Source organism: Cottoperca gobio, chromosome 17 (genome assembly GCF_900634415.1).
Source record: "Cottoperca gobio chromosome 17, fCotGob3.1, whole genome shotgun sequence".
NCBI classification, from domain to species: domain Eukaryota; kingdom Metazoa; phylum Chordata; class Actinopteri; order Perciformes; family Bovichtidae; genus Cottoperca; species Cottoperca gobio.
In genome coordinates, this window is record NC_041371.1 from 6,517,479 (window position 1) to 6,661,657 (window position 144,179).

The following is a 144,179-nucleotide window of genomic DNA, read 5'->3' on the forward strand; positions in this document are numbered from 1 at the left end:
GAGGAATCAAAACACTCAACAGGCAAATTGCTCCAGCTGTGCTGCCGATGATCCAAAGGAAATAATGCTTAGTGGCTCCCAGGCGTGAATATGTAACAGCTAAAATGTGTGTTTCCGCTGATAAATAATATTAGGTAACACAAAACTTTGTCTTATGAAATGTTTTGAAATGAGATATTAACATTCAGTCCATGTAGGGAAAGTCTGAGAGATACTTTTCCCAAGATAAAAGGATTACATGACATAAAAAGACATAAAAACAGTGGACTTCACGAGGATTTGCCTTCAAATCTGTCAGATTGTGACTGAAATTGAAGTTTATATTTTCAGTTTGTAGTTTTCTTGTGTAATTCTAAACCCTAAACTTCATTCTAACCAAACCACATTATCATTTCTCTTAGTTTCTTTTATATAAAACCCTAACATCCACCGTTATTTAAACTTGTCGGACTTTAAAAAGAAACCTTTTTACACGACATGCACATGGACGTCTGTGGTGCTTGCCTGTCACATGAGCCTTCTGTGGTGAAGGAGCATAATCTCCATGTTATTCGTGTCCACGACACAAAGTCTGTTTTTCAAGGTTCATACAATTGTGTGCCTCTTAGCTGGATGGCGATGTGAAGTTAGACACATCTGATAAAGAGCAGCACTCTCTGAGCAGCACTCTCTGAATGAAACGTTCAAATAAAAGGCAGGTGATGCTTTAGACCAGTATCCTCATGGACCTCACCAGTAACTATTCCCCAGTCCCAGAGTGTATTTACCCAATCAGCTCGTGGAGAAGAGGAGGAATGAAAGGCCTGTGTGACACCAGCTCTCTGCCTCTATAATTTCCGTCCCCATTTTCCACCAAGACCACTCAATCTTACAGCCATATGGTGGTTTGCTGCCATAACCATTCACAGCTGAGTAAAAATAAACCTTTGAGACGCATCCTTGGGACAGGGGTTTGAAGACACACTCGTGCTTGACTTTGTGCTGGTTACGATAACCTACTGTGATTCATCCTATCTGCAGATGATTCCCCTCATATAATTTGCAATGGGAGCACGGTCAGGGTATACAATATCATTCAGTTTGAATTCAAGGGTGAGGCAAAAATAGAAATTCAACCACATGAAGAAGTTGAGACCAGAAATAGCTTGTTTGATGGGTATATATTTCAGTGGTGCAATGATGGGGTCTCTCTAGAGAGCTTTAAAAGCTCCCCCCTATTTATGATTTGGGGTAGGGTGGTTGCGCACGTGGTTAGCTTACTGTGTGCTTCTGCATAAGACACAGAAGGTTTAAGAATTCAAACATCCTGAAGCATTTAGATAGAAAAAAAAACCCGTCTTTGAATGTAAATTACACACGCTCCCAAAATAAACTCACGTGTTGAGAACGCCACTAATCTTAGACTAAATTAATTAGATTAGCTGGTGTCTTTCAGCTAACGCCACATGTCTTCATATCTCCGTCTGATGTAGTAACTACTGTATATTAAGAGGTGTGGCTGCCTCCCACGTTGATTAACCTGTAAATGCGGTATCAGGCATGCAGACATGGAGACACGGTCTTCGCCCACCTCAGAGCAATTACAGAGATTACTGTCTCTATAATTATTTGAACTGATTTATAGTCTGGTAGATATTGTAACAGTTGGTATTTCACAATGGAAAAAAACAGTTGGGACATATGTTCATTAACAACTCAAATGCTTTTGTGCAGACAGCCTGAGGTTTACAGGCAGAACGTTTGTTCGGTTATTAAGCTGTTTAGATTTGAGGATTTCACATTTGTTATTTTTAAATGAACACAAATCTCTTTTTGAAATGAACAGTGGCCTTTTAGTGTGTCTCAAATCCCACATGTAATTTTTTTTTATCCACGCTGGTGCCATGGTTCTATGTTTGGCAATGGCGGTCAGACAGTTGGTTGGTTGGTCCAGTATGAAATATCTCAACAGCTATTGGACGGATTGCCATGACAGGCTGATGTTGCGTTGTATTCATACAGCACCAGCCGGTTAAAATGTTTAAATGAACCAATACTTTGGTTTGTACCAGCAAACTGAAAGACATTCTCATCAGCCTTGGTTGTACGTTTTGTTTTTAGCAAATGTTAACACCCTAAACTTAAATAGTTAACATGGTGAACATTCTACCTGCTAAATGAACATGTTAGCATTGTCATAATTTGCATATTAGCATGCTGGCGTTAAGTTGTGCGTCACAGAGCTGCTAGTCTAGTTTCATCACAATGAGGACATCTGCAATCCCTTTACTTTCAAAAGCAAGAAAATCGCCAAAACTGGAAGTACAGGGTTTTCACTTGACAAAAGAATAGTCTCTAAATAAAATGTTAAAGAGGTGGTAAAGACAGGAAAACTCATTATACTTTGCACCTGAGAGACCTGAATAAATGTCAGTGAAACATTTTAAATTGACCTTTTCACCACAGGTTAATTGACTCCACTCTTGGCTCTCACAAGTGTCTGAAAAGCTTCAGCTGCCTTCTGCCAACACACCAAAGCTGAGGTTGTAGTGCTGTGATCACTATCTCAACATCTACACAGAGGGGCAATTTACTCGCATGCCCACAGGAGATCATAAGGCACTCAAGCGATAAATTACAAGACTGAATCAAAGACTGCGGTTCCAGGATTGTGTGCAGAAAATATTTCAAAATAATTAGACTCTGCTCACATTTCAGCAGCGTGGAAAGTTTTCACTGCTATTCTTGTTGTATGTGTCACAATAGGATGTGCATCCTCGTAACTGCATGCTCAACTTATTGTTTTAACAACGATACACCAGGGATCTAGTCAACTGTATCAGCGTTGACGTTGTTACTGTCTTAATGAATGGACAGGAAATAATAATAATAATTATGTAAATCACCTGACTGCTAGTGCATACCCAACAGGACACGTCGTTGAGTCACAGTTGGGACAGCATGCCGATGTCTTCTGTCACTACACAGGAAATCCTACCTCGATTTCACAAGACTACATGAGCTCTGACTTTGAATATGTGTGTAACCGGTCATTGTTCAAGAATGAATATAATAAAGGACCGTGTCTGTGGTTTTACACCAATTAACAACAAATCAAATACAATACTTTACATCACCGCAGCCATTTTCCAAAGAATGATGTAAGTTTTGAGATGGATTCTTATAGTTTTCATACTAAGGTATGAAAATACACTTCTGTCTCATGAGAATGCAGCTTTGAGGAGACACCCTGTTGAATAATCGTTGCTGGTGCCTTTAAGAAAGAGAGTAATAGGCAAACGTGGGTGTTTTGAAAAGGATTTAGTTCTTTCTTACATTAAAGGATGTGTCATTAAATATCGCAGCGTCCTCAAATGCCCTTAGAGTTGTTGAACAACAGCCATTTAATTAAGCTGATGGATCCGGATCTGCCTGCAGGACACCTTTCATTACCTCAACACCGTGTAAAATGTTCGAAGGGAATTCTTCACCTGCCTCCTTCACATGTCACATAATACTCTTTCTCTCTCTTGCTCTCTCTCTCTCTCTCTCTCTCTCTCTCTCTCTCTCTCTCTCTCTCTCTCTCTTGCTCTCTCTCTCTCTCTCTCTCTCTTGCTCTCTCTCTCTCTCTCTCTCTCTTGCTCTCTCTCTCTCTTGCTCTCTCTTGCTCTCTCTCTCTCTCTCTCTCTCTCTCTCTCTCTCTCTCTCTCTCTCTCTCTCTCTCTCTCTCTCTCTCTCTCCTGTCCTCAACATACACACCTGACAGGTGAAGCGAGGTGAGGAGCAATGAGAGGCAACAGCATCCCTCAGGGCTGAGCCTCCTCTGCTTTGATCCTCCACAGCAGATATGATCATTGAGGGTAACTCACTACACCCCCCCCAAAAAAAGACCTTCAGCGTCATCTCCCTGGATTCAAGCTGCCCTAATCTTAGTGATCTTTATCTCCACACTTTAAAAAAAAAAAAAAAAAAGGACCCAAAAAACCTGTTTGTGTCCCAAAGTTCAACAGAATCTCTTGACCTAAATCCTAATGAGGAGTTTCACTAGCAAGGGATGAAACAGCTCAGCTCTGCCACCTGTTTGTGGGCTCTTTGGGCTCCGCTCTCCAAAGGAGGCTGAGAGTGAGCCAGAGTTCCCCCGTTTGGGTCAAGCTCATAGCTTTTAAACAGATGCTGGCGTCGCTGTAGCCAAACCAGCCTCACTTTTAGTGTTGACCCATGTGGTAATTCTATTTAGTTTCTTACAGACCCCATTAAATTTACCCAAATGACTCGAGCCAAATATATCAAGCAATTTCAGTTTATATGAAGTCGACTTTAGTGAGTTATACTTTTAGTTTTACCAGCATGCACAGGTTGGTTTTTTTTTTTAAGGAATCCTACATGAGATATATTTTGAGGATGATTTAAACGGGGAGTTTAACTTGCTCGGCTCCCACAGGAGATGTGTTAAAGTGTTTGAGTTATATTGTTAGAAGTTTGTGTGGGAAAGTCTTCAAACATGCGTTCCCTCGGAATGAAAACTGTTCATGCCATCTGTTGACTCACACTGTCATACAATATATGACATCCACACCCTCTGCCTCTGACAGAAATTGAGTGACAGATACATTGCAGCCATGATAGAGAATTACTGTAGGCGGGATACAGAGGAAGAAATTAGACAAATGTGTTGATGGTCTAATTTAGTGGAACATCCCTATAAACTCATCTACACTCCCTCTTAATTATCTATTACCCTCCTACATGGACAACAACAACAAAAAAGCCCATTTCCCTCTGCGGATGGTTAGCTGCAATGGTTTTTATAATGGCTTACACGTTGAAATGTCCTCTTCCATTTTATAGGAAGAAGGAAAAATAATAACAGCAACATTCCTGAGGGGCTGTAATTTTCTTCCGGCGGGTAAAACTTGTCCATTATGGTCAGGGTCAAGGAACACATGCAACCCCGTCATCAGGGCCGCGTGGTCGGCCACATCAGAGCCGCCCGTCACGACCAGTGGAAAGGCCCTGTCTGTTAGCGCAACACACAGCCAATCACCAGCCAGAGGCCCCGGAGCCTCGGTACATTTGCCCCCCTAACCACGCCGTGCTCTAATTTAAGCGCACATATTCCATTGAAATTACAGTATACATACCCACCCTTCCCTGCAATTTAAATGATTTGCACGCTGATGGGGTGAGCTTAGACAATGCTGATGCAGTGAATATACAGAAAGTCTCTTTTTCTTTGTTTTGTGCAGGTCAGTGGAGCAATCGAAAGCTCAGAGACAAGCTCGTCGAATTCACAGGAAAACAAGAAGACAAACCATTTGATTATTTCTGTGATAAGAAAGCAGCACAGTCACACATGAATGGACCGCTGAACAGTTAAAGCTGCTCACTGAATTCCTTTGCACTTATGAAAAGGCACAAGATTTAATGAACGAGCAACAGCTAGTAAGAGGTGGCAAACTCACACCATTTGTGCTGCAAAAACTTATTCCATCCAGATGTGCAACACAAACAAAAGTAATGAGTTTCACACTTACTGCTAAACTAAGTCTATTTTCTTTTCATCATTCATTCTGTGTCAGTTACAGTTTGAGCGATATACTTTGAAGATTCATCCTAAAACATCAGACGTTCCTAGTGTTTGTTTGATGGCTGTGAAATATAACTAAATACTTCATAAAAGATGCAAAACAGTGGCATGAATCTTAGCATTACATTAGTGAGAGCAATATCATTGTCAGGCTGGCATAGTAATGAGTAATGAAGACAATATGAACGTTTTTACAACAAAGTTACAAGATTTTAAAGTCTCCAAAAACATGTAAAGCAAGTTACTATTCAAGCAGATTCAAATGAAGCAAATAGCAAGAGTTTAAAGTGATTGTTCCTGACAAAAGTGTTTTGATTACATCAACTGTATCACAATATTTCTTTTACTAATGGGGAAGCTCTCTTGTATAAAGGAAAAACACAACGCACCCTGGCAACACGTCTGCATATATGTTGGTAAGACAAACTGTCAATCACAAGGGTTAAAATGTTGTGGATTTTGTTCATGCAAGAGTAAACCTCTGTTATCTAAAGCACGAGCGGTGTTGGCTTCCGTGGGACGTCGCTCGCCTGCATCAACACTACAATCCAGAGTGGAATTTTACAGGTGTTGTGTGGTGGATGTGAGGCTCCTCTCCACAACAAACCTCTTTACACCTACACAGTCTCAAACCCTCATAGTTGTTTTTGGACCTGAATTCATTTGGCAGATCTCCTTCTCATACGTTGACAGAGAACACTTTCAAGATCTCACAATGGCTTTCTGCGTGTAATAGGTGCAATGAAAGACATGACAGACAATCTGACACACACACCTCACCTGGGAATGCCTCGAAAAACACATACCGCTGCATCGCGTGGTGCATCCTGGGATAGACGGTGGCAGGGATGAGTCATTGTGGCATGGGAACCTGCAGTGCGGTGAAATGTGTTTGGGTGTCTTGGTATTTGGACTATCTGATCCAGACACAATCAATAGGATATTTTGACTTTATTCTTAGAAGGCTTGTCTGTTCTGCTTCTATGTTGTTCTTCTTAAGTGTACCGAGCTGAACGCAATGTTTTCATTTGGCTTTAGACGTCAAAGATTGTACACAAGCAGTTGGCAAGTGTCCGATGCAGAGGCGTATTTAACTTCTGCTCACCAAGGAGACAAAGATATCTAAGATAATAACCCATAGTTCCCAACTTACTTGTAACGCAGGGTGTACTTATACAGTTGAAACGATAGAAATGTGTCAGCTAAAAGTAACATAAACCGTAGAAACAGTTAGCTAAAAGTGTAGATAAACAGTTAAAGAAGTTAACAGATAAATAGTTTGATTAAAGGATAGCTGTTGAAATGTCCAGCCATCCGACAGTCTAAGTGGTAGTAGTAAGAACACAAAGCTGACCTGAGCAACATTTACAGTTTGTATGTACGAAATAATCATTAGAATAATATCCTTTTTTCTTTTTTTCAAATTAATACCAATAACAGTTTCTCTATAAATGCACATGTGGAGCGACTGGGCTGTCGGGTGGACAACAGACAAAAAAGGCTGGGAACCGAACGACCTAGCCTTCATGACCTGTTTATTTTAATCCGCAGTGAAATGTCTTTGTTTTGGCCTGATGTAGTGTAAAACTGGTTTTCGGGTAATGTCACATGGCATTCGTCCAACGTAAGTGCATCATACATGGATGTCACGTTTACAGTTCAATTAAGGTAAACATGCTTTGTGGTTCATTCATTTACTCAGGTGTGTTGAAGGCACCACAATGCTACGGCGTCGCACAGTAAGTGCTTTTGAATAGGAATTTGTTCATTGTCACATATGATGGAGAGCCGAGGGGGCCTTGGCATTTGAAAAGGCCATATTTGAGGGCCTCCTCTGTGAGTGTTTGCCTTCAAGGACAAATGAGGCCATTGAGTCCCTGTGAGCTGTGAATGAGCTCCTTCTGCACACACAGGCTTTTTGAATGAACATCAAAACAACCTCAGCAAACCCAGGGGCGAATTCCTCAGGCGTTTAATGTGAGGGCAAATAGGCAACCACTTCAATAAAATACCTCTTGGATGGAATTGCATAAGTCAGAAAAGCAAGCGCTGGCCATACCGAGGTGAGACTCAGGGAAGGTTTACCTGAAGTTTTTAAGGACTATTTAAAGAGGGGATTTATTGTGTTGACAGGTTTACAGCGGACATACATGCAACTGGTATGTGCGAGTACAAAAACTTGATTGAGAGAATGCTGAGGCTGTCATTTCACCAGACATCAAGATGTTGATCAGGGATACCACCTCAAAGCCGAATTCATTCACCAAATCTTTGTAAAATATATAGAGGAGGAAGAAGAAAAACGTCTGCCACATGCCTATTTTTACATGCCGTCTTTTTGCGGTTCAAAAGACAATAACAAGTTGAGCCCTGCGAAGGCCATCCTATTTTAATTATATTGTACCACGCTCCCCCGCCCCATCTCCCTCCTCTTTCCGCAACCCCTTCCCTTCACAAACACACACAAAATGGCATCACATTACACACTAACATCTCCGCGCCATGTAATTATACAATCGGCAGAAAACATTTATTTTTAGGGTCAGTAAATGTTTGACTTGTGTGTACGAGGCTGAGCGAACAGGCAGGGGTATTTTACTATAAATTTTTTAACAACTCAAGCTTCATTGTCCAGTTTGGGGATTTTATGATCTTGTAGGCGTTCACTCGACTTAAAAGCGTTTTCAGTTCCAACATCACCCAAGAAAAGACTGGGAGCACACAGTGTTCTCAATATAACAGGTGTAACTAGTTAAAGTTACTTTACACAATGGGTGGATTCTCAATGAACACTGCTGAAAGTACATTCAATAATTAGGGATTAAATGGACATAATGACGTTTAATTGATCTGTAGAGGAATATATACAATATGCAGTACAATAAAGTGTCAGATTATAGTGGCCTGTAACATACATGAACATTATAGTCAGATTTCCACAAAAGAAAACAACAACTGAAGCAATAATATATCAAAATGCCAAGTCAGGTTTTTTCAACTTTTACTTTTGTGTGTCGCAACATTGGTTTCTTACTCACAACCGTCTTGCACTGTTGGACAGACAGAAAGGCAAAGTGTTTAATTGTGTCATGAAATAATAAAATAATGACTCAGAACAGCACCACCTTTGTTTCTATTATTCCATTTATCATTTTTAGATTGCATTTTCTTGTAATGGTTATCGCCGGGGAGCGTTCTTCTTCCATGTTAATGGAGTCCTGGCCAGAAAGTGAGTTTTGAAAGCCAGAACTCTCTGAGGTCATTGGGATTGGTTGACAACTCTATTAAAGCCTTGAAAATATAATGCATTATGGCCATTTTGTGCTTCAGGGAGAGTACAATCTTAGTCATCTGATCTTTAACCTCATGAGTAATTCTCAAATATTTTAGACATGAATGTGGTCAGTGTATGAATATTTTGGGTCGTCCCTCCTATAACAGACACTGTACGCTCTACTCAGCATTGCATCAATGAAGGAAGACATGGTTATTGTTATTTTTTTAAGAAAAGACAGTATCGTCGCCATCTTGGTGGTGCCGACAACGCCTAACTAAAAATGTGCCAATGGGTGGATGGTCCGTGGAGCAACCACGCCCTTAATCAGTGTAACTGTAAGCCTTTATATAATTTAAAAAGATAACCCCACACAGTTGTCATGAACGGGTATATAAGCTATACAGACTGTACCAGGCTGTAAACATGTTTATAAAGTGGGCATTTTAACATGTGGGTCTATCGGGATTGACTTCGCTTTTAGAGCCAGCCTCAAGTGGCCATACGAGGAACTGCAGTTGTGGCACTTCCTCGTTGGCTTCATTCTCAGCATCGGAGGTTGCCGCTTGGCTTTAACTCCTTAAAGGACAAGTGTGGCGATCATGTTCTATATTTTCCTAATTTTTAGTACTTTCTTCTGCTAACTTCTGATACAATTTACTCCTCTGTGCCATAGAGCTCCATTATTGTGTCCAAAAAGTATTAAAAACACATCAATGTGACACACTGTTGCACTGGATACACTACTCAGCATGGATACATACTGGATACACTGCACACAGTTCTGAACTATATATTTGTGACCTGAGAGATGGACTACCTCTCTGGGAACCATCACCTTATCGTGGTGGAGAGGTTTGTGTGTCCCTATGAACCTGAGAGCTGTGTTGTCTGGAGCCTAGTGCTCCTGGTAGGGTCTCCCAAGGCAAATTGGTCTCAGGCGAGGGGCCAGACTAAGAATGGTTCAAAAACTCTGACTGTTGTTTGTGCCTATGCCCCAAACTGCAGTTCGGAGTATTCGGCCTTCTTGGAGACGCTGAATGGAGCCCTGCCGATGGCTCCAGTAGGGGACTCCGTAGTCTTGCTGGGAGACTTCAACGTGCACGTGGGAAATGATGGAGACACCCGGAGAGGCGTGATTGGGAGGAACGGCCTCCCTGATCTAAACCCGAACAGTCGTTTGTTGTTGGACTTCTGTGCTAGTCATGGAATGGCCATAACAAACACCATGTTCGAACGTAAGGATGCTCATAAGTGTACGTGGTACCAGAGCACCCTAGGCCAAAGGTCAATGATCAATCTTTTAATCGTATCATCTGATCTGAGGCCGCATGTTTTGGACACTCGGGTGAAGAGAGGGGCGGAGCTGTCAACTGATCACCATCTGGTGGTGAGTTGGATCAATGGGTGGGAGAAGACTCTGGACAGACCTGGTAAGCCCAAACGGGTAGTGCGGGTGAACTGGGAAACGTCTGGAGGAAGCCCCTGTCCTGGAGATCTTCAACTCACACCTCCGGCGGAGCTTTTCAGACATCCCTGTGGAGGTTGGGGGCATTGAACCTGAGTGGGCAATGTTCAAAACCTCTATTGCTGAAGCTGCGGTGATGAGCTGTGATCTGAAGGTCTTAGGTGCCTCCAGGGGCGGTAACCCTCGAACACCTTGATGGACCCCGGTGGTCAGGGAAGCTGTCCGACTGAAGAAGGAGTCCTTCCGGGTTATGTTATCCGGGAGGACTCTGGAAACAGTTGCAGGTTACCGAAGGACTAGAAGGGTGGCAGCCTCTGCTGTGGCAGAGGCAAAGCAGCGTGTGTGGGAGACGATCGGAGAAGCTATAGAGAAGGACTTTCGGTCGGCACCAAGGTGCTTCTGGAAAACCATCCGGCACCTCGGGAGGGGGAAGTGAGGACTTTGACTGAGAAGGTTATTGGGCGGTGGAAGGAGCACTTTGAGAAACTCCTGAATCCGACTAACACGCCCTCTATGGTAGAGGCAGAGCTGGAAGCTGAAGGGGGATAATCGTCAATTTCCCTGACGGAAGTTACTGAGGTAGTCAAACATCTCTACAGTGGCAAAGCGGCAGGGGTTGAGGAGATCTGTCCAGAAATGCTGAAGGCTTTGGGTGTTGAGGGGCTGTCTTGGTTGACACGCCTCATCAACATTGTGTGGAAGTCTGGGACAGTGTCTAGGAGTTCGCAGACCGGGGTGATGGTTCCCCTATTTAAAAAGGGGCACCAGAGAGTGTGTGCCAACTACAGGGGTATCACACTTCTCAGCCTCCCTGGTAGTCTACTCCAAAGTACTGGAAAGGAGGGTTCGGCCGGTAGTCGAACCTCTGATTGAAGAGGAACAATGCGGAATCCGTCCTGGTCGTGGAACAACAGACCAACTCTTCACTCTCGCAAGGATCCTGGAGGGGGCCTGGGAGTACGCCCATCCGGTCTACATGTGTTTTGTGGATCTGGAGAAGGCGTATGACCTGGTCCCCCGGGTGATACCGTGGGAGGTGCTGCGAGGAGTATGAGGTGAGGGGGTCACTTCTGAGGGCCATCCAATCCCTGTACACCCAAAGCGAGAGTTGTGTCCGGATACTCGGCAGTAAGTTGAACTCGTTCCCAGTGAATGTTGGCCTCCGCAAGGGCTGCGCTTTATCACCAATCCTGTTCGTGATTTTCATGGACAGGATATCGAGGCGTAGTCGTGGAGGAGAGGGGTTGCAGTTCAGTGGCCTGAGGATCTCATCGCTGCTCTTTGCAGATGATGTGGGTCATGACCGAAAGAGTGAGATCACGGGTACAAGCGGCCGAAATGGGTTTTCTCAGACGGGTGGCTGGCGTCTCCGTTAGAGATAGGGTGAGAAGCTCAGCCATCCGTGAGAGGCTCGGAGTAGAGCCGCTGCTCCTTTATGTTGAAAGGAGCCAGTTGAGGTGGTTCGGGCATCTAGTAAGGATGCCACCTGGGCGCCTTCCTAGGGAGGTGTTCCAGGCACGTCCAGCTGGGAGGAGACCCCGGGGAAGACCCAGGACTCGGTGGAGAGATTATATCTCCTTACTGGCCTGGGAACGCCTCGGGATTCCCCAGTCGGAGCTGGAGGATGTGGCCCAAAGAAGGGAAGTTTGGGGTTCCTTACTGGAGCTGCTGCCCCCGCGACCCAACTCCGGATAAGCAGTAGACGATCGATGGATGGAGATAGACTAGCATTTTTTTACGTTTTGGTCTTTTCATGTGATTTGTTGACTTTAATAAAAATAGAATAATGCTAGACTTACTGTATACTTTAATAAGCAGCATGCAGCTGACAATGTATAAAGTTAAAATCACCTAATAATTCTATTTTTGTAACGTTTTTAAGATACAAAAAAGTTTTTATCACTACGTTGATTTCCACTTCTGCTTTGTGAATGTGATACAGATGCAGAAACATACTGCAAGTCTGCAGCCAATGCTTGTTGCAGAACTTCATTATAAGTCCTCTCGTCTAACTCTAATTCTTTTCATTCTACTCATCGGTATCGCTGCTAGCAAAAAGAACAAGACTGCACTTGGTTCCTTTTATTATTTGTTACTCATCATAAGTTCATCAAAGAGGTATTTTGAAATGAAACCGGGAAAAAGTAGAAGAAGGGATCATTGCTAATGCTGATATATGCTGTAACTTGTCTAATGTCCATCAAATACTCTGAGGGCAGACATGTACTCACTTTACAACTCATTGTTGGAGGTAGGATCATGCATGATGACCACAGCGCCGGTGTTAGGTAATCAGCACATTTCATCTGGGACATGCATGTGACCTGCAGGGCTGCAGTCAGTCTACACCTTTTGTTTTTCCAACGCACGATCACCCAAAGCAAACTGTTTGCAAAAGTCGAGGCCTTATCTCGGGTTTAGAATAAATAAAACATTTACTACAGAAGTTATTGAATCTGGTGATGTGCCAGTTTTTAATCTAATCTACAGCAGGAGATTGAATCAATGCCAAGAAATTTCATAATGAAGCGGAGAAACAATCTGCAGGTCTCCTCGTGTGTTTTATCTTTATCCAACAGTTCTTACAGGTTGTCAGATAAAATCGCTAGAGCAGATTCAATTCACATGTTCCGTGTTGTATCTGCACCAAATGAAATTAATCCTTTAATCATATTTTGGAGTTTGTTGTGTAAAGTTTTTTAAAGCAATGAGAAATGGAGTCAAAAGTTATTCTTTCAGACTGGGACATAAATGAACTAATAAAGAAAATACAAAAAGCAGAAGCTTGATTTATGGGACTGATTTACATGTTTTGAAATCCTCATCTTGGCCAAATTCTATTATGTCGGTGAATGGCTTTGATGGGGGACAACAAACGGCGCACCCATGTTTGCGGTTATGATGACTCATACTCAAAAATTGAGCTCCCGGGTGCTTCTGATTTGCTATTAACACTTGTATCTTCTCACGCGATTAATTACGCACAATAATATCAAATAATCCAGGGAAGTTTCTAACTGATTTATTGCCAAATAGACAACATGTTCTACTTTAAAGTCGGTTCACCTTCATCATAACAATACCTAGATTGTTACCTCGATTTTATTTGGCTTTTCTTATGAAGACATTAATTAAAGCTCTTATCAGGTTTTCTCAGAGTAACTGATAAACTGGATGTGAACTCACCGTTGTCCTACGCTTTGTTAGTTTCCAACTAAAATGGAATTAGCAAAATTCTACATTTACAAGTACATTCTCGACAGGGTTGGCACATGAATCCAAAACGAATATCAAAAGGGGTACTTGGGAAAATATCTGTGAGAAATTACTCTTTAACATCTCTTCACTTCACTTCACTTGAGGTTTTATTGATCACTGTTGCACATTTGCTGCTTCATTTGATGCCAGTTTTCTTTCTGGGCTGTTGATTCCTTCATGCAACCTGTTAAACGCTCCGGCTTTTCTTCTTCAAGGTTAAAGACCAAAGGTGAAATACCTTTTGGCTTAGAAAAGACCTGCCGGAGGACCTCCAGCTGGAGAACGCCAATTTTACTCATACGGCATCATGCGACATTTCTTATAAACGTTGGCTCTAATTTACTTGATCTTTTTCAGTTTTATTGTTTGTTAAGTATGTTGAAGGTTGAATCCAGTGGGCCAGCCTGAATGTTGAATGTAATCACTGCTTATCAGAGGATGCTGGATGAGTCAAGTGAGCTCTTCCTCGTTTAGCAGGATGTTAATCAGCTTCACACAAGAATTCCCTCCTATGTTCCAAGAAATCCTCATTGGAAATCCCTGAAGAAGAAAGTCAGACATTGTGTTGTTCCTGTAAAGTAATGCATGTACAACTCTTTATATAGTATAGACATATACATAATCCAACCTATGCTGGTTAACACAGATTCTGATTCTGCTGGCATTTGTTAAATCAAATTCCCACCTGAAGAACTCTGTTTCATATTGCCTGAATGATTTTCTCACAATAGAAATTAGATTTACTTCTATTGTCATTCTTGATTAGTTTGGAGCCAGAGGGACCTCAGGGCTACAGCTTCGTTACCTGCACTTAGTGTTTGGTGTTGATGGGAGAAGGGAGGAGGTGGGGCACTTTACCCAAGATGCTATCAGATGACGGAGTATTTACCTCCATTGGTGTTTTCTATAATTAAAGAGTTTGCCTTTACTAAACGCTGTGACCACTAATCACTTCAACAACTGTCCTCCAGTGGCCTTTCATGATCTCGTGGATCCACGTCTCATGTAGCTTAGGAGACATACAAAAGATACGCAGGGACCACGACACATTTGAACACATTTATCATTTAAATATGAAAGTTTAATTTCAGTTCATGTCTCTCCAGCTAATTGCAAGATGAATCACTCGTCTTTCTCTAATGTGTTTTGAATAACGTCTTTGAAATATGACACCGACGCACCAAATCTGCAGCCTGCGGGAACGCCATGCCTAAAGAAAACCACTGAGAAGCCTTGACTGTGTTAAGCTGGACAGCTTATCTACAACACATCTCCAGGGCTGCTTAAAAAGTCTGCAATTATAGGTTGTCACAAAGAAAGAGATGCTAAGTTAAGCTGGTTTGCTTAAACAGCACAGCTTTTTTTTTTTACGGTTTTAATTTACATAAAACATTGTTGTTGCGCTTCATTCTTTTCTATCCATAACTTAAGAATCGTTTTTTTAATTTTCAACAATGTAGCGCATGTTAGCGGTGCAGAACAAAAAGGCTTTAGGATTAAGCCCTCCAGCTTCTTATGTTGTAAACAGAAAACAATGATCATGACGGCAAACAAATAAGTGTCTGTGTAGCGTTGTTTTAGGTCAAAATCAGAAAAACGGATTTGTAACCACAAAGCAAAGGATTTTTGTTTTTGACAAGGTTTACGCAGAACAAACATAGTCTGCACATAACGTTAAAACAAAACAAATAAACACAGTGAATCTCAAAAACCTTTGCAGCTTTGGGTACTTAACTGAATCTTCACGTCTCTATCAGTAAGAACATCATGTCTACAGATGTTACACACTAACCAAAAGATACAAAAAAAGTAAGTCCACGACTGTCATGGAACCACATTGTTAATTAGTTGGACGACATTTCATTTAAATATTAACCTATTTTATTATTGAACTACTTTTTTTCCATTGTCAGCTTGGATTAGCAACATGATACCAAGATGTTACTCTTTGCGAAGCTTACAATATCCAGAAACAAGACCTCAGTCATGGCGACAATAATATCTGGGCCCGGTGATTAATTTTGTATTTTGCAATGTGACACCGCTACAAGTCATGTGATGTCATTTCCTCCGGGTGTTCAATTTGGCAGGGTTTTGGGAGATTAAAGGTTCTTCCGATGTGCTTCCTCTCCCTCTGAAGAAGCACCCGTGCTTCCCTTCTAATTTTCCTCCTCCTGCCGTTTGCTTTGTGCACAGATTGAAGCCTTTGAAGTGGTGAAGCTCTCTTGCATATAATGTAAGTATGCTGTGTGTTATTGTGCATGTGTGTGTGTGTGTATGTGTACGCGAAAGCACCAGCACTGGTGTGGTCATACAAAATATAAGAGTTCAACAAAAGCTAGGTTTCCTGCCGTCCTCATTCCCATGTAACACAATGCAGGTGAACAATAGAAGCGGGTTCAGTCACCGCCATTATCCGCCGAGATGCACTGTGAGCTTCAGTTACATGAGCCCAGCACACATCCCTCCAGTGACTCCACTGAAGAGGTAACCTTGCATTTATCTGCGTGACCGTCAGTATAAAGTTGCGTATGAAGTTTCCAAATGCTTCTGTGTTTAATATAATTCTCCATGTTGAACACTAAGATATAACAGAAAATATTTAAATAAACCTAGATGACCTTCTCGATTTTATGCCCGGCTGATTACGTACTTCCTAAAATGTCATGCAAGTTATTTTTCAAGCTGCATATGTAGGGTTTGTCTTTTCTAAACTGGCCTTAGAGATATGTAACCATGTTTGAATTACATACATAATGAAACTGATTTTCACAAATCAACACAACCCTACCTGACCTCCAATAGCCTTGAATATAAGTGTATGCGATGTTGACTGAAAAGAAACAAACAGATTTCCCCAATTAGCTTCTCAGTCTCTTCTCTCCCTCCTCAAAGTCGTTCTTTTAGCATCATCTTGCGTGCAGAGACGGAGGCTGTTAGTAGGAGATCGGCTGGTTCAATCTGCTGACAGACGTTAAAACGCTCTCTGATCTGATAGCAGCTGAGTCTTTGATATGTTGAGCAAAACAATGGCTCTAAATCAAGCGCGAGAGAGAAACCATAACACAGAGCCACAGAGAGAAAGAGGACAGATATTGATTTGAAGGTTTAATTACAGCATCCTGCAGGAACAATGCGGAGTCCAAACACAAATGCAGTACATTCCTTTCTCTTGAATGTGCAGCTGAGAGCATTTGAATGTGTAATTCCTGTTTCTCTATGTTTCAGTACAGTGTGTTTAGAAATGTGGATTTATGAGTGCAAGTGTGTGTTTGATAACACATAGTTGTAATATTAGTACAGAATGTCTTAATAGGAGTTTCTTCTTCTTTGATCTACAATATAGTCTGTTATAAACTATTGTGTTGATTTGTGTGCATCAGATTTTGCACCAGATCTTCAGACATTTCAAAGAAACATTATTTAACTGAAAAACTGTGAGTCAATTATAACCTCAAAATCACAGCAGAGAAACACATGAGAAAACAGTTCAAGAAAACAATGCAAAAAAAACCCAGGGTCACATTTAACAACATTATGTTTTCATATAGTTTTACAATTGATGCAACAGTAGGCCTACAGTAGACACACAAGTCTTAGATCATGTGTGTCCACTGACATATTCCCATTTGAGTCTGACGGCAGCAGTTCGCCACATTCTTCAGTCCTTCCGGGGTCTTCTGGTGCTCTGATGGACTCTCATGTGGCTCCATTCAGCAGGTCAACAAGACCTCACAAGAGCTGCTGGCAGCCCCGTGCCCGCACAGCAAAATTCTCCAGCACTCTGCAAGACAATATTATAAGAGGCCCCTCACAATGCAAGTGGCCCCTCACAATGCAGGGTTCCCCTTAACAATGACGGGAGACTAAAGCAGCAATCAATGCAGGACTCCCGATGAGGCAGACTAGGGCTGTGCAGACGTCTGGGCTGGGGATTTAACCAGAGGCCTCGGGCCATCCTACCTGACTGCAGGCAACCTGAGACACGGAGTGGAGGGGGGGTGAGGGGTGGAGAGATGAATGGATTGAAAGGAATCTACCTGCAAAACTGTTTAAAAGAGGTAGCTGGTGATTTACCTAGCATTTAGGGGCACACTTTGATGTTTGCTTTCTGATCAAACATACAGTCTTGTGACGTCTAGATGTTTCCAGCAGCTACGATGGGCAGCAGAATATTTTAAAGTTGGAAGACAGTGTCGCACACTCTGGCTCTTTATGCTTTTCTCTTTTATTTAGATGACGTTTCGGCCCCTCAGGCCTTCTTCAAGATAAACAACGTGGAAAAAGGCACAAAGCCTCATCTACATAAAAGAACAAAGCATATCGAGGCAGAGTGTGCAACACATTCTTCCCACTATCAAGTGCACTTCTCGTGATTAGCACCTCATCACAACCCTCAGTGTTTTACTTTGGTAGTATTCTATACAGCAGAATATAAGTTCTTTCTTCTTTCTAGCTAAGAGGGGAGGGCAGCGGCATTATTTTTACCTGGATCATGGACTTTTTTTGAAAGTCAAAGCATCAGTGTTACTCTAGTCAAAACTAGGGATGGAGTCCTTTAATATGGATTATATGCAAGATTATATTACACGTTTTCTTTATATACAGTACAGTATTGTAGTTAGTTTATCCGGTTTATCTGAAAATTACTATAAATGGACCATTTCAGGACTTTTGCTTTTCTCTGTTATTCATTATGCTTATATTCTTACATTCAAACAAAATTCTTTAATTCATTCTCTGAATAAAGTTTGTGAACATTGGACTTTTATTTTGAAAATCAGTGATCAGCTGTAAAAGCCAAAGCACAATTATTCGACTGAGAGAACCTCTATTCATCCATAAACACAATCAATTTGGAACCACTTTGCCCGACAAAACAAAGAACTGAGTCACAAAAAGAAACAGCCATGAAAACAACACATCACTTCTCTGGCCTTAAATAATCCAATAACTTCTGAATCCAGCCACAAACTGCTAAAAAATGGAAATCTGAACAAATGGGAGGGTAAAAGTGTGCTTGCATGTGTGTGTCTGTTTGCTAGTTGTGTGTATGCACGTGCGTGTGTGCGTGTGTGTGTGTTTGTGATACGGCGCATAAATATTTACCATCTCTAACCAAACGAGTGTGCTGATGTGGATTTAAAAGCTAACATTACAGAGGATGAAATAATGAGCTTGTGGTTTCAGAGAGCTGGAGGGAAACACGCTTGGACAAATAGAGATGGTGAGTAAATGGGGCCTTTGTTGAGCTCTGTGATACTTCTCGCGCTGCACAAACAGAAAGGAGGTGTCGGAAGGTGATTAGGAAAACAAATGTCAAGTTCTTTCACTCTGCTATCAGCTCTTTTCAGCGCAATCCTGCACAGGTGCATGGTGTGTGTGTATTTAAGTGAGTGTGTGTGGAAGCACGCCCAACTGAAGCTGCTGAGGGTCAGGGTTTGACTTGATGTAACCATCATCCATCAAATTTTACAGTCCTTATACATCTAAAAATAACACTATAGTTTGCAGCAATCCAATAAATAAAGGAGGTTTCTGCAAAACCAACACGCTAACAAACAACTGGAGGATCCTGAGCTAACTCCTCAAATAGGTTGAGTCAGGAGTTTGCATAAAACAACATAAAAATCACATTCACCCTGAAGAGTGGACTGTAAGGAATTTTATGTGGATGATTGAAAATCAAACCTATAACTGGTCGTACCTGCACGACTCGATCCTCCTCATAAATGGTAAATAATTACAAAGTAATAGACAAATGAAGCACAGAAAGCGCTTTGTGAAAGGACAGATGAAACGCAGTCAGTGCTCTTTTATTTCTCTCTCTCAGTCAACAGAAACGCATATTTGGTTTATGATGTGCTCATTAAAATACTTGCAGAGTTTCAGGTAATATTTTACAGGGATGTTGTCTCCTCTGTAGATCATTTTATTACAGTTTTATTGCTCTGAGATGTAAACAAAGTGGGGAAAAAACACTCTTTTAAATGGTTCAAATTCACTTTGTTGGACCGTCTGTGATGTGTGTATCTCCAGGGGGAAAAGCTGTAATTCCCCTGCTGATTTGAGCACATTTAAAAAGTTATAATATAAAACTGTAAAAAACTGAGGTTTGCAGATGTACCATTTGGGATTTCTAGGAAATTGGCAGCAAAATACAAAAAAAACCCTGTTTTTGTATGTGTACTTTAAATAATTAGCATTTTATGTCAAACTAATTAGAGAAAAAATGAAGGTATATCGAGACTCCACAAAATACTTGTGTATGTCATGCTTCATTGCTGGTACTCTGAAAACACATGGAGGGTGTGGTCGAGGATGAGACCTGAGTGGACAGGTAAACACGCTGATGGAATGTAGTAATAATTTTATAAGCCTGTTCAACACAAAACACACCTACACTTCTACATGGCTACAAAAACATGTCTACGGGTGATTTATAGGTATTACCCAAACACAGGGCTCAGATAGAAACCTCACTATCGTACAACAACTATGTACATAACATATAGGTTTAACATTAGTCACTTTGAAAAATAAAAAATAAAGCGATCAAACCATTGGCACTGATGAATCAGCTTCACCTTATCAATAGGAATAAAGATAAGTCTGAAATTAAGTAAAAATTGCTGCAAAGCTAACGTCAACGCCCAATGCTTTGCAAACAGTTTTGACATCTTTTGAACTCTGCATGTGACTTGAACGATAGCAGGGATTTTATCAGTTGCGAGAGAAGAGAGAAGAAAAGCTAGCTGATTTCCTCGCAAAGCACACAAGGAGGAGAAAACAGATGAATAGCAGGATGAATTTGATGCTGGATTTGATGCCCATTCTTTCTCTTATCTTTGCGGCTTCTTTCTTTGATATCATCTATCTTTCTGGTGTTTTATTCTCTTTCTGGCGTCACATCGAAGTAACCTTTTTTCACCGTTCCACTTCCGACCATTTGGATTTGTGACACAACATCAGATCAAAACTTGTACTAAACATGCAACCTGGAATTTGGTCATCATTTCTATGGCTAAATTTGAGTCTTTCATCTGAGGATTTGGCAAGTTCCTCGGCTGAGCCAGCGATAGCATGAAGCAACATGAGACTCAAAAAAAAGAAAGAAAACAAAAGAGAAAAGTTGACTAATGTTTGGAGGGACGCCACAGTTCAGTAAAAAAACAAATCAAAAGGACAAACTGTCTTTGAAACTATTGGGAGAAATAAAAGTCATTGAAGTCCCTACTGGCTGACACAACATAGTTCCTGTAAATAATTAGTTGTAGCATCTTTTTGGTTACTCTGCATGTGTCTTGTTGTTACTCTGAGAATCCATCTACTTGCTGTAAGACTTTCATATTCTTCATATCTGGATGCTCAAATGTGAATAACATTCTAATATCTTTGTGTACGGGATGTCAACCAATCACAGACACAAGAATGGGAACCTTAAACTGTTGTTAATTTATCATTTAGATCATTCTGAAGCAACAGATTTGAATCTTTTTCATTTAAAAATAACATGTTTTTTTAAATGGCTGGAAACTGGTTTGACACAATCATTGTATTATGTGTTATTTATACATTAACATAACAGGGAAACAAACACAGCAATTCACTGATTCCATATCTGACAGGGGATTATCTTTATGGCTTCTATTTCCTTCTCTCTCTGTCTCTCTCGTCTCTCTCTGTCTCTGGCTCTGTCTCTCGTCTCTCTCTATTCTGGACCTCTTCTATGTTATTCTTGTCGAGCGCTGTCTATCTCTCGATCTGACTCATCTGTCTAAGCTTCGGTCTCTCATCTCTCTCTCTTCTTCATTCTTCTCTCTCCTCGGAGCGAGCTTATAGCCTCTCTCTTCTCTCTCTTTCTCTCGGCTCTATCTCTGTCTCTCGTTAGAGACTATCTCTGTCTTTCTCTCTCTTTTTTTCTCTCTCTCCTCTTTTCTTCTTCAATATCGCTCTCTCTCTGACTTTCTCTCTTTCTCTCTCTATTCGTCTCTCTCTCCTCTCTTGCTCTCTCTCTCTCTCTCTCTCTCCTCTCTCTCTGTCTCTCTGTCTCTCTTCTCTCTTCTCTCTCTCTTCTCTTCTCTCTCTCTCTCTCTCTCTTCTCTCTCTCTCTTGTCTCTCTCTGTCTCTCTCTCTCTCTTCTTCTCTCTCTCTCTCTCTCTCTCTCTCTCTCTCTCTCTCTCTCTCTCTCTCTCTCTCTCTCTCTCTCTCTCTTGCTCTCTCTCCCAGAAGAGTTGTCATGTCAAGTCTGTCGTCACCTCTGGGGTCAGGCCGGGGGCCTGCGTTGTCTCCAGGTAAGAAGAGAATCCTCCTTGTACTCGTGTTTATCACTCCAGTGCTGAGGAGCTGCTGAGTGAGGTCAGTGTAAACCGGGTTTAACCCTTCCCACTTTCTGGTTGACCAGAGGGTCAGAGAGAACTCGCATGCCTCTCACTCAACTCCCTTGTTTTTACTTCTTTTGTCTGGGGGGGAGCATCTGAAATATTTCAATCATTTAAAGAGCTTTCTTTGCTGAGAGGTTGGTATGTGTTTTACTGGGACGAGGGCTCATTGGTTCACTCGTGCAGGAGCAGGTGAAACAGGAGATGTTGGGGGTCTGAGTGCCGACACTTGAGGAATTCTTCCCCAAATTAGCAAAATATAAACAAAATTATCTCTAAGAGTTTCATAATTCAATTATTCAAGAGATTAGGTTATTTATTATGATGTTTCTTTTCATGTCCACAAGCAAGTATCACTTTCTTAAATGTTACTGGAATGTAAGTGCAGAGCTACATAAAGATCATTAAAGATCATCAGAAGCAAATTGGAGTTCAGTGTCTTGCTCAAAGACACTTAGATTCATTGAACCACCAAATCTCAGTTCATTACTGACCCACTACTTCGGCTAACATTACTGGCAGACTGGCGAGGCCAATTGTTGCATCAGGTCAGGCAGTTAAATAAACTTGAGAAGAAGAGATACATTCAGGCGGCCGAAGACAGAAATATACAATGTATGAATTTGTAGATGCATGGAGGTCATTGAAAAAGGTCAGGCTTCGAGTCCGACCTGTGGCCATGTGCTGTATGTCGTCCCCCTTCTCTCTACCCCTTTCCTAATCTCCACTACACTACCAATGCACGTCCAATAAGGCATAAGCCCAAAAGAATTACGTAAAAAGAAATTGCCTCGTTACTCACACTGTGATTAATAACGCAATTATCAAATACGATGTGGGCACCAAAGGTCCATCATGAGCCCTGAACTTGGACACTCCCGAGCTCTCTGTGGGCATCGTGACCTCCCAGGTGGTTTTTTACTCTCCAGCACGGCACCAACATGTTTTCACTGTGGATCCTGGGCTCATAAAACACACTAATTAGAGGGCATCCTTCAGCAGAGTGCAGCTATCAGTCATTTTATGTTTATGGCCATTTTTTTCTGTTGCTATAAAATCCTGTTGCTGAAGTGGAGTATAGCTGAATTAAGGAGCCCGGGGCAGAGATAAGACACCTATAATGTCTCCGTATCAGCACTCATGTTAACGCTGTCTCCATCGGGCTGTAACCCTTGGCCGCCCGGGCACCAACACATGGCTTTGACAGTCGCCCACGCATGTTTGCAAAGCCAAGAAACGTGTGTGTGCACTTATGTAGGTGTGTTATGTTGAACATATCTAAACTAAACTAAAACACAGCAGATCCGATTATAAAGAACCAAAGCAATCTTGAGTGACATGCAAAATGCAGATTTAAAGCGAAAGACAGAGAGAGATGTTCTGTTGTCTTTGAGTCAGTTTGCCAAATACGCAGATAGGAATACCTTACAAAAGCTCAAGACAAACAGATACTTTACTTAAGGCATGAGAAAGGATCGACGGTCCGGGTCCCATCCAGCAGGCATGCAATGACTCATGGAAGCTTGGGCAAACAACGTTGTCTGGCGTGACTCATAACCACTGACACATGGGCATCCAGAACACGTGGACGGGCACACAACGGGCAAGTCCAGACAAAAGGCTGCATCCAGCCTGACAGCCATTAACACCTGGATAAATCCTCTGATATATCTCACACCAAACCATCCACATCAGCACCCAACTGTGAGAGTGTAAATGCATAAGTTTTGGTTTAGTTGGACTTTTGTTGTTGTGTGTTTTTTCTGGCTCTACTGTGTGTCCGGATTGGTGCATCTGAGTCTACCTGCAGCAGGATCCTGCTCCTCCACCCACTCACATGGCCTTATACTCTAGTGATTAACAGCCCAGTGCAAACAGCAACATCCCAGCTGTGAATCACTAAGTCAACATGCAAGTTGTCTTCGGCTCTTGACAGTTCCCATCACACTTTCCAAGTCTGCCTTCATTAGTTTAGAATGAGTTATTTGTGCTTATGACACATAAGTAAACTATGTTCACAACATGTTAGCATATATATAGATGTGACTTTATTTTGTTTGTATGTCTCAAGTTGAGTTTCCAAGAGTGAACACACACACACACACACACACACACACACACACACACACACACACACACACACACACACACACACACACACCTGTTACTCAGGCAGTTATGCAGGCTTTGCATATCCTGTCTTCCTTTTCGAACAGGATTTTAAGATTAAGATGTCACAGTGAACAAAGCAGAAACATATTCTTCAAGCTGATTTAAACCAATCTGATGCACTACACAATGCTTTATATTTATTCAATGTTTTCCAGGAACCCGTGTATATAAAGCTGTGGCATGTGACTCAAGGTATTTGTAAGGTTACACTAAGAGTGTGGGTTGGTTGGTTGGTTGGTTGGTTGGTTGGCTTCAGGATGCTTCCTCTGATGGAATCAAACGCTCCTCAACCTGACAAGATGAGAGTACGTGTTGAATGTCTTCAGAACATGCAGTACTCTTGGTTAAAGCTCATTGTACTATGTGCCCATACAGCTGGTAATTCCTTTAGTTAGGTGGAATGTGACAATTCCTGCTGATGCCTTCAGGGAAATATAAAGAGATCACCTGACTGTCTTTTATGAACACAGCGTACAGACTTATCTGAGTTTTCAATGAGAACAGAACAGGTGTGAAGGGATTTTAGTTGTCTTCAGTGTTTCAAGAATGTTCCTGATTATAATGACTTTGAACTTTTTTGCATTTGAAAATAAGTAGAATTGTTCCTGTTTATTTCTGATAAAGACAAACACACTGTCTATATTTTAAACTAATGGAAGTAAAGCGTTTAATGTCTCAGAGAGCCTGACATGTTCTCTTTTCTGTGATCAGGTTTTTCATGTTTAAAAGCAGCTTAAGTTTACCTGGACTTACTCCATGTGGAAACGGAGTGAGCATGTGCATTCCTTTTGAGTTAAGATTTGATTTGAATATACTTCATTTTGATTAAAGTGCAATGACTATCACTAAAAGCATGCATGATAAAAAAATCAAATCAAAACCTGGATTATCTCTCTCATTTACCACATCTGTTTAACTTTAACATTCTCTGGCCAATGTGTGAACTTAATAAAGACACAACCGGCAAAAGTTCTCCCACTTTCACAATGTTTGATAACTGATGGATCTGTTGGATGAAATCCATTTCACAAATCTGGTTTGTTGATCACTTGTTGGTCAGTCATCTGTTTTCAAGTGATGAGAGACGTGTAGAAAAACTCTTTCTGCGCTGGGTCAGAGTACGCACAACTGAAGGTGGTACATATTTGAGATTCTTTACTGGATAACTTACATTTTAAACTCTTGAAGTGTAAAGTTTGTGCAGGTTACAGTGTATACAAATGCAGCAACTTGCAAAAAGCACTTGAGCCTTGACTCTCTCAACACAGCTGCTCCATGTCAAGGCCATGCTGGAAACAAAGTATCTAGAGCCAAGAAGCTGTTGAAGTTAAATTATGAAATTTATGAGACTGATAAAGGGAAATCCCAATCAAAAACACATGTAAGTCATATTACAAATGAACCTAAGTAAACCAGCTGCCAGTGACATCTGCAACGAGAACTCAAAATCCAAAGGAATCTAACAGGTTGACAGGAAATGTTAAATATTGTGGACTTTATAACCCTCGTCTAGTGTACAATTGTAATCTGCTGTTGCGCTTTCACGGAAAATCCTCCCTGCTGTGAGCAGAAGGTTTGCCGGCGACCTCTCTCCGTGGTCACTTGGGGTCTGAGGAGGATGAAGACGAGGTCCTGATGTGGATGCTGCACTGGACACTAAAGCTCAGAGGTCTCTAGCAGAGAATGGGAGACGTTTTTCTTTCCTTTTTCTTTCCCTTTTTTTTTCTCCAGGGTCGCGTAAACACCAGCTCCAGACCTGAGTGGGATCAAAGTGCTCATTAAAGAAGCCCACAACCCTGAGAAATGGCAGACCAAATAGCAGCCCATGGTGGCGGGCAAAAACTAAATTTGGAACAAGGGCACGCATTCATTTCCCAGGAATGGGGTGTCTTAGGCAATTGCCATTGAGCAATGACAGTGTTTTAAACAGTCGTTCTTTAAAGCTACAGTAACAAATGGCGGAGTTTTGATGTAGAAAACAGAAGAAGAGTTGTAGATGGATTGATACATAGAGAGAAAACTCATATCTGACACATCATGTGGGTGTATTAAAAAAGAAGTCAGTGGATGACTGACATTTCTGAACTTTGATTGACCTCAAAAGGAAATATTTCACGTGTTTTGGTGAAAATATGCAGACAAATCACAAAGATCATAGACAGTATTTATGTTTTTATTTTCAAATATTTATGTCACCAAACCAGCAGTGTTACAAAAAGGAAATAAAAAGTTTTATTTCAGCCATTTATGAAGAAAAATGGTTGCAAATACTCCAACTATTCATTACACAGGTCAGTGCCGCTCATGCATGATCAACAAGTCCATAAACACGTGACCAAACCTCCACTTAAACTAACATACACTTATATGGAAAGAAAAGTGTATTACAAGTCATTTTCATACCACGGAGGTGTCATAGTTTCTGCTCATTTAACGGTTTCCGCCAGCTGGGCAGAAATAGTGGAAAGGCAGTGTTTGTGTGTGTAACAGAAACACACTGGGGTATCTGTTGTAAGCGGGTGAACACAGGAGTGTGATTCACAGTTGGCCACTGATTCAAATCAATGTTGTTGTTTTTCTGTTAGAGGTTATGAGCCAATCAAACAGCTTTTTCCATCAACTGGCAAGATAGAGAAAAACACCTTTGATGTGGCTTCTCAGCGAGAGCAAAAACTCAAAAGCACAATTACATATCGTCGCTTACAGGCTTCTTAAAGGCTCAATCAGAGAAATGTTAACATTTGTGCAAGGGACAATAGGTTTTCTAGTTCTGAATGTAAATCAAAATGTCCTTGTGTAAACAGAGGAAGCGAAACAATCTGGACTCATCTGTTGATTCAGATTTCTATTTGAGTCTTTGTGATTATGGCTTTCCCACCATTGCTCTGTAATTATGGGCCTGCTCTCCTCAGCAGTAAGGTTCACATTACAAGTGCGGTTATCAACATGTGTGCAGGAGTGAGTGAGAATGTGTGAGAGTGAGTGTACGTGACGGGCAGCGGAGGACTTACAGCGCGGCCTGAGCGTGCCTGCGGTTGACCTGTTACCCTTAACGTCCACTGTGGAGGTTTAATTATCAGAAATAAGGCCTCTGGTGAGACAGTGTGACACATGAGTGTACTGATGACAGGCGTGCATAAAATAGCTAAGTACATTTACTCAAGGTCTACTTAATTACAATATCGGAGTACTACTTGTTTACTTCCACTACATTTCAGAGCGTGATATTGTACCTTTAGACTTATGTGACAGATAAAGTCACTTTGCAGATTAAGATTTCGTATGCTATAACACATTACTGTGGATTACTATGCAATCAGTGCATTTAGGTTAAATGATCTCCATCTGAATTAGCTACAATAATAAAATGCTGATAAAATAGAAGAGACGCTGAAACTCATCGCTCCAGAAGCTTCACTTCGCGTATTGCTCAAAATAGCGGGGCGAGTCCAAATGGTGAATTTCTCAATGAGGGAGAAAGAGTAGAAGTTCTTCCATCCGCTTTTCTACTCGGTAGAGTATGTTTACATACTTTAAAACGTGTCTGGCGGCGGACTTTAAATCCAGTCTTAATAGATTTGGCGACACCTGTGGTTACTGTTGGTAACAACAAGTGAATTTTAATAATACACGACTGTGTGAACACACTCCCTTTTGTATCAACAGTAGCAGCTGGTGTGTCCTGCGACTGTAACATGTCGTTCTGGTAAATGGGAAGCATTGCATTGTGGGATTCTTTTGGCAGAATACAGGATAAATATTGTCTTGCAGATAACTTTGAATGTGTCCATGCTTAAATTAAGGATCTGGATACCACTTCATGTTTGTTTTTTGTGAATGCAGCCAAAGAAAACTAGGATTAGGCAAAATACTGTTTCCTGTGTCAAACGGGAGGACTTTTGAGGAGAAACGCAGGCTTACAGCTTTTAGGTAAAACCACATTTTAACTGTGGAATTTGGATTCTCCAGAGAAGTCATCAGTCAAACGGAGGACAGGACTGAGTTGTAGTTTCTTTAAGCTCAAGAGACAGCGCCAACAATCCCACTTTTTAAGTGTAGATAGAGATATTCCCTGATGAAGCTTAGACAGGCCTAACCCCGAATGATGAATTAGGCTATTCACCTCTTCCAAATCCACACAGACCTCTGTGTGTTTTGTCACATGAAAACACAAGGTTGCCTCTTGTACCACAGGCCCGAGTATGTAAAAACAGAGGAAATAGCTGAAAGAAAAGGTGTCATTTTTCTTCATCTGAAAGAGTGCATGTGTGTGTGTGTGTGTTGGTGTGGGTGAGTGAGTGAGAAAAAGTGAGAGGGCCTGCATGCGTGAGAAGCACATGGAGGGAAAGTGAGAGCGCGGAGGGAGAAAGAGAAACCGGCCTCTAATTCGCTGATCTCAGCTGATTACATTTTCCCGTCCAGACGGTAGACATTCCTTCAACCTGTGGCCACAACCATCGGGCCCCTCGGTTTTTAACTCTGCAGCAGAGTCCCATTAGAGTTAAACAACCCTGAGTCTATGCAGGCCACAGAAACAGGTGGGCGTGAGGGGTGAGACTGGTCACTGAAACCCTGTTAGAGGTCGACAGACAGAAAATCTTGGCCAAAACTTCAACGAGACACCATGAGGATTCAAACTTCAACCATTGTCCATTTTCTTCCACATCGAAAAGGAGAAAAACATATTCCATGTGTAAACATCAGATCTGTTTCCGGATCTAAATACAACCTTAGAATGTGATCTGCCTGATGAGCTGATCAGGGTGAAGCTGTCATTCCCACAGGGAGTGAACAACTTCACATCTCAGGATCTGCTGTCAGCCCGAGCCAGTGACACCAGGAAGACATGACATGGCAGAAATCCATCATAGTACAGCCATGTTGTGCGTTGTGCGTTGTGCGTTGTGCGTTGTGCGTTGTGCGTTGTGCGTTGTGCGTTGTGCGTTGTGCATTGTGCGTTGTGCGTTGTGCGTTGTGCGTTGTGCGTTGTGCGTTGTGCGTTGCTTTCTCCGACTCGAGCAACTCATCTTGCCAGGCCTGTGTGTCGCCGTACACCTGTGGTGGGAGAAGTATTCAGAACTAGTCAACAGAAAAGAGTTGTAAAACACATTTTATTAAAAGTCCTGCAGTTATAATTTTACATAGTAAAAGCACATTAGTATTAGCAGTAAAAGCACTTGTTCTTCCTTTCTTTTCTATACAGTTCACTAGTTTAGTGCAGTGGTTCCCAACCTAGGGCTTGGGCCCCTTCAAAGGGTCGCACTGAGAAGTTTGGAGGGGAAATCTCTTTAGAGGAACAGCTGAAGGCTCTTTCAGAACTGCTTGTTGGACAGTGGAATAGCTCCAGAGTCAACATTTAAAAAGTAAGTAGTAACTACTGTATATGTGTCAGATAAGAGTTGTGGAGTTAAAAAGTAAATGTACTTAGTTACTTTCCACCACTGCTGTACACCGGCGAACACATAAACAAAGTGAAAACACACACCTCAGCCCAACAACAGCATCAGTTTTTCCGCCATGAAGGCCACAAAGGTCAGGGAAACACTGGCAGTGTTTCAACAAGCTCCCGCCTCCCCTCCCTTTCCCTGCTCCTCAGCAGGCCACTCGTTTACTATCAACAGGAAACATCTTTCACCGTAAAGGAAGTGTTACTCTCTAATTGGCCTGATGTGAATCAATGACCAGACTGCTCTCAGCCAATGGGAGGGGGCTTATTTTAAGAGGAGGTATAAAAGGGAACGGAGGCCCTTCTCGAAAGCTTAGACGGCACAAAGTTCTCACACTGAATACATGGTGTACTCTCAGCTCAACTTCTGCAAAGTTGTTAAGACTGTACATAGACGCATTACCAAGCACATCTGGTTTCATTGTTGTTTCATGGATCCCATAACACATCATGAAACCACAGTCTAAGCAAAAGAAGATGGGGGAAACCCAGAGTGCAAAAAAAACTGACCTCATTATGATTCTCCAGTCTTGCCGTATGCGTTCCTCTTCTCACATTTTATGAACAGGGAAAATTGATCCAGTAGCCTGTAATATATCAAATCATAAATCATGCAGGGGCTAACAGGCATAGAGGTGAGAGGATGGTCCCGTTGAAAAGGGATTTACTTCTTCTTTTCTTTAACTTTTGGAGCTCTGCCTCATGACGGAGCAGTTACCCCTCAGCGGCCGCTGATGCCACAATCTCATTTATAGTTTTCACATTCCTAAAGGTGATTGTTCTTGCCAACTTTGACATTTTTTTTTTGTTTCAATGGACTGTGAAAGACTTGAGAGCAGAGCCAAAAATATCATTACACAGAGGGTGACATTAGGGGAGCGCGGACTGGCGACGGGGAGCTATGACGAAGTTCCCTGATTAGTGAGTTACCACGCAGAGACAAAGGGCCTCTGAAATCGCAGGAAACAGAACAATCAAAGAGCCGGTGCACATTCCAAGAAAAGCAGCGCACCACAGAAACACAACATGATCCAGGACGTTGCTGCGTCTGAACATCTGATGAAAGCTTTAGCTGAGCAAGTGCAGTGAAATATTAGTAAAGAATGATGCCAAAGACGGAGCAAACAGCTGAAGTCTTAAATGGCTGAAACGCATACATTTGATGTTATCTTTAATCGCTCACATTTTCCTGCTGAGAGAGGGAAAATCAAAAGAACAAATGACTGCGAGCCATATTTGGATAAGAACTGACCCTAATTATAACATCCACACTGTTACATTCTCACTGACAGGTATTTTCATACATTTGCAGATGCAAAACCTCCAAACCCTCAAAGCTGTGGGGTCCCCCAGCCTCCCAAAAAACACCACCAGGCCCACACAGCTTCCCAATGATCCATTAGATCTGGGCCTGGAAATAACCGGCTCCTTCCTTCTCTCCAAAATGGCACTTCTGTTTCCGCAGCAATGGTTTGCTGGATTAGAACAATTCCCCACCAGCCCATAATTTGTGGGATTCTCATAACATGCCACACCCTGCCATACATTTCTATTATAACCCCATTTTGTCCTCTGAAGAGGATATTTCAGGATGAAGGAGGACATCTTATGCAGTTTTTGGTTAAGGACCCTACGGTTTTTGGGGGCTGCTTTGGGTTGCGGCCAACACGGATGAACTTCTAGCCGCTAACTGTCTCAAATTTCGCCTCAATTGTTCAGTAGCAGGTAACGACAGGGTTTGGTGGAAAACCCTCAATGTGGGTGCTCAAATTCTAGGTCAAGTGGAGATGAAGGGGATCTATTTTCAGCAAAATGTGCTGTTTATCTCTGTGTGTAAAACCAGTGGGGAACCTCTTCCCCCACAAGTCAGGCCCACTTCTCTAATTTGTGGCGCATGTGGCTACCTATGTGATGCGGTTTCTAGATCTGTTTTCTCTTTTGTTTGGTCTTTTTTTTTTGTGAGATATAAACAACTACCACATAGTAGTTGATACTGAGTTTGACCTTGATGGATAGTTATAGCATTTCCTCCAAAAGATTAAAAACATGATATCTTGCAACAAATGCGGTGAACAGAATCCTTTCTGTGTATTTCCAGACCAACAGTGTATCAGTCAGGATTGTGCAACGCAATGGGGCAAGGGCGAAAAATGCCAGATGAGTAAATCCCAGCACGGTCGACATCAGAGTCTGCAAAAACAAATATCAGAGACACACACATTATATACACAACTGGCGTACATGTGTTCCTGTTAATCCTTGATTTGAAAGACAACATTCGGTATGGGCCTCAGCGTTGTGAGCCTGTGTGAGGTCCACGCTGCTGAGCTGATTGTAGACAAAGCACAAAGGAGAGATGCTTAGATCAAGAGACAATGTGAACGCATCGCTCACATGTTACCGTTTAGCTGAGCAGGAAGATTACAGTATGATGCCAGAATAGTGAATGATGCATCGGTTTCCTGATAACGTTCAAGACAAAGTAGCTTCAGCGCATGTCACTCAGAGAAAAAGAGACATTCATTTTGTTTTAGTACACCATCCCTCCATAGACACAACCACTACCTTCATGAAGCTACAAGGGCACACAGAAATGTATAGCTGCACATGTATAAAAACGCACACACGGCAGAAAGTTAAGATAGTATTTGCTGCTCAAAAAGGAGCGCCACATTGAGTAGAGAGGAACTGTGATTGTTCTTTGCAAAAATGCAAGCCACCTCAGTTTGTGTTAACCCACAACACACAAACGCTTGCACTTACACACACACGAAACACACACTTCAGGAAATTATGGCCAAACTGTGAGAAGATTCACTGCTCAAAAAACAGGAAGTGGTTAACAGCTGCATTAAACCAGAGTACACCTCTGCATTACTAACACTCGAAATACACTGAGAACCTGCAAAGCTCACTACTTTAAAACTCGTAAGCAGAACGATCTTTCACTGCTCCTCAAGTTACAATTTGATTTGCTTTATTTGCTCAATATGTTAAAATGTCAAGGATTCTTCATTTTGCTTAAAAAAAAAAAGCAGCCCCTTGTCATTAGAAAGATGTACTCACTCACATGCATGCAGGCCTTTGTCAAACATCTATATCCCTTTAAGAATGTCTGAATTGCATAACATGCCAAGCAGGTAGATTAGGAAAGGCTTATCCTCTCGCACCTTGTCTGTGCCTCAGGTTAAACAGAGCAGCTGCATTTGAGAATGTCACCCAGAGCTGCGGCGCTCCCTTTCCAAATGAGCACACATGCATTTATGGATCAAGTGTGTTTATCCCCTTGGCCTGCTGCAGGTTGAAGTACATGACCTGTCCTGCTGCAGAGAAGTGCCTAGGCACGCTAACAATTGCAAGGGCTTAGATGGAAACAAAAACAAGAAGGGAATTAATCGAGCCAGGAGTCATTATCTTAGCGGTTAGTGTCAGCGGCTCAAGGGACAACACAGGCAACAGGTCTTGTGACGAGCCAGCGTGAGAACAGGTTCTGACAGTTGAGCTGATCTGCAAACAATATGGGCCTGATAAGTGCTTAAGAGCGAGCTCAGGTGAGTTTTAAGTGGTCAGTCAAGGTTGAGAGGGTTGGGGACCTCAAGCTCTCCAGAGGTCACGGATTCAAGAGAAGCAGCCACTTTGACCCTTTGAGACGTGGTCAGAGTTTGAGTAAAGTGAGAATTGCTCAGTGTCGGCTATCCCCGCTTTGTCATAGCACAAGCTGTTGCTAAGCACTGGGTGTGTGTGCGTGTGTGTGTGTATGCAGCGTACTCACTGTTCACTCTTACAGCACAAGATGATCACATATTTTGGGAGCAGTTGCTTGACGAATAAGAGACTCAGTCATAAAACAGTGTGGCACTGTTACGTCAATGGCACTTCCTTGTATTAATAACCTTTGCCATTCACAAATAGACCTGACCCTACCTCAGCATATTAGAACAATATGATATGCATGCTAGTTATTTTGTTCTGTAAACATTCTGATGTCAGACGCTGTCATCTTCCTAGATTTCAACTATGCTATAAGTTTAGTCTTCACTACTCAGCTTCTCCGCTTTAATAAGAACCAGCCCTTGTCTATTTTAACCACACATAAATTACAGCCTGATCAATGGTGGGCCCCATTCAGGAAGTGAGTGAAGAGGCACAGATGATACAAGAGATACGGGTTATTAAAGAGCAGCGGGGAGGAGCGGGAGTTTGAAGTTAACCAGTGCGATGAGGCCCCTGAGCCATTATGGTAGGTTAATTATACCTTAGTTGAAGTGTTAAATAGACCAGTAACCTGCGCTTTGCTGCCGTTTATTGAAGCCAGGTGTAGTAAATCAATCAATTAGGTATGTGGCTTCACAAGTAATTTGACTCACTTCTCTCCTCAGGGGGAGTTTTCAAAGCTAGCTGTGACTTTGTGTTGGTTGCTGTGTGGGCATTTTCAGTTCTGCTACAGTAGTAAAGCATTACTATATTTAAAATAGATGAAAATCTTCCAACTGACGACTTTATACAGATTTAAAATTAGGTTTCATCAGTGGATTGCTCATAGCCACAAAAGAAACTGCTGAAAGCTGGAAAGGAAACCGCTCAGCAAACCACTCTCACCGTTGAGGTAGCACACTTCACACATGATGAACTGAATATTTTGCATTGGTGTGGATTCGCTCTGTGCATCGTGGACCCACCTGGTTAGCTGATAAACCACACTACAAACACCAATTCCTGTCAGCAGGCTAAGAGTGAAAGAGGGACACATCAAAATATGAATGCTGCGCGTGTCAATTTGACGGTACACACCGGATCTCGTTTGTTTTTAAACCACAGGTTGTTATCTTCTCTGCCGCTTTGCAACCAAACCCTAAAATCTAAATTACTCAGTTACAGATACACCCTCTCCACCTGATCACTCCCTTTAACTGCTCTAACTGTCCAAAGCAGAAAACACATTGATTTAGCGCTTGATGTTCGCTTCAATCACTTCATCAACTGTATTTTTCTCAATATGAAACTAACGTTGTGGAACCCTCTATCAATCAAAGAATAATACAGTTTCTATATGTGTGTGAATATATATGTGGGAACCTTTGCACATTCCTCTGAGTGTTCTGCACATTTCTGCTACTACAACACTTTTAACCCTAATTTAATTAAGATATACTGAACATATGTTTGCACCATTACACACCAAAGAAAATTCTTCGTATGTGAAAACCTGCTTGGCAAATTCTGATTCTGATTCTGATATTACACTACGAGAGCCGACAATAAGTGATGCGGAGAATACTAGATATCACTCGTCAGCATCTTCTCTACTCCATTTGAAACACACGGGTGTTTTTTGGCAGTTTGACTTAGAGTTAATGTCTCAGCCCTCCTTAGAGTTAGCATCTGTAATATGCAAAGGAACCTGTGTGTGTGTGTGTGTGTGTGTGTGTGTGTGTGTGTGTGTGTGTGTGTGTGTGTGTGTGTGTGTGTGTGTGTGTGTGTGTGTCCCAGTGACACAGCCACAGAGTTATTGACTGAGTGGGTGCTGGACAGCTTGTAGGCAAACTCAGGATGATATATTTGTTTCTATAATTTCTCCAGTATTTTTAGTATCCACAAAGTTGGAGGATTCACAAGACACAGATCCCCACTTTTAGCCTCTAGCCCCCAAAAACACCAGATCCTACGTTTCCCATAATGCAGCCTGACATCAGACCCTCTTCTTTCAAACCTCACTCTTCCAGTTTGGTGTGGGCTTCATCCAGCTTCGAGGGAAGAGATGTGCTAACTGTAGTCTTCAACAGTCGACCAGATTTGATAGAATTTCAATTCCAGTGTCCCGAAATTCAGCCTCTGTGTGTTGTTCAAGCCGTGTGGCGATGGCCTCCACTGTTCTTCTTTTTTGCGGGACATTCCTTCTTTCAAAGCCATGTTGTTGTAGCCTTACTGAACTTCATGTGTTAAATCAGTGGAATGAAAAACATATTAAAGATCAACACATAATGTGTGTTATGATATTTTATGACCAATCTAAGGCCATGACCCTGAGATTAAGAAACCTCGCTCGTACACATTAGTCATACAGTCCTGCTGTTTGTAACGCATCGAAAGACACATCCTGACATTTTGACCTCTTTACTTCAGCTAAAGACCTGTCACTGCCTCCCACACGCACGATGACTTCTACTCACAACACAGTTCCATTCATTTAACCATGATACGTAATAATAATAAGCTCCTAACAGTTAAGGCTAAAATGGCGTCAAGCGTGTTTTCAATGTCATCCATTTAGAAAAACACAACACCATTCACACGTACAGGATCAATATCCACTCTCTGAAAGAGCGTGGTTCTGTGAAAACAGACGAGTGCACTCAAGGGATCGTAACCAGGTGTAGGGGAGGAAATACCTGGAGCATTCCTTGCTGCAGGAATGTTTTTATTAGCCTTTTTACAAATGTCGCCATTTTGAGGTGTGTACACTATAAAGTGCACTGCAGGCTGGATCACTCCATCAAGGAGAGTGCGGCTTCAATGGGGAACCTGTGTCGAGGCCGGAGTTATGCTATTTGAACAGCTGGCACAGTTTAGTTCGGCATGTTCAAATGCGCACAGGTCTGAGGCTGTCGTACCACACTGAGGGGAAAAAACACAGGCCTCCCCGATCTTTCAGCAGGATAGACTCGACTTTATACGGTGTCATCATACTGAAAGTGTTGATCAAACAGTTGAGCTAACCTGCTGATTAGATGTGTCAGAAATCAGTGCAAACAGAACAGAAAAGACAAAGTTTTGTTTCAAAATGAGTGTCAGTGAAATCCTGTCCACGTTATTCACAGACAAAGAGCTTTCAAAGAGCAGGTTGACATTTTGACATTGAGAGTTAGATGAGAAGATTGGAACAACTCTCTGAATATGTAGCTACAGTCAGCAGCATGTTAGCTTAGCTTAGCTCAAAGACTGGAAAATGGGGGCAAACAGCTGGCCTGGCTTCCGCTCAAATGACTGTTTTTATGTGAACTTTGGTTTTCGTATGGATTAAAGAAATGACATATAACTTATTAATTAGAGAAATAACTTGTATTCCATAACGTGCACTGAGCCCGGCCAGCGCTTTGAATTGTCATGTGTCCAAAGGCCGGTCTGAAAATGTTCCAGTCTTTTTCAGAGTGGTCCACTTCAAGCCCCTGAGAGCCTGCTCGTTCTCATTTATCAAATAAAAAGCACCTTTCTTAGCACTTTGGAGAGAAAAAAACAACATTTTCACAGCCAGCAAAGCCATGTGTGTGTGGTATGACGAGTGAGACCGGTATGATTCCTGGTGTTAACAGCTAATAAATTGGGCCCCATCCCCCCGGTGCTCTACTGGCTCAATTATATCCACATGTAGCCATTATTCCTGCCATGTTAGCCGGAGTGAGCTGCATATTTTTAAAAGGTGGGTTTCCATAACACTCGCTGAAAGCTACGTTGGATGTTTGGGTTCTGTGGAAGCCAGACGCAGGCTGTTTTAATGCAGAGGTGCTGAGGAACCCAGCGGGGGCCAGTATGTACGCTTTGTTTTCAAAAGTCTCACCTTAGCAACGTGTGTGGAAACAATAAACAGGTTTATTAGCTGGATAAACTCACAAACAAAAATAGTTTTTTCCTCAAGTATTACTTTTGTGTACAAGTTTCCCACACTATGCATGACACACTCTCAGCTGCTAGATCATAGCATAAAACAACAACCCTACCTTCATGGTGGTCACAACTTTGGCTTGTTTGTTAAGTTTTTTCTGTAGTTTGTGGCGCTGTTTTAAAGAGAAGCGCTTCTATTTAATCCACCCTCATTGATATAAACTGGTCTGTACTAGATTTAGATCATGATGATGGATAAATCATTTAAATTAGATTTCTCCAGGTTACCGTATATTGTTTTTTATTAAAGATGTTGTTCTCCATGAAAAGTCTCTACAAACAATTACAAGCTGGTAAAGAATCAAATGGAAGGAGTTGAATTAGCGTCCCTGTGATCTCAAGTATCAACTGGTTTACCTTTACATCTTAACAAAGTAAACAACCAGGCAGTGTCATGCAGCACGTTATTCAAATACATGCAGTGCAATTACCTTCAGTAGATGCTGTAGGTTTCTGGCAGCTCTGTTTGATGACAGTTACCTCTAACAGTGAAACTGTTCTTTAGCTATGCTAATTTACTAAAGAAACCTTGTTGAATGCTCCCCCAGCAGGTACAGATGTGTGCTCAGGACTACCTGCCCTGTCCCTGTGCTGGTTTCTTTAACACATATTTGTGGGTTTCTGAAATTGGAGCAGGACTAGAGCCAGCTCTTTGAATGTCATGCCGTTGGCGCGTGCCAGCCTTTTCTGCTAAACTTTTCTTCCCCCCCCCCCCCCCCTGCCCTCGCCCTCGCCCTCCCTCCCCCGTTCATTTTCCAACAGGGGGGATGGAGAGCCTCAATGCTATCATTCTTTGATTCTGTTTGAATTTGGCCGCGTGTGAGCAGGAAAAGGAGCCAAACGTGCTTCCTGAGTGGTCCGGGGGGAAACTCTGTAATAAGCAAGGGGTGGGCGGTTAAAAATAACTGGGCTATATAAGCCCGGAGCAGGATCCCACTCACTCTCAAACTCTCACTGACTCTCGCTCTGTCAGGACGTCCCGTGCAGGTCCGCACTACCTCTCACACTTACACACTGTTTTTCCATGGAAGTTAACGGAGTATGCCACATAAGGCAGAGCCGACGTGTCCAGAATCCTCACCGCAGTGACGGAACACTTACAGACCTGACACAGACGTGATGCATGCCAGTATTCATGTCACTAATTGAACAGCCCAATAACAACTTGTATGTGACAACATGAGGTTTCATCATGGAGAATATGAGACATATGACGAGCCATGTAACCCACCCTTTGTGCTGTCTCTTGGAAGCCAACATACGTCATAGGTGTGCAAAACTTGAGACGGTCTCCTGAGGGATTGGACTTAAGTGGTGAATGTATAATTCTGTTATAAATCATAAGTGAGAGGATTTTTTTTTTGCTTCATTCCTTCGGAAAGCCACTTTGTATCTTGTTGCTGTGTTTGGGTGTGGCGGGATGGGGAAGTTCTGTTTGTAAATAGGCTGTGTTTAGTTCTGATTTACAGAACTGATGTTGTATTTCGAAATAAAAATAACAAAAAAGAAAGTCTCAAAATGAGCTTGAATAAAAATGGCAGACGAATGCTTCAAATTGTCAACATGATTATCAAAGTTTCTGTAAGCGCATTATGTAAACAGAATATTTTAAAAGAAATAATCTCGCTGTCACTGCTGCAGGAACATGTCATTGTTAACAACTTGACAACGTGTTGATAACCTGGTAACTTAACTTCATAGATAAGTCACCACTACTACAGTAGTAGTACAAGCTTTACGATTGTGACAAGACAATGCAGATTGCCCAATGGTAAAACTATTGTGTAAATGTCAATTCAGGGAAAGAGACTTTCAGAACCTTCTCTGGAAATTGTAAAACACACACACACACACACACACACACGTGTTTCATACTATGTTCCTCTTCTGAAGGAGAGTCAGATGTACAGCTCTCGTTGGGCAGCAGGTTGGGAGACAGTGTTTTGACTAAAGGACACCGGGTCAAGAAGCTGAGAATGACTCTGAATCCCTGCAAGCTTCAAGGTGTTTGCTCTATTTTTGACCTCTGACCTCTCTGTGGAATTTTCCCACAAGGAGCAATTAACAAACTTTATGAACTTCGTACAAACGTCTTTAACTGAAACCTCCACTGAGAAATGCTTTTATGTGGCCTGCTGCAGTCAAAACAGTGTCCCACCCATCGTATGTGAGGCCTTGTTCGCTCGTCTAATTTGCCCAAATGAAATTCTCTCGTCGGGTACGTACACTTCTCCACAGGAAGTGACGGATCAGAATGAAATACAAACCTGTCTCTTAAACGTCATGCGAATTAGTGGGCGCTCCTTGCAGGGAAACACCGAACTTGCCAACTGCAGCTTTCTTACTTTTTTGCCTTTCTCATCCCTTTCATGCACGTCACAGAGCAGAGCACGCTGTATGCAGTTTCACATGATTTCAGGCTACTTAAGTGCTCATTTTTCAGTTCTGTCTGGCTGATTTAACTCCAGCAGGTGCAAAGTTGTCTAGTAAGGTATTTATATAGTTCTGTCGCAAATCTCCTGTTAACCTGGACTGGCAGCATTATGCCATTTAACTGAGTGTGTGCAAATAACGGATACACGCTACCATTGTGGTGCGAGCTTTGGTCAGGACTTATGCTTGGTCTGTAATATTTTTAATAAAATATATTGAATGGAATAAACTTAGGTCTGTTAAACTGGATTTATTTAGGTAATTTCCAAATTGAATATAATATATATACGAACCTCCTACACCAACTCTTTCTTTCCACATGTCAAAGTGTCCTATAAGGAGTAGTTCCTTTGTACTCCTCCAGCACAAACACCCATCGTAAAACCACAAATTGTCACTGTTACACTTTGTTTTTTGTACAGTTTAAATAATTGAGCTACAACGTGTTATTAAGTGAGCTTAAGCGGCGCTACGAGTCAGATTTCCTCACCTTTGGACAGAGCCAGGCTAATGGTTTCCCCCTGTTTTCAGTCTTTATGCTAAGCTAAGCTAACCGTCCTTTGCTTTGGACAAAAGCTTAACATTAATCCCGGATCCTTGAGGTCATAAAAGGTGAATCATCATATAGTACAGACATGTGATATTCTGTTAGAGAGCCTGGTTTTAAATATGAAGCACCATCAGATGCCCACAGTCACTGATATCCAGCAGCTGAGAACCTTCAGCCTTCAGAAAGTGAAAATGTTGCGAAAGGCTTTGGAAGCAGAATCTAACAGTTTTACTGCAGGTAAGTTATGAGATACGACTTTCACTTCGAAGCGGTCAGCAGTTGAGGATGTTCCTGAAATTCAAACTTTGAAGCATTAAAAAGCGTTAAAGCTAGCTGAGTAAGGGGGGGGGAGGTTAGAGTGCTATAACTCTCACTGGTAGCAGAGCAGAAGAGGAGCGCAGCACAGAGCCGAGGTCAGAGTCAGCGGTCAGGGGTTCAGACATTAGGGCGGCCGCTCTGCTGCCACTAAAAACACACTTCCTCTCCGGCCTTACTGGACTCCTGCCGTGTGACGCACTTTCTGCTGAACACACAAGCACAGATCAGGGATCAGGATGTGGAAAGCTCACAGCTGCACTGACAGAGTTTACTGGTGATGGTGGACATGACAGCTTGATGAGAGGTGATGTGTCTGTCATGTGGATCTGAGCTAAGTTGTTAAACACTCTGAGTAGTTTTTAAAAAATGTTGTACTGCACCTGTTGCAAAAGGAGAGGGGGGGGGGTTCTTTCACTGGGGTTTTGGATTAAATGATGATACGTGTAGTTACATACTGCACATAGTGGTGGAAAGTAACTCAGTACAGTTGTTCAAGTATTGTACTTATGTACAATTCTGGACTACTTACACTTTACTTGAGTACGTCCATTTCATACCACTTTATACTTTGACTGCATTACATAAGAGGTAATTATTGTGACTACTTGTTACAAGGCAGATTAAGAACAAACCTGGTGACAGCATCTCTAATATTAATCATATTATAAAGTATAAAAGGTATATTTCCACAGGGCATAATGACACACTTACTTTTTGTTGATAATACTTACTTTAAGTAAGTACTGTGGTACTGCTTTTATTTATTTGCACTGCTGATGATTGTGAAATAAAAGAGTCATTGTCATCCCTTTATTTCTAATTATAGATATGTCTTTGGGATTTTATGCATAAATTGCGTATGGGAGTGATGTGCAAAGGGATGCAAAGGGTGATCTTAAAATCATTTTTTTTAAATCAAGTTTGTGTGATTATATATATTATATTTTAACATTTGTTTGAGGATTTAAAACGGATACAAAGTGCAGAGATACAGTTGGCCTAATGACCTCTGGAGCCAGATGATTCCTGTCAGAAACCAGCTCTCTCAGCAGAAACAGCTACAAGCAGGCCAGAGTTGTGATGTAAATGTGACATCGCAGCCTTCATTTACACCTGAATGGGACGTTACCTTAAATCATGTTTACATCACGAGTGGTTAGAGCGTTAAAAAACCGTTTCAGACGACCCTGGCGCCTGTTTGGACAAGCCTGCTGTGAGAGAACAAAACCATCTTCCACTAATGATAATGAGCCGAGAGCGAGACGCGCCAAACAGGTGGAGGCAGCGACACGCACGCGGCGCACAATATCTGCAGCTTTATATATTGCATTATACACACCAGTTTGAAAGCAGTATAGACTAGATTTAGGAGTTGTTCCTCAAAGAAGGAATGAAATTAAATGATGCAGTCACATGAAATACTTGGCAAAAATAAGTTGTCCTATCCAATACATACATTTCGATGTTTTTGGGACATTTGTGTGTTGTGTTTCATGTCTGTGCCATAATGTCCATTGCCTGCCTTTTATTAAATATATATATCTTATATGTCTTTCCTTCCTAACCACTCTGAATCGAATTATATTTTTATTACTGATCATCAAAAAGCCATATCTCGTTTGTTGTGATGATTAAGTGAAGTACTGACAGTCTTTATATTAAGTTGTTGGTGCGGCTTGGCCTCCAGCAGTTTGTGTCATTAGGCTTGTTCTTTTCAGCATATTACGTAAGTATCTATGGTTGCTATATTGCTGGTGTGTTTGTAATTTGCTAGCAACTTTTTTCCAAGTCCAGCTCAGGTGGGCGGGTCTGAGTAGTTGCGTCAGAGTGTGGGGGAGGTCCTGCGCTTTATAGGTTCCTCTGCTCTGCCCTGCCTGTCATACAGCGCACTGAGCCCCGCTGCCTGCAGGAGCCGCTTTATAAGAGCTAAATTTATCATACTTTACGTTGTTTCCTGAGCTCTCACAATTGGCCAAGCGTTCTCGAGTTAGGGAGTTATAAGGTTTGGAGGACCTCCTTCCACTTTTAAACTTGTTCATGTCTTTGGAGTGCAACTGTGGAGAGCGACAGTGAAATAGACGCACAGGTTCTGGTGCGGCTGGAACTCAACTCAACGCGACTTTGACAAGAGATAGTTATTATTTCACCAAACGATGGCCTTATCCGGAGTGATGCTGCCGTCATTTTCAACATTCTCAAACCAAAGAGAAAAAAACTGGGAAAACGTAAGTTAAACATTGTGTTTTAAAACCTGTGGGAAGTGGTTGACTTGGATATGTGTCCCTTTGAGTAGATCTTTAATATAAATATCTTGTAAAACTGTTTAAACTTATTTGTTTGCTTTGGGGAAACATTAAACAATAACTTATTTACCAATTTTAAGAAAGTAACTGAGTATTAGACTGAATTACTTTGCAAGTTTGATGTCACCTGCAATCTCACTGTATTTCATTTTACTGCAACATCATATTTATAATATCTAATAATATGTATTTATTCTTTCAGAGGTGGAAAGGAGATATGGACAAACTAGTCTCCACCAGCTGCTCCATGCTTGAGATGGTACACAACCTGGACAATCACATCAAAAGGGACGACGAGGATCTGAGTAACTATTTGGATCTGGATTTTATTCTCGCCAACACAACTGGCTCAGACAACGCGGCGGAATTTGTGGGCACAACCGACCCCGGCATGTACACGACGGGAAACTCGGTGCCATCCTACCCAGGAGAGGACCACCGCTCCCCACCGCCGCCGTACGGCGCCAGCCTCATGACAGAGCTGCTCCGCTCCGAAGGAACCAACAACTATGACATTGCACGCAACCCCTGCTTTCAGGGGAGATTTTATGTCAACACGGCTCATTTCCCCCGCCAGGACATCAAAGTGGAGCCACCCATGGATGGCTACGGCCCCGTTATGGGAATGGTGCCCCAAAGCTGCAGCAAAATCAAGCAAGAAGGGAACGTTTCGTGCATGATGTCCTTCGAGCAGCCCCGGGTGGCCATCTCCCCGCGGGCATCCAGCAACATGACGCCGCCTCTCAGCCCCGATGACCACGGAGTTACGGACTGCCAGGCACAGTTGTGCCAGCCCATGAACTTCTCACAGAAGTATCACACACAGGCGGGTTTCGCGCACCACCCTCAGGCTCCCCAGATGCAGATGCCCTACCACGCTCAACATACTGCCTTTGGCATGTACGATGAAGGTCTCAGCCTGCAGCCAGGCGCGCAGAGGGTGATGCTCACACCACCCTCCTCTCCCCTCGAGCTGCTGGAGTCCAAACCCAAGAGAGGACGGCGCACATGGCCGCGGAAGCGCACAGCGTCGCACACCTGCAGTTACGCTGGTTGCGGAAAGACCTACACCAAGAGCTCACACCTGAAGGCACATCTCCGAACTCACACCGGTAAGCCCATATCCATTATGATATATAAGACTACATCTGTGCGCAATTACGCACAGTCTTGTATAGCTCAAAATCATGTTTCCTCTTTCAACACAGACTAATAATCTTTCATTTCTTTGTCCATGCAGGTGAGAAGCCGTACCACTGCAGCTGGGAAGGTTGTGGATGGAAATTCGCCCGCTCCGACGAGCTGACCCGTCACTTCCGCAAACACACCGGACACAGGCCCTTCCAGTGCCACCTGTGTGAACGCGCCTTTTCAAGGTCTGACCACCTGGCACTTCACATGAAGAGACACATGTGAAGGAGCTCTCATGAGGACTTGGGGTTGTGTTATTTTTATTGTGATTCAACTGATGCATTTTTTATTTAAATTGTTGTACACATGACCAAAGTCTTTTATATATATAATATTGAATTAAAAAGTGTTTGTGGTATTATTTTCTAATAACGTAGCTGGTACTACTTTGGTTCAATAAAAAGCTTTAGAAAAGCTTTGTTTGCTTTAGTGCAGGCAGACCAAGAAGGGGCTGGCCCTGTATATATATTCTACTCTTCCTTGACAGAACTGGAACGCTGTGTTTGACACAAAAGTGCCTTTCTATGACTGTGCTACTGTAAAACTCTTAGTGACAGAATGACATGGCCGCAAAATAGTACATGTTCTTATTGACAGGGGTGAAATGCACATACAGTTGCCTAATATGTGCAGAGACAATGTTTTATTTAAACTGCCTCTCAATGTCTGAATGGCCTGAACTGCTTTATTTTATTTCCTTTTAAATATTTGGAGTTGATGTTGTCTCCTCTTGTGTGAATCTCTTGGATCCAGCCCCTCTGTTCACTATCAGGGCTTGATGTCCTGTGCATTATTTTTCACTTAAATTTCTATAAATATGTACATGGTTTTATACTGTAAAATGTATATTTATTGTAAATATTAAAAACAATGAAATTGAATATTTGACTGGGGACCTCTTTCTATGCACGTCTAGTCATTGTATATCTTGTTCTTACATTTAGTTTAATGAACCGCATCCACCCACTCAACAGCAACTTTCACATACTGTGCTTACAACCAGTTTAAGTAGGTGCAGCATGCCTGCAGAGCATCAGATCAGTTCCACTAGATAGGTTATACATGTTGCTATTGTATACCCACTTTAATTTTAAAACATGGGCACTTGATTTCCACTGTGATGTTTTGCAGCTGCAAGACAGAAGGGCAGCCGCTTGTGGGCTTAGCCTATAAATACAAACACTCCATTTCCATAATTACAGAGTGAGCCGGGAGCCGTCTGGACAGAGGGGCACTGCAAACCCTCATCAGGGAGCCCTTAGACTCTCTTTCTGATGGGTAGAAATTATAGCAGGACATGAAAGGGCCTTAATACTACAATTACACAGAGTCACTGCACTACAATTTCAAAGTATCTTGAGTCCGTGCATATTATGTCTGCATGGTGTCAGGAAGCATTTGTTTCTCCCGCATCAAAGGCTGCATCGAGTGGATATATCAAAGCCAGATGGCTTTTTTTAAGTAGATAAATATTAAACATTATTTTCAAATGTGTGGTTGGTTGGTGATTGATGCAATACCTTTTTTCCTGTTTTATTATATATTTATATATTTTAAATAACTTGATAAAACTGCACGCTTCTTCAAAAGTGGTGCCACAGTTCCAGTTTATCTTCAATTCAGCCATAAAAATAAAATGTACACACTGAATGTGACGTAGGTGTGCTGATCGGCTTACCAAAATGTTGCATATTTTTAAAAAGAGGAAGTACACATTAGGTCAAAAATATCTGCAGTGGGAGATGCAAATGTTTCACTCTCAGTTCACTTTTGTTTTTGTTCCAATATCTTAAATGCATGTTGGCACAACTGTACTTTACATGTTATCAAAGCATCAGATTAAGGCCTAAGAATAGTTAACCATTGTCTTGCTTCAGAACACATCATGGCTGTGCAATGCTGTGCTCCAGTTCCTTAAGGCCGCCTACAGTACAAAGCATGTGATACAATCATTTTATAAAATATGTGCCCTGCTGTGACACGTAACTGCAGTTATTACAATATCTCATTTAAAAAAAAGGAGACTTACCTTATTCCAGGGAAGTTAAAAATCACTTTTATTAAATTAAAAGTCATTAATTGTTTTTATAATCACATACATACTGTGCAATATTACACGTTACAATGTTGATAAATAAGGCGCGGTTACTCTGTACATGTCCAGTGAGCTCTGGAATACACAGTGCGTACATTATGTGCCGAACAAACCTAATTAGTTGTAATATAATTACAAAATGCAATATTTCTAAGTCAATTAAACAAAAGGCCCTCCAACTGGATCAATAAGACATTAATGAAGAAACAGGAAAAAAAAGATCCAATGGTTGATTTGAGTGTTGGAAGCAGATGTCACTTCGTATCAGTGTGAAGAAGTTTAAAAAAAAAAGGATAAAACTAAATGTTACAGCACCAGTACAAACAACGTAGGTCGTCACTACTTCCCTTCCATAGAAGCGTTCAGTTGTATGGAAGAGCAAGTTGTTGGGCGTAACAACAAGGCAACCAATGACAAACCATCTGAAGAGCACAAGCTGTCGACATCAGAGGGACGGTGCAACGGTGAGCTGAACTTTGTTCATAAGAAGGGAAGACCTCTATGATTATCGCTAGCATCTTAATAATTGTGAATACAAGAGGCGACTGATAATGAGGTTAAATCATATTTAACCAACGTTTTGTCAGGACTAAAAATGCTTCTCAAGAGATTCCCAAACATTTTGACATGTAGATCCCGGTTGACGGTTTAATCGTATTCAAAAATGTCTTAAATGCTTGTACTTTAAATCCATAAATATTCCATATGCAGGCATAAATGGCAAGAAACACTTGTAACATTTGAAATAAAAACCTAAAGCATGCTATGGATGATCTGATCACTAAGCTGCAGTCCCTTTAAACACAAGCTAGATATTTAAACATGGACTGTTCCAGGGCTTTTACATAAAACCATCAGCTAACAGTATTTACAGCACAAGAAGAAGTGTTAAAAAAAAAAACATTTGAAATTAGACAAACTCAATTATAGACCAACAGAGTGGTTGGCCTATCAGGTTTGACTTTCAATACCAATTTCTCTTCTGAGTAATTCAAGGTTATATAAAACAGTTTATACAGTGCAATTTACAAGTACTTCATACTCCACAGATTCATTGCTTTTGTATATAAATAAAACAGTAAAATATTCGTAAAAGGTTTAGTTTTTTTCTTGCAACAGAAAGGCTTTTGGATAAGGCAGGGTGATTAGCCATAACAAGATATGGAGCTAGATTAGGTTGTAGTGGAGTACCCTGCTGGTTCAGGTTGCGTTAAAATGTTCTTGCAGGTAGAAGCCGGACTTAAAATCAAGTGGCTCCGAATCGTCCTTGATTATAGTTGCCATGTAGTTTGGGAGCAATGAACCATAACTGGTGGCTAAATGTGGAGTCGTTTGACATGAGTCCAGTCGTGGCTGGACAAACACTGGTCTCTTACACAAATTGGTAACAGGGGCTGCTAGTCATGTCGGGCCAGTGTTGGAGATGTTGTCATGAGCCTGCGGACGGAGGACTGTGAGGCAGAAGGACGAGGACAAAAAGATGTGGTGGGGAACGGCTGGTCAGGCGCTGGGCATGTCGGCCCTGCTCAGAGCGATGGCCAGCTCCAGGTCCTGCTGCTCCTGCAGCCGCAGCTTCCTCAGCCTCTCCTGCTCCTCGCGCTCGCTCTCCCGCTTGACCCACTCCAGCTGCTGGCTCTCATTTCCAAACTAGAACGGAGAGACAGAACATTAGATGGACAAAAAACAGGCGGGAGATGCAGGCTGAAATGTCAACATAAAGTAGAGCGAAGTCACCGGGGCGAAAGCAAGATGGAACGACGGACGGCGGATGCAAATTTGAAATCAAATTCTAATTCTAATTAGGCAGAACGTCAAAAAGCTACATCAAACACGACTGAAATGATTTGATATACAGCTGTAAGAGGAAAAGTAACTGCAAAAATATAAACAATTTTACTCGGACATTACGAAAGAAGCGAAGAAAGCAACACTAAAAAGCTACCTACAGAATGCACACCGACACACTAGCGCCATAAATTACCGTTCACATATTTCCCATAAACATTCAGTGCTTGGATCAATGTGACTGGGGATATTTATTGAACATAATCGTGCTCACAAATCACTGTACTATGCAGTGCGCACAGGTTTTTCACATGCAAAGGATTGACCACCACACCCTTCTACAGTCTTACCTTGGCACATTCAGATCCTGGCAGAAAAACAAAAATTACAATACAGAGCTAGGTATAAACAAATCCCTTTTACAACTGTCATGCTGGCATGAGGGACAACTTAAACGTATGTCATGTCAAACGATACAAACCCGACAAACAATCTGCCATGCATCTTCTCTCCACTCGAGAGCACGCTCAGCCGTTAGGCTATACAGGATGGCAAAGAAGCGGAAGAAGGAGGACAAAGAGGCAGATTTACTCTGTTGTGCTCTGCTTCGAGGCATATCATGCTTTGACAGCGAATAAGCCTTTAGCTTGTACTTTTAGACTCCTCGAGTGCTACCTGACCAGGCAAGTTCACCGACTTGCTGACTAAAACAGCATAAATCCCGACTTCCTGCCCAAGGCTGAAGCCAGAGACGACAGCAAGCATGCAAAAGCCCCATTGCCGGGAGAACAGAGGCAACGAGCGACTTGCTAGACACGAGCACGAGGACTGTCCAATTCCAAGTCATGCAAACATTACATCTACAACACCAAGCCCTTAAAAAAATCTCTCAGATGTTCTGTCAGTTGTTAGTCAACAACCAGTAAGTACGGCGGTCCAGCGATCGCTTGCTAATGTCCGTGTGTGTGAGGGAAGTTAACAGAATAAGGCCCGGTGACAGAGGGCCGACACCTCTGAGCCTTCAGGGATCTGAAGAGTAAGATCATAAGATCAGCAGCTCATGCAGACAAAGAATGCTTGACCCATCAGAACACTGCAAGTAGATTACAAAATCTGCAAAACCCACAGGACAGTCTTTGGATGCTTTACTCGAGTGTGTCGTAAACAAAAGAGTCTGTCCTGTCTTTATATCTGCTGCTATTGAAGGAAGACGTTCAAATCAATCAATCAATAAAGACGAAAGCCAAAGTAACACCTTTTAGTGTCATTACTTCAGAAGCCAAGAACAAAGTAACCCCCATGGGAAAATAAGCTTACACTTTAAAGACTAATGTGTAATATTGTGTTACTAAATTATCACAGGAAGCCAACCTTGAGCTCATGCTGAGTAGTCACCCAGGGGAGATATGATATTGTGTTAACCACATTTGAGTAAGGCTCGCTGATGCATTGAAGCTTAACCACCACAGTGTTGTTTTTTTGTAACACATAATCGTAAAAGACAGACCCGCCCTTGACTACTGTAAACTCTGAACACATTTCCTATAATGATGGTATTATAATGTGGCCAGAATTATTCATCTCTCAAACTGTGTATGCATATGCAGATTAAAAAGGTCTTCTAGCCAATAAAAGCTCCTCTATCTAATAAAGAGCAACAGTATCGGGCATCTCACTTCCCCATATGAGGCACATCTGTGGGGCTAACACACTGGCTAATCTCTACCACTCTGTGTGGTAAAGCAAAGGGGAACATCAACTTTCTCACGCTGTGGCTTCTGCTAAAGGAGTAAGTGCAAGGTCACAGCGGAAGGGCATGTGTGCCTATACGTACATGCGAAACAACAAGATAAAACATGTGGCTAAGTGCATCCAGAAGACAAAGACATGTAGCTTTCAATCTAATCCCACTATTCACAAGTTTAACTAAACTGTTCGTCTTAATAACGCTCCCTAACATCACTGTGTAAACCGATAGTGCTGCTATACCTCGAACAGCTTTCCTGTTTACAACTTCAAAAGAAGAAACTGCTTTCTCTATCTACACCCTCACACAGTTTAACACGGAAGCAGTTTTTTTGTTTTCCCCCCCACATACCATCAGGGCACAGAATGCATTTTTAGTAGAACAACAATCACAATGAGCTGTGCAAAAATGTTGCTGCAAAAAAACATTGGCATTATAGACTGTATTTAAACTGGTTTATACTACTGCATGCCAACTATGATCATCACTGAATCATTAATGTCAAGTTAAGCTGCAAGCACAGTCATGTTCACACACACACACACACGCATAGAATCGGGATTTACCATAGGGAGGTGCAGGCCGGTTAGGCACATTTTTCTTTGATGGGAGGACAGGGTTGTCCGACTTCTGTTCACACACACAAGGGAAAAGAGACGAAAAAAAAAATCCTTCAACTATTACACAAAATGATGACTCTAACTAAATCTAAATTCAATTTAGATTAACGTTAGCCCAAATGAAAAGCCCCATGTGATAAATTGGCAGACAGCTTTTTTGAAATCCCCCTTGATGAGAGTAAAAATGAATAACACAGCTTTCTACAGCTAAAGTGGGAAACGATGCTTTATTGGTGCAACTGCTTCATAACTCCAAGAAGTTTCCAGAGCTTACCTTTGACATCTGACTAAAGTCGGCAAATCCACCCCCCATTTTGCTTCCAAAAGAGTTGTTTCCAAAGGGGTCCACGGTCCCAAAACCATCTGTGAGTAAAAGAGTACATTGTAATGCATTTGGAACATTTGAATAAGTTTATGGAACGAGCCAGAAACTATAATGAAGTTCAGCCTCAAACCACCGTTTTTAAAAACTCATCTCTGCATCTTGCTTACTCTTAAAGGGCTTGCCTGCTATTTTCAGAGAGGGGAATGTGGCATGACCGTTTAATTTTCCATGACATTTTGCACAAAAAAAAAGCCCTGAAAAGCGGAGGTTTTGTTTAACCTGACGTATGCATCTGATCAGCTAATTAAAGGAGTCAGTTGGCGTACTGTTAACCAGAACTGTGCACGGGTTGTTTGGACGCTCAGCGGTATGCCGCTTAATGAAAAAAAACAGCCAACTGCAGATGGTTACAGTGATAAAACAAAACATTGTAATAATATATGTTTGTTGTGAGTGTGCAACCACAAGAGACCCCATTCATGTGAAGTACGCAGTGTTTTCTTTCACGCACAGTAACTCAGCTCAGGTCTACAGTTGCCTCTGTGTTCTTCTGAAGGTGTGTAGCACGGCAGAGCATCGACCAGAGGTAGCCACTAACTTAAAACAACTTCCGTGCCGAATGAGGCAGAGCAGTTCAATAGCAGCAGATATAAAGACAGGACAGAGGCAGTAGAGAACTGGTTAAAGGAGTGGCAGTGTATTCTAGTAGAGCAGGACCAGCAGTCACAAAGTTTCTGTTATGTTTGGCTCCTGCAAGCCTCCTGTTTTTCCAGGGTTAGGGGGAGTATTTTTAGTTGGCCAGTAGTTAAATGCGTAGGTACTCGGCTAAAAATAGCCCTAAACCACAGGAAAAATTGAAGCCACAGTGAGTAAAAAATTGTTTGCCCCTCATGCCCCCGAAAATAAAATCTAAATCTAACACGTCACCCAGAATGGCAAATAATGACTCTTTGAGACTTTTTTTTTTTTTCACAACTAGAACGTTGTTTCACGTTCAGATGTCCGTTAATAAGAGTCACATTCTGGGAAATCTACATGGAAAATGTGCACATACATCGTACAGAGACGACAAAGTGACAACAAGCCAAGAGGAAAAATGTACAACCTACATCTTCACAATGACCGAGAACAAATGAAGCATTGAATCTTTGTCGACGTCGTTTTCATTTTGTAAGCAAAGGATGTACCGACGTATGGAAAAAACAATGAAAGCTAAACGGAGAAACGTTATGAAGCCAAGAGGTCCAAAAACAACTACATGTTTTGGCATAAACAAATACTACCTCAGGTTTATCTTTACATTTACAACTGAGAAGACCTCGAGTAAACCCTCTCTCTGCGCTGACATCCTGTGATGCTTGAGAACAACAACGTACCTGGTTTTGGGCTGTTTGATGTGAAAGTGTCGCCACTGCTGAGGCCACTTGGCTGAGAAAAGAAGAAGCAAAAGCACAAATACAGTAAATAAACTATTCAAAAGATCTAAATACACACGATGGCCAAGTAAGCATAAGCACTAGCACTCTTTTTGAAGTCCTGGACGGGTTTTCCAAGAATCTACAATAGTGAAGACGAGTCAGAGCTTGTTTTTATTGCAAGTCATTATCCACACTTTGAAGTTTTGACAAAGGAGCATCGGTGTTCTGAGTCACATTGCGTGGTAAGAAAAAAAGAAGGAAGCGTTTGACACCTTGGCTGGTGGTGTGGGTTTTCTACCGAAGGGGTCCGGGGATCCAAACTGGTTTGACTTGTCTGTTCTCTTGAAGAAATCTTCAGACGAGGTGCCTTTGAATGGGTCGCTCTCTTTGAAAGGATCTCCTCCAAATGGATCTAGAAGAAAGGACAAGACACTGAGCAGATAGCAGCCGACGTGGCCGTCTTGTGGACTTTAATCACGTCCAGCCTCTAAAAGAAGAAGTAATCAGAGCTTTCTTTGATGTTTTCCGCAGCAAGAATTCAAACGGACTGGAACATACGACAAATATTTCCATTTCATTAAATCTCCACAGCCTGGCATCTGTAATGTAGGTACATTTCACACAACATTAGAGCAGGTGAACAGCTGGCGCCGCAGGGAATCACCTCTACCCTTACAGAAAGACAGGAGTAAATAATAAAAAAAGACACAAGAAGGTTACAGACCTTGGAAGGGGTCAGACTTGAAGGGGTCTTCTGTCTGGAAGGGGTCCGCTGGAGACTCCTTAGCACCGCTGTTGTTGAACAAGGCTATCTTTGACTTGAAAGAGCCATCCTGATGAAAACAAAAAGTCATGTCTATGCACTTACATACAGTATAATTCAGCAAATAAATATTGTCTTTAAGTCGTCACTAACTATGTTAAAGATATATAGTATTGTACGGCATAAGGAAAGGAAATACAGCAACTAAAAACCTTTGGGACTGCAAAACTGGGGAGCAAAAGAAGGTTTCATGAGCATATTTGCATTTGCATTCCTCTGGCATACAAGTAAACAGGCACATTAGGAGTTGGTGATATGAAAAGTGCTCCTCATTAGGATAAAGCTGAGGCTAAATTCTTGTGGTGAAAAGTAGGATACATTCATGATCTGCTCACCGCACTTCTGAATCCTCCGTTCTCCTTCTCAGCAAACCCTTCGCTTAAGTCGGGCAGGTTGCTGAAGTTTCCTCCGTTGATGTCGCTCAAAGCGCTGTTGTACTGCTCTATGGTCCTGGTTACTTCCTTTTGGTTGTCCTGGATCAGCGACAGCTTGCTGCGCGCCTGAAAACACAGAAAAGATCCATATCTGATTCCATAAAACATAATATTTGGATTTCCTTTAACGTCTCTTAGGTTTCAGAGCTGCTCAACACTGGAGAATTGCCCACCTGGCAGAAATGGATAGAAAAGGTATTTTCAATAGTGATTTATTTTTGCAGAAGTCCAATCTGTCAGGGATTTACCTCGCGAACAGTAAAGAAAACTAAAAGGTCAAGACTTCAGCAGATTGAGGAATGCACATGCTTTTTATTAAATTATGCAAGTGGTGATAAAGTTGATGAAAACAAAATGCCTTAACCAATATGATTCAACGGTTTCCCTTCACGGTGCTTCAACGCTGTGTTCCTAACAGCGGGATAAATACGTCAGCACAGCGGTCATGGAGGTAAAAAGTCAAACTAATGTTTCAAAAAGGGAGATCGATGCGTTACAAAAACCCTCGCAAAGCAACACAAAACACTATACCAGTCTAAGTTCCACAGAGTGCAAAGACATACAAACCTCTCTACCACCACAGGGAAGGCAGTGTTATGATTGGATGTCGGGAGATTTATTTCTTCATTCAACTCAAACAATCCTTCTGATTTCAATACTGAGTTGATAAGATCGCTTATTGGCCCAACGTGGCAGGACATCCTCGTGTAACCTGTAGTTCCTCCGTCTGCACTGACCTGGTTGATCTCTTCCTGAGTGGTTTTGAGCGACTTAGTGATGCTGTCCAGTTGGACACGACCAGAGAGCAGGCTCTCCTCGAGCATGACCTCCTCGTCCTGCAGCCGGCTCAGGTCCGTCTTGGTGCGGCTCAGTTCATCCTCCTGGCTCCGGAGGTCGGTCTCCTGAGAGCGGATCTGGTTCTGCAGGGACGAGATCTGGAGGGGGAAAGCAGAAAACAAAAAAGGGGAATCGGGTATTATATTTGCAGCCTCAACAATTGCGTAGTAGTTTAACAGCTCTACATTTAATGTGCTTATTCATATCCGACCTGGGGTTTCGTATTAGGAAGGATCAAAGCAGCAATATTTAAAAGTTTGTTCTCAGCAGGATGCAAGAAAAACACAAAAGTTGGCATAGTAGCAAGATGGCGGTCCAAAATATACTCTTTACTTAATTGTCTAAACAAACCAGGAATGCAATGCTTCACCTCCTAATGTGCATGTGATCTTCCCATAAAACTAAGTAAGCAAAACATCAGCAGCTACAGTATTTCAGAACACTTAATCCCTTTGATAAAAGTAATAAAGATGCAGCCTTTTCCTTGAAACAAACCTCGACCTCAACTGACATCTGCTTGATATCTGGTACCCAGATATACCTGAAAGCATCATCTGCTTAGCACATAGATTACACCACAACCAGATGACAAATGCACGAGCATTGTATCACCAGAAGCACGAAACAAAATATAACAGCATTTCATATTGTAATATATGCATGACGCTAAGTCTAACCATCTGGGACTCTTCCTGGCACTTCTGCTTGACGTCGTTGAGCATCCCCTCCAGCTTGGAGCGCTGCTGGTCCATCTCCTCCAGACGTTCCTGGGCATCCTGCTTCTGCGAATCCAGGTCCTGCAGGCTGCTGCTTTCCCTGTCCAATCCATTCTGCATGTCCTGAGGGTCCGACACACACACACACACACACACACACACACACACACACACACACACACACACACACACACACACACACACACACACACACACACACACACACACACACACACACACACACACACACACACACACACACACACACACACACACACACACACACACACACACACACACACACACACACACACACACACACACACACACACACACGATTCATAAGTTTACTTATTTGTATACACTATGCATTTTATATCATATACAAACATACATCTAGCTGTGCTTTGTATCGTTTCCAGGCACTAAGACTTATAGTCTCTCGTGAGTTACTATCTCGCTGATATTTTAACCTTTAACAGACGACTTGAACATTATTTTTGGCTTACCTGAACTTCACTATTTTGCTGTCGGATGGTTTCCTCCTTTTCCCTGATCTCTTGCTCCAGAATGAATTTCTCTCTGTAGATCAACAACATGGGAGACGAGCAAGTTCAGTAACAAAATGTGTTATTACTTCCGACCAAAGCCTATGTTGGCAAAACATAATGCGTAAAAAGAACAAATTGTGACATTTGGAAATAATCTTTAGTCTTTTTACACATGCTTGACAGATGGAGTCTGTTGCTGTTGCTGTAAATATGCTCTCACTGGACAAAGCAAGGGCTCCATGGTGACATTACTTTCTTAACTAATTCTCTCTTGGAATAAAAACAATCTAATAAGAGCATCTTGTGAAATAAAGCATTATTTGATTTTAAAAATATATATATATATATCCAAGAGTTTAAAACAGTTTGAACCTGAAAATCACTTCAATACAACCCATCCTCCTTTTTCTGAGAGGAAGAGAAACAAAGCTCTCCTCCTGCTACTCAGGGGCTCACCTCTGCAGCTGAGCTATTTCCTGGCTGAGGTCATCCAGCTCTTTGATGCCTGTCAGCTCGGCCGACCCCGTGGAGCTGGTGCTGTCCTGAGGCCAGAGACAGAGACGGACGAGTTAGAGGGGGGGGGGGAGAGAGAGAGAAAGAGAGTTGGGTTAGAAGAAGTACGATGGCTAAAGTGAGGGTGACAGAAGGTGAGAACAAAAGACGACAAGAGCGACTTACGGCAGGTAGGACAAGGAAATGGACGTGAAAAAGAGGGGACAAGGAATGTTCAAATAGGCAAAGGGGACAAAAAGGAAGAAAGAGAGCAGCGAGGACATGATGAATGGTACGCGGAGGAGCTCCCTGCTGATGTTTGTAACAAAACAAAAGACACAGGAAGGAAATACAAACACCTTGCACAGCTAGGGAGGGGACAAGAGATCCAAACAATACATGAATGAGGAGAAATGCAATTTAACACTATGGTGAAATATGGCTATATATCTATATCTATTCAAAATATCAAGCCTTTGACAAATTTGTGTCCCAGAATCCTCTCTTTTTACGAGCACTCGAATCATTGGTCCAACATGTGCTACACCTAAAGCGTTCCCCCCGTAAGTCTTTCTTTTGTTTTTGTTTCATATTCAACCTCAAAAAGGAACTGTGTAATTGCGGAATCTGTGTAAAATAGCTATTTGTTTGCAATGATAGTAGTTCTGTAAGAGTTACAAAATATTATGTATCTGTAGTGTATTTCTTTAAATGCTCTTGCTTAATTGATTTTACGCCATTTATGACCTCAAACTGTTCATAACAAACACAAAAGACCGTTTCTTTGATGTAGAAAGCTCAACTAGAGTTACATGTTAGTCAAATCTAAACCTGCACATTTTAGGAAGTTTATCCAAATAAATTGTTCATGTGTCCATTGACCATAACTGTGAAAAGAAAGAAATCAAGCAAAACTTGAATATAGACCGACACAAAAATGCTTCTTAAAGAGATCTTAAAGAGAAACAAAAAGAGAAAATGCCTCTTTAATCATTGGTTGGCCAACGCAGGATATTATATATTCATAAACAACTAGTAACACAACGTGACACTACTTGTTTGACTACAACAACATACATAATAAGTAACTATACTGTAGCTGGACATTGGTTGCTGTGAGAGACCATTGATGAACCTGTTGTTCGCTTTTAGCACAGTTGAGGTTTTGAAAAGAGACATTTGGGGAAAATCCAAGGCATAACAAATATGTTGCAAAGAGAAAACAAGAGCTAATACATTCTGTGGTCCCCTTTGTTGGGAAACACTATTTGGGGAAATGAATACATAATACAAGTAACATGGTCCTGTGTGCACCCAGTGCTTCAGACTGACACAGAGAGTTTGACAGAACAATAGCGCCACCTTGTGAAACAAAGCTCAACTACTTACTCTGCGCATATTAGCTAGTGTAGCAAGTTCAGGTCTGACAGCTGACATAAGCCCCGCATAGATCTGTTAGACGGGATAGAAGAGAGACCAAAAAAGCAAAAGCATAAAGAACAGTTTTGCGAGGCAAGCCTGAAAAGCCAGAAAGCAGAACTCTGCATTTAAAATGCATATAGTAGCATGAAAACATAGACCCTTGAGGTACAGATGAGAGAAAAAAACAATTGGCTTTGAAAGAATATGAAAATATGAAGCAGGGGTTGAAGTGGGCTAAAGTCAGGACTCACAGTGCTCGCCGCTGAAGCTGCAGTCCTTTCTGATGGGGGAATCATGTCCGTGGTTAGAGTGGAGGGAGGGTCTACGCCTTTAGTGACCTTCTGCTGGATCAGGTACAGGGCCAGAGAGAACTGCTCCCGGGTCAGCTTGCCAGTCTGTTTAGTGTCAGCGAGTCCCCTGCAGAAAGGAGGAGAGACTTCCCTCAAAACATATACAGTAAACTTCCTGAGAAATAATACCCAACGTCCCCTGATTAAAAATATCCTCTGTACGGTCAACATTTTCTAATGTCCAGTTTACACTGCCATGATATAGCACACATTTCTTTCTTATGTTGCACCAATCTTCTGGAGAAAATGTAATGTTTCAAACTGTCCACCAGGTGGAGCTACAGAGTTACACCTGGTGAGACTAGCTCCTCATACACTAGGTGAATTATCTTGTGTGTTTGTGAAAGTAATGAGTAAAACATCTTTAAATAAATATGATCTAATCTACTCATACAGAATTAGTGATTTGGGACAATAAATACTTTTAATTGGGACTAGCTCCTTTTTGGGCTTCAGGAATTTAAGTTTGATTTAAGTTTGAGAAGTATATTTCCCCGAAACACCCTTCTTTTGTTTGATTTGCTATTTCCATATTTTTTCCTTAAATGAGACACCCCCCCCCATGTTCATTTTTTGTGTTCTATATTAAAATCAACATTCTGTAAAAGTATCTTACTAAAAATGTGAACTGCTGCTGTAATGTGATCTAAAATAAAGATCTAAACTGAACGGAGCTGATATGCTGGTCTCACCATATCTGTGCCAACATAGTCTGGGAGAGACTGGACTGCATGAAGATCTCTATGACCTCAGTTCCGTTAACGAGGCCGTCATTGTCGCTGTCTGCTTTCTTGAAGATCTCATCATATCGCTCCCTGTCAGCCAACGGTACCACCCAGTTCACCACCGGCTGGAATAAACAAAAGGCGACATTTAAGTCATTTTAGATGATCTGCCAAAACCTCAGGAGCAATTGTTTTTTTAATAACAGGTGGTATTTATGTGTTATACTGGTTAAAAGTAAACATAGCCAAGAGTCCTCACAGTTTACCACACATAGGATGATGATTTGTCACTGACTTATCACACATTCAAATAAAAAGGACAGAAATCATGTAAAAGTTTAAATTCAAGCTACTGTAACTAAATGAGTGACTGTAACAAGTAATGCAAGTAAACTGCACACATGTAAGAAATCTGGTATGAGCACTCTAACTTTTTGCCTTGGGTAAGTTAAACAGAAAAAAGACATTTGAGGAAATGGCAAGTAAACTAGCAAGGAGAAAAGAACAGGAATGAGATAACAGGAAAAAGGAAAAAAAGATAACATCACAACAAGTGTCACGACTTGGCTGGGGAACAAGTCCCCGAAAGGACATACAGAGTGCATCCTGGTACCTGGAGAGATGCTACTTCACCTCCTGGGCACCGGACCCCTCACACTGTATATATGTGTGTAATAGCTGCTCACTGCTCCTAATACTAATATGCATTAAATGCAGAGTTTAAATTTCACTGGGTGTGCTGTGCTGTGCTGTGTGACTCAAAATCCTCCATTTTTATCATGGTACAAGTTAGTACAGATTCTCACTTCTTTTTCCTTTCAAGGAAACCTGTTTCTGCATAAGTCACGGGTGAAATAAGGCCTGCAGCTAGAACAAGGCAGAGAGGAAAACACTAGCCTGTGCCCAATGCTCAAAACAATGTGGCAAAACAGGTACACCCATTTGCAACAGAAAATTGTTGATACATGAAACGCTGGTTTACGGGCACTTCCCTTGTGACTCTTACCGAGGGAGGAGCAAGGAAAACTATATACATATTTTGACATTTCCAAGTCAATACATGACACGGCACCTAGTGCAACAGATGAAGCATGCTACAAATTCAGTGAGGCAGCTGTGTGAAACTACCCAAGCTAACAGGCATGACACCCTTTGAATCAGCTAGTTTTTATGTAGAAAGTAGTGCTTCAACTTTCAGTAGAAATGTATGTGAAAATATGATCATATCATGTTATAATTTCACAAAAGTCTGTAGTCTAAATGAATTATTTGGAGTGAATTGCATTTCAAAGCTAATAAATGTTTTTTGTTTTACATGAATGAGGAGTTGTTGGATGTAACAAAGAAAAGTAGATCTGCAGTATATCATTGCACTAAACATTAGTTTGATTATTGTATGTGTGATTTTTTCTAGTTTCTTTAAGGGATGTATAAAAATATAGGAAATACAAATCCATGCAGTGATGAGGTCGCTACGCCTACATCAACACCTCAAGAGAAACGCAAGGGAGTTGACATACCGGTGAGCTGGATTTAAAGGAGTGTTTTGGAGAGAGGTTGACAGTACTGGTGCTGAAGGGAGAAGCGCTGACCAGAGGAGGAGTGCTTCGCAGGGACTCTTTGAGAGAAGCTGGACCAGCCATAAAACCGGACAGAGCGGGCAGCACAGCCACAGCACCTGGCAGCGTGCCTGCAGACTTTTTCCTTTTAGAAGGGGGGATGAGGGATGTGGGTAAGGCAGTTGGGACAGGCTCACTATCCATGGCACGATACACAAGATGCATGGCCTAGAAAATGGGAAATCAGGACATTTATTATTCTTCAAAAAAAGTTTGATTTCAAAAACAATTAAGTATTAGATCCCAAGAATTCCTCTGGAGTGAGAGTAAAACTTCAAATAAAAGTCACCAGCTCACCACTGTGAACTCATCTTTGTCCAAGTGTCCATCTTTGTCCACATCACTTAGGTCCCAAATCTACAGAAACATTAAGTGAATGCCAAAATGAACCATCTTTAGCTGCTTTGATTTGCAATATCAGGAAAAACTGTGACAGTGTTATGCGTTACATCACTCCAACATGTAATATCACCTTTCCTAACGCATCCAGAGGTAGCTTGGAGTTGATCAAAACTGGCCTGACTTTATCGCCAGGGAGGAGACCATTTAGAGGGCACAGACTCTCAAAAATGCCCTCAAACATCCCTTTTTCATCAGGCTAGGAAGGAAGATGAACTAAGTTTAAGTGACAAGTTTGATTTTAACAAGAATGTTCTGTGACAAATGGTATTAACTCACCCTAATTGCCCACTGCGAGTCAGGTCCCGTTGTTGAAACATTTAATAATGGGCTGTTTGTATCTTTCTGTAAAAAATAAAAGGATAACAAGATATAAACAAGCAGAGCAGGCGAACCAGTAAAAATATATAAATGAAGTTAGGGATGTAATTTCCTCCTTTTTAACGACAGGATGAACAAATTGGTGAAAGGTGGTCTTAAACTGACACCTCAAATAACCCCCGCGCTCTAAACCATCATCCCCCATTCTTCTCCCCCCTGCCAGATATCCCCCGCACCTCCCCCTCGGCTTATATTAAAAGCACACTCATGGACACTCAAGGACATCATCAAACTGGTCACCAAACTGTTCTAATATGTCATGCCGTTCTTGTCTTGATTACTACCAGACTAAATAATCAGCGTTCAGTACGCACTACGTCTGGTTATCTTAGATCTATCAGTACACAACCAGGACCGTCATTACTGGTGTGGCAACACTGACTGAGACGTGTCCTCCAAACTATAAACACTATCAGGCAGTCAGGCAAAATAAGAAAGGTGGAGGGATTGCGGCTATCTTATCAGCGTCGCTTGTATGTAATGACATTGACCTGGGTGAAATGTCACTTGCTAATGAGCTCAAAGCAGAACTATCTTTGCTCATCATTGTACAGGCCACCAAAATATTCAACACCATTTCTACAGGAATTCTCAGAGCTGATTTCGCTCAGCATCACTAGATGTGAAAGAATAATCCTGCATGGAGACCTAAATATTTACGTAAATAAGAAGAATGATCCCAAGACTATTGAACTTGAAAAGTTACTAGACAGCTACGATCTAAAACAAAATATCAATGAACCCACTCATCAGCATGGTAACACACTAGACTTAGTGATAACGACGAGGCTGGACATCGATAAGGTCTCAGTAATCAAATTACCAATATCTGACCATCACTGTGTGTTTTTTGACGCTAACCTAATCTTAACAAAGACCAAAAGAGAGACAGTGGTCAAAAAAAGAACACAAGATGACACAGCAGAGGAAACATTCTCTAACATCATGAGATCATGTGAGCCATGCTCAGACTGCGTCTTAAATCTCATGGTTGAAAATCTAAACAACACCTTGTCATCTACTCTGGATACTGTTGCTCCATTAAAAGGTCAAAAAGAAAATCGACTGACAGAATCTCCCCATGGTTACCTGAGATCAAACAGACTGTTACCACGGGAACAAGAGGAAGTTTCTCTGATAAATGGATTTGCATGTTCTTTACACAATTAGTAGAAAAGTGAAAGATTAAAGAATATTATTGGAGAAAAACTGGCTTTAACAGATAGATTTCATGAAACTTAACAAACTGGGGTTTGTTTATGAAGCGGGCTTTAAACCTAGATTTTGCCAAAAGAATCTGGACTCATAGAGACGTCTGTGACGCTGTAAACGTAAAAAGTACGAAGACTACCACGAATGGGTAGCAAAGAGAGTAAACCAGTTGAAGGGCCACAGGGGCCCATTGTTGATCTCATGCTTTTAAAATATGGCTCTGATAGTTTAAAAACATTTACAAGAATGGTGTGATGAATGGGGTTTCCCGGCAGGAGGGTCGTTAAGTACGGCACAGATAGAGAAACTAGGCATGATTTCCAATGTTATTTTAATTCTGCTATTTTATGTTATTTTAATTCTGCTATTTTATACTATTTTTATAAAAGGTACTTCAGACTCATTTACATCTACACTGTGATTATTGTACTGTAAATGCTCTTATTCTGTCTAATGTTTTACTAATTTTTATGTTTTTGCTGTGAAGCACTTTGGGCTGCAATTCTTGTATGAAAGGTGCTATACAAATAAAGCTTATTATTAGTATTATTATTATTAATATTAATATTAATAATAATAAAATTGTCCCTTCCTGAGACATTCAATGTCCATTAATTTCTCATATGAGCAACAAAAGTAGTTTTTCTCCACCAAGTGTGTTCTTTACCACAACATTACCTCCACCAAGGAGGTAATGTTTTTGGTTTGGTTTGTGGGTTTGTTAGCAGGATTACGGAAAAAAACATTTTCATGAAGTTTGGTGGAAGGGTGTAGCGTGGGCCAAAGAAGAACCCAATACATTTTGGCCATCACATTTAGGAGCGGATCAGAATCACGGGGCAGATACAAGAATTATGTTTAATTTATGGAAACGGCCTTGCCGGAGGTCCGCTCTCTCTGAGTGCCCTTCTAGTTAGATATTACAATTGTCAGGAGAGTAATTTCATTACTTACAAATTTGGGGGCAGCTAAATTTTGGTTGAGGTTGTTAAGGCTGATATCATTTCCACCCTGTGCCGAGGCCACAAGTCTCACAGCAATGAAGAAACCCTACGAAAGAGGAAGAAAGCAAGTCAAATCCGGTATTTTATACACACACATCAGCATCACCAATCACAGCAAATGTACAGAGAAATTCAGTGTTACCCGTCTATCCAAATAGCCTTTTCTTTCTGAATCCGCCAAATCCCAAATCTAAAAAACATTACAATAAAAAAAACATTTAGATGCTATTAATCGATTATACAAGTGTGTTTTTGTGTGTGCATGTATGCGAGTTTGTAACCCACCTTCCCCAATGTACTGTCTGACAGCCCTGACTTCTTAAGAAACTGAGCTGCATCTCCAGCCGATATTTTTCCCGTGTTTCCTGGATCCAGCTAAAAAGAACCAATAACAAAACAATAAGAAGATACAGCAGATATGACTGTATTCATCAATTGATTTAATATGACAGATAATATTCAGCTGAATGAAAACTTGAAGAGCTGTAGTGGAAATCCAAGCAGTAACCCCGACCTTACCTGTCTATAATAGTTCTCATAGGCTGGGTTTCCACTTGTTAACTGCAGAAGCAGGGGGAGACACATATAACACCGGTAAGTTACAAATGAGACTGTCAGCACATACACACAATTAATATTTTAGACAGCTAAAAATAGCTAAAACGTTAGTAGACTGTAGCTACATCACTCAGTTTGTCCGTAAGAGGTACACGTAGATAAACACAGCTGTGGTCGCTAACGTTAGCTAACTAACTAAAGGTTTGTTTGTGTTCAGTTTTAGGTAACGTTACTAGCTAGTTAGCCATATTTTTATCTTCACCAGTGACGTTATCATCCTTGCTGCTAACGTTACTACTTTCCTTTGCTTCCTTGTTATGTTCAAACGTACAGGAACTTTGCTATCCTTACTACCTAGCTAACCATGTCAACTTAGTTGACAACGAAAGGTTGCTTATACGGTTCCACTGACCAATGTTATTCACAGCTTGTACAGTAATAATGCAGTTAGATCATACAAGACTGTCACTGTCTCTTGATTATGATCCATAATGACATTTGAGACTTTTCTTTAGCTATTTGAGAGTTGTTACCTGACTAAGAGTCATGAACGCCGCCATATTTCCTGGTGTCTCGTGAGTGCGCAAACGCCCCTTAACCGAACGGGCACGAGCGGCGGCAGATCGGAGGGGGTCCTGGTTCCGGTGGGTGTACAGTCTCAGTCACCGCACCATGGGCACTGGCCTTGCTAAAACTGTAACCTACTGACCGCTCCTGACGCTCATGAGAGGGATCAGGGTTGGGGAAATATATTGGTACAGTCATAAACTCTGACTGGATAAATCACGCCCTGATGGACAAATCATGACAATGACTAGGCACAAGTATGACGACTTGAATTTAAAAAAGGCATGGAGAATATCAGACAAATATTGTAACATATTATCAATAACAATTTCAATATGTTACATATATAGGTGTTTAATCGTACATAGAATATATAATGTAAAGCACGTTCCAGTAAGGTTTTAACTGAACATTGATTATTCGTGTGATGCATGTGTTTTAAACAAAGACACAAACTTTCACTTATTTTCCATTGTATTGATGATGTATGATTGATAAGCAACACTTTCTATCTGGAAATACGTTTTTTTTTTAAGATCTCGTAGAGAATACACACATATAATATAATACAAAACGTTATCAAATAAAATGTACAATTATTCATAGAAATATATGCACAAACAGTCATTTCTTAATCACTAGGTATAGATAAGAACAAAAAAGAACAAAAATAAGGGCCATAAATCAAAACAAGAAACAAGCTTTTTCTCCACAAATCTTTACTAATTTACTTGAGTACACTTTTTTTTAAAGTGATCATTTGAAATAATTTATGAACCAACTAGAGGGGTTACTATTTCTCCACTTGCTACAATGAATATGATATTTACTCATAAGAATAATCATATTAATCAGGTCAGAAAAATAAACAGAAATTAAATGATTCATATAAAAAGAAAAAAGAAATTCTAAAAGTCAGAATATCATTTACCCAAAATCTTTTCCCAACCCACTGTTGTTCAGATTTCAAAAATGTCTATTTTCTTTTTTTATAGACTTATATGGTGTTGCTCAAAGTTTATGCCAACTTCGTACTATAAACTAGAATTACCCCCTTGTGGTTGAATGCCACTGCCAACTGGTCGAGTTGCTTTTTACATTTACATCCATGTCTGTCCAAAAAGTCTTCCTAATTTTATGGTAGACATCTGTGTGAAATTGTCATAAAACAAAAGAACATGGCTTCCAACAAAGATAAAGGTCATTTCTAAATGTAGAATGCTGATGAAACATCTATCCATTTATTCTTTGTGTAAAATATTTATTATTTTAAGATCTAAATTATGCTCACATTTTCATTACTTTAAGAATTATTTTAATATAAGTTTTATTTGAATCCCTTATTTTCTAATATTTATATACTTGTTGAGTTCTCCTGTAATGTTGTGTACTCGTTAGTCCAACACAGAATGGTTAAGTCGGGTAATAATGAGAACATAATTTCATTATACATATGCAGCACAGAATATGACCAGGCAATAGGGTTATAATCTTTTAATAAAAACTTTGGTATCAATAACATTCTGGCCAATAAAAATAAGTGTGACCTTTAGTGATGTCATGAGTCACACCAGGGGCCCACCATCCGTTTCTCCAGACTGTCAGGATTTAATTCAGGTTCCATCACATTACCACGAAGAAATAAATGCATTTCAATGTAGAAAAACCATTTCATTGTGCCCTTAGATGAAGATTAATTTAAGTCTGAACACTCCATTCAATTATGCCTTAAAGAGTGTGGAAAGGAAAGTAAAAAGTCAGTGCCACAGACAAGAAATACGTTGCATAACAATCTCGATTGCTGTCTGTATTTTGTGATTTGTTTTGCAGTTAAATCTTACTGGTTTATGCATTTTATGTTCAGACGTGTGCATTGTTTGTTTCACCAGGTTGTAAGAGGAATGTTCCTCCAGGGACACATCTGAATGGCTTATTCTCTGCAAATCTCAAATTGTCATTTTTTATCACAGCTTCTGTGAAACCTGTACAAGGGAATCTGCATATAAAATAAGAAGTGAGAATCAAGAAAACATTGGATGTCAGTGCCTCCTTATTATCTGTTATTACAAAATGAAGAATGGACTTTGTAGATGGAAAACCTTAAGATTAAATCCAGCACTTCAGGGGCAACAAGTTAACATCATGACACAAATTAAAGAGAAACTAAGTCAATTAACACCCAGCCAACCATTGGGTTGTGTCCAAATCTCAGGGGAAGGATGCACAGCAGCCACAATACCCCCGGGAAATACAGGACAGAGTTTCTAAAGGCGGCACAGACAAAATCTCTTGCCACATCTCCTCAAAGCTCATCTTTAAGCTTTGCTTCTTCTTCATCCATTTCTGAAAGGGCCTCCTCCATTTCGTCCTTTGTATCCTCCTCCTCCTCCTCATCGATTTCATCATCTTCATCATCGCCATCTTCACCATCCTCACCATCCTCCTCAACTTCGGTGTCTTGTTCTTTAGTCTTCTCCTCTTCTTCTTTTCGTTTCAGGTCATCTTGCTCCTGTTTCATTTTTCTCTCTGGTTCCTGTGAGGGAAGGTTTAGATAGTTACACCCCATGTCTCTTAATCTGTTCAGTATCTCACTGACAAACGCTTCACGAGTTGTACAAAAGACAAAATGTGGTAAAAAACAAACAAACGGCATACCTTTGTCACACCCCATGTCTCATTTGTAATGTCTTCTGCTTCCTTCACATCGTCGGTGACTAGGAAGTTGTCAAAGATGGTTCCAGATTTCACCTGAGATAAACAGTAGCAAATGTTACACTATAGCTTATTGCTACGACAACAACGTTACTATTCAAAGATGAACTAAATGTATCTCTCACCTGCCAAAGATCAAGACCTAAAACAGAAATTTTGTCAAACTTGTAGATGTTTGAATCAGCACTGTATTCAGGATTGTCAATCTCGGGATGCACCCAGGGTCCTTTGTAGTTGGGGTTGTCCACCTGTTTGGGTTTCCATTCTCCCTGCAAAACAAAACAGGTATTTATCAGGCTGCAAGGACCTTAGGAGAGTAAATGCTAAACATTTCTCAGGCAGAGGCGATCACAAAGCTTTAGCCTACCTTGTACTCTGGGTTAGGGATCATGGGTGGCTCCCACTCTCCATCCATATCCACGTCCCAGTCAGTCAGGCTTTTTAGCATCAGGGTCTGGAATGTTCTCAGATCTGTCCCAGTCCTAAAAAAAATAAAAAATAAAATCTCAAAATGGAAACTGAATTTACAGAATTGTGAACGTAAATTTAGTTTTTTTAAGCACATGACAGTTGTGGAAATCTAGAGAGAAATAAATGGAAAAACACTCCAGTCAGCATTTCCCACGTAATTAAGAGCACGTTCAGTCAATGCAAAGCAGAACAAAAGGTTAATTTTATGCAGGAAGTTGACTAACTTTACTGCTTGATTACAATAATAAAGCTCCTTCACCTCAGGCTTGGTGTCATCAGCATCATCCATCTTGGCATTGTCATCCCAGTCCTCTGGCTTCTTGGCTTCGGGGTCCTTAATGTTCTTAGGAGGCAGGAAGTCCCAGTCTTCCTCCAGACTGCCAGATTCTACCTTCTCATTATCAATCTTGACCTCATAGGTCTGATCTGGATTTAGGATCAGCGTGTACATGTGGGTCAGCTCATCATCCTAGGAAAAAAAAGTGTTTGAATTAAGCCACTAGTACAGAGGTCATGCACATTTGTGTATTATTCAAATAGTTTTTACTATATTTTTTGCCTAAAGTTTTAAATGTCAGAATTACCTTGCACTTAATCTCTTTCTTGATGAGGTGATTCTTGCCCTTGTAATTGAAGATGACGTGGACTTTCTTGGTGCTGTAGCCACAGATATCAGGGCCTGTGTGAAATAAAAGGTAATTGTGAGATGTTGCAAATCCTGTTAGTGTAACTTTTAAATTATAATTGTTGAACATAATCACTTACCAAACATGATGTAGTAAGAGGAGTCGCCATGCATGGCAGTCTGATCCAAGTCATCAGGGAAGACCTTCACATAGCCACCACCACAGTCAATCTTTTGCTCATGCTTGACTGTAAACTGAATGACCACAGGCTTGCCCTCGTTGCTGAAAGGCTCAAAACGGGCAGAGGCAGCATAGAAACGAGCATCCTGGCTTGTTTGCAGACCTGAGAAGGCGTACAAAATAAATATTTAGCAAGACAAAAACAAATAAGTGCTCTTCGGCTAACTGTGTGGGAACTGTACTACAACATGGAGACACCAAGGCAGTTAAACAAGTCGGACATAATAATGTTTTACATTAGAAGAATAAGGTTCGGTCGAACATTTCCACTTTTTAAATCAGTAGTTACATCAGAACACATTTTTTGGTATCTTTTTAGCCATAATGAACATGATCAACACTTAGGAATAGTTGTTAGGTGATTTTTGTTTTAGAATAAGTGGATTAGAACTCAAAACTTTACCTTTGTCTTTCTCAGCATCTCCATAGAAGTTGCCAGCTGTCAGTTTCCACTCTCCATAGTCAGATTTGTGTTTGGAGTTCACCCAGCGACTTCTCCATTCATCTGAAACGAAAAAGATCAGTAAGTAAATTAGAGTTTTAAACACTGAGGGCACATATTTCAAATAGATCGCCTGAAAATCATATTACCCAAACGGTCACTTCATTATTGTTACTCTTTGAAATTGTCAAACCAGCTAAATTTGTATTGCAATTTAGGCCACAGCTAGCAACTTAGGTGTCAGTAACGTTATAACGGTTGCTAGATGTGGGGCCTTGCTAAGCGGCCAACCCAGTATAAGTTATGAAACTGAAAGGAGAAGTATTTTACACTGAATCGCTGATTGAAGAAAAACAAACAAACAAGAAGAGGCTTTTAACAAAAACACACGATGGTAAATGTGACAAAATGACGGCTAACAGTCAAGCTAACATGCAATGAATTAACCTCATGCACAGCTAGTGTAATATGCCAAACTTACCACCGTCCAGAAACTCCTCCCGAAAGTAAATCTTTGCATGTACGCAGTACACTGCTAATATTACCGCAACTACACCTAAGACTTGCATTTTCCCCAGCTCAGCTCAGCTCAACTTTCCAGTACTGACAGCTTCGTTGCAGAGTATTGAATACCTTGTGAAGGAGGAAGAGAAGAGAATATTTTAGAGTCGCTCCAGCGAACAGATGTCTGCTTGCCATTGGATAACAAGATGGTGTATCTGGACCAATAACAGTAGACCACGAAACATATGTCCTCTCCAGAGCCTGATCCAGGATCAGTGCTTCTCATTTCGACTTTGTCATCATATCAAACACTCCTGTAGAGGGTGCCAAATATCAAATGTAGAAAATAAAATGGTTGCCACAGAGCCAGTGCCGTTGAGTTACGACACTCCCATAGACTTCTGTTGTAATCTGAAAAACCGGAAGTAACGTGTGTCGTGGGGCAAACACTGCACGGATCCAGCTGTGAACCCCCACATGTTCAGTGTTTCACACCGACTGCAGCCCCTGAGACACAGCTACTGAGTTCATGAAATGACTGCATTTTCTGACATGTTAACGAATAAGCTGATATGAATCTAAAGCCATCTTTAGTTAATGTTTATCGTAAAATAATATCTAACGTTAGTTAGATTATAATGGCAGTTAGCTAACGTAATTGGCTTCAGGGTGAGCCTAAACTGCTCACTTTGTCGGGCTTCATTTCGCAATAATGACCGGCTCGCTGCACATTATCCCTTACTTAGAAACACTTTGCCAGCTAAAATGTAATGTACTTTTAGTTGACCTACATTTACTTTAAATGATTTGCCGTTTTTCCCCCAACACTTAATCCTTCAGTTTCTTACACACATTTAAAATCACCACAATATTTCCATTGTTGTACAGGAGTAGAAGTATAAAGCAGCAAAAAATAGAAATAGTCACCCTAAAATTGAAAGTAAAAGTAAAGTGAGTAAAAGTACTTAGTTACTTTCCACAACTGCATATTTACCACTCTATATATCAGACTGTATTCTTATTATACCTCCAGCTGTTAATTATGTCTATAATTTATTATTATTAGAATATTTCGTCTACTTGCACCTGCATATCTGTATTCATTATATATTGTTTGTAATTTCATGTTTAATAATGCCTTTTCATATCAGTGCCGTTGCTGATTCATATCTTCCAATTACTGTCTATTCTACATTCTATATTTATTTACAGTTCACTCTGTACATTGCTCTGCACTTTACTGTGTTTGCACTTCTTTAGATGCTAGAATATATCATTTTATATTCACTTGTTGTGCATGTGTATGCGATTGTCTTAACAAAACATTAGGAGGTGAGACAGTATGACCATATAATCAGTTTAAAATATGAATGGATACATAAACTACTCTAAATGTATTCTACGTTATACGAACAGAGCCCTTCCCCTCTAAAATGAAACCGAAAAACAGATTAACCGTCTCTTAGCCACTTCCCAGAAAATAATGTTATATATATATATATATAATATATAAGTACAGTCCGCGTAGTAATCTATGCATATTATGCGTTATATTCACTGAAAATTGCTATAAATAATCGCTGCTATCAGTCCTGCTTGAAAACAGGAACTATAGAGCGCTACATTAACCACGTGACTGCGTGGCGGCGAGATCAGGAAGTGTCTTATCTCTCAGCAACAGCACTGCACACGAGTCAACTGAGGAGGAAGTCATTACTACAAACCTGTTGACGTTTCTCAAATAAAATAGTACAAGACTTCAAAATTAACCAAATTAAAAGGGATATAAACTGAAATAAATACATAAACAAGCATAATCTAATCTTTGACAACCCCCCCCCCCAAACAAAAAAACCTCAGGGAAAGGCCATAAGAAAACTAACAGTTAGGAAACTTGAGCTCGAAACGACCGTTACTGACATCTTTCACCACGTCATCTCTATCGCTAACGGCTTGAGCGCGTGGAATCTTTAAATGGTTAACGTTAGAAAACGATAACGCAAAGTTGGCTTTAGATGAAAACCTAATTGTCAGCGAAAAACCAAGCAAGTTGTCAAAAAACCAACAGAAACGGCACTAACTGAAAATGTGGCCATCTATAATTTTATCGGCTGACTTTGGTAAGGGCAGAACATATGTTACAATAATGTTAGTAAAGTTAACAAGAGGTAAGATATTAACGTTAGCTAACAGCAAACTGTCGGACTCGAAAATAGTTTGCTAACGGTAACGTTAATGTTAGCTAGCAACCGCTAGCTATAGGCTAACGTTAGTTTTGTTATCACAATGTCAACGTTAGCATCAGGTTAATCAACCATCTAGTTAAGGATAACCTAGTAACCGAAACTATGTTTTCAACACGGATATGCCTTTAACTTTATAATGGTACATGAACGTTAGCTTAGTATAGTTGACCGTTAACCAGCCGGCCCTTGTGTGTTAACTAGGCTAGCCGGTGAGTGTGAGGGTGGGGTTCGTCCTATCCAGTCTATGGCCATATCCCGCCGCACAAATATGTAACGGTAACGGTAATATCTAATATACGGTAACTTCTAACCCGTTAAAAGGAACCCCGTCATCATGTCATGTCGGCTTGATTTAAAAACTTACATAGTTTACCGACACTTACTAGTATGGCCTCTTTTGGGCTTTTATTTTCTTGCTAAATAGCTGACTGCTTTTGATAAATGATTCACCAAAGGAGGTTGTAAACCCGTTTCCTATCAAGAGTCTGATATTCCAGGAATAGGTGGGAATAATTGTATTGCATAATGGATTGTATTTGTTTTCATACTCATGAATATTCAAACTTTAGTACAGAATGTATTTCAATTGTCGAGCTCCATTACAGTTTATCATCTAATCAAAAACCATTCTGATTTAATTTCAGAGTGTGGACGCTCATATCCTGGGACTGCCAAGGGGGGGAATTATTATTAATGTGCTAAAGTACATTGTGGCTTGCCAGTAAAAGATACAGATTAAATATTTGCACTGTACGTCTGTGAGATTAGCATCCCCAATGCTGTGATTATTTCATAAGAAGTACCTCTCCTTTTTCAACTGATCATAATTAATCATGTGTGCTAAAATGACAATATTTAAGTTAAACAATTAATGTATGTTAGATGCCTTTTTGATTAAAAAAATAAGTTTTGTTTATAAAAAAGAAAGTAATAAAAGAAATCTATTTTACTTTTTTGCCTTCAGATTTTGTGAAGTGATGGATGATATTGTCTTGATGCTTTGTAGGAGATCTTCTTTTCAATGGTGGATGCCAGAGAGGGTCTCCTGAAAGGAACAAGGAATGTCTACAACTTGCTGATGCCAGCTCTTGACGCAGGTCAAAACTTAGATAAGTTGAGACATGGAGAACAATTAAAAAAGAACTTTAAGTACACCATGAAATTCTGCCATAGGTCCTTAGATGGTAAGTCATTTCTTTATTAAAGTTGTCAGTTGCATTTGAGTCTTTCATATTTTGATGTTAATAAGACATAACAGTAACACCACACCAGGAGTCTTCACCATTTTGTTTGGCCTGTCATATTGGATTGCTTTAAAAAATGTAATTCATTGCATTATCTGTTAACAATGATATTGTTGTAAACAAATGGGCGATTTTGTATTTTGTACCCTGTGTTAACTTGCATATGACAAATAAAATTTGAAACTTAATAACACCCTTTATAGTAGACTGAAATAATGACATAAATCCACATAAACATATTGAACAAGTATGATCACCAATCAACAAAAACCATCATGCATTGCACATGATATCAATCCAAATTAGTTTTGGACAATAACACATTATAAACTGTTGATGTAGAATTCCCTGTTTGATGAATGAGTGTGTATGTGTGCAGCAGGTGTAGGTTAAACCCTAGATACAGTGACCTCTAGTGGATATCAGGTAGTAATTAAAGACACAGCAACTATAGTTGGAATAAATAAAGATGTGTTTAAAGCTAGTTTATGAGGAAACAGGGTTTAAGAGACACTCATTTTTTTCCAGACAGGATTAAAGTTGTTTTAAGCTAAACAAAATGAATGACAGTAATTGCTCCATCAAATCCTTGAAAGTAATGTGTTACAACAAACAATTGCCTATTTATTATCTAATTAGAAACAATGCGGGGATACCATAAGTAGGGTAGGCAGTACTAGTGACCTCTCCACATTGCTTAGACTCTAAGCAATGTGGAGATGTCACTAGTACTGCTCTAAGCCTTAGAGCCAATGAATTTATGGTAATTTACATGATGAACCTTTAAGTAAATCTTGTATAATTTCTTTAAAAGTACATTTTTAACATTAGTACATTTCTAATATGGGACCAAGATGCCGACGACATGGTCAAGAAAATGCAGGTGATGACACCTACCTACTGTATATTGATAATTCTGTGGTATTATTGGCTTAACACATGTTGACATTAGCATTTAACATTCATTAATCTGTTCTCTGTGGAAGGACTGTATCCACCTATATCAGGAGTACCAGTCTTGCTTCCAGAAAACAAAGAAACAAACAATGGAAAGACCTGGAACGAAGTCCTTTGAGGTTTCAGAGATACAGATCTTTTGCAAGTTTGAGGGCGTCTGCAATCAACTCGAAAAGGTGCAATCCACACTACCCTTTGAACCCCGCTCTTACTATAAGGTCTTGACAATTAACAATAAGCATTATCTATTGTAGATCAAACACATAATTGCAGTGTGCAAGATGTTCGAATCTCTTGGAAAATCAAATATTGAGGGCATTGAGATTATGGTCAGATAATTCCACACTGTAGACATGAACCTGAAAAGAAAGCAGTACGATAGTTGAATTCGAACAAGATTTTACTAAGTTTATGGCCCAAATCGGCCACATTGAGGTATGTATAGTTTCCTTCTGTTACAATCTGTGATGTAGGTAGCTTCTTTCTTATTTAGACGTCATATTGAAAGTTTGTCTATTATCTGCAGAACCAGCTGCGGACATTTATGAGTTCATGCATATTTGAACTGTGGATGATTTGACATTTTAATCGGAAAATTCAGGTTTAAAAAAAAAAATCCTTTTATTTGCAGTTTTCAGAGGCTGAACATTCCCTGTCCCTGAAGTTTCCAACTGTTCGGGTCTTATTCTTCAGCGTTATGCCTCAGAAGTAAAGTTTGTGAAAACGGTATTCCATTTTGATGCTTGAGTAGATACTAAGAATAAAATCTACATATTTGATAGATATATTTGATTAAATAAACAGATCTACTTGTGTACATTTTCTTTGCAGCTCTATGACAAACAGAAAGACGACCCCCCCATTAGCTAGAAACATGCCTCCTGTGGCTCGAAGGATGAGTTGGGCCAAGCATCTCTACCAAGAAATAGAGGAACCCATCTCATACCTAAAAGTAATCCTTAATTTCTCCCACAAAGACAACTAAAAAATACTTTTTTATTGTACTGAAATGTTTTGACGTTGAATGTATCTGTTGTCATTAACAGGAACACTCTGACATCCTGTGCAGCTCTGAGGGACAAGATGTGGTCAAAATGTACAAACTGCAGCTGTGTTTGTAGAGTTTGAGTTAATGTTAAAATGCTTTCTCCCCCATTCTGCCTTATAACGGTGTCACAATTTTGTTTTTCATGGCTATTGCATAATTTATCAATGATTCCAGCGTTTCTCATTTTGAAGCTATTATGTTCTTGGTAAACCGCAAGGTGGACTCTGCGCTTCGCCGTGGGTCAGCGCTGCTCACCTGGTCATCCCTCCTCCTGTAAAAGTTCTTCCAAAATGTTGACACTGCTTTGTTTGAGCTCAAATATCTTAAGAAGGTATGTTACTGACCAAAATGTTAGCTGTTTTCTTTTTCAGATATTGCAGCATTGCAATCCACACTTTTACCCTTCAGGGATTCATATAAATACTATTGCTCAAGGGGCACACTTTTAGTTGCCATATATTTTATTAAAAATTTTTTAGGTGCAGGATATCTGTAAAATACACATTGATGATGTCCTCAAAGACTTCTCAGAGATGATTGACCTCCCCGAAAGTCATGCGTCTTCAGTGCAGCACCTGATTGGCCACAATGAGGTGTGGACTTGGTTTTCACTTTTCTTGATTGCTGTCTTACTTTCATCTTCCAAATTAAAACATGAAGTGAAATTGGAAGTAAATTGCTAATGTTCTTCCATTAAATTAAGGCTTAAAGCTTCTATAATTTATTAATTGTATCAAACAACATCAGGGTGGCAATGTGAAAGGGGTTTGCTTTATATAGATTTCCAGGGGATTGTTTTTAGATGTCCTGCTACTTTACTGTTCTGGTTCATTCTCACCTCTCCCATTGCATTGTTTTCGGCTGAAAAATGTTTTATCAATGTTGTGTTCACAACTTGTTTCTGCTGCCCCCACGTGGCCTAAGCAAAGGGTTACTTGTTTTTTTTTATATTATTTTTTTTTAAAGAAATTATGAATTCCGTCTGGTTCTCCAATTATGTCTTTTTTATGTCTTTTTTTAGAATCAATGTAAGGAGTGGACAAAGACATTGAACTACAAATATAGTCGTGTTAAAGAAGCAGTGAAGGAGCTGTGTAATGTGGTCAGTGCTATTTATGAATCGAAATGCACCAAGAAGACTGTTGAGGAACCTGTTTCAGGTTAAGTCCCAGTTTTAAGTATTGAAGTGGAAAAAACATAAAAGTATTGAAAGAACGGTCATACAGAACTTATGTGTGTGTTTCTCTTTTATTTCACCCCTTGAACATTTTAGGACGGAGGAGTGTGTCGTTCTCAGGAGAGAGGAAGAAGACTGTCAATGCTTTAAATGCAAATCTTAATTTCAGGAGTTTAAGAAGCTTTATGAATACTTCAGTGCAAGGGTAGATGCACTGGTGAAAACAACCAAGCTATCTCTGGAGGCCCCGAAAAGGAGAATTTGTGGCACTAAGAAGTATGTCTGTTATTCAGTATGTAAATAAAAAAAGGCCAATAAATATCTAAGATAAATTATATGATCTCTTCCAGACCGACATCAATAAAAGAGAAGTTTAGTACTTACCAGAAGTCAAAGTCTGAAACTAAGATGGCCTCACTAGTAAAAAGTGAAGTCCAGCTGGTTATACCCAACGTGGTGAGTTTCTACTACTCATTGGCAACTGATTCCACTTAACACTAGTAACCTTTTAATCTATAGGCCAATCTTTACATTACATTACAGTTAATTTGTTGTCCAAAGCGACTTACAACAAGTGCAAACAATCATGAGGATCTTGTTAAACAAGATTGTCTGATATTTGTTGTCACCAGGTAATGAGTCCCCCTGTAGATGAGATCCAACAGGCCATACATCGACTAATCGACTTGGTGTTGGAAATAAGCAAAGGCATTGCATGGCGGCGGGAGTACAGTCACGACGGCACAAAGAACAAAGGTAAGTTGTTATCAACATGTGCAAGGATGAAAAACAAGCCCGATGGACAAGTTGAGTAAGTAAAAAACAGTTCATCTTTTTAAATGTAAACCAAGGATGTGGAGTTTGTTGAAGTAAATGTAAGTATTTAATTGTTTTGTTTTTATCCGACAGTATAATAAAATCTGACATGGCCAATATCAATCAAAGTTAAATACAGCCCTTTCTAAAGACCCTTTTAATTTGATGTGTGAGCATGATTAGTTTTACTAATCTTACTATTATTTGTGTGTTTCCCTGTTTGTGATGATCTCATAGGTGGAGAAAAAGAAAACTTGTTGAACACAAGGACATCAGAAAGGTTGTGATCATTCTGAAAGCAGCAGTGATCTCCCAGAGACGGAGACGCAACTGTTGTTCTGAAGCAGTGATATCTGGGACGAGGACAGGAACCTTAAAGTCAAGGTTTGTTTTCCTGAGAACATAAAATATGTTTTATAATAATAATAAATATAATGATGGTAATAATATTGATGATAACAACTTCATGTTTATCTTAACTTTTAAAAGGAATTTATGGACAGGAATCCATCCTTGATCCAGATCAAATCTGAAATCCAGCACTACTCCTCAATTGAACAAGATATTGATGATATCAAACCCTTCATTGTTCTTGGGTCTACTGAATTGTCAACAGGTATGGTAGCCGTAATGTGTTGATTTTCTTTTAATACACTACATTACATTTTACATTGTGTGCTGCTGGGTCAAATTCCACCAGATAATGGAGAGAATATTTCAAGCTTTACAGCACACAGCCAGATGAAGGATCTAAAGCTGCATGTGTGCGTGTTACTGGGGAGGGATGCAAACTCTGCACTGTTCATTTTGATCTCTTGGATACAGAGCCATTAAAGAAGTCCTTGACAGTTGAAACCAAAGCCTGGAAGAAGCTGTTGTGCAAATACCTGAAGGAGAAGTACAAGAAGAAAATGATTGACACCAGCATCCAAACTGACAAATATCTCGTACAACTATCTCATCCTGTGACTCATCTGGAAGATGTGCGTTGTGCCATGGGGGGCTCTGTCTATGCTTCGGGATGCAGAAATACAAATTGATATGACATTGATTTCCATTGAGGTATGAATAGCACGATGATTTGTTTTCAAGGATATATTGTAACTTAAGTCTAGTCTATAACTACGATGGTTATATGACCATGTACAGATATGATGCATTGGTGAGGGTGCACGGCTAAAGGTGAGAGGATAAAGTATGATCCAGGAAGTCAAATAAAAAATCAATTATTTTTAAGACTTATCAGACACCAAAACTCCACAGCTGTTTATGATACAACAAGAAATGATTTTACAGATTTTTATTAGATTTTCAGACTTGAAATCTGGACAAATCTTTGAAAACGTTACACGATCTAAGGGACATGATCAGTATGGAGATAAAGTCAAATGAGCAGATTGCCATTGTTGGTTCAGAAATGTTTTTTACTGTCATTGTCTATTTGAAGTCATGCATTGTTTTTCCCTTGATAACTTAGCCCTGCAGTTTGATTTATGTAGGTGTCAAATAATCTTAGAGTGATGTTATATTTTACAGGAAGCGTATGAAATTTTGACTAAATATGAGGCAGAGGGGGTGTTCAATCTGAGGCATTTCTTCACAAAGCTTCAGTCTAAAGCTGTTAATATTATCATTATATTCATATTTATTTTCCTTTTGGGTTCTTTAATGTGCTCTTGTGTAACTCCGCTTTGATCTTGGTTTTTGATTTCTGACTTTCCCAGAGATCAATGCAAGATGAGCTCGTTCGTATGCAGCCCAACTTCAACAAAACCTTCTGGAGTGTGTTTCCACTTTCCAAAATGATGTTGGCACTTTTATGAAACAATATGATTCAGTAAGTAATCTGTGAATCTGTAGGTCTTGGTCAGTGTCGGCAAGTTTTCAATCAATTTAAATGAATCAATAGGTTCATATTGTCTTGTTTTAGGAAGGCCCCATGGCTGATGGAGTAGCTCCCCTGAGATTAGTTTCTCTTGAATATTTAATGCAGATCTTTTTTGTTTTCATTTTACTCAGGCTAGATTTGAAGAACTGTGGAGAAATGTCCCCACATATACCTCTGGGGAGCAACTTCTTGGCTTGCCAGTTACAGAGTGTGGCTGTCTACAAAAGAAAAGGTGTGTTACCACTGCTACCCTACATTACCAGAACAATGAGAATTCTTGGTTATGGTGTTAATCTTTGTTGTATTTTATAATGTATTTAGACTAATAGATCTATGATTTCCTATGAATACTTTAGAAAAGAGCTTGACCTGCTACAGAAACTCTATAGCCTATATCAGGGGTCTTCAACGCTTTTCGGGCCAAGGACCCCCAAACTGGTGTAGCGTGGTGCAGGGACCCCCTACTGTATATACTGTATACAATAGGCTTGAGGAGGTCTGTGCGACAAAATTTATTTTAGTTCACCCCTCTCCTTTCCTCCACTCTGTCTCCGACAGTTGGTGTGTGTCGCCGCCCTTCGCGAAGTACAGCAGAGGCAGGAATGTGAATGACAAAGTAAAAAGAAATATTAAATAAATAAAACCTAACCCTACCATAACTAACACTAACAACTAACAAATGTGTCTAAAAGGAACTAAAATCAAGCAAAAAGAAATATGGCTATAGGTGCTGTAATGTGCTTCATTAATGTAGAAAAGAATTGCAACTTTGTGTTGTAGCATTCTTCCCCTTTGTCATGTTATTGTATCTAGAGACCTTGTTGCACACTCTTATCTCTACTGTTTACTATCATATCATTCATGAGTATGCTTTTGCAGGTCTGAGAAGTCCCCCAAAATTCAGAAGCGAATTGCAAACATCATTGAATGTCTGACCTGTGAGGTGTTCAGATACACAGTGAGAGGCCTATATGAAAACCATAAGTTCATCTTCACACTCTTGATGGCTCTCAAGATTGACTTACAGAAAAACAGAATAGAGCATGACAAATTTCAGATACTTATTAAAGGTAGGATAATGATTACTGACGGGGAAATTGAATGCACCTTTTTGTTATGGCATCTTATAACATGATGACACCGTTTGAATATACAAAAAGGTGGCGTAGCTCTTGACCTGAAGACATGCCCACCAAAGCCATTCAGTTGGATCCTTGATATGGTCTGGCTACATTTGGTGGAACTCAGCAAATTGCCATACTTCACTAACATCACACGTTTACTATTGACATATTTTGTAGGTGTCTTAAAATGGGAAACTTTGGAAAACATGGCTCAATCTTGATGCCCCAGAGGAAGGTGTCATTCCAGATAGATACAACTCTCTCGATGTCTTCCTTAAACTTTTGCTAATAAGGTAGGATCCTCCTGCCAGTCATGTTGCTTATCTGTTCAAATACACAATATGACGATAAATACACTATTCTTACAAGCAATTTTTTCACACAGGTCTTGTTGCCCTGACCGCACCTTGTCTCAGGCCAGGAGGTACGTAGGAGAATCCATGGGCATGAGGTTTGCTGAGCCGGTCCACTTAAACCTTAAAAGCACTTGGGAGGAGAGTGACCCTCGCACCCCTCTAGTTTGCTTCCTCTCTATGGGCTCAGATCCCACTGACCAAATTGAAGCACTTGCTAAGAAACTTCAACTCGGTGAGCTTTACTGCCATATTAAACTTACAACCTTCTGTAAGCTTCTCATTTTAACCCTGAAGAACATGCTGCATGTTGTGATCTCACTAAATGTGTTGTGGCTTATAGAATGCAGATCCATATCCATGGGGAAAGGGCAGGAGGTGCATGCAAGGAAGCTTGTTCAGACCTCAATGACGCATGTATGTATAAGTTAGTGAAGTAGTACTTTGTATGAATGAGTACTTTTTAAAGCGATGGCTGACTATTTTACCTGATCTGTGGCCTCTGTATCTGGATATGTTTAGGGAGGCTGGGTCCTTCTCCAAAATTGCCACCTGGGACTGGACTTTATGGACGAGTTGCTTAAGACTATTACAACTGCAGAGACCATGCATGATACTTTCAGGGTTTGGATCACCACTGAACCACACGATCACTTCTCCATCACACTACTACAGGCGACACTTTACAAAGCTATTATGTAAAGTGTTGTGACATTTTTACTTTGTGTATTATAATTTTTCCTGACCTAACCTCTACAAATACTGTGGCACACTTATATACAGTACATGTACAAGCTTAGAGCAATTGTTTCTCCCCCCTTTACCTCCGGTCCTTTATCAAGTTTACCAACGACCCACCCCAGGGAGTGCGTGTCGGCTTGAAACGAACATTTGCAGGGATTTCACAGAACCAGTTGGAAGTCAGCAAACTGCCCACGTGGAAGCCTGTGCTGTACAGTGTGGCCTTTCTCCACACTGCTGTGCAGGTACTGTCCATTCCAAGGGCAGGGATTAGATAAATGAGCCAATGAAGAAATATGTAGTTCTTGGCACATTTCAGATTGGGAGCAAAACTAAATATAAAGGGAATCTTTTTATCATTTTTGATTTTATTTGGAAAGAAAATATGACTATCTGGTGTATTGGTTTGCTGTTGTATCCCTTTGTCCTATTAGGGAAATGTATCTGATACTGTAATTAAGTCATCAATGTTTTTTAAATGGCAAAGTGTTCTTAACTGTTCCCAACAGTAAATCCTTGATTGAACAACATAATACAAAATGTATTATGTGTTCTTAAGTTATTTCTGTCCAAGACAGTTGGGGAAGTATGTTCTTCATAATCACACAATGCTTTTATTTAGTATTAATTAGTGATCATTCACTTGAATTTATACATAATTGTATGTTTTATTGCTTTCTTTCTGAGGAACGACGCAAATTGGGACCATTGGGTTGGAACATACCGTATGAGTTCACTTGCTGATTTCACTGCAAGTGTTGAATTTGTTGAGAGGCACTTGGATGATTGTGGCTCCAGGAAGGTGAGAACGTCGGTCTAAAGTTAAAGCTTTTTTTTTTTTTTATCATCTTCCCTCACTTATCATTTTGTTCATAGAAGTGTGCCACTTACATATAAGGGACTTAAAAATAACCTATGGGTTATCCTAAAGTTAAATATGTTATCTTTTTATCATTTATTTGCTTGCTGATATACTGATATATAGTAGTACTTGCGTTACAGTTAATTAGGGTACAGTCTTTAGGTACCCATAGTGGCCTCATTATAACCATTATTTGTATCTGTTGATTGGAACTGTGTGAAGGAAATATGTGTTACTGTGAAAGGAGGGAGAACATTATTGTTCTCAAGAAAAGAAAAAACAACTCCTAAGGAAAGGTAATAACAAATATTGTATTAGTATCTTTTGAAAGTGTGATTATATGTGTCATGCATTGTGATGAGTCCTAAATTCCTCTTTAATCTATGAGTTTACTTCAGTAATGACTTGAGAAATGTTTAGGGGGCGGTGTGCAACTTCCTCTGTGTAAAGAAGGTTTCCGGTGGCAGCTAAAGCGTTTGACATAGGATATGTGGTTGAACTGCTACTCACAGCTTTGGTTTGAGGAAGAAACAATAGAAAAAAACGTCCGTCGAGAACGCGCTTGCGTAACTTGTTAAAGGATGCGCAAGAACGGGCCTGGAGATATAAGGGGACGTCTTTTGGAGTTCAAGAGGCTGATAGTGACGGGCAGCGAAGCCCTAACACGCTTGACACAACACACCACGAGTCTTAAACTATCGCGAGACACATGAAACTGGCGAGATAATTACATTTTAACTAACTAAGAGTCTGTCTCCAGGAAACGTGTCGTTCACCTGGCGAGAGTCTCTTCTGAGAGCGGCTGGCTTCATTTGTGTGCTTTTAATTTTGGTGAGCAGTGGAAGGGGCAGAGGGGCGATAAGGGGCAGACAGAGCTTGAATGATAAAAGTGTATTCATTGCTGGTTCTGCCGTCGTCCTCCCGTAGCCAGTGCCACTGTTCAGTATAGTATAATTCCCCATACGCTTCAATGGAATGCATTCAGAGATTGCCAACTGCGGATTCACCCCAGGCGTTGGCGCTGCATCCTAATGCTGATATTACGTCAGGAAACATTATTGTAAAAACTTCCCATGACAAATGTTGGAGAAGCTGCGCCCTAATTATGTGCCACATGAGGCGAGTTTGTTTGATTATTAAGGTTGCCACTTTTTGCACCAACTAAAAATCTAAATTCTGCTATTTTTATGTGTTCAGATTAAAGCCAGGCTGTTGAAGATGGGAGCGTTAAACCCAATGAACATTTCCCTACGTCAAGAGGTGGATCATCAGTGTGGTGCGCATTAGTCTGACTGACCTGGAGCTGGCCATTGATGGTACCATCATAATGAGCGAGGTCAGATCACTAATTCATCTCATCTCAACTGTTTGTTTCTTAAGACAAAACCTCAGTACATGTGTGTAATTCTATTCTAACATTTTTTCTGCAATTAAAATTAACTTAATATTGAAATACTTAAATATGTTTTTAAAAAAGTAAAGTCATTACATTTTTTTTTTTTTTAAATAACGACTATTAAATAATCCTTGATTAATTATCATGAAGGTGTAAAGTGCTGTTAAACTACTGATCTGTACTTGACCTGCAGAACCTCCGTGATGCACTGGACAATATTTTTGATGCCCGTGTTCCAAACCTGTGGAGGTAAATCTCCTGGGAGTCGTCCACACTTCTGGTACACAGAGCTTCTGGAGAGAAACAAACAGTTCCACAGCTGGGTGTTTGAAGGAAGACCCAAGACTTTTTGGATGACCGGCTTCTTCAACCCACAGGGTGAGTAACAGGTTTTTGTAAAGTAAGGCATTATTAGACACCAAAAAAATAAAATGAACACTAGACTTCCCAACAGATTAAATCTGATTGATTGACCGTGGTAAATGTGCTAAATAAAGGCCTACATTAATATCAGACTACGGCTTTCCTTGGGGATATTTACAGGGTTCCTAACTGCTATGAGACAAGAAGTAACGAGGGCAAACAAAGGCTAGGCTCTGGACACAGTCACCCTGCACAATGAAGTACTGAAGCAGGCACAGGAGGAGATCACAGCCTCACCTACAGTGAGTCAAAAACAAGTGAGGTTTATTGTTTTAGGAAACCTGCATTATTCTGTCACTGACTGCCTCTCCTCAACAGGAGGGAGTTTATGTCTATGGTCTGTATCTGGAAGGTGCCAGCTGGGACAGGAAGAACACCCATCTCATCGAGTCCTCACCCAAAGTGCTCTTCACACCCGTGCCTGTCATCCACATATTCGCCATTAACTCCACTGCCCCCATGGATCCGAAACTACGTCTGCCCCATCTACAAGAAACCAAGGCGCACAGACCTGAATTACATCACAGCAGTGTTGCCTACCGTCCAGCCACCAGACCACTGGATCATGCGTGGGGTTTCCCTGCTCTGCGACATCAAATAATAGCTGGATGTTATGAATGTATAATATTGCTTAAAAGGAAAATATATGTATTTGTATTGTCAAATGCCTGTCAAGAGGTATATTTAAGATAGTTACTAGTTATATTGCAGTGTAAAGTTGAAGTATGACAAATGCTAAACCATTTAGAATAGATATTCTAGTAATGAGGTTTTATTTTGCCATTTTATGCATTTAATTCAAATGAGTGTATTGGCCAGGTAGTATGAGTGATCTCTCATAGGTTGCAGTTAAATTACATGTTTATTGAATAACTGATCACAACCATGCTGCTGAAATGCTTCAGTCTGAAAGCTGTTGGTAAGTCTAGTCATCCCATTAATATCAAAACCTGATGAATCTTCTCTTGAGTTATCTTCCATCTGACATAAAAAGCTTTTCAATGATAGTTGAGTTGTATTGGAATTCTGACAGGCATGTCTGAAAAGTGATCTCTCACTACTCAAAGACACTATCTGTTCAATCCAAATCTTCCTAGCTTTCTAAAAACAGTGAAAAGTCTTTACACATAATCACCATTGATAAAACAAAAAATGGTCCTCGGAAAGTACAATACAAAACCTAATGTGTAAAATGTTCTAGCAGTCAGCAAGACAGACAAAACCACCAACAAGAATCAAAGAAGGGAATGGGCACATGGAAATAATAGCCACACTCATAGAGTGCAACCAATTAATCTCCATGCCTGTTTTGTATGCACAGGACCTGACACAGCTGGTTGGCTTCAAACAATATGGACAGCTCGCATCTACTGAGGACAGAGCTGTGAAGTTTACCAACATGTTTCTGTTGCCATCCTGTCAGTCCCACTGGGAGTTATGAATGAAAGTAAGAGTCTCTTATTTAATCTTGGAACTTTTTATTGTGAAATGAACTAGATTTTGATGTTAACACTTATTTTGTATAAAGGTCGAGAGTGGAGATGAAGCCTGAAAGCCCCAACAGCTCAGAAGACAAAGCCAACCACCAGACCACTATGGGATGCAGGTATACTCCTTTTGGGGAGAGGTTATCTCATAACTGCACCAAATGTTGATTCAGCATGTTACAGCTCTGCTTCTAACCAATTGAGGAACATGAGAAAGTTATTCTAATGTGCATAAACAAATGCATTTTTTGCCTGGTGTGGCCAAGCAGTGTATTCTGCCTATGTAGGCAACACTGTTGTACAGAAGATAAAGAGTAGAGTATATCCAAAAACCTTTTTACAGATCAAAAGATCAAACTAAGGGGAAGAATCAGACAAAACATCCGCACACTGTATTAGAAGCTCCCAGAAATTCTAATTGTGCAACGTTTGGATCTAACATTGTTAAATCACCCCCAGATTGACAATGACTGACGAAGATCTGTGTTGGTTCAAACGTTTCATAATTAAAAAAATCTGCGAGCTTTTAATACAGTGCAGATCTTTTGTCTTTTCTCAACAATGGAATACAAACATGCAAAACATGCAAATGGTCATTTCGTTACTTGTCACTAATGGTATCCATTGTAATCAACTGAATTCAAGCTGACCACAGTTCAGCTCCTGTAATTAGGAAACTTAAGATTCATTTTTTTTCTTCCCGGGAATGTGATGTGGAAAAGATTTTGAGTATGATCTTAATAAATTATAATCAAGAGGAGAAAATAAACATAATAATCTATAATTGCATAAACAGATAATTACAAAATAGTTTGAACGGATCACAATCTCACCTTTTTTTTTTTTAAGTTCTGAAGAACAATAACATGTAACAGCGATGGGAGGTCTGCGCTACATTCGGTCATTTTTGAAATTGTAATTTTTTGTTGTCAGTCTGGTTTCCCTTTAGTTACATTCAGGACTCACTAATATGGTTTCGATAGGTCAGTGTTAAGGTTAATTAGGCGTTTATTAGTAAGCTAAGGTTAAGACGAGTAATAGGGAGTGACTGTTGGCCAATGCATTGAAGGCTAAACTAAACCCTTAACATGTGTGCCGGTGCATGCTATGCATACGTGTGTAAGGCAAGGGAGGGATTGCTTTTTGAGTGACATGTCCTTTTTCCCAAAGTGAACACTGGGGTGAAGACGAGCAACTGGCGCCAGCCATCAAAATCCCCCCACCCTCTAAGTGATCCCCAATTATGTCAACGGGGGAAAATGGTGTCCCTTTGAAAAGTGTTCTTAATCAAACCCAATTAATTCCGCTCCTTTCCCTTATTATTTCCACCGTGGACCACGTCCCACTAGTCAGCCTGTTAACTAGAGCCCGGGCCCCAGCGAAGGTCACGCTTGGCCAAGCAAAATAACATAATAATGTGCGTAATTACTCACCAGTTATGGGTGTTGCTACATTGAGTCTTTCTGACAAAGGTGTGGGGAGAAAGGGTTATCACTAAATATAGCGTAGTCAACACTCTTCATCTACATCCTTTCCGCTGATTTATTATGCCAAAGGCTGCGGCACATACATGGTATGAATATTTAGCCATTGCTTTACCTGCAAAAATAAAGGGTAGCAATTAAGAGCTGGGCAGTGTGGGAAATAACTTTATTAGGTGCATTATATCCCATCCTGGGAACAATTATTTCCATAGTGCAGCGGTATTAAGAGGCCTACATTTTATTTGATAAACCTTAGTATAATTGTTCTTATTATTATGTTTTCCAAGTCTTAACTAAGCCAAGAGTCTTCTTAATATATATTTATTATAAAATGAATACAATCAAATAAGCAAAACTTTGCACACCGTTGTTCCTCTGTAACCTTGAACCTTCATTGTTTCAGTATCTAACAATTTGCTACTCCAACCTCCAAATCTACGTAAAATAGATTATAGGTTATAGAAACTGTGAAGCATCTGATGGAAGCATCTTATTGATTAACATAACAAAACGGCTCTGTCACAAAAGAATGGTGGGTATTGTGTTTAGGTTGTCTGCGTACTAAATTGTTGAAAAGTACTCTGATGCAAAATATTCAAACCTCCATCCAAAAATAAATTGGAGCAGCTACACCACACAGGCTACTGGAGGGCAATTAGAACTTGACCCCTTGTGGCCTCTGCAGCCTAGCAGGCGGGGTCTCCTGACACCCCTGGTTGGGCCTGATGGAGTGGAGCTTCATCTGCCTAACGGCCTGGCAAAGCTCCACAGGCCTGGGCGAACACAACAGGCCTCCATCAGGCCAGCTCGTTCTGTCACAGCTTACATGGCCTATTGTACACCAGCGCTCATTAACGGCACTAAGTCATGTTGGTGGCTCATTAATGCATGTGTAGAGAAAAAAACAAGATCCACAATCAAAAGTTATTCTACAGTGGTGCTACTGTTACTTTATTCTGTGTTTTGCACAAGGGAAATGAAAGTCACATTCTAAAAACTTGAAAGGACTAGAAGTTACTCATAATGATAAAAAAAAATATTTAAAAATATTAAACATCCTCTTACATTTATAAATGTCTTCTAATTAGAAGAAATGTTCTTTCTTGTTTCTTTGGCTTTTCAGTCCACTGTTGTCAACAGGGATTATAACAATACAAACAACACAACCTATTAAACCGACGGTGTGGATGCTGCCATTTCTAAAGGCCATGATATACAGATAATGTTTTCAAGTGATGTAAATGATAACTCTTACTTGCGCACTTCATTACGGTGTCCACAGCGGATTTCTAGTGCCAGATAAATGTCCCCTCAAAGCATTGCCGCCGTACTCACTGTAATGATAACAGGGCTGTCCCGAATGCTTTCGAAACTTTGACAGTAATCAGCAGCGAATATACGGCTCTTGTTGTTGGCTCGTCTCCATGACGCGACTCGGTAAGGACTCAGCCAGGCATCTCACCGTTCTCGGTCCTGCGTTTTAATTAAAGGCGTTCAATTTGAATAATTCTGTTATTCCATAGTATTACTTGTATTTCATTTATTGTTGAGTAAAAAATATTTTCCAAAATGTTTGGCATGTGTATTGTTAGTTATCCTGAAGGGATAAAAAAAATCATATCCCAAAATTAATTTTGCCAGATAGTGGGAAGCATTAGTAAAGTTCTTCTTCCCTTAATTCCATTAAATGTGATGTTTTTTGTTGCCTTTCAACAGCCAGAGAGAAATGTTTTACTTTGCTAGCCAAGCATCCTTCTGCATCATTTTAACGCACGCATACAGTATGAAACACACGAGCAATATTATCACGGCCTTATGTCTCTGACAAACGTCATGTCCTTCTAGTTGTGGTCCAACAGTTGGATCAAACTGCTCCTTCCAAGGGTACGAGAGGCTGCCAGCGCCTATTAACTCTCTCACTCTTAATCCACCTGTCTTTAGGGAATATTTTGTCAACAACCCAATGAGGAGCATCCTTTAGCACTAAGATGAAGATTAAGACGGGGCATAACAAAAAATAACATTGATATGTTGTGTCGAATCTGTAAATTAGAAGTAATATAAATGGTCAAGTTTAGAGGGGAGGGGCGAAGTTAATCAGGTCTTGAAAAGGGTTCTTCTGGGACATATGAGGGCATTCTGTCTATGGCTGAGAATCCGGGGTTAATCGCTTTAAAAGCAGTAATTAGGTGTTAAGAGGTATGCTTGTCTGTTTAAATTAGCCTTCAAGCCAGATTACGCTCTGTGACTTCCGATAACCTCCCCCATCAGGGCTCTCCAAAAGGCCAGTTTAATGATTGAAATCGAACACGCTCATATCGCTTTTAAACCTAATCAAACTTAATTGAAGTGGAGGAATGGTTTTGAATACACATGTGTGCCAACTTTCAAATGACCTGGAAATATACTAGAAAATGCTGGACAGCATGTACACTGTTGAAGAAAATAAAAAAAACATAGAGAAAACTTAACCAAACAGACATTCAGGGGAAAAACCCCTCTTTGAACCAATCACATGTACACTAAAATGTTCCTAGTTCTAAAGGATCTAGATACCAGAAAATGCCCACAGCACGGTGCTCATTAATCCCCATAAAGATAACACTTCAGTGGAGCAGGAACATGTTGACACAAAAGTATTAAAACATTCATGTTGAGGAAACAAGAGTCTCTTCCCGAAACATTTGAGCTAAATCAAAAAACAGGGCCCCCGGAGAATTGATCATTTTCCATGGGACTAAAAAACCTTTTTAAAGTGAGTTTCTTTTTAAATCACAAGAAGTTTTTTTTCTGAGTTGCTTATTAGCGTCAGTGAAATAATGTCGGACTCCTTTGGTGTCATGTGTCCTCGTCAGGGATACACGAAAAAAACAAAAACAGTGGAAAAGCAGTTTGTAAACATTCACGGGAGCAGCTCAAAAATCCTTCCACGACGCCTCATCAGATCACATGTGCTGCCAGGTTTTATCCATTGACTGAAGGTGCTCTTTGGCCTTCATCCTGAGTGCTGCGATGCTGGAACTCCTGTCGTCCTCCATCGGGTATTTATCGTTGAAGCTGGGTGGGCACTGGTAGGGGGGAGGGCCCATTGACTGCATACCTTGGACCATTCCAGGTGGGGTGTTGAGGAAGCTGTGGCTCGGATAGGCGGGCTGCAGGCCCTGCGGTGAACCCATGAACCCTGGGATAGTATGCATGGGCGTGGCATTGGAGATAGGTGAGGTCAGCCAGGGATCTAGGGGCATCTGGTTGGCCACTGACCCCACGCTAGAGGGCATCGGAGGACGATTGAAGGATAGCATGGGGGAATCATGGAGCTTCATGGTGCTAGTGTCCATTTTTTCTTGTCGTCTCCACTTTGCCCTCCGGTTCTGGAACCACACCTAGACAAATAGAAAGTGGTTTCATGAGAAGTGTTGAATTGATGAGAAAATGGTGAATACATTGTGATATATTGAATTATGAATTATTTAGCATTTAAGGCCTAATTAGCCATAAATTAAAGCTGCAGTTCTCTGCTCAGTAAAGCAAGGGCCGCGTACCCACACCAGAGTATACCAATAGGATATCGCATAGTCCTTACCTGAACTCGAACCTCCGGCAAGTTAACCTTCATCGCCAACTCCTCACGGCTATAGACGTCAGGGTAGTGGGACTTCTCGAAGGCTCGCTCCAGCTCGTGAAGCTGATAGGTTGTGAAGGTGGTACGGTTTCTTCTAGTGTTTCTTTTTAGTATGCTCTTCCTCCGTAACGGCCTCTGGAGACCCTTCAGCAACATCCACTTCCTTCTGAAGGTTGTTCATTTCTTCATCACACTTGTCATCGGAGAAAAGGTCCGATTCTAAAATGAAGGACAGGATACATGTAGTAAGATGCAAGAAAATGTGTATCCATTTACATCCATCAGAAGGAATGTAAATAACCGGTGTGCAACTGGAATCAAGCCAGTTAGCAGTCCTTTAAATCTGGCAACAGTACTTTTAAAACTACAAAAACAAACCATGCAGCCAAGCGTTTTGTGCACTACCCTACCTATAACTTCAAAGTCAAGAGTAATAACATGTCATATTAGTGAAAAAATAATGAATGCATTTGTTGTCTATGGTCTAGTTTTAAGACAAAAATAATTTCCCAAGAAAAAAACACCTCTATCAACAATCCCACATAACGTTTTAACATACAGCCTGATCAAAAAGTGAAATCTTTTCTTCTTGATAAAACAGCTTAATGGATGATGCACTTTATACAGTTGAAGGCTTGCAAACACCAGGGGTTTGGCAAGTCCAAATGGCGCCACATCTTTCACTGAATTCTTTCCTTGCAGTAATCCATAGTAACAGATGCTAGCAGTTAAACCTGCAAGACCCCGCCTCTCTAATCTAACAAGGGACTTTAGTTGGCTTCTGCACAAGGCAAGTAAACTGTCATCGTCCAGATTGTGTCTTTGAAGAAATGCATGTATAACAAGTGGACTACGTGTGTGATGCACCAAAGCTCGTTAATCGTACCAAATGAGGCAACATGGTCAATAGATCATTGGTTTGAAATAATGATGCCAGGCAGCAAAAGCTTTGTGTTCAAGGTAGTTTGTGAAATGTTTAAAGCATTACAACATGAATAGGGAATGAGTGGGATTATGGTTTTTAATAGCATTAAAGGTTACTGCCACTGTGTCTTTCTGGCAAGAAGTGCAAATCTTAACGATAGATCTTGATATTTTTTTAAATATCTAACTTCCCCCAAAGGCTTCTTTGGTGTATGAAGCACTTAAACTGATAGTTAGTCTTTAATAAGTACCTCTCTGGATAATAGAGACTGGTCAGCTGGGATTGTTTACAATGATCCTCCTGTGCTATGGTATCTCTGCATGGTTTGGTAACCTCACAGTACAGTCAAAAGGCCAGATCACCCTTATACTCATACAGACAGCTATGGAGATCATGGGAGTCCCAGTCATCCCAGTCTTCAGGCTATTGTTTAACTAACCACAACCAGACTGGCCCTAAAAAACAATTTCATATCCGCTCCTACCCTCAGGCAGACGGTACAGGGTTCCCCTCAGCAGGCATCACTGTTTCAAACATTCCTTTGTCCCCCAGTCCATTAAAGCCCTTAACACCACCTAGGTTGAAATATATACGGATACCAAGGCAAATGATCCCTTTCTTATCAATGGTGGAAACCTTTCACCACAAAAAAAAGTCCAAAGAAACAGGAATCACTCCTTCCACATACAGTAATCTACTTCTACACTCTCCATTTGTTCGTGCTCCTCCATTGGTCAGACCTGCTCTGTCGTTGTCCCATTGGCTTTTGTCTGTCTTGGCTACTGTATTGTATTGTTCACATAGGTTGCAGCTATGTCAATATACCGTTCATATTTTTAGCTATTAAGCAACAGCAGTTGCAGAGCAGGCTAAATTCAGACGGGCATGCTTTATTACATCCTGCATATACAGTGAATTACTATGTTTCTAGGTTATTAAAAATCTGCCGTTTTTAGGTGAACACCGGACGCTTATGAAGTCTTTTATGATGACCGAGTAACAGAAGGCCACATGGCAACTGAGAGAAAATATGAAATGCAATATTAAAATAATAAAACGGCTTCATCGTCAATAAATTATTTCAAAGAACGTCTATCACAGGATTACATTTTTAGCATAGAAGTAGTTGTAAAACAAAATTGAAAACAAACTGAAGAATGTACCAAACAACATCACTTATACATTTAAGTTTAGCTGATTTGCAGTAGATTAGAATGGCTAGCAACAGGACTACTTTCACTGGCTTTTCAACTTCTGATTTCCAACCAGACCCATCATTATGTCTTTACTTGGCAAAAGCCCACTGTGTGGACAAGCATTGCTCCAATCGACAGAACATTATTTTAATTTTGCTCAACATCTCCAAAGTTACCAAAGGTAACAAATATGCCGGGCTGAATGGATTAAGCTACAATGCGCAACACCAGGACCCTGGAACTAAAACACTTGAATGGAAAGTAACGTAACGTTTTTATATAGACATTTAATATATTTGTGTCTGATATACAGTAAAGGTGCAGCCGTAATAAAAATGTGTTTTTGCTTCATATATATATTAAGTAATATTTTAGAACCAGAAGACAAAGTCTATGTGATGTTCAGATATTGTAAGTAGGTTTTCTCTAACTTTAAAGCAAAGTTCAAGTACATTTAAGGGGAAAATCAGGATTCGGCAGCGTAGCTGGGACACTCATGAGGCCGGATAAAATGATTATTTGTTATTATTTCATCTTGCTTTGGCTGGTCTTTGTATTTCTGTTGTTGCACTGCAAATGTGAGAGTGCGATTTACTTAAAATGACAAAGATAGATGAAGCACACAAATAAAAATGCACTTAAATGTAGTACTTATGCCCCCCCCTCCAACAAAAAAAAAGGAATGAGGGCACTGGTCCAATACATTGGGATAACGGTGTGGGAGTTTACTTAAACTTAACACTGCTCTACTTCTGCTTGTTGTACAGTTAAAGACAAAATCACAATTATTATCCTGAAGAAGTGAAATTGAGAGTTTGAGAGACTCACCATGGTAGGAAGAATGTTGGGAGCTGTCACCCAATTCTGGAAGGTGCCTATAGGGGTCCGACGGGACCTGCTTCTCAGGGCGCTGTGGGTTTTCTCCGTTGGCCTTTTGGCTGTCATCATCGCCTACCGAATGGAGTAAAGGGTCCTGGTCTTTAGTGAATCCCAGTATGACATCAATACTGTGGACCCTGCCGCCATTGCTTGACCCAGCACCTTTTGCCATGTCATAGTTGTCCAGGCAACTATCGTCCACTATACCCAGGGTATCCATTGACAAATGCATCCGAGCCTTTTGAGACACTTTTTCTCTTCTTTGTCAGGAAAAAAAGCAAAATGCTATCAAGTGACTCAAAGCAGAGCAGTTATTGCACAGAGCTGATCGGCAATGGAGCAGATTTATGTGACGCGTGAGGGCCGTATCCCTCAAGGATCACGTCAGTGAATGTATTGTTTACACAAAAGCAAACAAACTCACATCTTTGTCTGTAAAGGAATGACAGAAAAGAAACAAGATATAAAAGATACAGTAAAGCTGTACACCTGCATTTAATGAATCATTTAATGGCTTGTTGATATTCTTTTTATATATAAAAGTTGTAGTGGAAATTAGTATTGTACATATTGTATATGTCAATTAGAAAACAGGTTCCCTTGTTTTGGTTATTAAAATAAATTACTTTAAATAGTCAGTGTAAATATATTTATTTTGCTACCACATGAAATGATGTTGGTATAATTTCTATTACCATGGATAATCACGATTGTAAACAGTCACTGCATGCAGGCCATTTTATTATCAAAAAACTAAGCAAATAAAAACTTTTTTTTAAAGTGAATCGGTGAGGAATATGTTTTGTTTACAGTGTAAAACTGTAAACAAATTCTCTCAAGTCTGATTCACATTAACTTTACTTATACATTTTAAACGTCAGCATTTGAAAAGTCTTTACAAACATATGCGGTTTGATTTGAACAACCAAAAGATATGTGAGGACATTTTGTGAGGCACCAAAAAGCAATCTGCTCTTGGGCAATACTGTCATGTCTTTCTTAAATACAAAAGAGCATTATGGAAACCCACGCATCAATAAACAGAATGCGCAGTAAGGAAGTACATAAAGTAATCTTACCTTCTTTCAGATTCCTACCACACCACGCTACGTTACATAAATGGTGTCTCTGTAGTCCATAAGTAGACAAATGACGCTAACAATATCTACTGTAGGCGCTTGTTACTCCCAGTTAAGTCCTTGAAATCCCCTGCACACAAGTGAGCAAAGGACCTACCGTTGGAGTCCTGTGCAACAAGCACATGTAATGTCTTTCTCTCCTGACAAAACTCCCCTTAACCACACAAGACACCAAAGCTTGCGGGGGAATGGTAGTAAAACCAAAGGGTTTAAGAGGTTTATTAATTGGAATCCTTCCCCTTTAAGAATGACTGACAGTTGTTTTCTGGTCAAGTAATTGCTCCAAATGTGTCCTGCATTCAGACCACAGAGGGAGGCCATTGCTAATGAAGCCTGGACAAAACTTTCTTTCAAAAAATCTATTGTCTGAAAGATAATGGCTTGTACTGAGAGTTTTCGCTAATCCCTTCATTATAGACAATGTAAGGGAGAAAAGACACAGAGATGGACTTTTAACTTGAATGGCTACACACTGTAAAGACTTGTATTCAAAAAATAGTTTCATTCAAGCAGGCACTTAACTCTTTATGAGCTGCATTGCTTTTGGAATAGCTGGTTTTATTAATGAAAAAAAAAATACAACAAAGCAGTGAATCGCGTGCTGTTCAAAGCAAATTTGATTACATTATAGTATTTTGTGTGTGGGGGCGGGGATACATGTTAGAATGGTTTTCTTATTTGTCTAATTAGAAAGTACAAACCTAATAAGTTGCACTGTATAATAATTGATTAAACTGATTTGTTTATGTCTATTTTAGGAGGACCTACACGTAGCCAAAAAAGCAATGAGTAAAGAAGCAAAGTAATAAAGTACAATCCTTTATTTAACCTAAATATTTTGAAACGCCAACGTGTAGTGGACAATGTTGAACGCAGTCCTTATCACTCCTTTAACATTTTCCAGTTGAGTGTGTGACAATTACATGTGTCAAAACAATATGTGTAACGTGGCCTGTTTGAGGAATAATGGTTTTGCTTAGCCTCTGATCGTTCACAGTAGAGTTGGGTTGGGGCATCGGGGGCATTTTAAGTTTCTCCTCTGCCATCTGGCACAGCCAAAGCTGTGGCAGCTACAGTAGGTGTTGCAGAGATCAATCCAATCTTTAATGAGTCTTAAGACTTCACTAGAGATTTCCTCTGACCTCACTCTTCCTATCTAAAGATATATTTAGGAGTTCTTTACACGCCAGACCAAAAAAATCCAACATGGAAAAGTTCCGAAAGTATTTTTTCCGACATATTTAATATGAGAAAACAAAAATGTTCAGGGATGCACATGGCGTTTTTTGAGCATTGAATTGATGCTACCATTGATAAATTAAGACTTAAAGTTATATATATATATATATATATATATAATATATATATATTTGTATATATATGCCATATATAAATATATATATATTTGTATATATATTTATATGGTTGGTTCTGCCAGCTAGCATAATATTATACTGTATATGTATTATTATTTATTATTTATTTAATATAAACTTCCAATCTGCTCTGTAAGGAGGACGCCGTATTTTCAGATATTTCCCTTGTATACTCTGCAGCGCATTGAACCTGGATTAAATAACAAGGCATCGATTTGTAAATGACCACATTGACAGAACATTAAAAGTCTAATCTACCAATACTTATTGCATGTTCATAGTCGCATCACTGTACTAGCAGTCAGTGCGTATTAAAGACTCGAGGGAGGGGCTTCCTTCCATGGATACACCTTCATGTAGGAGTCAGAGATCTAAAGACATTTAGCACTTGTCTGCATGGTTGGCACATGCCTAAGCAGCTGAGGAATTTTAAAAGCTAACAAGTTTAAAGCCATCTGGCAACATTGGGCTGCATTGCAAATGCTTTCTATAATCAGAATGGCTGTGGGTTAAGTGGCTTTGGCTGAACATCTTTTCTTGGTTGTCAAGGTTGTTTTGCAAGAAAGCAGAGACTGCAAAGCTCATTACTTTTTCCTGTGAGCTTTGCCACTCAATGAATGAAATAATGAACTTACAGATGTCCCTGTGGCAGGGGAGTGGGTTGTCATCATATGGTGACTACAAAGAAAGTAAGGCCTGTGGGATGTTTTGCGAAGCCGTCTTTCTCTAAATTCTAGTTATTTATTAATAAGGTACTATCATATTTATGTAGCTTTTAGTATGAATAAATATTTTGCATTTTCAGAACAATCTTCTAGCACGGCAAACACTGAAAGGAGCATGAATTGCCTTCGTAAGCTGACTGACAGTCAATGGATTTAGAGGATGATAATTAGTCTCATTAATTAGTGATACAAGTGAGAAGATTCATTGTGAGTGATTCAGTACATTCAGTTGTTGTAAAGACATTTAGTATGTACTCAAAACATTGTGTTCCCTGTCAGAACAGTTTAAGGTATCCCATTAATTTTCTAGAACAACAAATTATACATACATTTTTTGATCAGAAATCCTTACAAAGGCATGGTCAGTTTGAAAACTGTGGGAGTTTAGATGTGGGCAGGTGGTCCTTTTAAAAAAAGATGTTGAGTTGCATTGTGGGAGATGTAGGAACTAGCGGGTTTTTTTTAAGCACAACCCATATCAGGGAGTGGCAGGGACTGAAAGACTGGATTTCTGGGAAATCTGTCATTTATGAGTCCCCCAACTTTAAAGAAGTGCAATACTGAAAGCTATAGCTAAATATTTCTGATGCCGTTTACTGTTTGACCCACTTCATTAATGGCTAATATTAATATGAGACTTGCATGATGCTCCTAATACCACCCAAGTCGTGGGCAAGGGAAATTGATAATCATTTTATCACATTAATATATTAAAGCTGTACCTCTTTGCTTGTTTTCCCATTATCCTAATTGAGTGCAAATTGGTTAAGAGGGTGCAGCATAGCTATCAAGCTCCTTAGTTTTATCAGATGACAATTTAATTCCATGAGATCCTATTAGGAAGAAAGCAGCTAATGTTTCAAGGCGCTGTGTCAGCTTACAGGGGGAAAGGGGGATGGTGAGCAGCAGGGGGATGACAGGGAGATGATGGAAAGGGAGGGTAAAAAGCTGGGAGACAGGTCATGTGATCAGCGTGAGCTGAAATATGAAAGAAAAGCTGACGGTGTTGCATCTTGTACGTAGTCGTAGACGTGGTTCATGATCATTTTGTAGGAGCCAGTTAGTAGATGGAGTGCCGTTACTTTTCACTTTAAACCTTTATTCACTGCCAGAATAAATGCTTCATTTCGTTCAGAATTCTAAAATATCAGATATCTCACATGGCTGTACCGGTCAAAAAGAGGTACTTTTATATTTAAGGAATCTACTGTGATTGTTGAGTAACAGAGGGGACAGGCAGGTGTCGGGGTCTACAGGTTTAATACCGTATGTTCTATAGTTAAAATCAAGGTGCACATTTACACATCCAGTGAGATCAGGCTGGACTATAGTTGCATCCTTGTTGGGTGTACAGTAAGTTCCTGGATTTGCTTATTACTCTGCTACTTTAAAGCCTGCTTATCTACTGTTTTAACTGATGCAGATAACGTCGTTAGGAGAAGGAAAAATACATATTTGGAGCATTCTGTTACTTTATCTTTTAATGTTTTGGTCTGTCATTAGAGAAGTTAACCCTCCCTCCACTCATCCAGATTAGGACCTTCCTTGAGCAGGTTAATGCTTCCCTGGTTGGTCAATGTCAGATCCAGCCATCTGAACTGTTGCAGTGTCTTGAGCACTCAAAGAAGACTTTAAACATTATTACATTGAGACCTTAAGGTCGGACCATCCACAGTTTCTGAATGATCTCGGAATGTTTTTGTTACTTCCGTGTCAGACGGTCTTTACACATATATGTAGACCAAATATTTCTACTGTAAAATATAATAAAACTAATATTAGAGGGATAAATTGTGACAGAATAATGTCAGAAGTACACCTAGCATGCACATATTTTCAACAAAATAATATTAATAGTAATAACAATCAAACATATTCCACAACAACAACAACCACAATATATGTGAGATTAATCATGTTTTTATCAATGACTGCTTAGATCTGGAAGTTAATATTTATCTCTTAGATTGGCCCCGTAAGCCTTCCTTGTAGCAAAGCCCTTGACACGCTAAATCCTGCAGAACACTATCGCGTATAAAACAGTCAATAACAGAAACTGCCAATTGTGCCGTGTAGTCACACAAAAATATATAAGAAAAAAAACTAAAAAAAACTTAAATGTACTACACAATACCATTAATTAGCAAACAGCGATATTTAAAGAATATCATTAAATTATTCCAAGAGAAATAAAAATGACATCACTACTCATCGAAACAGTTATTTTTATCTTTACAATCCCTTTATTATTATTATTATTATTATTATTATTATTATTATTATTATTATTATTATTATTATTATTATTATTATTATTATTATACTTTTGAATGTGTTCCATACAGTGTCCTGTGTCCAAGAGGCCTAAATCCAAACAATGTGTCCCAACATAAGGACAGTGTATTAAAAGGTTAAAGGGTAAACAAAAGAGCAGGTGGCTTTGAGCAAAGCTTTCTTTGTAGAGTGGTGTCTTATCAGCAGCATTACCACATTACAGTAATATTGTTAACGGGGGGAAACAATTGACACCAGGAATGCCTGATCAGAGTCCACGAGATCTCTCTGTGAAACGTTAAGTTATTAACCCGATCAACTACTCGCATTGCATTTTGATTTGGTTAAGAATGCTGTATACTCAACCTGTCCTCTTACCTTGTGTGGCTCTGTGAGAATGTAGTCACAATCTGTCTTATCTGTGAGCCAAACAAATGGAAATCTTTATTTACTACAAAAGAATTGAGAGTTGATACAGGCACAATGCGAGTTATAGACCAATGCATTTTGTTGTTTTATTATATATCTTTATAAGCTTAACTGGTTTAATTATACCCCACAAAACCCAGCATTGCTAGTTTTTGAAACAACTATAAATAAGAACATTCATAGCCCATCTCTAACTATACTGTTAAATGATTAAATGTTAGTCTGGTTAAGGTTTGGGTTCATTATTTTGTTTTGCGTTAGGATAAAGCTGGTTTGGCTTTGTTTAATGTAATAAAAGAAAAATACAATTCACATTTGGGTCCGACTGTTTGAACTAAGCAAGGCAGAATAAAAAAAAAAGAAATGTGTTGGTTAAAAACAACAGGGTTTAGCTTACTTAACTCCTCAAGCCAGATTTAACTGTCCAACTCTCAAACTGAACTCACTGTTATAAGCCCATTTCTGAAAGTGCACCTGCAGTAATGTCGTCATCAGCACTACAGTATAGAGCAGGGTCCATATTGATCCTAGGTTTGAACCTTGTCTATTTAAGGGTGGTCCTGACCCTCTTTTTAATAAGATTAGCTTCACCAAGAGCTGCATCTTGGCACACACTCACGGGTACTTGATGTCTTGGCCAAGGCTGCACTCCTTCACCTCATTCCTTGTGTCATCTATACCCAAAGATGTGCTTCAGATTTACTGAAACTTTGACCACAGATATAGATACTGTCTTTTACCTAAATAAAACAAAAATGACCATTTGTATTTTATCCTTTAATGACTTAATCAAATAATCTGTTTTAACAGCCGCCCCCCAGTTCGGACATGTCTATTTAAATGACACAAAATCAAACAGGGGCTAAAGATACAGACACAAATGTTTGTTTACTTCACACTCTATAGCCAGCTGTAGAATATAGTTTGAATAATCCTCACATGAGACTTTTAAAAGTATTATTGAACACCATGCCACTTGATTTGAAAGAAGTTACCCAAACTCCTTCAGTTGGATGATGAGACCTTAACTTCGTTACAATTTGCCTTTTTACGTAATTGAAGATAACTAACACATCAGCATTACTTTGGTGATTGTAAGGTGATTAAATAATTATTGTTTTAAAGCACACTGGTTAAGAGACGTGTTTAATGGTGGCTTCTTGAAACCGAGCCCTGACAAGTTATTACACTCGGAGCCTAATCTGCTTCTTTGGCTAATTTGAGCCTCAAGGAAATAAATCCCAACCTAAAGCTACGTTGTAAGCCTTGCTCACGTCCGTTGATGTCACACATGCATCACGCAGGCTATCAAGTTCAAACTGCCTAAGTCACACCCACACACACATTATAAACTGAAAACCGCTTCATCTGTTGTGTTTGTTACAAACGGGACTGGTATCTTATTAGCTATGATCAATAACACACAACATAGTGTAATAGATTGTATACCACATGGTTTTAATACAACTAACATGTATTTGTGTGTAAGGAAACTGTTATTTGTCAATCACAGAGTTGTACTGTCCACTAATTTGACTCAGGAGTGTAGAACTTGTGTCTCCCTCCTCTGGGAGTGAGAGTACAGTAATAAAACATTTACCTAAAGATGAGCTCGTCGCATCTTCAGCTCGAGATCGATTGAAGTACAAACCAACTCTTTGTAGTTTGTCATTTGAGAGTTAACTATAACCTCCAATATCACCCAGGATAGTTTTTTGGGATTTGATGACAGTATGCGGTTTGATGCAGCTGTGGCTCAGGAGGTAGAGTGCTCATCTACCAGTCAGAAGGTCGGTGGTTCGATCCCCAGCCCCTGCAGTCAGCATGTCGAAGTGTCCTTGGGCAAAATACTGAACCCCAAAATGCTCCCAATAGGCCAACGGTGTGTGAGTGAGTGAGTGTGTGATGGGTATCACTACTGACTGAGTTGATGTGCACCTTGTATGGTAGCCTCTGACTCTGTAGTGAATGTGTGAATGACATGTTGTAAAGCGCTTTGAGTGATTGTAAAGATTGGAAAAGCGATATATAAAAGCAGTCCATTTCTGCAGTGTCTGGAAACCACCAGTCATGTAGTCTACACTGTAGTTTATTAGGTGTTGAACTCTGTGGGCTCTTTAAGACTGCAGTTACTTACTGCATTATATTAACAGGTGTGTCCAACCTAACTCGTCTAAACTGATCTTTCATCCATTTCAGTAAGCGACACCATCCTAGCAGGTGAGAATTTATAAAGAACAATCTTTTTCTCCTCTTATATGTTACATGTATCATATTGGCAATTATGGGTCCACGCTGAAATCAGTATGCTACTGTCCAGATATAAAATGTGATGAGACATTAGTGGTATATAAATAGTTTTCTCTAAATGTTGAGGCTATATGAATGTAAACTCAACATCAGCGGCCAGTGTCATTACGTAGAAACACAGATGGCAGATTGTGTCTTATACCTACTGTATGCATCACAGCTGGAAAAGATTGAAACTCACCTGTTTCGTTCTAAGACGTTGCAAAAGCACTCTGTGTCATTGAGTGTACTCGATCCACACTCATGGACATTTAAATGTAAAGTAAAAATGCTGTATACCAAATTGTATCATTTCCTCACTGTTCTCTGAAGGTGTGAGGCTTTTTGTTTAGTTTGTCTGTGTTAATATCTGAGACAAACATGAAGTGTGGGAGCCCCCTTTAAGTAGTACTAATCACACCTGCTAATCCCTGCTCAATGCAATATGTAGGTCATATCTTCTCTTTATAACATCTTTCCAGTCTATTCAACAATTGTGTGTGACAACTGTGACACACACTAACACTTTTAGGCCTTTTAATATTTAAGATCCATCTTATGTGTGCATATTCTACACTAAGAACTGTTTTAAGCAGGATTTCCTGTTCTGTTTACCTGTTGTGCCACACCAGTCACACTTGTGTTTAAGCTCTGCAGTCAGTCATGCTATGAATACATATAATAAGCATCTCTTCCTACTCACTTTTCTTTCACCAGCTGCTTATAGTACTCCTCAAGCTCCTCCCTGGACATGCCTTTAAACTCTGGCGTTTCCTTTTCTTCTGCTCCCGATTTACTGTCCTCTCCATCCCCTCCTCCAGAGAAACATTTCATTCACAAGAAACACCAATAGCTCACTTTGAATAGATGTTATTTAGTCCTACAAGGAAAGGGGAAAGGGTAGTGGATGGCTAGTGGACGGGACAAGTGTAACACTAAATTCCACAACAACAAATGATCAGAGATGCTTGCTGTTCAAACTTCCCAAAAGGAAACTTTGACAAGTGTGGGTGAAGATGATTAGACTGTATCAATAAGTTGTGGCTCGAGTAAAAGAGCTAAAGAGCTTAGCTCATAATTGGAAGCCTATAGACAATGGAAAGTCTTTACCTTGTCAACACGATGCAGCAGGATAGACCCTCAGGATGTAGGCCACTGCTGTCTACCTCATCAACCAGTACTAATGACTCAAGTAGACATGCGTTATGCTCCTAATCAACACAGATAAAAGCAAGTACACGTGTATCCCACAATGCAAGAATGGCACACCATTTATTAACAAAAAAATAGTTACACAATTATTATATACAGATATTATAAACACTGGTCCAACTGCAGTTTATTACTCAGCCCTTAGCATGAACAGTACTGCTTCCTTCCTACAGTGCTGGCAGTCACTCAAACCTTATCGTTAGCATGTCTCTGCAATCTTACGGCACAATGTTGCCCTCTTGGGATGTCCCGAGTAAGTTTTTCTTTTGTCCCCCATCCCGAGACATATGATTTATTATTGGGTATCTGCTGATATATATATATATATATATATATATATATATATATAAACATATATGCAACCAAATGCTGGTGCTGTCACAGGTGAGCAGCGCAGCAACACTCACAGGCTGAGGTGGACAAAGTACTGTAGAGATCTTTAGCTTGGTAAATGCTCAACTACATACAAATATGATCATTGGTCATATTTGCGATGTGTGATTTGATTCATTGAGCAAATTATTTACATTTTCAATCTTCATTTGTTAATTTTCAAAGTCATAATTTCAGCAGAAGGACCAAAGAAGAGACTAAATTGTAAAAATCTGAAATGACTAATTGGAAAAGGAAGCATCACAAGAACTATACTCAGAAAATATAATCTCATAATTGAAATTGTTCTTATTAAAAGCACCCCAGACTAACGCCATTACTCTACTGAACACCGGTGTTAAGGTTTCAAAGAACAATGTTTGTCTTTCACTCTCATTGTACTAGATATGATTGAACTATTGGGAATTCATAGACATTTGATAATGTTTGTCTCAGTCCTTTACAGTCACACATAAAGTACAGTTCACCCCAGTTAAAGGGTATTTTGTGGATTATTGGCATGTCCTGATGGGACCTATGTCGCAAGTGGATTTGTGATTTAAGTGGACTCAAGAAGCCGTAAGATACTTAAAATCTCCCCGTTCAGCCGCACTGTCCACCACTGGTGCCATATACTGTCCTCCTAAGACTCAGTATTTTCGGGATGCTTTGGATTTAACACCTCCGTGACCTTAAATCTGTGTAAAAATAAGGCTCTGCACGTTAGATTCATCGGATTTAAGATCACCTAATTACTGAAGATCTGTTTAAATTAGTCTCTGGTCCTGTTAACTGAGGCCAGGTTAACAGGTTATTGTAAAAATGGACAATTCCAGATCTGATATGTGGCTGGTTGTAACACACACACACACACACACACACACACACACACACACACACACACACACACACACACACACACACACACACACACACACACACACACCTGAAACTGTTGAGCTTAACCTAAAAAGTGCAAACGATTTGACAAAATATATAATAAAGTATATAACTAAACTACTTTTGTGCCACGCTATCCACCCCCCCTCCTCAAAGATCCGGGGATCCATCAGATGAAGCATATTAAGTTATAGTTTTGTAAATCCTCAAATGTTTGCAACACATTGCGCAAACAGTAAAGAAATGGGTTGTGCTGCTTCGAGAGCTTTATAAGGACAGTAAGATATTCATAAGGCTAATAAATAGACATTATGCAATTATACTTCCGATATTATACACTGTGGAAGTTAAACACTGACCATATGACTTGCAGACACAAAGCTGATGACTAATGTAATAAGTCATTGTGCTGTCAAAAATCTTTTCTAATATTGTATTAAATATACAAAATATATTAGTAAGTTAGATTATTATTCCAACATATACAGTGCTATATTTAAATTACAACAATATCATTGAATTTTGTTAATATAATACAGCAACATTTTTGTATTTCAGGAATCTGTCCACATGAAAACCTTTGGGAAAGGGCCGTCAGCTGTTACATGGTCACCACAGTTATTGATGCATTCCCTTGCTCTTCCTTTGCTGTTCTTATCCACCCAGGGATATCATCCCGGACGGCCTCAGTGTCCTCTGGTGGCAATGCAGAGCAACTTTGTCAGTGTAAATTACAGGCAACGTGTAATGATGCAACATCTAATCAGTGTTTTTGTTTTATTCCCCACTGAGAGAATTCCTATAAGTACTTTGTGGATAGAGGCCTTAGGTTGGGTAAGGGTATTCTGGTTATTTTTTTTTAGATATAGAGAGAACATGTTTTTGTGACTATTATCCTATACTAAATATAACTCATCTATAACCCATCCTTATGGTGTGGCAGATGTGTCTTCCATAGGGAACACTCTACCACCATCTGGTGGCAAGACAGTCAACACGGAAGACAACAATTATATCAGTAACCCAGTTACACATGGATGATGCATATCCATGCAGAACTGTATATAATACTTCATGGTACTGCACTTTATGAAAGTAAAACATAATAAAGTAACTGGAACTGAAACATGATTGGGTTTTGTGTTTCCCATGCAAAAAGCTAAAGGAGTGTACAGTTTGTTAAGGAAAATAAAACAGAAGATTAAAAGATCATTTAAACTTATTGACTCATGAACATGGACTCAAAGGCTTTTAGTTAGCCAAGTACTAAAAACAAGTTAAGCCACAATTTAAATCGAGCTTTTCTTTGAAATAGGATGGAAAAAAACCATGACCACTTATTTCTTCAAATGGGTCGTTCAAACAATGTTTGTATGTTCATAAACACCCAAAGCTACTCCATTTTCAGCATCTCTCAACAGTACCGGGTCTGTGGGGAAATTAATGCGTTTAGTCACAAGTCTGAGCATGTTGCAGTATTTCAGTGTGCAAAGTAGCGTTATTAATAGAAAACTGAAAACACACCCGAAATGCCAAAGCAGCCGATGGCAGGAGAAGAATAGAGAACTGTGGCTGCCCCCACTGGGCGATGAGTGCATTGCCAGAGAGAAATCCCTCTGTGTCACTGACATTGCCCAGAGCTCAGTGCAGCTGTGAGGAGAGGGAGGGAGAGAAAGGGAGGGAGGGAGGGGGAGTGAGCGTCACAGCTAGGGAGCAAGAGAAAAGGAGGGGAATTCATGTGTAGGAGGGGCTTCATCAAGAGTGAGGGAGCTTAAAAGAGATGGTGAGAAAACAGCAAGAGAGACTGCGTTTGTGAAGGAGGAAGATGCTGTTGCCAGGGAACAGAGGTGAAGTAGAAACGTCCATCTTTTCCAGCTCGCAGGACGATAGAAACGCGTTACATCATGGATGAGAAATGGACTGAGCGTGAGGAGAAGGAAAACAGCTGATCCTGAGAGAATCCAAGAGAAGGTAGGCAGGTGTGATTACATAACCACCATAACACATACGGGTGACATCATCACATCAGGATTAGAGCCTGGGGAGGGGGCATTAGTGTTGGTAGAGGGAGGAGGGGGATTCAGCAGAGACTAGCAGAAGTAGATGGGAGGAAGAGAGATAGAGAGTGATCATCAGGAGAGTGAGGATTATGTTTTGTCCAAAAAAAGCAGCATGACCGGCAGAAGAGACTGAAAAGATGAGAGCAGGATGGTGTTCGCTGTGCGATGACCCGACTCTACTAACCCTTTCTCTCTGCAGGAGGATACGATTTCTCTCAGCGACCATTAGAAGCATCAGTGAACAGCAAGAATCGTCCAGCAGCCCGGATCCTGAGCCCACGAGTGTCCCACATGCAGATGTAAACAGTGATGCCCCTCACTCTGCTCAGGCACATTTAAAGAGGAGGAAGAAGAACATAAAGAGGAGCATCTGAAAGCAATACAGGGAAGCTTTGCAAACGGCGAAGAGGAGGTTTTCCTAACCACAGTATGTGAGTACCCTGCTTTTACATTGTGATTGATTCTCAATCAATGACATTTAATGCGTTGTTTCATTCTGCTGCAGTTTGGGATTTAAATTACTGGGACGGTGTCCGTTCCGATTTCTCAGATAAGGAATGGATGGCAGTCCATATAGTCCAATAGCTTTTCTCCTCTCGCTCACATTTTAGGCCCTCAACATGTCTATTCTCGATCAGATTCTTTCTATAAGTGACCTGCATGAACACACTTTTCTTTCTGCAGTTTATGTTATTTCACAGTAGATGTTTGATGTTTCTCTGTGCTCTTTTCACTGGCTTGAAGCGGACAGGGCTTATTTGTAAAAAGGTGGCCACTTACTCATTTACTATAATCAGGATTTAATCTGATCACACAGCCTTTCTTGTCAAACAAATACCTAAATATGTTTTTACTTTTGATTGTTTTATAAAGGAATACAAAAAGATCTGAAGCCAAATATGAAGGGCTTTACTTCTGTCTGTAATTTGAAATCAAACAAGTTAAGCAACACTGTACTTGATCATAATCGTTTGCTTCGCTTCGCCTTTTATCATCAATGGCTCCATTGATGTTTGTCTCCAAGCTGCAAGCCATGTAAATGATTTCATAATGGAGCAGGAAGAAATACTGTGGAAGCTCTGCTGCTTCACTCACATTTTACTTTCTGTATGTTAAAGTGAGATGGACAAATATGTACTGCTTCTGTATCTTTAGCATTTTCAACTATTTGCGTTCCACCTCTGATGCTGTTGATGTGTTTTGCTTTGATGGGCACAACGCAGTGAAAAACTCACAAGATAGTGTTTGGTAAATGAAGGCTGGTTTGCCATCTGGACTTAAATCCCCACCAAACACGTGCTGCTGCAACATCACTGTGTGTCCATCAATCAGCAGTTCACTGTATGAGCAGTTGAGCCTTTACAAGAGACATCTGCGTAGACAACAAACCACACGCACTGATCTGCAGTGAGTTTTCCTCTTTACTCTCAGCCAGACACAACCCTCTTTCATTCTTAATTTAGCAGGGAAACCGATCATTTCAGACAAGCTTTGTTTTTGTTTTAAAACATTAAAGTGTGAGAACAGAGGAGTGAGATTTAACCCGAAGGATCTTTATGAAAGTGCCAGAGTGAGGAGTTCCCTCAAGCTCATATCAAACACTGCACCTATTCTATGGGACAGTCCAGTCAGTGTAAACTCCTCTCCATCGTTCAGAATCCAATCACAACACAGCAGCATGTAGCCTGAGGTGCCTTTTTTATACCACATTCTTTCCAGTATCGGCTCTAATGTGTCTCACTACAGCACATCAGTTCCATCCCAGTGGACAAATGGACTGTGGTAACGTCTGCTGCAGCATGAACTCTGACTGGGACAGTGATGCAGGAGGAGCCACTCATCCCCCACACGAGACATGATGTTTACTCTGTGCATGACTGATCCTTGTATGACAGCCTGCAACAGACACACACACACACACAAGACACAGTATGGCTTTACGTCACATACCAAGAAAAGGAAATACAGCGCTGGATGGAGACTTCGGTCTGATTTGGTTTATGTATAATCTGGACTTTCAGATGACTGTCTGCTTCACAGTGTCACATATGATTTGCTTGTATCGCCCTAAAGGGCTGTATGAGCAATGTGGTGTTTTATTTTTGTCTCTTTTCCCCCGGGATTTATTTGTTATCAGATCTCACATTTGCTTTGTATCATGTGTGTTAGGAAAGGATAAAGTTCAAGATTTGTCAAGAGTGCTGGTTGGATTTTTCATTACACCCATGTTATGTTTTCTAGCTTCCCTCCTGACCCCTAAAAGCTATAATGTATATTATGGAAAAGTTAGCTTTTACTTGGCCTATTTAAGGAATGCTCCAGCAGTTTAGTACACCACTTCCATACATGTGTTTGACTTCAGAGACATATTTGAAAGGAAATGGTCAAAACTGAAGCAAAAGAGGCTGAGATATCCTATTGTTTTCATCCCTAGTTTAGTTCAATCTCCAAAAACACTCAATCCTACATTTCCCATAATGCATCTAGATAGTGTCTTTCATTCAACCTTCCCTACCTGGTAAACACCCACGCCTTTCAAACTCACCTTCAGTTTGTAGCTCTGGCTACAAACTGAAGGTCTATAAATCCCAAGCCAAAATTCAGATAATCCTGATTAAATCACCAGGGCTGCGTAAAATGGGCGGTGCCCCTTTAAGACAGCTACAAGTACTTTATGTTTTAACACTTTGTTTCCCGCTGAATTACATTGTTTCATTTGTGTGTCGACCACAGTGAGCTGAAGCCCGTCCTCCCTGGCAGAGGATGGGTACAGCAGAAGCCACTTTACGCATGGACAGCATGGAGGTCAAGGACGAGTGGCAGGATGAAGACTTCCCCAGGTGTGTGTGTGTGTGTGTGTGAGTGAGTGAGAGAGCCTGTGTGTGAGTGGGGGAGAGAGCCTGTGTGTGTGTGTGACAGCAGTTTGTCTGATTTGTACGCTGGCTTTGACAAACAGGCCACGCTATGATGGGAAGTAAGCCACATGTGTTGAATGGTGAAAGGCAGCAGGTGTGTTCTTTCCTTGATGTAGTCGTTATCTGTTACGTGATTATATTGTGTAATGTTAGTGAACAAAATAGCAGCGAGCACAAAGAAAAGAAGAGAACAAGTTAAACACGTCACGGCAATAGAAAGATAGTCGGTCAACCCGTTTTACTGGCAAGCTTCATTTCAAGAAGGAAATGTGTTTATGGAATACAATATATAACAACGATATCCTGGGAGCTCAGTTGGCTAAAGCTTGTGCGATACAAATAATGTCGTAAATAGTAGAGAAGAGAAGAGGAGTAATGGGTTTGTATAACAATAAATATGGATGAAGAACGATTAAATGTGAGTCCTTTAGAGAAACGTTTCACAATGCTTTTACAAATAGTTGTTCTCTTCCCTGCTGTTTAATCCACTGCTGAATATCTGTTGGTGCCGTCTTTAACTTACCTCTACAAAGCTCCTGACAACATAATCACAGCAATTATCCCAACAGCTCCATCAGCTCGCCTGTACTTGTGGTGTTTTAGGGCGTTGCATTCATGTCTGTGTTAATGTCTGTGTTTTGTGTGTCTGTGTGTGTGTGTATCTGTGTGTGTGTGTGTGTCTGTGTGTGTGTGTGCTATCTACTATAATCTAGCTCTCTTGTGCCCCAGCACTGAGGGTTCAGCAGTCTTATTAAAATGTCAGAAGGGAGTTGGTAATTACTGATGTCGCTTTCTCAAACGACACATATTGTTTTCCGAGGAAACATCGTTGTTAAATAACAACATCGCCACTTCAGATAAACAAAAGACGAAGAGCAAAAATGCGACTGCTCATACTTTTTAAAATTCTGTTTTTTATTATAGCGAGTTAATGTTAATGCTTATAACCAGCAAATACAAAAACAAACATAAAGTTGGTAACAGAAAAACAAAAGGCCAGTTCCAGTATATATTCCAGCAATAATTCCAGTTATTTTATTTTTTATTTATACTGTTTCCATGTCATTGTATTTATGTTGTATATTATGATTCTCTGCAGGCCACTACCAGAGGATGGAGATTCTTCATGTGGCCTCACTGACAACAGAACCAGTAAGTTGATTACACAGCATTACAGTAACTAAATATATATATATATATATATATATATATATATATATATATATATATATATATATATATATATATATATATATAAATATATATATATATATATATATATATAAATATATATATAATATATATATATATATATATATATATATATATATATATATATATATATATATATATATTACAATATACTTTATCTAAACCTTCCTGGCCTGCCTGTCCAGATCCTCCCAGCACTCTGAATGTGGGTGAGACGATGGCTCAGCATAAGCGTCGCACTCTGATCGCCCCCGACATGAACCTGTCCCTGGATCAGAGCGAGGGGTCGGTGCTCTCTGATGAGTTTCTGGAAACGCCCGACGACCTGGACATCAACGTAGACGACATAGAGACTCCTGATGAGACAGACTCGCTGGACTTCATCAACAATGGCAACGAGCTGGAGTGGGAAGGTCAGACAGAGGTCAAATGATATTGATGACTTTTAGATGATCAATATTGAGGAAGGCGCACATATTTAAGGAAGGGATACATTCGGGATTCATTTCAGAAGCATATCATACTAACTGCAATGTCCTCTGTTTGAGTCCTGCCTCAGACGTCAGACGTCTCCCCCTGGCTGTACAGTCACGAATTGCGGATACAGCAAAATTCAAACATGACCCCAAATTCTATCGAGAGGAGATGAATGTTTTTCATTCTTAAGGAAACATTTTCTATCTTATAATAGACTAAAAGCTATTATAGAGTGTAAAGCAGTTCTCATTGATTGGCTATTGTGTATTGGTTTGCAACAGGTGTTGCTTTTATTTTGTATATTGTAGCAGCTGTGCAACAATTCACAGGTCATTTGTCAAGAATCATAGTCAGTCGACTTCTTACTAAACTTTTGCTTAACATTTCATTTTCTTCTAACGTATAGTATTTAAGTTTAATTAGTTAGATTCTTGGCTAACAGCAGAAATATATTTGCAGAAAAGTAGACAGTAAAAGTTCCAAGTCCTTGACCTTTATTTGCCTCATGCATGTTAAGGCAGCTGAAGGAAGGTTTAACTCTCTGACAACCTTCTCGTGTCACCTTGTGTGTAGATGACACCCCCGTGGCCACCGCCAAGCGTCTTCCAGGTGAAAGTGACGAGGAGAGAGACTCGTCCGGTCGTCTGTGGCGAACAGTGATCATCGGTGACCAGGAGCAGCGGATTGACATGCAGGTCATCAGACCGTACCTGAGGGTGGTCACACATGGAGGTCAGTAAAGGAGTGTGTGTATGTGTGTGTCGGCTTGTGTGTGCGATAGGATTCATTCAAAATGGGTGTTAAAAGAGCAGTTCTAACGGGACAGTTTGGAGTCAAAGTCTTCGATACAAATATTCTGAGCTTAGCTGGAAGAAAGAAACATTGTACTCAACCAAATAGAGCTGGGGGGGGCATGTAACTGCAGTCAAAGTCCAACAAAGAGTGTGTGTGTGTGTGTGTGTGTGTGTGTGTGTGTGTGTGTGTGTGTGTGTGTGTGTGTGTGTGTGTGTGTGTGTGTGTGTGTGTGTGTGTGTGTGTGTGTGTGTGTGTGTGTGTGTGGATAGGGACATAGTACACTCAGTTTAGCACTTAAAATAAGATAGTTTTATACAACAGTCCTGTAATGCATCTACATTTTTACTGTTTTAGAAAGGTTTTGATTGAACTTTCATCACTTCATTATTATTATTATTATTATGCAGTTTGTGGTGCTGTTGAATTGTAGTGCCGTATACTGACGGGTGTTTCCATTATTTTGTCTACCCTCATTGATATAAATGGAGTGGACCTAAACATGAAAGAAAATATGTTTTAATGACGTTAACGAGAGCCAATCCAAAACCACAACAGGCATGCACACATCCTTTGTTTTGATTGTGAACTGCTTTGGAAGTGAGAAAACATGTGAGCAACTGATGCATACATGCAAGTTGACTCATTTTGGCAGATACATTTGTTTTTTTAGGTTTTTCGTCGTTTTTGAGACCGCCATGATTAATGCAGCTGCCATCATACTGAATGTTTGTCTCTCTCCTCTTTCAGGTTATTATGGAGAAGGTCTGAATGCCATCATCGTGTTTGCAGCCTGCCACCTTCCTGACAGCGGCTGTGAGGACTACACGTACATCATGGAGAATCTCTTCCTGTAAGATCCACTTTTACAGTAGCATGCTGCGTTATGATATTCTTCTTCTTCTTTATTTCACTATATAATTGATCAAAGGACTCCACTGGAGGAAGGGTTTCATGGAATATGCATGACATATCATGTTTGAAAAGATTTTTAACATTTAATGCTGGAAATGAAGAATGAATAAGTTTAACAACAATCGTCTTGGCTGTAAGAATGTTCCTTTGCGAGGCACATTGAACTTAATGTGAACTGAATTCTTTCAAGGAAAGCGTTTTATACGTATGCTACTCTACAGTCAAAGCTTGAGCTTGTTTGCTCGGCCCTCAGGTACGTTGTGAGCAGCCTGGAGCTGCTGGTGGCGGAAGATTACATGATTATTTACCTGAACGGAGCGACTCCTCGCAGGAAGATGCCCGGCATCAGCTGGCTGAAGAGATGCTACCAGATGATCGACAGGAAGTAAGACAGACAACGTATCAGTACAGTTTGGGCAAATGTGATGGAAATGAGAATATATGCAAGAATGTAAAACTGACGTTGATGCTAAAGATAAATGATGATACAATTTGGATTCATTACGATTAAAGGAATACTTCAAAAAAAGTATTTTGCTCGAATGCGTCGAAGGTAAACGGAGAAAAGTCTTGATGAATTGACTTAAATGCAAATGCACTTCCACATACAACCACTAGGGGGATCATTTTATACCGAAGTGTTTTAAATAATAAGGTTTGTGTTATGGAAGTAGTGACCATACGACTGGATACATGAGACTGCACGAGTTGTGTTGCAGCTCTGTTGTTGTTACACGTGGCTCCTAATCACCTCAATTATCAAGACCTTTCTTCGTTTTTGGATTTTCCGTTCTCCGTGAAGGCATGCGAGCAAAACAAAGTTCTGAAAGCGGGTGAAGTATTTCTTTAAAATGATTATGAGAAGGAGGAAAGCGTCGCAAATACTTGAATGTCTCCTGCAGGCTGAGGAAGAATCTAAAATGTCTCATCATCGCTCACCCGACGTGGTTCATCCGGACCGTCCTCGCCATCTCGAGACCCTTCATCAGGTGCGGATACATTCCTGGCTGTTTGTAGTCCATCTATCTATCCTTTGAGTTATATGTTGGCTCTTCTCTCAACAAATCTAAGAAACAGAAAGATGATAAATGACATCATCCAGTTGTGTATACTGTAGATTCACATCATCACAGAACATATAAGAGTAAGAGCTGTGCTACAAGTCCTCGCCTTGATGACATCCATACAGATATAAGTGTTCAGAATGGATGGTTTGTGACAGTTGTGGCATGTTGTTGATCTCTGCCGCAGCGTGAAGTTCATGGATAAGATCCGTTACGTTCACACCCTGGAGGAGCTCAGCCAGATCATCCCCATGGAGCACGTGCAGATCCCCGAGTGTGTGCTGCAGTAAGTGCTCTGAGCCACCAAGGGTCACTGCTGACACACTCGACATGTCCACACAGTTCATGTCATGATGATTACAGTAATAACACCTTGAGAGACCCGCTCACAGAAATCAACCTAAACCTGAGTCCAGCTGTTAAGTTATTAATATTTAGTTTGTGTGATGCGTTTATTTTTGATGTACTTGGACAGCTGAATAAATAAATGCTGGTTTAGAGTAGTTTTGTGGCAAACACCAGGTGTCTGAAACCTAATACTAAAAGAAAACAATGACGGCCACGTGCTACACGGCATACAGTGGACCAGCATCTATGCAAAGTAAAAACTCATGTTGGATTTTAAGCAAACTGTACATGATCGTTTCAGCTGAGGGAGTTCACCAGAGGCTTTGGGAAGCACTGCAGTGAACACTTAAACACAATAAACATATGATTTGCAATAACATACCACTTTAAATGCTTAGCTTCTTAGCAGTGTAGATGTAACGGACACGTCGGTCTGACATTTGTTCTGTCCTTTCGTTAAAGGTATGATGACGAGAAGATACGAGCACAAAGTGAGAGGTGAGCAGGAGCTTGTCATGTTGTTGTTTATGTTAAAAAGAGTCATTCTCTTTTGCCCTTAATCTAAGTAGTATTATTAATATGTGCCTGTCTTACTTCCAGAGTTGAGCAAGAGCAGCAGCAGACAAAATCAACACTAGCTAAAGAAAGGTGACCTCATTTTGCAGTACACACTGTACAGACCGGTGCCTTGTGGTCATATGTTACGTTATGTTATGTTCTACTACTCTGTTATTTAATCCTGGTGGCTGCTAGAAGTCTGAAACTATTTCACTCTGACTTACACACAGTGCAACTTTATTTCATTTAGTCAGATAAGATGCGGAAAAGAGAAAGCTCCCTTCATTAGTAGCAAGAAAATGTGACGTAAAAAGGCTGAACCAGAAAGTGTGTTTCTTCTCTTTACATGAAGTGTGAGACACTTCTGCAGCCACGCTTTGGCAACAGAAAGCAGAAGCTAGTATAGGCGAGATGACCAAGCTAAACATTTGTATTTACTCATGGCTTAACTTTAATCTGTAATTTCCAGGCCGAAGTCAATGATAGCAGAGGTTGGCCGTGACATCTGACATTAAGGTAAGGGCTCTCGTTGACTTGACTCTCCAACGCACTTCACCCAGGCTGGTTTGTAATGTCAGCCCGCTGTAACTAATCTCCGACATACAGGGAAATGTTCTCGTCTTTGCACACGCGCTTGCTTATGTGCGCAAAAGAGAGACGGTACAGTAAATCACACAAATTCTGGACGACGTGCAGCTCATTTACTTGTTCAGTTACAAATAAACCTGCAACGATTAGTCAAAAAACAAATTAGGTGAGTCCTTAATCAAACACTGAACATGTGAGCTTCTTTGTCTTGTGTTATAGAGAATTAAACATGTTGTGGTTTTGCACTTTTGGTCCTTTTTATCCTGTTTTCAGATGTTTTATAGATCTAACAAACAGTTAATCACATCTGCAGTATTAGAATACAGGTCTAATTTAAAGTACGTGTCGTTCATTTGTTATTGTTTGTGTTTCTCCTTCAGTGAAGGAGAGGCCCGGCGTATAAGCCCGTGGCTTCTTGACCTCTCCTGACACAGTTCTTATTTTTCATTATCTGGATTTCATGCAGTCTTATGTGTGTGCAAATAAAAATGAATAGATTGTTAGCCCCAGGAGGAAACTGAAGCATGCACCTGTTGCAGTAATTAGAATCACCTTCATGTGTTGACGCTGCATTTCTTCTGAGACTTGTGCTTCTCTTAGGAGCACCGGACCAGAATAATAAGGCTGTGTGATTAATGTCAATCATCAACTCATTCTCTCTTCTGCCAAGTCATGTTTCAGTCCTTTAAATGCAGACTGTGTGTGAGTCCAAGAAATGTTAGACGATCCTCAAACATCATATTCCCTTCGTGCCCCGTGTTGCATAAAGCACAGCTGCTGATCTCTTAAAGCTTGCCTGCACACAACCGATCAATTCTATTTTTGATAGGCTGTACAACCGAGGTCTGGCAGATTGATCTGCGTCACGCTGCCTGACCTGAAATCGGGGGAAATACCCACCGCAGCAGGTTGGGTTGGTTAGGCTGGGTTATTTTAGAAAACTCTCCCCCCCCCCCCGCCCCCCTCCTCTGTGCTGTCCTGCTGACTGTTCCTATCAGCCTATCCATATATCAAAGCAGCTATCAGCCGGGGGGGACTGGCTGACATCTCAGGAATGGACACGGGCACCATCCCCTAACCAAATGCCAAGAGAGGAAGCAGGGGGGGAGTAAATATGCAATGTGTCGAGTTGGATTGAGTTTAGATTTAGTGTATGCTTATTGACACGCTGCCAAATTTGAGGATTGTGTAGGAAATATTGTATTTGTGGAGATGCAGAAATGTCAACTGGTATCTTCTTAGACTGTCAGCAGACAGGTGACTGACAGAAAGAAAGATAATTAAATGATGTGTATTTGCATTGCAGAGCTTTAAATGGAAGAACCAATGGAGGACATTCATTGGTTAAAAGAGACCGCCGTCGTTACATCGACTGACCGGATCCATCGGAGGCAAGACAATCATTTCTCAAAAAAACTTTATTTTCAGTGACATGCTTGTTTCTAACTAAAAGTTAATTTACACCAAAGCATTACAAGATGTAGTTAAATCAAAAAGGTATCTGCTCGCTGCATGTCAAGTTTTATCTACAGCATGACCTCAACTCTATAAATGAAAAATGAAGGACTTGAATGAACATTAAATCATCGTCCGAGTCAAAGTGTACATACTTATATAGATATTTTTGAGAAAGGTGCTTGCACAGATGTTTGTTCTTTTGATATGAGTGGCATGGGTATTGTTTTAGTTTCATGGCTGTTTACTGGAACATAATGTGCAAAGATATTGTTCTTCGTAGACCTACAGTAGATGTTACTGATGCAAACATGTGTTACAGTCTTCAAGTTTTCCAAAGTTTCGATATGCAGGTGGCATGCTTGTTTATATCCTTCTGTCTCGTTTTGTTTTGGTCCGTTTTGAAGTCACTTGTTTCAAATGATGGAAAATACACATTGTTACAAATGAGATAAAAAATATATTTAAAGAGAGTCAAATGAATTGCTAAAAGTGTTATTTATGAAAATGTGCCATTTATTGTTTGTAAAAAAAATAAATGAATCAACTAAAAACAAGCTTTTGTCATGTCGTAGTCACGTCTTGTATCCAACCTGGACTTCTGATACAGAGCAGATGTACATTACAGCTTATATTTTATCTTTTTTATTTATCTAAATATACTCCAGTTTGATCCAGAATGACAGACAGTAAACGTAATGAGTTATTAAGAGGCATAATTATGATTTATGTGTCTAATGTTCTTTGTGTCACCTTGACAGTCCTGTGTTGTTCTTCATAGGGGTCATCTGGACATAATCCCTTCTTTAGTTTTACGTGTTAGGATACTTTGATCACAAGGTATTGGCACAATAAATAACCCGTAATAAAATGTACTTTCTTCTGCATGTCCTTTTGATGTAGACTTATTATGCAAATTCTGACATTTTAAGAATTAACGATTCTTTGGTTCGGTCATGAAAAAGAGACCATAGTTCAGACTGTTTTCTGAATATAAGATTATAACGCATTAAAACAAGAAAGTATTTTAAAGGAACAGTTTGACATTTTGTAAAATCGGCATATTTGCTTTCTTGTTGAGAGTTACTGAGAAGAGCCATAACACTTTATTTGCATTAAGTATAGTGCTAATGCCAGGAGGCTATTAGCTTAGCTTAGCATCAAGACTTTACGTGAGAAAATAGATATGTCCATTTCAAACAATGTCGCTGTCACTGCTCGCACACTTGGATGTTATCCACTAGAGGGCGGGTCATAGTTTGTCCCTGTGCCCAGGCGAAGTAACATCATGTATAAAACATCTCACCAACTTTTTCAAATGTCTTTGTCGTGTCCTTTTGACATGTCTCATTCAAACTGTCGGCTGCACTGCCGGACAGAAGACTCCAACCTTATCCCTATACGTATCTAACGCAATATATCTATATGGTTATGTGGAAAGTATTTCTTGACAAGCAAGTGTTGTGTCGTCCATGTTATGAAACTCACAAATGAAGGTTTTCACGTCTCTTTCTCTCAATCAACATAGATCCTGTTAATTACTGAGCTTTTGCTGTACTTTTGCTAACCACTCCCCCCTGCGTCCAGTGTTTATGCTTAGCTAAAATATCACCTCCTGGATTAATACATGAAATTAGAAATTAAATTATTGCACTAGAATAAATGTAATTATTGCACTAGAATAAATGTAATTATTGCACTAAAGTAAATGAAATTATTACACTAGAATAAATGTAATTATTGCACTAGTATTATTGTAATTATAACACTACAATAAATTAAATTATTACACTAGAATAAATGTAATTATTGCACTAGAATAAATGTAATTATTGCACTAGAGTAAATGTAATTATAACACTAGAATAAATTAAATGATTGCACTAGAATAAATATAATAATTGCACTAGAATAAATGTAGTTATTGTATTAGATCCAGTAGATTTTCTCATCTAAATGTCAAAATATAGCTTTAAGTCTGGAAATCTAGGTTATGTCAAATGATCTCTGTGTGCATAATCTTAAAAAGTTGTTATAAACTGAAAAGGGAATATTACGTTTGTCTATCTTCCAAGTCTAATAAGGAAAAAGCATGCGCACCACATGCTTCACATGGTGAGGTTTGGTGCCCTACAGAACGTCTCAGCCTATATGGGACAGTTTTGTAATTCCCTTACCCAGAATGCAACCTTTTCTGTTGTCTAACATCAGACTACAACTGCATGCCATAGCTGCCAATCACTTTGATATAAGAGGTTAAAGTAATATTATTATCACATGGTGTCAACAGGCGTCTCCTTCACATTGGGACTGTCATGCTAGTGAAACATGAAGCCCCGAACATGAAACCATGTGCTCCCATAGCTTGAACTCAAAGTTCAACACTTACAGAGATACGTTTGTTTAAAAATACTGCACAAACATAATGAACACAAGGTTAACACTTAACGAATCCAGAGGTGAGTAACAAACAGGGCTGATAAGTTCAAAGACATAGATGTGTGTTATCAGACCTTTAGCCTTGACTCGAGACCCTGCGGTCACATGGCTGACCATGTACTCCAGCTGGTTGCATCAGAAATATGCGTGACGCAGCAGGCAGACACACAATAGCCGACTAAATATAGCGCTTGTGGTTTTCACCCACCTGATGTTTTCTGTGCGTGGAAATATAAATATAATATAATAAAGTTTCTCTCAGCTGTGACACAGATGTCTCAGTAAGAGATGTGACTTTTATACTCAGTGCATTTGAATGATTGTACAATTTGCAGCCCTTGCCTCGTCTCCATACAGACACAAATGATAAATAGTATCTGCACTATCACATGTCTTACTCATTTAATGAAGTTGTTTTAAGCGAATGCATTTCAAATGAAGAATGAATCAACTATCAGCCTCTCCGATAGCTTTCTGTCTGAGACTTGTGTATAACAGCTTCACCATTTCTTTACCATCTATATGTTCTCTGACCCCTGACAGCAGGTGGAATATGTGGGATCTACTTTCATGCAACTGTGAGGCTCCCACTGTAAGTCCCCCCTCCTCCCATTGGTCAGGCTGTAAAGTGACGGCTCATAGGCTGCGGGAAAAAGGAGGCCGATTGGTTTGAGAGGCGGTGACGCTGCAGCTAAATCCTTTATATGTCCTGCAAGGAGATTGTCTATCAATGAAGTAGTAAAAGGGGGGAACGTCTGTGGCAGAGAAGGAAAAGGTTTTTTACAAGAAGCGGTTTGCTTTGGGTGGGTTCCCTTTCTTTTACTTACTGAATTCCAGAGGTGACCAATACACAAGTCAAAATGAAGTTCATCATTGGCATTGGAGGGTAAGTCTCATTTAATGTATTGACCTACTTCTGTTTGTTGAAACTTAGAATGTAACTCACATCTGTGTGTTATGAACTTCTTCTTGATTTCAGAGTGACCAACGGTGGGAAGACCACTTTGACAAACAGACTACTAAAGACATTACCCAACTGTTGTGTGGTGCACCAGGATGACTTCTTCAGGGTAAGCTGAATGAAACTCATTATGTGTTTAGTTTAAAGCTACATCAACAATTGTATTGCATTAATGTTGAATTATTGCAAGTATTGTTTGTGATAGATTTCATTTGCTACGCTAAATTTACCCTTGAGGAGCTTGACAGTCTGGCTTGCAGATGTCTTGTCATCACAGTAGCCTAGTAATACATCTGGCTGATTGTCTCCTGGACAGCCAATGAAAGGGCTGAGCGTCCCCACTTAAAGTCTCACTTTGTCCTAATCATGTTGCAAACCAACTTTTTGCATAATTATTAAACTCATTTGGCTCAAAAAAAAGATTTTGAATCAAACGCATCCTTCTTTCCGTGCTGCATTCAGGGCCCCTAAATGTGGGTTCACCACCGATCACAAATTGTTTTTAACATCAGAGTGACTCGATGTCATTTTTTCCCTTACAGCATATCGCATGTATGCTGTGGCAATACATCGAAATCGCAATTAAAAAGAGCCTGAATATATTTTCCTAAAAGAAAAGTAGTATGAGACGGTTTGCTAACCGAGCTTCCATCTTTAAAAGCGAACGTTACGACCCTCCTGCATAGTTTTTAAATATTTTAAAAGAAGTTATTTAGAGAACTTGGCGTCCTAAATTATTGAAACTGATATTTTCACAAGCGCAACATTGACAAACATATTTTAAATGCACCAAAAAATGTCACGCTACTTGCGTTACTTTAGGTGGAGACGAGTCCTTGACCTGTCCTGTCCAGGTGCGATCAGCTCCGACTCGTTACTAGGTTGCAGCAATGTTTTATTGGTGACTGTTATTTCAGAAACCCGATCAAATAGAAGTCGGGGAGGACGGCTTTAGACAGTGGGATGGTAAGAACGGATTTTGCGTAGGAAAACCATGCAGTAATGTACTTTTTCTTTCCTGCACATTTCTTAACATTTGGTAACCAATAAATGGTAAACTTTGTGACATTCTGTGAATGCTACAAACATTCACTTACTGTGATTGATGTGTGTTACAGCACATTGGTGAAGCGCGCGTTGGTTGCATGTGTGGTGAAGCCTGCTCTTTTCTCTCCGCCCCTTCAGTGATCGCCGCCCTGGACATGGAAGCTATGGTCGGCACTGTGAAAGGCTGGCAGGAGAACCCGGTCAAGTTTGCCCGCTCCCACGGCGTCAGCCTGTCCCCTGAAGCTGAGGAATCCAACTCGGAGGAGCGGATCCATATTCTCATCGTGGAGGGCTTCCTCATCTACAACTACAAGTGAGTCGCTTGCCATCTTACTGGTTTTTTCTACGCAAGCTCTCAAAATGAACCTACTGGCCACATGAACCCCGAAACCGTTCACTAATCTGAGCCTCGCTCCCCCTCTGCAGGCCTCTAATTGACATCTACGACAAATGTTTCTACGTTTCCATTCCTTATGAGGAGTGCAAAAGAAGGAGAAGGTAACGTAACAAGCTCTCGCCGTAACTTTGACAGACTCCACTGAAGTGTTGGACCGGCACTTATAAAATGTGTCGACTGGTTATGTTTTTGCAGTACGAGGACATACACACTCCCTGACCCCCCTGGCCTGTTCGACGGCCACGTCTGGCCCATGTACCTGAAACACAGGAAAGACATGGAGAACAACTGTGACACAATAGGTTTGTTAAACCAATGTCTCCCATCTGAAATGGAAATATCATCGACCTTTCACAGTCCCTATCAAAATAAAAGCACAAAATCCCCCTTTCTACTCAACTGCCACCTGTTGAGATCTCATTCATTTCTAATTTGTCTTTTTCTGCACAGAGTACCTCGACGGGATGTCATCAAAGGAAGATATCTACAACAAAGCGTATGAACGTGTTCAGAACTGCCTCCTGAACAACTTATAGGTAAATACAGAAATATTACGGTCTATATTTACACTGACAGTGTGACTGTGTCAGTGTGAGTAACTTCTCTCCTCTCTCTCTCTCTCCAGCAGGACGGGGGAAGCAATGGAGTTGTGTATAGACTTGTAAATATCATTTTGAGTACATGTGTAACACCAGTTCTGTACTTCTAGCCTGATTTGTAAATAGTTAATGATGTATCTGTAATTAAGAACAAATTGCAGAAGCGTTGTGTTTTTTATGGTCCTGTGTAACTTTTTTTCTAAAGATAAGCCACCTCTGGACTGTCCCGTGTTTAACATCAGGGACAGATCGCATCTCTGATCTTCATGTGAACGTAAAAAATGTCCACTAGGAAGAAGGATTTGTGTCTCGCAACTAAATGAAACGACTTAATCCAATTTGTGTTTCCTGTCTTCATTCCCCCCCACACACACACACACACACACACGCACACTCACACACACACGTAGCTCCCATAAAGGTCCTGTTCAGAATCACAAACCTCACGTTGTACATCACAAACATTAATGTAGGTTGATGATTAATTGATTATTGATTCTTATCACCCACATTACATTTAACGACTCAATAAATCTTGCCCTGCAACACAGAATGTTTTCCTGTAAAGGTAAAGGTGTCATTTTAAACATTGGGATGTATGAAAATATAATTTTTGCATCTAATAGTTTGAAGAAAAACCAAAGTAATTGGTGCTTCTTGTGTTTCGTGTGTCACAACACCCTGAGGAAGGTAACCGTGACAATACAAATTGGTGTTTTTCCCGCCCATATTTATTTAAGCCGTTTTATTTTCATTCATAAACTTTTGTGCCTGGAGCTGGATTTGTAATGCTGCACCCTACCCGTGGATGGATGCACTTATTAACCTTGACCTAACACTCACATAAGATGAGTTTCATATAACCGCACTGCCACGGTTCGATTCCAGCTGTGGGACTTTGCATGAATACTCCTCTCCCCCAATTTCCCGCCTCTACACTGTCAGTCTGTGCAATAAATTTGACTACTGGCATCAATTTAATCAAGACCTGGAGGGAACGTGCTTTCCCCTGAGGTCACCCACATCGTTTATCCTCAGCCAACACTCTGTCTGTACAGAAATGAGGAGAAACACGGCAGTACATTTTCACTTTTATTGATATTTCAATATCAAAAAGCCAGTGAAGTGTATGGTCACCTTGAGGGTTTGTCTGTCCTATCGGCAGCTGCATGAACCATAAAACTGCCCGGCAGTGACGACTGAGACGGACACAGGATTTATAGTCCGAGCATATATTAAATCTTTAGTGTCCTATAGGCTTTTTCTGAATCTCGGAGCACTCTGCATATTACGAGGGTGTGTTCAGGGTCTTGTGATACGTTTCTGGGAGTCTTTACATGCCAACAGTTGGTCCTGGAGGCAGAGCTGCTCTGCTGGTTTATATTTAGGCCTGAGTGTCTGGGGTGTCAGGGGAATATATTTAATGAGCGTACAGCCAATTGCTGTTTGCCACACACCTACTCTACGCCCCACCGCCTGCTCTGACTCAGGGGCCGGTCCCCACACGCCACCGCCGAGTGGGTAAGGTGAGAACCTTGTGCTCCACACGTCACCTGCCGCCATGGCAACGCCGAAAGTACAGCCGCGGCGTCCATATTTAGGTGGAGAGTCAGGGGACACGGGAGATGAACGGCTGTCACATGCTGTGCAGACGCCCCGTGTGAGTAAGCGAGGACACCCGAGGCATGTGAACAGTTGTGGTTATGCCACTGAAGGAATGAGAGGAATATTTATGGCTCCCTCGCTGCGACTAAACATACGTGAACAACTGAATTCATTTATAAGTCCCACTGTTTAGCAAGTATAAGCCGTGGATAAACGTTAAGTAAATGTTTTATAACACACTATAATGTGGCTGTAAGCCGGGCATAAGGACATTTTAACTGCTTATTAATTTGCAGTATTTGTCAAAAGAATGTCTCATACATATATATATATATATATATATATTTCAGTGTTTTACTATATTGTCATTTTGTTTGTAGCAGCCTTCAAACGTACAACCTGTGCATGACTTTCCTCCTGCTGATGCTTTTTACCTCCTTTTACTTTCCATAGATTTAATGTATGGGTGCCCACAGGAGGAGTTGTTGGAAATTAAACACTTATATGTGCTTGCAACCACATCATAGTGAGTTATGAACCATGTATTACATGTTTATATACTGGTTATAAATACTAAACAGAGACACAGGAACAGGTCAGTTTGCTGAAGGTCACAGAGTGTGTGATTAGGTAACTGGCTCTCGGTATGCAGTGACGTAAAAACTATAACATGCAAATAATGTCTAGAAATAGACTTCTGCTTTTACCAACATTAACCCTCAAAAGAAGTGATATTGTTCTTGTTGTTTTTCCACAAATTATTAGGTTTCTGCAGCCTTTTGGACTCATTTACATCCAATTGGTTTTAATTAATGTGTGCTGTCTCTTATAAATAAAGTTCATACTGTACAGTAAACACAGTAAAACATATAAGTTTATCCGGTTCATGAGAAAAAACACATTTAATTACTCTTGTTGTCCTGCTACTTCTTCTTCCTGTCTTCCTTTCCTGTAACTGTGCAGATATGTGATCTAAAAGCCACGTACACGAATGTTGTATAAGCGTAAAAACAGAAGTAAGCAGCGGTCATGCACAGTAAAGCTTTAATGCCAAGATAACCCCTTAACATCCGAACGCATTACTGTTATTTAAATCTGGGTTATTAAGAGTCCAGTGGATGTACAGTTTTAAATAGCTCACATATAAAGGGCTCTCAACATTACTTTGTCATGTGAAGATCAACCATTACGTGGAGATAGATAAAGCAGCATGATGCTCAAAGCTGAAACATGAGGAGAGCTGACCGCGCCGATTTAAGCAACACGTGTGTGACAAGAAACCTGATGATCTGCAGTCGTCAAATAACATATAATTCATCGTTTATTAGACACTTCTATTTGAATTAACTCGGGTTAGAAAAAATAAAATCAGTTTTATTTAAGAACTCACAGTTTTTTGCTTTCAGGAGGAACTAACATACTGGGACAACAGAGTTTAATAATCTTTTTCCACACATTGTTTCAGCATCTCACCTGTATTGTCTCCCCATGATCTGTGGTAAACCCTCTGGATTTATCATTTAGTGGTAAACTCCTCAGACTGGCAGTGTGAGGCCTTCAGGGGAAGACAACAGGTGTATTCCTTGTGGGGAAGTTTTCTTGTAAAACCATTTTAAGACCATCATCGTCGTTAAATCTCACAAGAAGCATAGCTGTGAGCAGCCCTGGATACCTAGATTCATGGGATAAGATATATTCAAAGCGTAAAAGAATTAGTCTCTCACTCGGGGAAAGATCTGCTGCTGCTGCTGCTGCTGTAGGTGTACCATGAAAACAACCAGAAACTTTATTTTATGTACAAGCAACCCTAGTTCACAGTAAAGATTAGTTTTTGTGCCAACATTTGTTGTGATTTGTTTACTTTCAGGTCAGACACACAAGAAAGACTCAATTCAACGTTAATACTTACTGGCTAAATTTTGTGGGTTTACATGTCCTGCTCGAGAAGTCTTGTGCCAAACCAGTGCCGAGGATCTGTGGCTCTTATAAATCTGGAGTGCAGCAGAGAGCGAGCGGGGCGGTGCTGGACTTTGGAGCAGGCAGGGGGAGGTTTCTTTGACTAAGAATAGAAAAGCATGCAGGCTCACCATCCTGATGCCCTATATGGCTGAGGAAACACACACCACGGCACTACATGTGAGCGGTGACATATACCGAGCTCTGCCTGACCGTGTGTGTGTGTGTTCTGTCCCATCTGTGGGCCCCCTTCCCCTTTTAACACATCAGGATTATTTTTATTTCATATTTCAATTTCAAGCTGCTTTCTATTTCTATTTGGAGGCAAATATTGTTCATTTTAGTCCATTACATTTATTTGATAAATGTTATTATTACTTACTTTACAGATTCAGACTGATAATACAAAATATAAATCAACTAATAAATTAGGATATATTAATACAGATTAAATTACAGCATATAAAGTAAATTAATTTAGCTCCACATTCACTATAATAAAAACAAATAATAATAATAATTATTATTATTATTATTATTATTATTATAACAATAATAATAATAATAATAATAATAATAATAATAATAATAATAATAATAATAATAATAATAATAATAATAATAAAGGATGTTAAAGATACAACAAGTGAACTGCTTTCCTGTTATCAAAAATAAATAATAATTTTGCAAATAATGTTGCATTTCTTAAACTGGGCTTAACCTTAGTAAATGTGTTCCAAAAATATTAATCTGATTGATAATATAATAGCTGATATGCATTATAAAAAGCTCCTCAGGAGCGTCAGTGTCTGCAGGATGGTGACACGCAGATGCATCCTGCCGCCTTGTGGTGGAGGTTTAGTCCTGCACGAGGCCATGAAGCCATGTAGTGCAGCCTCTCTAAAGTTGTTTCACAAGTAGGTTTAGTTCAAAACCACCATGTGATATATTATTTATGTTGATAAACTGAACACAATTATTTAGATCAAAATGCCATTAAATCCCCTTTTAAATGGAATTTTAATACAGCAGTTCTCACTAAAGACTTACATTTTCCCTTTGTAGTTTATATTTTCAGCAGAAGAACTGATGTGTAAGTGAATTGATTAATAGATCAACTTAGTTTTTTCCTCTACTGGGTGGCCTGGTTCTCCACCATAACCAGATTGAACGGTAACATTTAGATGGCTTCAGTTAACACCCGTGCGTAAAGTTTACTAAGCAAACGCCCTTGTGTAAGTATTGTGTAACATAACTTAGCCACGGCGAGGCATGGGTTAAATCTTCTTGTCAGAAAGTTTGACTTTGCGTAACAAACTGGGCTGAATTCGATAAATGAACAGAAAAAAAGTCTCCAGCCCTCCTCTCCTCTCCTCCTGAGAACTGATATGTGGTTCTGTGTCAGGGCTGCAACCCAGAGCGCACTTCTGCTTTTCATCCACTTTCCACAAAGCAACATTTGTGCATGTCATAATCTTATTTATCTTTGATTTACAGGAGGAATTTATTGTTTCTAGTTTCATTGCCATGGCAAAATGGTCACTCTTATTTCTATACTTTTTCCATGGACAACTTCCACTCATGTTTGGGCAGCAGCAGCGCCCAGCTGGACCCTGGTGGCAGCGGATTCAGTGGGAGAACAACGGGCAGGTTTATAGTTTAATGAGCACCGGGTCAGAGTACCGAGCTCCAGTTAGGTCCAGAAGCCAGTCGAGGGTTTATGTGAGCGGCAGGAGGGATGGCAGCTGGAGCCACATGCCGGGAGCGCACAGAGGAGCCACGCTTGTAAGACCCGGACAGGCTGAGTCCAGACAGTTCAGAACTGATCACGGTGTGGAACCAGGATCTATCACGCCAGGACGCGATGTTAGACAATATGTGCCTTTTAATGCTCGTGCGTCAGTGGCCAGACAGCCTCCTGAGCGCCCTCGCGGAGCAGGAGCTGCAGGTTCTCCGGGCGCACGGCGCTCTATCCCTGAACCCACTAACACCATCAATGCCTCTGCATCGGGGAGATTAACAGAACTTCCCGGCAGGAGAGGACGCGTCGATGCTACTGCACTGTACACCAGAGGAGGAGAACCGGGGCCCGGTGCGCAAAACCAACAGTTACGCGCAGTGCCAGAGGTGATGTCTGTCTCCAGGCAACCCGTGCAGACGGATCAATCCATCTCAGCATATCCCACAACTCTGGAAAGGGAACCTGAGGCTCCTGCTCCATCCCCTGCATTTGGTGAGGATGTTTCAAACGAGCCAAACGGTAACGTAGAGGACATGGTTAACGACGACCCTCGAAACCCGTTAAAAAACCACAGGAATTCTGTTTTCTACAACTCGTATCCCGCAAGAGGGAGGTCAGCGGCCCGCACGCGCCGTCCACCTGGCACAGGGTATGGAACAAGATATTTTCAAAACGGTAAGTTGAGTGTCCTAATCACATGGAATGAGTTTAACCTTCTTAATTAACATGGATTACATTATTTTAAACACTTATTACTTTTTAAATCAGCAGTTCTTTTACATTTTAAAGCCAGACTCATGTCTCACTCACTGATAGGAAAAAAAACTGAATGACAAGAACAGAAAAAAATCTTTCTTCTTGGGCTGTGGAGCCCAGACTGACTCTCAGGAATATAAAACACTTTGAAATATGCCAACAAATACAAACGGCTGCTCTCACTTTCAGACTGGACTGAAATGTTCTCAGCATGAATAAACTGGCAGGACACACACACACACACACATACACACACGCACACACACACACACACACACACACACACACACACACACACGCACACACACGACAGTACAACTTGGACTGTGCAATATGTGCATTATGCATCATATTATTATTCTTAACTTGTATACAATGTCACACTGTAAATATAACATAAAGTAGCATTTGTATCTTTCTTAACTGTATATAATTCTTGGGTTAAACTTTTTATCTTGTCCCTTTTAACCTTTCAATTTTCTTGTTTTACTGCCAAAGTCAAATTCCTGTGTACATTGTAAATTTGGCAAAATAAGGCGATTCTGATTCTGAACACACTTTTGTGCCTTTAATCTCCTCTCCCAGGACTACCGGACCTCGTGCCAGACCCATATGCCATCCAAGCAGGTGCTTATATCCAGCGCATGCAGATGTTTGCGCTCCGCTGTGCAGCTGAGGAGAACTGTCTAGCCAGGTAACCTATGGTGCCAAAATGATTCACTTCCACAGTACGTAGACAGTGAAGCAGACACACACCCCTTCATACACTCAACACACAGGCATTTCCTGTGTTTTGAGTGTTCATTGAATATTAATTTGACTTGTTTTAGCAAAACTTTTGGTTGTTTGAGGATAACTTTCATTTACGTCTGTGTAACTCTTCAATGTGGCAGAACAACTGTTCTGTTGATAGTTAAAGAAAGACGTGTTTAATCTTATTATGGAGCAGTGATTCTCCAAGTCCTGCCAAGACATAAATGTTCTGGGTTGGTTTTCCCAAAAGCATTAAGCACAATGGAACAAACCCTTTGCACTCTGAAAACTAGCCAGTAAGCACTTTCCAGCGCAACTTACTGTATGCCCGTTTCCCCTGTGATCCATCCAAGGTCGGCTTATGGACCGTCCGTGAGAGACATCGACTTCAGAGTCCTGCTGCGGTTCCCCCAAAAAGTGAAGAACCAAGGCACCACTGACTTCCTTCCTGTCAAGCCGAGATATCAGTGGGACTGGCACAGCTGTCACCAGTGAGTTTACTCAGAATAAAAGTGAAACGACCTTCCTCTGGTAAAGCTCACATAAAAACACCACATCCTTAAAAATTCCCTTCCGAACTTAAACTTGTGGGTTTAAAGGCATCTCTGAGCCCTGTTTGAGCCAAGCCACAAGTAAGAGGCTCGTATTTGTTTCTAATCTGTTCTGTTCTACCTCCTCAGACACTACCACAGCATGGACGCCTTCAGTCACTACGACCTGCTGGACGTCGTCACTGGACGTAAAGTGGCCGAGGGACACAAGGCCAGTTTTTGCCTGGAGGACACGGGCTGTGAAGCTGGATTCAGGCGGCGTTACGCCTGTACGTCTCATACACAGGTAACACTTATACAGTGTGCAAAGTAAATGTTGTATAACAACCAATTTGCACCACTGAGATCGAGACCTGAGGAAATCAGGAAACGAGGAATCATCTCTAAATATGTACAATGTTAAAAGCTTGAAATCACCCAGTGGAATGAGACGTTCAGGGTCTACTGAATGGTTATTTGGTACAAAGTACTAGAAGTCATCTCTACAAAGTTTAGTATTTACTTGCGGGGGGGGGGGGGGGTATCTAGCCTTGAACCAGGAACAGTCCTGAATAAACATCTCATACAAACATCTTTGCTTTGATTTGTATTGAATTGGAGGGAAGAGTTATGACTTGGTCAGAATAAATCATAGTTTTTCTCACACTTTACAAATTATAAATTCTAATCTGGTGAACATTTGAAAAGAGATTTTATATACTGAAGCAAGTATCATACCTTGTAGTGCGTGTAATGTAGAGATGTTTGGTTAAATTTTGTTAAATTTGGCCTCTTTCTGCTGCCCTGCCTGCAAAGTTAACGCCCACGTCTTTCAAACTCCACGCGTCGTGCGAGCCAAGATTATTCAAGTGATGTCATTTGAGTCCTTTTTTCAGACTTGTCAAACCTCCAGAGCCACAGAAGACGGTTGTGTGTTGCTTACTGTGACTAGTAAACTAACTTTGACATGTACAAATGGAGGAGAGTTCCTTTAAATTATTAATTAGGAAAACAAATTAGAACTTAAAGAAGGAATAATATATAAGAGAAGCTCTTTGTGTTTCAATAATTAATAATCCCAGTCAGTAAGGCAGCTAACTAGCGTCCCTAGATTTAGTAACACTTTGGAGCACTTTGCATGCCATACATTAGCTATGTGATGTGTAACTTTAATTTAACTGAGTTAGTCAAAGAGAACATCGTGTTGGTAACAAGGCTCTGAGTTTTTACTTTTGTTCTGGAGTTTCTTGCAAATCCTCCAGATCCACTTTGGAAAAATAGTTGTTCTAACTAAAACTCCAGAGTACGCCAAGAAAAGAAACATCGTGAGGACATATTTATTATATCTATTGTCTGGGGTCTGTGATTCTGGCTTTGCACTGCTTAGCGCCGGTTTCTTGTAACAGTTTTGCTTCCAAAAGAATTGTTTATATAACTAAAACTCAAATCTGCTTCAATCGCAGCACTTGTTGGAAAAAAGTAGTCAAAGTCGTCTGAGGAGTCAAAGCTTTAACACGGAGGGTGTTCGGGTTGTGTTTTCAGGGTCTGAGCCCGGGATGTCATGACGTCTACGCTGCCAACATCGACTGTCAGTGGATCGACATCACTGACGTGCCTCCAGGGAACTATATCTTAAAGGTAACACATGTCACGCTTCACATCACCTGCATAAAATCAGCTATTTATGGATTGTATTTCTCAACATGGAGATTTACCTAAGTTTTTATTTCTGATTATTATTTTCAGGTGACTGTCAATCCCAATTTCCACGTCCAGGAGTCAGACTTCACCAACAACATCGTGAGATGTGATATCTCGTACACAGGAAGTTATGTCCAGACACGCAACTGTCGACTATCAAGGTGACGTGCGAGAGTTTCAGTGCAGCATGAAAGCTGCATGTGATACATCTTCATCTCGATACATGTGGAATGAATAAGTTACATGATTCAAAAGGGAAAAACAGTCAGATGACAATTAAGAGATGCTGCGTGAAGTCTTGTGGGTTTACAAATGGATGCCTGTATTTTAACGTCTCTTTTTCTTCAATTTTTCAGGGGTTGAAATCGTCCTATCATCTCTCTCTGTACTGTGCAGCAGCATCGACCAAAAAGTGCAATTGGTGCTCGTGTTTAATTGTAACCGCTATAGTCTAGTGTTGCATTTACTGGAAATAAATACAAACGTTTACACATATTTTGTACATTAAACTGGTGACATCCTCAGATTTAATTGATTATGTATGTCTACAAATGTGCCTTAAGTCATAACAAAAAGATATCTTTATTTGTTGCCTTAACAAATACAAGTACTGTGTTCATAAACTTTTATTTCTTGAATTCTGGTTTATTGCTTGAAATGTGTTTCTTGTTTTTTTTGTTTTGATACTGATGCATATCAGTAGTTTTCACAATTGTGTTTAAAGGATATGATATTCTGTATTTTTGTTATTGTGAACAGATCTCAGAAACCAAAAGTACGTTAGTCCGTCTCTCAGTACTTTCCAACTTCTATACCAAGTCTGTGTCTCTCAGTCCACTGGTTCCCACTGAAGACAGAGTCACAAATATGGAGTTTCATTTAAAAAAAAGACAAAATATTTTTTTCTAAAACATCTCCGCACTGCATTTTATGCAAATATTTAATTTGTAGCAAACATTGCATTTTAGGACTGTATTCATCCGCTGGTGAGTCTTAATGGTGGCTGGATGGCGTGTTTTAGAACTGTAGGATCATTTCACTGCTGTTTTTTAAAATATAGAATATCACTTATTCTTTAACCGCTCTGTGGTCACATTAGCAAACTGCGTATATCTCATTTTATGTTAAACAGTAAGAGTACATGTAATATGTCGGAGTATGTTTTTATGAATGTGTGCTGTTGTATAATGGAGTGAATGGAAAATTGTTATGTAAAACTGTTAATATTGCTAAAACATTGTTAGTTATATTCTCATGGCATGCTGGATAATAAAGATGGTGAGGAGAGAGGAGTAAAAAAACGTCTTCCTTTTTCTTTTGATTGATAAACACATAAACACAATCTTTTAAAAAAAGCCAGAATACCAAAGGACCATTAAAGAATAGACTTTTTAAAACATTTCTTTATATCCAGAATCGTGAATGGACAAAAGCAGCTCGTTTATAGAAAGTATCGCAGCGCTGTGCAGGACTGAGACCGTATCACGTCCTTGTCCTGTTGAATGAAGGAGCTTTACTTAGAGTGATGGGTGCAGATTGTGGCCTCAGAGACAAACAGGCCTGCAGGCAGACGCTGGCGGCATGTTTGCTGACAGGCCTCTGTGAAGACACAAGCCACAGGATCTTATACAGTCATGCCATATCTATTACAACTCAGCCAGAGCACCATGAATGGAGCCCTTTTCTTACTCTCTCCTCCTCTGTGCATGTAAAGAGAAGTGTCTCTCCCCGGTGCTGTAAAAAAAGAACCTTCTTCTTGGTCCAAAATGCATCGCATTCTGGCTTCATTCAGCTCCTCGGGGATTGACATCTCCAGCAAGTTGTTCAAAGATGTTTTTACCAAGGACAAATGTGTTTTTGCAGCAAGCACTAGACTGTTTCAAACAGCAAGAGAATGACAGGAGGAACATTAAACCTGCGTAGATTGTATTCACTCTGGAGTTAGCAGAGCTTCACCTGACTCCAAGATGCTTTCACCAACAAATCTCTCTCGTTATATATCATGAAGCCGTTTGGAATGACGTACTGGAAAACACACAGGCTCCAGACAATGTATGCACTGTTAAATGCACAGATGTTGGGTATTTACAACAAAACAGAGCTCAGACTCATCTTAAGAAAGCAGCGGACCGGGAAGATCAAGCACAATTGAAATGGTTTATGTTGGAAGTCACCAAGGTGCTTCCCTGCCAGAGTAGATTGTCTATGTTATTGAACGTGTCTGGAAAATCCCCCCAACCCCTATTGAGTCGACTCCATTCTTGCCTGTCTGGGAATTCTCAGGACAATATTTACAGACAGTGACTATTCCAGAAGGTAAATCTGGAAGGCTGATCTAAAACAGGGAACTTGTCCTCAGACTGACTACGAGACATTCCTGGTGCCGTGCTGCTATCATGACAGTGTTGAAAGAACCCTTTGCAGGAATTCCTTGTTTGTTTTGCTGTAAATCTTTTGAACATAGTTACTTTTCAATCTCTTAACACAGTTTTATTACTCACTTATAAGTCCGACCGACCGAGCCAATAAATATTCAAAGGATGTTAAACTTTAAGCTGTTCTAACGAGCCGATCGGGTGATTATTGTCCGGCTCATTTCGTTCCTCAGAACTCAGCTGGTCTCCTCCTTTTTGGACGAGCATGTCATTTTAAACATGTCATGCTGTAGAGAAGACAGTGACTGTTTGCTCAGCTGTGGAGCTTCACACCAACATCTGGACGGAGTCTCTCGTTAGCCTTACACAAGCATTGGCGAAGAAGAAGAAGAAGAAGAAAAAGCAAGCTGGCACCTCTCATTTGGCTTCAACAAACACAACCCAGCGTACAGGTAGGTAAGGTGAGGAGGGGACGGGTTTTGCCATCTGCCTGCAGCCTACACTGGACATACTGTGGCAAGGAGAGACATTTTCCGGATGCATCTGCACGTAGGTGGGCAGTGTTTGGAGAGGTTACTAAGGCCAGGGTTTGGTATTTGCAGGTCATATTTCAACAAAGCGAGGCCACGTGAGAGCCGGCGGGGACGAAACAGAGGAACATGCTCAGCCTAAAAAGAGCGTCTTGACAGGTTGGTTTAGGCACAGAGCAGAGAAATTCCTCAGCAGTTCTGTCATCCCATTGAGATTAAGAACAGCGCTGAGGTCAGCCATAGACCAGCGAGGGCGTGTAGGGCAGACACACTGGGCTACTTCCTCACCCGGGGCTCATTTACACAACCAGCAGACGCAGTGTCGTAAATTCAGAGAGTGAAAACTACATAGTGCTCTGGAACAAAACACCGAGGAGTCATCTTGGAGTGGGCCTGATGATGAATTGTGTTTCTCTCTCAAGCTGGGTGGTATTGTGACTTGGGTGGTATTTGGAGGGATGGCCCCAAAGGATTTGATTTTCTTTTATTGTTGATCCACTGTACTGTCTGTCTGTGAGCTCTTTATCTCTTACTTCAAACACCACTTGTAATCTGTTTTGTTCACTTTCAAATGTGTAAAGGAAGCCTCCGGACACAAAGGGAAACGGAGAGCCTGCTGTGATTTTCAGGCATCAATTCTTATTATTTTATAAAAATGTATTCATTGTTTGAATTGTCTTCAAAGTTTTGGTAAATCCATCATTTATCATAAATAGTGTATGTTTGACACCCCTGACCTAGAGTATGCAAACTGTGGATTTATTTTTAGGGGACTTAATGTTATCTGTATTCCTGCCATAGAGATATAGTCTGGTTTCTGTTTGTTTGTACTAATTCTAATGAAACTTTAAAAATTAAGGTTTTGGAGCTGATCCGAATCACAGAGCAGATACACTGCAGGGCACGGCCTTGGCAGACGTTTGCCCTTTTAGTTTATCTCTAGCTCTTCATTTTCAGACTTATTGGTATTTATTTTCATACTGTCTGTTTTTTTTTATTGTCTTTTATCTATTTCTTTATTTCTGCTGAGGTTACTTCTGTCCGTTCTGTTGTAAAGTTATTTGTAACTTCAAAGATGATGCATAATATGACTAAAACAGTGTCACAAATCCAACCACCTCCTACTATTTACCCTGTTATCCTTTTTCATCACTGCCCACATGCTTCTCATTTCACTAATAAGCCTTGCAGAATATATATTGGCCTAATATCCTGCCAGAAAGCTCTCCCTTTGCTTTCCAACCATCTGTACCTGATTCAGTTATCTGTTATCTTTGCCTGGATTTTGACTTGTTGTCTGTTCCTGACCCTCTTGGATTGTTTGTTCGGACTGCCTTCCTGTTGACAGATCCGGACCTCTGCTTAAAGTCCCTCTGCAGACCCCTTTTAAAGTAGGTAGCAATACTCTGGTATAATTCATATTTAGTTTTCCCACATAAAAAGGAAAACATGAAATATTTCTTAAAAAGTACCTGTACCGACTCAAGCCCCGCCCACCACCACTCATCACAAGGTTGACCGGTGAAAGAGACAAGATGGAGAGATTCAGCTACATGTTCAACTCAGATGAGGAGTTTGTTTGGCAACTAGCAGACTTATTACAACGATAAGTTAGCATCTTTATTAGTTTATGTTGTTTGTTAGCTTGTAAATGGCAGTGGCTGACACAGTCCTTACTGAATGGAGGGAATCTTTAACTAGATTTCCCTTCATCCTGAAGCATTATAAATTAGAACATAAAGGAATTAAGAAGTATTACATTGTACCAATACAGGATGTGTTTATGTTATAGCCTTTGTGGACCGTGACATCGCAGGTGCAACATCACACTTCTGACTGAAACATGCTTAAAACTTTAAACTTGTTCAGTTGCTCTTTAAAAAATGAAATGTATCACTGCTTTCTGGTGGACAAATCATGTTTCTAAACTACCTCTAACTAATCTTTGGCATTTCTGTACTCTAATTTATTGTTACTTAAGTCAACATATACATGTGTATAGTTGATGACTCAATATTTCTACAATAAGCTCATATCAGCCGATTTACTGGGGTGTCTAATCTGTAAGAATCTACCTATTTATCTGTAACCAAAATTAGATTTCTGTGTTTTTCCAGTCGCTCAAATGTTCATGTACTCGACTATAACTGCATTTCATTCCCTTGATGTTCTTCAGTCTCTTCCTGCCTGGCTCTTTGGATCTATTAGCACCGAGCTGTTGTTCAGCGTCAGGCCGCCCCCTCGCAGACTGCAGTTGTTTGGCCTGCTTTGGTTTTCCATCCAAAATCTAAACAGACCAGGAAACAATACTCCTCTGGACAGGAATCGAGCACTTGCGGCATTAACAGCATCGATTTATGTATTATTTTTGGGTGGATGAGACAGACGGGAGAGGGCAGTACTAAGAGTCCGTGTTGTTCTTGGTCTGAATCTCTGTCTGAAATTCCAAAATCACTCCAGTATTTATAAAGGCGGCACGGCCAACGGCTCAGACGGTGTGCCTTCTGCCTGACAAGATTCATAGACAGAGTCTGCAGAAAGGCTCAGACATGACCTTTCTCAAAGGCTGTGAGGCTTTAGGTGCAGCAGACATGACTGAGATCCAGACCTGCAGACGTTAAAGTGATCGCTCCGAGGATTGATGGTTGTTTTGCGATTTCAACTTGGTATTCATACAGCGTTCTGAACGACATATTTGTTATAACAGTTAGATAAAGTTAGAAATACAAGGGTTAAAAGAAAGCACATCACTTTTATCTTGCTGCCAAAACAGCCCTCTCATATAATTGCAAGCAGAGTAATGTTGTATCTGGAATATGGAAAATATTCTGACGTAGTTCATGACTAAGCTATACAAATATTTAGTCTTTGCTCTTACAGGAAAACACAGAATTTAGGAGATACCATGCAGCACCTGGGATTTATTAGTCCAGTCAATCACTAAAGTAATTAAGATTAAAATGGTTCCCAGCTTCTCAAATGTGAGGATGTACAGCGTTCTCCACTTGGGTGCTTCACTGTGTTCATCAGCTAAACTGCTGTTTGGTGCTGGTCTGGTTACCTTGTGAGATTCCCTGTGGTCTGGACAAATCAGCATCTTATGAGGAGCTCCTGGCAGCTACGGCCGTGGTTTAGGTGTGCGTGAGAGACGACTGTTGGCGCCTCCTGAAGAGGTTGCTGAGATGCTGCAATGGCATCATTTGTTTATCTGAACTGAAGATCATTTCTTCATTGCAAGAAGAGCAAAGAACAGCACTAAAGGCTTTTATCGAAGGTAAAGATGTTTTTCTCCAGTATGGCTTCGGTAAGAGTTTGATTGAAAGAAGTATTCATTAAAACACGTGGCAAGCATTTTATTTTAAGTGCCTGCCCTTTTCCAAACAGTTCCCAATGACGGCGTGTCAGATGATTATTTTTCTAACAAACCATCTAGCACGTCAGGTTACTGGACAGATAGTATAGAGTGATTCTTTTAAAAAGCTTTTTCATTGAAAACACCTGCCCCGCTTCGGCCGAAAACGGCACTATGAGAGGCAAAACATTAAAGTTACAGCCAGACAGCTAAACAATGAGCTTCAATTCTGTCGAGGGGAGCTGCAGATTAGGGTGATAATACTCTGTCATTTGACACATTGGTGTTATGCAAACATGGTTTACATGGTTCATGTTTTGAAACTAATCAGCTGGCTAAATGAGGTAACACGTGGAATGTTACCTCATTTAGCCAGCTGCAAACATGGATACTGGATCGGAGCATCGGAGGCGGAGGTTCATTCCTATGAAAGTTGCACATAAAGCCAAAGAAGTTTGACTGCCTGGTATAAAATGACCCGTATATTCTGCATCCTCAAGGCCCATAGGACAAAAGTTCCTTATGCCGAGGGAAATAACTCTGTATTTTGCAACCTTTGGGAAATAATGAATGAATTAAGAGCTATTTAAGTGTTCGTATTGCAAAGTGAATTTACCTATAGAAAACAATTATACGCTCATGTACAGATGCAACAAGTGACAAACCTGGGAGTTGTAATTACTGCGTTTGGCCACTATGTCAAAGTCTGAAATCAATCATTGTATAAAATATTATTATGGATTTCAGGTGGGGAATCTGTCACTGGTATCAATTTATCATACATTTCCTGACATATTATACTCTAAACGATTACTCAAAAAAAGTAATGGACAGATTACTCAATAATTAAATTCTACTAGACTATACTATTATTAAATCATGACATAATAGGATACTCAGGGTGCTAAGAAAAAAAACATGATTCATTTTAAATGTTGCTCTTGACAAGTAATAATGGCACTTAACCTCACCCTTTTTTCTAACCGTCAGCGCATTATTGACTCTTTGCAACCTCACCTTTCACTCGCCACTATTACACAATTACGTTATAACTGCTATAGGCTGCAGAAAGTAAGTGACGAAGCGGTCAGGACAGTTAACAGTTTACATGCGTCATCCTCCATCTGTCACCACAGCTCTCCATCAGTGATTCACACAGAAGAAGAGACAGACAGTGAAGGGAGTTTTGTGATGCGGATGGATTATTCTCGTAGTCAGAGGCGAAGCGGTGCGCTCTGATGGCAGCAGGAGCTTGTGAGAGCAGAGTGGTGAAAATCTCAGACAAGATTTAAACAAACAGAAAAACAGACGCTGGCCCGCCGACTCCCTGACAGAATAAAGCCAAGAGCGATTACACCAAAGAGCGATGACACCGACCATCTCCAGATCACCTCGAGAAGTATTTACACAACTTCCACAACCATTTGGGATTCTTCTGTCAGACTCAGTGAACGCATAAATAATTGGCCAGAGTCAGGGGCAATGAAATGTTGGCGTCAAATACTTTATTTCATTTTTGAAGGGACATTCAGCGGTCAATGCAACATCTCTAGATAATGAAGACGTCAGATTGATTTGTGTGAAAAGGAGAGAAGAGTCTAATCTCAGCTCTGCCTCTCCAATGTTCCTGATTATTCTCGTACACACCGTAACAACCTTGTAGCTGTGAGAAAAACAGTCTAATCTCTTTATTTGTAAAATATCTGTACAATAGTTTAAATGATATACATCTTGATATAGCATACATTAGGTTAGGTAGTATCCAGACTGGTGTAAGCTGCCTGAAAATAGATTTCTTTGCAATAAAAAAATAATATAAAATAAATTAAACCTGTCATGAAAATATTCCTTATCTTTTCTACTGGTAGTTGATGAGTTCACAGTTTCTCCTGCTCATTATTTGCCACTTCCTATTCTCAGCATTAAATTCTCAGAGGTTTGACTGCCACTCCCTCCATGCATCTGTGCCCGTGTGACATGCAGTCGCAGGTCGACTCATGGGGGGGAGTTTTCCCTTTGGAAATATCCCCACCTTCAGGCCGTGCTCTGTTTCCGCCGGCTGACAGCTCGTCTTCAATGGCATCAGCTCCTGCTGGAAACATCATAACAAAAAAAGAGAAAAAATCATTAAGATTCAGAACTCAGCATCTCAGTGAGCCCAGATACGTGTGTGTGCGTGCGTGTGTGTGTGTGTGTGTGTGTGTTATTTGTGTTTAATCATGGACCCCACGACGACTAGAAACCACATTAGAACAAGCTATTGGGAACCCTTTTAACAAAAGGGGTATCTGAGGGAACTATATTATACATATGTACGTGTGTGTGTGTGTGTGTGTGTGTGTGTGTGCGTGTGTGTGTGTGTGCATGCGTCATGTTGCCTTGCTTTTAGAGGAGCACTATAAACCAGATTATATCAAAGAGCTGCGTGTGTGTGTGTGTGTGTGTGTGTGTGTGTGTGTGTGTGGTCAAACCAAGATATAATTTTCACCCAGGAGACTGCTGTTCATGTCCCGTGGGAAACCAAAAACAACTCAGACTTATTTTAATTTGCATACTCATTTCATTTCAAGTTAATAGCATTAACATTTAACTTAACGTACTTAACTCACGTATGTTACTTAAGTTGCGTAACAAACATCCTTATTTTAACCCAAACCATAATCTGTTACTAAACCTAACAACGTGTTTAAAACTGCGAGAGAGAGAGAATAAGTTTCCCTCAAAACAAAACTAATAATGCAGTTCTGTTGTACGGGAATGTAATGTAGGAGACCGGGTCGGGAGAGATCAAACCGAAAGAATGCCCCGGGGCAAAAATGATCTGTGGTCCACGATCGACTGCCCCATCGTGCAATCAAAAGACAATCGATTGTGCAGCAACAGAAACACAAAGCATAATAACACATCATGTAAATGCAAAGCACAAATTAGTAAAAGAAAACAGAGTATACAAGTTAAAACATTTTAAAAAGTTAATGTTGTTAAATTAAAATTACATTAAATTAAAATTAAAGTATTAAATCATGAAATATTATGGTCTGCTAATGTACAAATCTGTCTTTTCTATGTGGGACAAATCGGCTCACGTTGTCATTGTTTATTCAGGATTTCAATAAATTCTATCAGTGCATTGTGTAAAACACGTTGTCTTTAGGTATCAAGTACAGACCTGAAGACAGAATAAACCTGAAGACGTAACATTCAGCCCAGAGCTGCAGAAACCAGTCATCCTACGCAGGAATAAAACCTGGCCTCAAGATTGCGGAGTAACAATTAGTATGTGGTAATTTGATTAAACACACATTTATTAAGGAGTGTGCACCTTGAAAGCACAATTTAAACTGAAATAATAACATTTTTAAATTTAGATTTTGACACAGGAAGCCATTATTATTTCAGTTGATCGCTCACAGCTGGGGCTTTTTTGGGCCCCCGGGGATCTGGGGGGGCAGTTGCCCAGTTTGTATCAGCCTTGGTTGTAATATAAATTAGTCCCTTTTTCTCTCGTCTTCGGGGTTAAACAGTATATTAACCCAGCCCTGTGGTAAGCAAATTAGTTTTACCATATCGCCTTTGTGTGTATCCATTAAACTCTCTTTTATTTCTCTCTACGTAATGTAGGAGTACATTAGTCTTGATGCATTTCATATTCATTCTAAATTTGTCTTTTGCTCTTTTACATTTTATACAATTATTAATGTCGATTTCCAGATTTGTGTCCCGTGTTATTTGTGTTTAATCATGGACCCCACGACGACTAGAAACCACATTAGAACAAGCTATTGGGAACCCTTTTAACAAAAGGGTTATCTGAGGGAATTATATTATACATATGTACACGTGTGTGTGTGAGTGTGTGTGTGTGTGTGTGTCTGGGTTGCCATTTTAACACCATTTCTGCTTTGGGTGATTATTCAGGCCTTTAAAATGTCAACTGCATCGGTGCTTTTAAAAAGACTCTTTAAAAAGACTTTGAAAGTGAAAAGAAAGGGCGGTGTCGAACGGCTACATTACACTTATTACTAATTAAACTCTTGTCTCGCTATATAAACGAAAGCTCAAGCACATGCACTTTTTCGACCCGTTTCTCTGGCTGCCAGCTTCGACCTGAAGCTTGGAGCGCGTCTCTCCCTGCAGCACAATGTGAGGAGCTGCGTTACAGTGCAGCGGTGCTTATGTTTATATGGACGTCACAAATATACCAAGAGTTTGCCTTACTCCATTCTGGCACGTGGCCAGCAGGTTTTATGATTAAAACCAGATTGTTCTTGCCCAACTTAGAGAGGCCAGAAAAATAGATTGCAGTTACGCATACTCTGCACAAGAGGGAAGTACAGAAACATGCACGTCTGTCTCTGCAGCATCTGTAAAGGTGGACTTTTTAAAGGAACTCTGTTTAATTTCCCCCATCTGCTGCAGGGACTTTTTCACAGATGTCATCTTGTTATTAAGTCTGCTCTGTGGCACGAGAAGAAAGCTTTAGCTCCTCCTCATCAACCTCTAACAGTAAATTAAGTCAGTTCTGAGTAAGAGCTATGATCATCCTGTAAATATAGTGACGCCTCTTTTGTGTCACATGATTGCATCAAGCTGCTGTGGGGTCTTCCTTCGCCAAAAACGACTGAGCTCCTGCCAACTTTCAGTTCCCTCGAAGTGATGACTAAGTAACACTGCAAAAGAAATCTGCATTAAGATTTGATCCTACTTTCTGCTTTTAGATTCAAGTGATTAAAATGAGAACAATTATCAAAATCTAAATATTTTTTAACTGCTTAAATAAAGCCCATCTTATTTTGAGTGTTATGTTTTTTAAATGTGTAATAACTAATGGCTAATCTTGTTTTGCAAGATCAGACATTCCTCAAATCTATTCAAAAAAGTAAAATTGTACATCAGCAAGGGAAGTTTTCTCACCCTGCTGGCTGATTTTGACCACACGTGTCAACAAACTGAAGAACAAATACTCATTTCCTATTTCACTTGCCAAGCCAGACACATTTTGCAGTGTAGTGAAGACTGGGAAATCATGTGACATCAACAAAAGCAGACACATTACGCCCCCTCCGCTGCCGCCCACACACAGACTTCAAACACGCACATAAACCCTTTTTTGTAACTTGAAGGAACACTGCAATTCATTTACTGACTTTGAAAACTACGCTGCCAGTAAACAAGGCAAACGTCATCAGCTCAGAGCGCTGATGGAAACATCAACACTGTAAGTAAGAGAGAAAAAAGTCCTCTTGTATCTGAACTCACCATGAGTTGTTCCCCTGCCTGGTCCCACTTTGACCTCCACTCGTTGCAGCAGGGTCTCATGTTTCAGGCCCCCATGGCACTGGGGCAACCACCCCCCTCCTTCACACCATGCTGGTGCTCTCACTGCCTCTCTCGGGGTAGGCAGGGGCTCTTCCAGGCTTGGGAGGCGGGTATGGGCCCTTACCACAGCGCCCGTTTTGAGGGTACAGAGGAGGCTTCTGAGTCCTTGAATTGGAGGTGCTGTTACCAATAATGACTTTAGGGTCGAGGCTCTGTGGGAGTGGCTCAGGATGAGTTTGGCCAACGTACTGGGGGTCTCTGGGGTGATACAGGTGAGGCGGGTGGCCGTTTACACCCGGCCTTTCGTGGTTGATGTCCTTACTGTGGCTGGGTGGAGTGAAGCGGCTGGTTTTGACGACCGATGCCATGTGAACAGGAGAGGGAGAGTTAGTTCTTAAGATGATGCGGTCTTCGTCGATGTGTTGCAACACCTGGACTGGAGCAGGCTTGTGATTGGGCAGCAGGGCCACCCTGAGGTCACCTGGATGAGTTGAGACTTGAAGATCACGGGACGTCCCCTGAGTGATGCAGGGTACCTCCTCGCTGAGGTCGATTCTGGCTGTGAGACGATCGATCTGCTGGACCACCTGAATGACAATAAAGAAAGTCGATACTTGTCCAGACTACAGTTATGTCTACTATACTTTACCCGCGTTTACTTTTTACTCTTTGACAGTTAAAGTCATCATCTGCTCTTCAAATTAAGATTTTACGTAGAAATGTTTGATACGCTTATTAAATACATAAATGCTTTAATAATACATAATGCTTAAATCAATGGTTCCTTGTTGTTAGGCCCCTAGTGGAAACCTCTAGACTAAACTATCTGGTATATTTCACACTTTTCATACATTTAGCTAATAATACTTATGTAGTTTCACATATTTTGAATAGTATTTAAATGCAGGACTTAGTATTTTTACATTGTGGTGTTGCTACATGTTCTTCTACCGCTGCCAAAGCATATTTATAACCACAAGTTTGTCTCTGACGAACTAAAGTTAAAGCTGAAGCAATAATCCACAATTCAGCCCATCACTCAAAACGTAGCTGGTTTATTTGATGTTGTTTTGTTTCCAACTGTCTCGATTCACAATCATCGAGGTGTTTTATTTGGATTGTCGCTTCAGAATGTCAGGCCTTGCACAGATGCATTCAGCTGTGAATCAATGGTATTTTATAGCTGCATGTAAAATGGATACTGTAAGAGCAAGGCATAATTTAGTAACGGTCTCAAGCCAGGCTTTTTAATGTGATGGCCGGAATGCTGCCAATTTCTGCAGCGTTCTGCAAAAGGTCAGTGCAAATCGTTCTCAATCACCACTTTGGTTAGAGATGATGAGTGAGTCACAAACAATGCAGTCAGCATGCACACACACAAACTGATATGCTCTCAGGAACATGGACACACAGATACACGACGTGCTTCAAACTGCTCTGCACTTTCGTCTGCATCATGAGCTTTGTGTTGATCAGTTTAAATGTCACTTTATCCAGGGGAGTCTCGATAAAAGGCTGGAACAGTTGCACCTGACACCTGATGTAAAGAATAAACATCTATAATAATAAACCCTCCTACCTCTTTCATCTCCACGTGAACTTGCTTCAAACCCCCCAACACATCCTCCAGATCTGTCACCACTTGTCTGATTTGATCCCTCACCGAATCCTGCCTCTTCTGCTTCGCCACCTCCGAACCCTGGCGCTGGTGGTCGCTGTTGGTTGTCGGTTTTGAGGGCTCTGGACCGGTGATGCCAGTGTGTGGGATGCAGGGCCCCTTCTGCCTGCTTTGGTTCAAGTGTTTTTGGGGGACTTCAGTAGGGAAGAAACCTTTGTGAGAGCCTCCACGTCCATTACAGCCCTCCTCTGATCCACCCTTCAGTCTTCCCCGGTCCTGATGGCTATCTCTTTCCTCCCCTCCCTCAAAGAACACAGGCCTTGGTCCACAGTGGCCATTTGGCATCTGTAAATGACCCAGATGTGGATTGTGTTGCTCTGAATGATAGTTTTCAGAGTTGCATCCACAACTTTCCTCCTCCTCATCCATGGAGACATA

The 144,179-nt window shown here is 40.5% G+C and overlaps 8 protein-coding genes and 1 long non-coding RNA gene across 18 annotated transcripts in view; 5 read left to right on the forward strand and 4 right to left on the reverse strand.

The window, feature by feature from the left end:
• The first annotated feature begins 42,419 nt into the window (after positions 1–42,419).
• Positions 42,420–44,900, forward strand: klf2b (Kruppel like factor 2b). Its single transcript, XM_029454233.1, has 3 exons — positions 42,420–42,750; positions 43,031–43,940; positions 44,069–44,900. The coding sequence occupies exons 1-3, from the start codon at positions 42,679–42,681 to the stop codon at positions 44,242–44,244; spliced, it is 1,158 nt and encodes a 385-aa protein (XP_029310093.1). The 5' UTR covers positions 42,420–42,678; the 3' UTR covers positions 44,245–44,900.
• Positions 44,901–46,058: 1,158 nt separating this feature from the next.
• LOC115022064 (epidermal growth factor receptor substrate 15-like 1) lies at positions 46,059–64,216 on the reverse strand. 3 transcript variants are annotated; one of them, XM_029452887.1, is made up of 24 exons: positions 64,066–64,216; positions 63,494–63,535; positions 63,260–63,349; positions 63,117–63,164; positions 62,925–63,020; positions 60,657–60,722; positions 60,451–60,576; positions 60,276–60,335; positions 59,880–60,146; positions 58,327–58,484; positions 57,536–57,701; positions 57,252–57,314; positions 55,827–55,912; positions 55,329–55,401; positions 54,781–54,942; positions 54,004–54,201; positions 53,168–53,332; positions 52,734–52,842; positions 52,282–52,421; positions 51,968–52,019; positions 50,541–50,629; positions 50,213–50,276; positions 48,250–48,266; positions 46,059–47,761 (listed from the first exon to the last, which is right to left on the reverse strand). In XM_029452887.1, exons 1-24 carry the CDS (start codon positions 64,090–64,092, stop codon positions 47,615–47,617), a joined length of 2,511 nt encoding a protein of 836 aa, XP_029308747.1. In that variant the 5' UTR covers positions 64,093–64,216; the 3' UTR covers positions 46,059–47,614. The 3 variants fall into 3 exon arrangements, with proteins under 3 accessions (XP_029308747.1, XP_029308748.1, XP_029308749.1); XM_029452888.1 differs by lacking the exon at positions 57,252–57,314; XM_029452889.1 differs by lacking the exon at positions 48,250–48,266 and having other exon boundaries at positions 47,619–47,761.
• A 1,362-nt stretch (positions 64,217–65,578) lies between these two features.
• calr3b (calreticulin 3b) lies at positions 65,579–69,252 on the reverse strand. The gene is given in 10 exon segments (XM_029452890.1): positions 65,579–66,632; positions 66,755–66,847; positions 66,937–67,080; positions 67,179–67,241; positions 67,243–67,293; positions 67,542–67,751; positions 67,867–67,961; positions 68,048–68,251; positions 68,552–68,653; positions 69,072–69,252. Coding segments are annotated over 10 exon segments (1,281 nt in total). The 5' UTR covers positions 69,160–69,252; the 3' UTR covers positions 65,579–66,401.
• A 12,837-nt stretch (positions 69,253–82,089) lies between these two features.
• On the forward strand, positions 82,090–105,339 carry LOC115022637 (uncharacterized). Of its 2 annotated transcripts, XR_003833932.1 has the most exons (8): positions 82,090–82,381; positions 82,748–82,886; positions 83,140–83,324; positions 83,490–83,611; positions 83,688–83,988; positions 84,691–84,816; positions 84,898–84,975; positions 104,237–105,339. It is a non-coding gene; the product is annotated as an uncharacterized LOC115022637 (long non-coding RNA). The 2 variants fall into 2 exon arrangements; XR_003833931.1 differs by having other exon boundaries at positions 83,688–84,816.
• On the reverse strand, positions 89,286–93,194 carry LOC115022636 (retinal homeobox protein Rx2-like). Its single transcript, XM_029453687.1, is given in 4 exon segments — positions 89,286–89,723; positions 89,924–90,058; positions 90,060–90,181; positions 92,912–93,194. Coding segments are annotated over 4 exon segments (978 nt in total).
• Positions 105,340–105,397: 58 nt separating the features above from the next.
• Positions 105,398–116,636, forward strand: LOC115022108 (caytaxin-like). Of its 3 annotated transcripts, none has more exons than XM_029452980.1 (14): positions 105,399–105,649; positions 105,938–106,165; positions 108,472–108,578; positions 109,753–109,805; positions 110,051–110,278; positions 110,916–111,074; positions 111,885–111,987; positions 112,303–112,434; positions 112,952–113,038; positions 113,301–113,399; positions 113,924–113,959; positions 114,062–114,109; positions 114,489–114,535; positions 115,914–116,635. In XM_029452980.1, the coding sequence occupies exons 3-13, from the start codon at positions 108,502–108,504 to the stop codon at positions 114,526–114,528; spliced, it is 1,062 nt and encodes a 353-aa protein (XP_029308840.1). In that variant the 5' UTR covers positions 105,399–105,649; positions 105,938–106,165; positions 108,472–108,501; the 3' UTR covers positions 114,529–114,535; positions 115,914–116,635. The 3 variants fall into 3 exon arrangements, with proteins under 3 accessions (XP_029308841.1, XP_029308840.1, XP_029308839.1); XM_029452979.1 differs by having other exon boundaries at positions 105,401–105,649; positions 105,938–106,169; XM_029452981.1 differs by lacking the exon at positions 114,062–114,109 and having other exon boundaries at positions 105,398–105,649; positions 105,938–106,169; positions 115,914–116,636.
• A 2,590-nt stretch (positions 116,637–119,226) lies between these two features.
• On the forward strand, positions 119,227–121,843 carry LOC115022109 (nicotinamide riboside kinase 2-like). Of its 3 annotated transcripts, none has more exons than XM_029452982.1 (8): positions 119,227–119,387; positions 119,481–119,571; positions 120,380–120,428; positions 120,648–120,822; positions 120,936–121,007; positions 121,102–121,208; positions 121,357–121,442; positions 121,532–121,843. In XM_029452982.1, exons 1-7 carry the CDS (start codon positions 119,362–119,364, stop codon positions 121,440–121,442), a joined length of 606 nt encoding a protein of 201 aa, XP_029308842.1. In that variant the 5' UTR covers positions 119,227–119,361; the 3' UTR covers positions 121,532–121,843. The 3 variants fall into 3 exon arrangements, with proteins under 3 accessions (XP_029308842.1, XP_029308843.1, XP_029308844.1); XM_029452983.1 differs by having other exon boundaries at positions 121,535–121,843; XM_029452984.1 differs by lacking the exon at positions 120,380–120,428 and having other exon boundaries at positions 119,340–119,387.
• A 4,656-nt stretch (positions 121,844–126,499) lies between these two features.
• On the forward strand, positions 126,500–131,157 carry LOC115022107 (protein-lysine 6-oxidase-like). Its single transcript, XM_029452978.1, has 7 exons — positions 126,500–127,482; positions 128,149–128,257; positions 128,670–128,807; positions 128,997–129,153; positions 130,389–130,484; positions 130,593–130,708; positions 130,904–131,157. Exons 1-7 carry the CDS (start codon positions 126,594–126,596, stop codon positions 130,908–130,910), a joined length of 1,512 nt encoding a protein of 503 aa, XP_029308838.1. The 5' UTR covers positions 126,500–126,593; the 3' UTR covers positions 130,911–131,157.
• Positions 131,158–138,287: 7,130 nt separating this feature from the next.
• LOC115023007 (uncharacterized) overlaps positions 138,288–144,179 on the reverse strand; it is a 6,838-nt gene continuing 946 nt past the window's right edge. Inside the window, exons 1-3 of one of the 3 annotated variants that reach the window (XM_029454146.1) lie at positions 143,703–144,179; positions 142,064–142,710; positions 138,288–138,893 (exon numbers count right to left, since the gene is read on the reverse strand). The exon at positions 143,703–144,179 is cut by the window's right edge and continues 946 nt beyond it. In XM_029454146.1, coding sequence (XP_029310006.1) covers positions 142,165–142,710; positions 143,703–144,179 — 1,023 coding nt within the window. In that variant the 3' untranslated portion in view covers positions 138,288–138,893; positions 142,064–142,164. The other 2 variants (XM_029454144.1, XM_029454145.1) reach the window with 2 other exon arrangements.

Bases quoted from the DNA above. Each gene is read 5' to 3' on its own strand.
- klf2b (XM_029454233.1), top strand. From the start codon at position 42,679: ATGGCCTTATCCGGAGTGATGCTGCCGTCATTTTCAACATTCTCAAAC. The intron at 42,751-43,030 runs GTAAGTTAAACA...TTATTCTTTCAG, and splicing joins GAGAAAAAAACTGGGAAAAC to AGGTGGAAAGGAGATATGGA. The intron at 43,941-44,068 runs GTAAGCCCATAT...TTGTCCATGCAG, and splicing joins ACATCTCCGAACTCACACCG to GTGAGAAGCCGTACCACTGC.
- LOC115022064 (XM_029452887.1), bottom strand. From the start codon at position 64,092: ATGGCGGCGTTCATGACTCTTAGTCAG. The intron at 54,943-55,328 runs GTAAGCCAAAAA...TCGGACCCTCAG, and splicing joins AGCAAAATAGTGAAGTTCAG to GACATGCAGAATGGATTGGA. The intron at 53,333-54,003 runs GTCAGTGCAGAC...CTGTGTTTTCAG, and splicing joins CTCAGGAAGAGATCAACCAG to GCGCGCAGCAAGCTGTCGCT.
- LOC115022108 (XM_029452980.1), top strand. From the start codon at position 108,502: ATGGGTACAGCAGAAGCCACTTTACGCATGGACAGCATGGAGGTCAAG. The intron at 110,279-110,915 runs GTCAGACAGAGG...CCTTGTGTGTAG, and splicing joins CAACGAGCTGGAGTGGGAAG to ATGACACCCCCGTGGCCACC. The intron at 113,039-113,300 runs GTGCGGATACAT...TCTCTGCCGCAG, and splicing joins ATCTCGAGACCCTTCATCAG to CGTGAAGTTCATGGATAAGA.
- LOC115022109 (XM_029452982.1), top strand. From the start codon at position 119,362: ATGAAGTTCATCATTGGCATTGGAGG. The intron at 120,823-120,935 runs GTGAGTCGCTTG...CCCCCTCTGCAG, and splicing joins TTCCTCATCTACAACTACAA to GCCTCTAATTGACATCTACG. The intron at 121,008-121,101 runs GTAACGTAACAA...ATGTTTTTGCAG, and splicing joins GAGTGCAAAAGAAGGAGAAG to TACGAGGACATACACACTCC.
- LOC115022107 (XM_029452978.1), top strand. From the start codon at position 126,594: ATGGCAAAATGGTCACTCTTATTTCTATACTTTTTCCATGGACAACTT. The intron at 127,483-128,148 runs GTAAGTTGAGTG...CTCCTCTCCCAG, and splicing joins AACAAGATATTTTCAAAACG to GACTACCGGACCTCGTGCCA. The intron at 128,258-128,669 runs GTAACCTATGGT...GATCCATCCAAG, and splicing joins GAGGAGAACTGTCTAGCCAG to GTCGGCTTATGGACCGTCCG.